At 47.7% G+C, this 138,808-nt stretch overlaps 2 protein-coding genes across 2 annotated transcripts; both read left to right on the plus strand.

The window, feature by feature from the left end:
• The first annotated feature begins 3,800 nt into the window (after positions 1 to 3,800).
• Positions 3,801 to 16,578, plus strand: NPM1 (nucleophosmin). The gene is made up of 11 exons (XM_017830436.1): positions 3,801 to 3,969; positions 4,603 to 4,682; positions 7,546 to 7,665; positions 8,434 to 8,527; positions 9,256 to 9,359; positions 9,896 to 9,957; positions 10,429 to 10,483; positions 11,620 to 11,709; positions 13,176 to 13,277; positions 15,171 to 15,245; positions 16,222 to 16,578. The coding sequence occupies exons 1-11, from the start codon at positions 3,906 to 3,908 to the stop codon at positions 16,258 to 16,260; spliced, it is 885 nt and encodes a 294-aa protein (XP_017685925.1). The 5' UTR covers positions 3,801 to 3,905; the 3' UTR covers positions 16,261 to 16,578.
• An 11,421-nt stretch (positions 16,579 to 27,999) lies between these two features.
• Positions 28,000 to 101,717, plus strand: FGF18 (fibroblast growth factor 18). The gene is made up of 6 exons (XM_017830401.1): positions 28,000 to 28,042; positions 28,835 to 29,112; positions 29,401 to 29,437; positions 58,031 to 58,211; positions 83,879 to 83,985; positions 101,410 to 101,717. The coding sequence occupies exons 2-6, from the start codon at positions 29,081 to 29,083 to the stop codon at positions 101,674 to 101,676; spliced, it is 624 nt and encodes a 207-aa protein (XP_017685890.1). The 5' UTR covers positions 28,000 to 28,042; positions 28,835 to 29,080; the 3' UTR covers positions 101,677 to 101,717.
• Positions 101,718 to 138,808: the final 37,091 nt, after the last annotated feature.

The following is a 138,808-nucleotide window of genomic DNA, read 5'->3' on the forward strand; positions in this document are numbered from 1 at the left end:
CTGGAGGGGGGGGGGGAGGGGCCCAGTTGCCCATCAGAAGGTCAAAAGCTTGCAGAAATCTCTTAGAATGCATAAATCATTAACTGTTTCAGTCTCTGACAGGGTGGTCCCTCCATCACAGCTCCCTGTCCTGAGCTGGCTGCACACTGACCTAGAAGTGGAGGGAAATTACCCATGGACAAATGCTCTCAAAGCAGCCCCCAGCAGGCAGTGCAGCTCTCACTTGTGCTGCACCTCTGTGTTCAGGGCACAGGCTGCCTTGCACCTTCCAGGGCAGCGCAGTCCCTGCTGCCCCTGCAGTGCCAGGACAGCACATTGCTCCTGCTGGCATCCCTAATGGCATGTGAATGAGAACAGCTGACACCTGCCTCGAGCTGCCCCCTCTGATGATGGCGATACGCAGTTATTTCAGGCTAAATTGAACTATTTGGATTTTCCAGTGTGCAGGTGGTCTTTTTGAGATCAAGGAAGGGTAAAGTGTTTTGATGCCATTTAAGATTTTGACCCTTAGTTCACTGGGGCAGAAAGTATTGAGTGGTGAATGGAGGAGGAGCCTGGTGAAGAAGTTACATGACAGCCACAGTCAGGGCAGCTGAAGATTATTTCATTATGTCAGCATGTAAATTAAGATTGCATAGGAAATCTTTACTATGTCTGTAGCTTCTGATTGCTTGGCTGCAACTGTGCTGTGGCTGTAACCATGTTCAAAATGCAATTTCCTTAGTTTTGTAAAAGCTTACTAAAAAGAGAATTCCATTAATGGAAACCATGTTGATTCCGATTTCTTCCTCAGTTCTCCCTTTACAGCTCCTTCTAAATCACTTGTAAGCCCTTTCTGTTATGCTGAGTATTACATAGCACAGAGCTGAGCAGAGTAAAATGATCGATATTGTAATGGACTTCTCATCCTAGTACAAGGCAGAAATAATAAATGTCATGATATATGACAGCCCTTCTAAAGCCCCATGGAGCCAAACGAGATGCAGTAAGCACATATCTCCTACTTCCTACCCCTGTTTTGCTTCTCTATGTCTGTCCTTTGTTTCCTCCCACATTTATTTCCTCAGCAATGGAAGACTGTAATTGAATTAAAAGTGACTCGGTATGCAGGAGGACATGCTGTGGCTGCACTGCTCCCCTTTGACAGACTGGAGTGGAATTCTGGAGCTGCCATTGTCTTCCTGAGCTGCTCAGAGCCCTGTGGAGCCAGCTTTGGGTGAATTCAACCAGCAGCCATGTCCTCCTGTCGGTATTACACCAGGTAAATAATGTACATGCAAACAGCTGCAGCCCCTTTCACTACTACCATTCACCTTCCAGCTCCAGTCTGGTGTTTGAGTCATGCCATAACTTCATTTTAAATTTTGATACTCATTCTCATTTTTCACTTGTTCTCATCTCAAGCCAAACCGAACAATTGTCTTATCTGCATCTGAATGACTCTTCAGGCTGAGATGTCTGATCGCTAATGAAGCCTCTCTTCTGCCAGGGACACCAGCCACCACACTTGTTAGTTTTTCTGTCTGTTGCTTCACGAATCCCTGTGTGTATCTTCTCTACAGTTGCCACTCTTCCTACATTAAGGGCCACACTTAGCAGTAATTGCGTCATAAACATAATAAGAAATGAACCAAACCAAAGTTTAGAAAATGGAATAAATCCTTTTCCTTTTCTGGTTTCCTGGTCAGACTTTAAGAGACATAAATCACAGAATCACAGAATATCCTGAGCTGGAAGGGACCCACAAGGATCAACTAGTCCAACTCCTGGTCCTGCACGGGACACCCCAACAATCCCACCATGTCCAAACATGGAGAGTGTTGTCCAAACAGTCCTGGAGCTCTGGCAGCCTTGGTGCTGTGCCCACTGCCCTGGGGAGCCTGTTCAGCGCCCAACCACCCTCTGGGGGAAGAACTTTTTCCTGAGATCCAACCTAATCCTCCACTGACACAGCTCCAGCCATTGCCTTCAGTCCTGTCACTGGTGACAGAGAGCAGGGATGGGAGCTGCCCCTCGTGAAGAAGATCTAGACTGAAAAAATACCAGGAAGGGTGGCCCAGGATGCTTCAGTGATCGCCCTGATCTCTTTTGTGACTTTAACATCCATCAGGGTGTTATTTCTATACATACAAATGATGCACAGGTTGCAATTTAACATCTCTACTATAAGATGCAAGGGAAGAAAAAAAAGATTGTTAGTTTTTCCTGGTTTTACTTAAATACTCTTGCCACATGCTACAAGTGTGTCACCTTCTGTTTAGGTAAAAAGAAGAAGTGGTAGGAAGATTATAAGAGAAATAGAAAAACCCCACAAATTCTGCCCCGTGTCAGTATTTCCAGGTCAGCTGTAACCAGTGCTGGTTAGTCCCTGCACTGCTGTACAAACTGGCCCAGACAAGCAGTAGACACAGAGCCCTCTAAGCGTGACCCACATCGGTGCTCCTGGACCAGGTGGCCTCCAGAGGTGCTTTCCAGCCAAAATTATCCAGTGACTCTAAAAGAGGGCTCCCACAGGGCCCAAATTGCCCGTCCTCACTCACATGCTAAGCTGCACTCCAATTTATTCCTGTACCTTGTTTTCACACACAGGCAAGTTTTAGTCAGCCTGTGGCAATCCTCAGTGCATGATGTGCTGTAACATTCACAGCATTGTAGGGGATCATATCCTGGTAAAATCATGGCTCAGGTAACCTCCAACTTGGAAAAGTAATTGTATTTTGCAAATAGGAGACTTTACACTCAAAGCTAAGCTCAACGTGTATGTTCTCTGGAACTGTATTTACTGTTTGCAAAGGGATCAGCTTCGTAGGAGAGTGAGAAAGGGGAATCTTTGACAGGTAGTTTTCATTTTACCACTGCGTCAGTTAATTTTCGTTTCAGTTTGTCTCATTTTCCACAACATCATTTAATGTTGTTCCTTAATGAATATGGATGCAGAGAACACAAGTTACACATTTCAAGTAAGTGAAGAGATGAGCAACAAGAGCCTATAAACTTTTGTTTTTGAAGAGTAAGTGCTCAGGTAAAGTAATCTTGAGATTAGCACCCAAGGGACCTGACTTGTACAGACCAGCCCTGGACAGGACAGCCTGGAACGTGGATGGTGGGTTCATCCAGGGCCACCTGTCTTTCCAGGGCTTGTAGCTCCGAGTATAAAATAACCTGTGACTTTCAAATTTGTTGTGACAGATTTCCCCATGTGCTAATTCACATTAAAAACTGGTTTGCTCCCATCAGACACTAGCTGAAAAGGGGTTTCCCGAAAGATTATTGTCCCTGAGCCAGTGGCCCAGGTACCTGGGGATGGGAGCTCATCCCAGCAGGCAGTGCACGGGGAAAGGGGCTGCTGTTGTTTAGTTTTTATTTCAGTCCAAACCGACAGGAGCGCCCAGCTCAGGCACACGCAGCAGGGGAGCGAGAAGAGCACGTTCCCGCGCAGCAGGGCCCCGCTGCCGCTGAGCAGCTCCCGACGCGCCCCCCGCTCTGCGCCGCGTGTCCTGAGGAAGCCCCTCGGTCCTTCGGCCCCTGGGGAGGCTCCGGTGGCCGGGCCCCGAGCGGGAACGACCCCGGCAGGGTTCGGCAGATCGGTCCGTCCCTCAGGCCTCCATCTCCGACCCCCATCTCTGACCCCCCATCTCCGACCCCCCCGTCCCTCACACCGCTCGCCCCTCAGGCTCCGCCCCCTCGGCGCCCCGCGCCGGCCGGGCCAACCCCGCGCGCGCGAGACCCCCCTACGCGCGTGCGCAGGGGCGGTGCGGGGAGGGGGTCGGGGGCGTGGCCGACTCGCGGGTCTCGCGAGAGCTCGCGGGCTATATCAGCGCGGGGGCGGGGGTGCGGCTTCCTTTAATGCGTGTCGGCTCGCGCTGCTGCTGATATCTTCCGCCCGCTGCGCCCGCCCGCCCGCCATGGAGGACAGTGCCATGGATATGGAGAGCATGGGGCCCCTGCGCCCGCAGACCTTTCTCTTCGGTAACGTGCCCCGGGCCCCGCCGCCCCCGCAGGCCCCGAGGCCGGGCAGGGCCCGCATGTGGCCGCGGCCTGTGCGGGCCGAGCGCGGCCCCTCATGGTGGGTGGGTGGGGTGGGAGGGTCCGGCCGGGCCGTTCCCGCGCGCGCCGCACGTGGTGCGGAGCCCGCACGTGGCCCGGCCCGTTCCGCGTTGTTCCCGCGTTGTTCCCGCTTTGTTCCCGGTGCCTCCCGTCCGTTCCTAAGGACGCGGCGCGCCCGCGGAGCACATGGCAGCGCGGCGGGAGGCGGAGCACGTGGAGCGCGGCGGGGCCGAGCGTGGGGCTGCCCCGCAGGCCCGGCCGCCCCCCGGGCCCTTGTGGAGGTGGTACCGGCCCGGACAGCGCGGTGGACGCTGGGCGGGAGTGGTCTCACAGCGGATGGGCTGGAACGGGCCACGCGGGAGTTGCGTGCTCGGCACCAGGCCGCGGGCTCGTCTGGGGTTTTCCCCATCCCACGTGTTCCCCCGCCTGCGAGCCCAGAGTGCCGCTAATGCTCGGTGCAAGCTCTAGAAAAGCAGCAAGGTTAAAATAAATGATTAGCAAATACTTGCTTATTAAATAAAATAGGAGGCTTATACTTAAATTGTCTTTTCGCAGGCTGTGAACTTAAAGCAGATAAGGAGTATCAGTTCAAAGTAGATGATGAAGAAAACGAGCACCAGTTGTCTCTGAGAACGGCAAGTATTGTTTTGTCTTAACAGGGGATGAGTTTTTTTGTGTATCGTTTTTTCCCCTAGAACTTTATTCTTTTAGTGGTAAGTGTTTTTAGGCAAATCTGTTAAAAAAAACCTCTTAGTGGGAGTAAAGTATACACTTTTAACATTTGCTGTGCATCCAGTGGTGTTTCATTGCTTACAGCAAGCAGTATAAGGCTGAGAAAGATTAAAAACCAATTCATAGTAGGTTAATCAGTATATAGTAAATATAATTAAATGCCAAAATATGCACTCAGGCCTCTCTAATACAATAGTGCAGGTGCTACAGGAGCACAGGGGCAAGGACAAATTTATAGGAATCATGCATAGACACACTTTCTTAGACTTCATTAGTAACTTTGTTTTGAAAAGCTTTTCAGTATGTTCCCAAACATAATTCCAGTTCTTTTTCTTGCCCAGAAGCAGATAATAAGTAAGTCTGAATGAGAGGAAGAAAGGTTTATGTTTTGATTTACTGTCCTTGGTTTGCCCTCTGAGGAAGGCACATCTTCTGTTCAGATAATTCATCTCACAGACTCCTCGCTGATCCTGGGAATGGGATCTGTACGTGATTTCTTGGAGGTGTCCTTAGATCTTTGTGGTGCCACACAAGCCAGGCATAGTATTTCAAGGCCTTTGTTCTGGGCTGACCATGTTGGTTTTGGGTAGGAGAACATCAATGTGTCTCAGCTTCCTGGAAAAGGAATTAGAGTTGTAGCATCGCTATTGTTTATTGCTGTGTTTATTTGAATACAAAGAGGTGTTTTGATGATGAAACAAGAGAGTCTTATAATTGTGGACTAATTCCTGCAGCAGAATTGCTTCCTACAGGTGACTTGCATAATAATGCTCTCCAAATATAGTATTATTTAAAACACTTCTGGTGGTGTGAGTCACGTGTCTTCAGTCCTTGTATATTATGAAAATTACAGCCTGGACTTGACAATGAGTAATTTGTTCTTAAGTACAATTTCTTTTGGTGGAAGTATATAACAGTAAAGTATGTACAGGACAAGTCCATACACAAAATTCTTGTATCTGAACGTTTGTCATGCAGATGGAATTAGTCACTGAATGATATTTGACTTGTACAGCTTTACCCAAAGATCCTTTTTTTTATTATTATTTTAATTACCTGTAGCATCTCTTCTGATTTTCAGCACATTGAGGGGGATAAAGTAGGTTGGATCCACAGCACTACTTTGTTGTTAGGGTTGTGGAGGGGGGGAAGCTAAATCTGTCTTTTGAAAGGTAAGAGTTAATACTAACAGGAGAAATGGGTGTTAAAATATCAAGTGGCAAACTGGAAATGTTTAAGAGACTTGGAAGGTCTTGGACATGGCTACAAACAGAAGATTCCTTGGTGAGCAGAGGAAGGGCTTGATAAAAAAAAGGTGTGAAGGTAGCAAATACCTGGTGACTGATCGTGCACCTGGTACAAGCCTGGTGGTGTAAAGGCTGACAGTGCCCATTAAGATACAAATGTAGTGAGGGACTTGGGCATGAGGTACAGAAAGATGGGCAGAAAAAGGGTAAAAGTACAAGACTATTAATGTATGTAGAGGTTTAAATTGACATGAGAGTTTCTGTAAATGTCTTACAAAAAAAAGGTAAGAATTGGTCATTGCTTCATTACCTGTTTAGTCAGTGCATTCTTTCAGTGTAGAAATTAAAGCAAGTGAATGGATGTTTGCCAAACACTCAGGAAATACATGAATGGTAAGTGCTGTAGTATTACTTGAACTGGTGCAAATGACAGCAGTAACTGGGGGTGAAGGGTGTGCTCCAAAATTTGTCTCACCAGCTGATAAATTCGGTGTTTTTGCCAACCTGTCAAGAGGTGAGATCAGAGCAGCAATTTCACCTCTTTAAATTAGCAGTAACAAAATTTGCATGGAGTAGTAAATCCAGTATTGTTTCTCTGCCTTCAGTCTGATACATCTAGTCTGGACCATTGTAACCTCCTTAAAGCTCAGCTTCTGGAGAATGGAAACTTTGTGTGCCTCTGCCTGAAGTGTTTACACCCACATCTTTTGTGGAGGGTGGAAGGCTTTCTTTGTATGGGCAGTGGGAAAGGAAGCACAGAGCCTTGTGCACTGGTCCCAGGAGTAACTGTAGTACTTCAAAGGAATCTTGGTTTTTACATCTTCTGCATGTAGTCCTGACTCAAAGGCCAGAGGTTCAGTGAACTGGAATTTCAGGCCTGACCGATGCATGTCACACATTTGCCTCCCTGCAGCTATGAGTTTTGAAACTTCAGGAAGTACCAGACTCATACTCAGGGTAAGGAATCCAGGCACTCGAGTTTTGAAATGCCCTGGGACAGCAGCTCTTAGTCCATGGTGAAATAAAGCAAAAGGCATGTGCATAAATGACAGTACTGAACTGAGCCGTTGTTACTTGACTCCTCAGTGAATGGCAAGTAAACAAAAAGTGTAGTGTGACAAAGCGAAGCCATTGGCAGATGAAAGAGGGCGGGAAGGGGAAGAATATAGACTGTGATCCTGTGAAAGAGGTAGTTTTTAGCTTTCCTCTTGGCATGTGTTTTTAGTTCTTTCCTTGGACCAGCTTCAGGGCTGACTGAACTTGTCACTGACCCATTTCAATGCAGTGATCCAGTAGCAAAAGGCCTGATTTCGCTTTCAAAACACATGCCTAGAGTTGCACCTTGGAAGTGTCAGTGTTGTGGGGAAAGAGGGATATTGGCTTGGGATGGAGTTTGATGGAATCATTAGCAGTCAGAAATAAAGACTTCAGCATTAATTGATGCAGAACAGCGAATGGAGTTAAAAGACTTAAAGATATTTAAGCAGATGCTCAGACTGCCCTGTTCTTGACTTTACAGGTTACTTTAGGTGCTGGAGCCAAAGACGAATTACACGTTGTAGAAGCAGAAGCACTGGACTATGAAGGCAACCCTACTAAAGTAGTGCTGGCATCCCTGAAAATGTCAGTGCAGCCTACGGTAAGTGCAGGAATGTGGGAAAATCTACTGGGAATTTGGTCTCGGGTGACAAAAAGTAGATAAAAATGGGCTTGGGTCAACTGTAGTGAAAATGAACAGTGATAAGTGTGCTAAGACAAATGTCAGTTTTGATGTGTAGTAAATACGAAAGTACTTTTTGTGCCTCGTAGAGTTCCTTTAGTCATTTGGAGGTAATACATTTGCTCAAATTATGCATTTTTTAAAAAGTGTTAGTAATTATGCATGTTATCTAAATGTATACAGATGTATATGCAGGCAGATGCATCTGTAGCCTGTGTTGCTTTCTTTGAGCGTGGGATGAGAATAATTAGCTTTTCTGCATGTCCCAAGCTCTTAAGAGATTCTGAAGATGACTGCTGCTGTTTCTTGATTTAAGGGCACTCTTGTCATTTCTGCCATCTGGATGTAGTTTGATTCAGTGTTGCTGATGATGTACAAGTAGAAGTGCCCTATGCTGTGGGCAGGTGGGATGGGTAATGTTCAAATTGGCATTGTTGCCAAGGGAAGTAAAACGAGTGTGGATTGGTCTGGCTTAGGTGGATAGGATAAATTAAATATAGTAAACACTTGGTAGCTTATTGACCCTGATTTGACTCTTAACACTTCTGGAATATTCTGTCAGGTGGGAACTTGGAGTAACTGTATTAGTCATGGAGTTTACAGAGTTCTTGTTTTCATTTGAGTGGACTGTCTGTTGACTATACTTTGCCCAGAAGATTTGACTAAATAAAACCACTTTTTCTCCAGGTTTCGTTAGGGGGCTTTGAGATCACACCGCCCGTGGTGCTGAGGTTGAAATGCGGTTCAGGGCCTGTTTATGTCAGCGGGCAGCACCTCGTAGGTACGTATGGCTGGGGACTCATGGGGCTTTGCACCTAGCAGCCCCAACAGAACCTAGAGAGGTGTGTAACTGGTGTCTCAAGCAGTGCCTTTTCTGATACTTGACCCCCTGAATCTTTGTCACAGTCCCTGGAGGCATGAGGTGGCTGTAGGACAAAGCAGTTCACTGAAATGCTTGCATGCCTTTTCTTGCCACGTGCCTTGTATGGGTAGGGGGCATTTGTCAGCATTGCAATTGGAGTTCTAATTTCTGCCCTTGAAAGTGGGTGCTAGCGTCCTACAGTAGGCCTTCTGTTCTCAGCTGAGTGTGAGAAGACTGCCCATGAAATAGTTCTGAGTTTGAACTAAACTAAGCCAGGACTAGCCTTCTCCTTTGTAGGATTGTCTTTCTCTAGAAGTTTTAAAATGTATCACCTGAGGAATGGAGAAAATGTTACTCTTAACTTTCTTTGGCCTCTTATCTGTGAGGGGTGTTAAAACTAGTGTGTATGAATGGTTATTCACCTACTTTTGGTTTCAGTGTAGTAGTACCTGCATGCAGTCAGCTGGAAAAGTTTCTGATCAGTGGTTTGGTCACTAGTAGGAGCTTCCCATCAATTCACCTCAGTAAGACCAAGCCTATTCGGTGGTGGGTGATGCGCTCTTCTTCTCTTTGTTTCTTACTACTAGTCTTGCTTTACCCATTATTAAATAAGGTGAGGTTTTTACATGCTGCCTTCACTTTTTCAGCATTAGAAGAAGAACCAGAATCAGATGAGGAAGAAGATGATGCAAAAATTGTGAATGCTTCAACGAAGAGACCAGCAAGTGGAGGAGGAGCTAAAACACCACAGGTATATGGACTTGCAGTCACCTTGTTAGAAGCATTTTCTTTTGGTTTGGTATTAATGTTGCCTCTAGAAGTATGCACTTAGATGGCTTGCTATGATTCACTTAATATATGGGAAAGGATTATTTTGTACTTGCATCTTGACAAGTTACAGGAATGTATTTAAGTGCAGGTAGTTCCCAAAGCTTTGTTGGAGGCGCAAAATATAATGGCTGCTTTTGTGGAAACTTTGTCCACTGCAGTAAATACTCTGAATTCTCTCTGTGAACTGAGTGTGTGCAGATTCTGGTATAAACATCAGTGTACTGCAGGGGTTGAAATGCTAATTGAAGCTCTTTCCTGTAGATGAAAGGTTCATGTGCTCAGAGCGTGCTGTAAATTTATCAATAGTTTTGGACTTGGCAGCTGAAACCTCCTGAGTTTTAGCTAAATTGATGGAAGATAGTATTTGTAATTATGCTGTGAAATTTTTTGGATGACAGTTGCTCTTTATTGGTGTAAAATGGTATTAATGCTTAGCATACTTTTTCGTTTTTAAAGAAAAAACCAAAATTATCAGAAGATGATGAGGATGATGATGAAGATGAGGATGATGATGATGAGTATGTATTCTTGTTTTGATAATGTATTTTGAAATACAGGGTCAACTTTCAGAATATGAATTGTATGGCATAACTGTGAGCAAGCTGTTTTTTATCTTGGCTAGGGAAAAAGCAGAATTGCCTCATTTATCTCCACAATGCAGTCTAAATTAGTGTTATTCAAATGTGTCATACTGGGTTATAAAACTTAGCTTCCTGTTATTTGTTAATTTGTAATAAAGCTAGAATTTCTTTATTAGTAGTGGAAGTCCCTAAGATACTTGCCTTCAGTATAAGGCAGAAGGAAGTTCATTTAACTGCTTTAAAGGTAGTGCTTGCTCTGACACCTTGCCATGTGTGAAAACAAGGTATTAGGTAGAGCTGGGAAGTTTACTTCCTTCATGAGGAAAACATTTTACTGGGAGGGAAGGGGAAGATTATTTCCTGATGTGAATCTTGAGTTTTGGTGAGTGACCTCCTTTCTAATTGTAGTGATGAGGATGACTTAGAGGATGATGAGGAAGAAATTAAACCACCAGTGAAGAAAGTAAGTGGCATATACATAGACACTCACACTGTGATACAACAGTAATTGGGCAGGTAGTCCCTTAAATCAGTGAGTTTAAGCACAGCTGTCTGGCATGTGCAAATGGGGGATGCATTTGATTTAGCTCAGTCTGTGTAAAGAAATTGTAATAGGACATAAGAATGTTTAAATATGAATGTGCATGCAATCCATGTTTTATTTCCTTGGCTGCAGAGGGGTGACTGGGGGGTTAACAGCACACACATGCAGTTGTCAGACTGGTAGGGGACCTGTATGGCTGTTGGGCAGCAAATCCTGGTCACAGTGGATTGTGGTTTGCCCTTGTTAGTCCTGCAGGCTGTGGAAAGGACTTATTAGTCCTTCAAATACAGAAGGATGTAAACGTGAGTGCAATTCTGTCAGCCCTCGAGGGCCATCTGGTGGTGGAACAAACACACAGCAGGGCAGCTGCAGAGGGACAAGGGGAGGCATTTTCTTTTTCTTAAGCTTGTGTACTTAGGCTTGAAATTTTATGTTCATATGTACTGTTTGGAAACGAATATTTAGTGTTTTAATTCACTGTGTGCTGCTCTGTCCTAATGAATTTCCATAGGTGATAGTGCACAGTGGATTAAGGCCTGGTAAAGACAATCTGAACTGCAGATTCCTGCCATCTAACCCAATCTAGTGTGGCTGAACAAAATGGTCCCTTGATTTACATAGGAGTATAAGACTCCCAATTCCTAAATGTGCATGTGGTATCATGTCCCATGCACATCTCAGATGATGTTTCTGTATGGAATGCCAAACAAGAAATAATGGTTAATGCAATATCTGCCCCCCGAAGACTGCATAGTAATATGTAAGGAAAGGTGTAATATATAAGGAATATAAAGTGAGGATCTCGGGTAGTTGTACAGTATCATAATGGAATGTATGTTATGTATTGTGCTGCACTAACAGGTTTTCATTTGGGTTCCTGTAATATGCTTTTTTGCTTAAATGATGGATGTTGACCATGTTTCCTGGATAGTGAGAATAGTTTTTTGAGGTTAAGTAGTATATGAATTTGTCTCAAAATCTTGAGTATTATTTTAATGATCTTAGTATCTACGTGCAGTTCATTTGGCAAATGAACTTGTGTGCTTGCTTTACAGCCAGTCCGTGAGGTTTCAGGAAAAAGTATGCAGAAAGCAAAGCAAAATGGAAAAGACTCTAAGCCGTCCACACCAGCATCTAAATCAAAAGTGAGTGAAAACAGATGAGTAAACCAAAGGTTTATTCTAGTGTGGAAGCTAGTTTTCTTGCCTAATGGTAACTTCAAATAACATACTAGCCTTTAAGTTAGGTGTTTGAATCTTAATACGAAGCATGTTGAGGATACTGTTCTCCTGTGAAACCCTTCAGTGATCAATACATGACTACAACAGCCAAGGTTTGAAATCAGACGTGGCATCCCTTGGGAATATTGGTGATCCCTCGGTTTGAAACACAGAATCTCTTTGCTAGCACCTTGTGCAAGAGGGTGGCTGCCAAGTGTATTCCCACTGGAGTACATCCGGAGGCGGCTGCTGCTGCTGAGTGGCTCTCGCTGAACTGATCCGTCTCAGAACGGACAGTTTTCTTGTTCAGTGCTTTGTAATTGTGTCCTGCTTCCTTATGCAGCTTTTCCTTGCTGCGTGTATTCACATGTGATGCCAGGTGCCAGGGCAGTGTTCCCTGGAGTGCCAATCACTGTCCATGTTGTTTGCTTCTGCTGAAAAATCATATATACACGGCACTGGGAGCTGTTGGGAGTTTTGCTGTTGGTGTCTGCTGCGTGTAGGTGGACAAGGCCAGGGGGTGGCTGGGCTCCTTCTCTCCCCCTCCGGGGGGGGGGAGGGGAGCCCTGCGGCCCCCCAGCTCTGCCTAGGCCAGAGTTAGAGGCAGCATTTGGAGTGTGTGCTGTGAAGGAAGAGATTCACAGCACCTGAGGTAAGAGGGAGGAGGCCAGGCCCTCTTCCCCTCCCCTGCAGCTGCGGGACACTTGGGACAGTGTATAACTGGACCAAACTGCCTGTGGCCAAGGCTAGGGGGCTTCCCCCCCCACGCTGCTTTGAGGCTGGTGGGGGGGTGGATTTTAGAGGCTCAGCATTAAAGCAGAGCCAAGTAGATGGGCTGCTGACGAAACAGCTCGGAGCCAGGGAAAGGAATCCCAGGCGAAATTAAAGACTGACCAAAGAGAGAGAGGCCTGGAAATTGGATTTTGGATTTCTAATGTGGCTCAAACTGCCACATTTTTTGGTGTTCATACAGAAATGAGCATGGGCTGGATGGCAGGAGAGCATCTCAGAAGCAGTACAGATGTGCCTTTTAAAGCATGACCTAATCTGGCTGCAGATGTGGAGTAAACTCTGAATCACTGAATGTTTTGGCTATTTTTGGTTTCATTTCTGTTGAGAAAAAGAGCTGTGGAGGCACCTGCTCAGAAACATAAGATGTTAGCTCCAAACTTGAATACTGTACTTTTTCTTGTTTCTGAGGAATGTGTTGGAAGCACAGATTTAGCTTTCATGACTTTTTGAAAACCGTATGGAATATGTATGTGCTAGCTAGTTTTTCCATTCCATATAAAATCCACAGTAGGTTCTAATATATGTTTCTTTTATAAATCTTGGTTTTATATACTAAGTAGCTTTATGTGCAAGTTGCTAATAAAATTAATAATTTTCAGACTCCAGATTCCAAGAAGGATAAAACTCTAACTCCAAAAACACCAAAAGTCCCTCTGTCATTAGAGGAGATTAAAGCGAAAATGCAAGCATCTGTAGATAAGGTGAGTTTTTGGAAACCCGAGGTTTCTCTTCTATGCTTCCACAGATCAGAAGAATTGGATGTTTTTAAGAAATGGTTATATGTCATTGATGGCTGTTATCAGAGGGTGTTGATGTTTAAGCTCAGAGAAACAAATACACATTTGGGACAAAAAGAAGCCTCTGTACTCAGGAGAAACAAAACCACTTTGTTTCTGGATGCCTCTCGTGGTGATGATTAGTAGTTTGGTATTTCTTAGTGAACTGTCTCAGTTAAAATTTGAAAAAACCTATAACAAACCTTCAACAATCTTTATTCTATATGTGTACTAGTGTACACATTTTAGGTTACTAGAGGAAGGCAGAGAGAGTTCTTCACATGCTGGGAATGGCTTGGTCTTGAAGCAACATCCACCTTAGCTATCTAGATGCCTGTAAGCCTCAGTAACTTTCAGAAGAGGGAGATGGGTGCTTGTCATATGAGATAATGTCATGGAAGACCTGAAAGTGTTTGCTTTCTGAAGGGATATGAGATTAATTGGGTCTCCCCTCAATGGTTGTTTCACCTTTTTGAAGGCAGCAGGGCAGTCATTTGGCTTTTGGTTGTTACCAGCTTTGACTAGGACTTCATAGTTGCACATATGAGTATTTTTCTTAGCTGCTATTTAAGTCTAAAAAGGAAACTGAGTTACAGGCTGGTTGGGTAAAACCATAGCAAGTAATAGCAATTCTTTTCCCCCTTAGCCAAGTTTAAAAGTGATTTGATTTAGCTCAGTCTGTATAAAGAAGTATAATAGGACATAAGAATATTTAAATTTGTGCATGCAATCCATGTTTTATTTCCTTGGCTGCAGAGATTGTGCCAGCTGGGGGTGTATTCTGAGTACACTTGTCCCTAGAATACATGGTACTGAGGGCCTGATGTCTGGTTTTGCTTTGCTGGCAAGAAGTGTGCTTAGAAATCATATGCTCACTTGTGACTGAACCAGATTCTTCATTGGAGACTTACTTTTGGCTGATAATGGTGCTATGAAGAATTCTGTTTGTTGGGTTTGATAAACTTCTTGACCCCTTATAGTGGCAAACAGAGTCACCTAAAGAATTAGGATTATCTTCTGCTTAGATCATTAGTGTTTTGAGGCTGCTTTGTCCCAGGAATGCAAAACAAGGCTAAAAGTGTTCCAATTCAGAGTGGGTGCAGAGTGAGCAATGACAGGTTGTGCTGAGGGTGGGAATGCACGTCCCTGGATTGTGATCTGACAGGGGTGGGTGGTACCATCCCAGTGGGTCACGCTAACCTGGACACTGGGGTGGTGTTCTGTGACAGAGGAACCACGGTCGGGGGTGTTTCTGCAGCGTAAGCACCAATGGCTGAGCTGGTCCCAGGAGACGTGTCGCTGTGGAGGGGAGCAGAGCAGAGGATTGGCAAAAGGAGCTTAAAAATACACTATTGCTGAAGAGTGTTTTTGCTGGGAAATGCTGTGTATGGTGCTACTGTAGCAGGCAGATTAAATTAATGTTTTCCAAGATGGTGCTGGAGCATCCCTGAATAAGGCAGGGGGTGTGTGAATTCCCAGGTTCCACAGTACTTCAGCTGACAGCCAGCAAGTTAACAGCTTTATCTGACTGCAAACAGCATTATTTGAAGTGGTGACTGCTTGCTGTTATGCTCTGGAGAACGAGCAAGAGTCTTGGACAGCAGTTTTAGTGCATAACCACTCACTCCTGTGAGAAATGCCCTGGATATTGTAGAGAAGAAAATTTTAAAACGGTTTAAAGCAGATTGGTGTGGGAAGTTGCAAGGTGGGCTCAGTAAAATTCCACATGTGTTGCAAAGGGTTTCAGCTATATAGGTTATTTATTGGAATCATTAAATGACCTGCATACACTAAAGTTTGCCTTTTTTTTCAAAATAGGGTACTATCCTGCCTAAGCTGGAACCCAAATTTGCCAACTACGTTAAGAATTGCTTCAGGACGGAGGACCAGAAGGTAACTGAATTTATTGGAGCTTGATAAAGTCCAAAAACTTTTATAACCTGACTTAAGGATTCTTTTCCACTTCTTAATCTTTACAAGCTTTGGACTGTTTCAAAGGGTTACAAACCACAAACAATACTTCAAATTACATAAACGGGAATGGTTTTTAAGGGTTTAGTTGGCTAAGATAGGAAAGCTAATATTTTATTACATTTTTCCAGCTTTTATATGGTTGGTAAATTATCTCTTGCATACTAAACCCACAGAATTTTCCTTTTGGCACCATACTGGCTAAGGAAATGAGCTGTGGTTTTCCTTACTGCTGAATTTGGCCACCTAGGCCAGTCTGCTGTTCAGCCCTTGGTTGGGGAGGGTGTCTGGGAGGGGGAAGCTGTTTTGTGATGGAGATTGTGGCGTTCTTGCTATGTTTTGTCCCAGAATGAACTGAGCTCTTGAAAGAGGGCAAGCTAGACGGTGATATCAGGAAGCAAGTTTCTGAATTAGTTATTACCTAACATAGACTGGGCTAAAATGTGTCTTAGGTTTCCCTATCAGAATTCCTGTAAGTTAACTTTTTTCCAGTGACAGAATTCCTTATGCTTTCCTGATTCCCCTGGTGGTTCAGAGTAAACTTGTCTGATGGACAAATTGATAGATTCTTGAAAGAATGTTGAAAAGAAGTTCTCCTCAGCTGCTGGAGCTGCTCTGACATTAGCCAGGGTAGGCAGAGTTCAGCCAATATTTGCCTAGCTGGTACACACCCATCCTCTCACTCACCTTCACTGAATTCTTCCTATTGTGACTTAGTGTGAATAACAGCCTTCTAGCAGAAGGACCTAATGTCATGCTTTTAACTTGATTTTCTCTGAAAGAAATGCATTTTTTGTTATAAAATTTAATATCAATATTTTATGGAATAAGTGGATAGTAAACTGAAAATAAGTTGAATAATGGATTCCAATTTCTAACTTTTTGTGTACACTTCCAGGTCATTCAAGCTCTCTGGCAGTGGAGACAGACTCTGTAAGAAAAGAAAACAGTTTAAACAGTTCATTAAAATCTGCAGTCTTACTTCTGTAACCATTATTTGGCTGTTCTTTTTACAAATGCTGAAAGAGCTTTCCCTCCTGTGTCTGATAAATGTCATCCAGATTACCTTGCCAAGAATGTGTTGTCCAAAATGCCTGTTTAGTTTTTAAAGACGGGACTCCACCCTCAGCTTCATTTTAAGTATGTATGGAATGTTTTGATAAGGCATGGTGGTGGTGGTGGTCAGACAAATGGAAATGGTGGGGAGACTAAATGTATGTGGAAAAAGAATAAAATTTAGTATTTTAATAAAGTACTATTGTTTCTTTTTTATGGATTGGGGGTAGCTTGTATATTGAACTCAGAGATGAGGCTTTAAAGTTCTCCTAGGAATTTACCTTTAAATATTTTAGCTACTTTTCTCCATCAAGTACACATCAGCTAGTCTCATTTGTGTTAACTTCCAAAACAACTGAACTCCAGTTCCGTGAGCTTTGCAGCTGCTGAACAGCTGATTGGTGAGAAGACTTAAGTGGTAAGCGGGGCTTTATTCTTGTCTGAGAGTGACCACTAATTATGTAATTGCCTAAACCAGCCCTTCCTGCCTCAATTTCTGATCCACTTCATTGCGCTTTGGTTTATGGTTTCTCTCTAACTACCGGGTTTGTAGGGCTGTGACTCCCTTTGTAAAATGCAGTAGTTTAGATTTGGGAATTGCTGGCTGTGCTGTTCCTCTGAGGAGCTGCAGTCTCTGAGGTTGCCTCTCATAATGACTCCTGTGAGGGTTTTCTGGAGATGGGAATTAGCTTGAATGCTGTAGGGTATGCCTGGAGAGCTCCCTGAGCGGTGCCAGTGGATAAATTCCTGGGAATGCTGAGGAACTAATCAGCAAATGCAAAAGCTTAGATGGGCAGGGAGATGGGGCTGTTTTGATTATTGCTTACACATGACACTAAGAAGCAGAGTTAAAATTTTGGACTGCTCTTGGTTGTCACATAAGGTGTAAGGGCTTCCAGGTGAAGGAAGGAAAGCATGGATGCTGTGCCTGGCACTGAGCTCTCCCTCAAGGCTCCTGCCCAACTGCTGTATCACTTCAAATGCTTGACTGTTAGATCCGTGTATAGTAACTGAGTAATGGTGTGGAGACTGAAAGAAGACTTAGCAAGAAAACATTTAAGCAGTTGTATGGTAACCATTAAACTTGGCTTTAATCCATGCTATGTTTGAGAATTAATGCAGCTGACTTCTGTTCTTCACAGCAGCAAACCCATTATTTGAGAACAGAAGGGCATTAAAACAGGCCATTATCGGCTTTAAGTTTTCCTCATTTAAAGAACTTGAACCACTGATTCTGTAGGAGTTGCCTTCCCAAAACATAGTAAACTCTTGTTGGGTTGTGCTCATTGGGCATGAGGTCTCTTTTTTACTGAGCTTTTTTTTTACAAGTTGTTTAAGTAGAATGTACAATTTGGTTTGTAAAATTGCCACTGGAAATACGTTTTTTTAAAGTTTACTATTGTAAAACCCTTAGTTCCTATGGTTGAGATTCTGGGTGTGATAGGAAGCAGTGCAGGTCTCCAGGAGCAAATAGTTCTTTTTGGAAAAACAAAGCCAAGCAAAGTGCATAGTAGGGAAGTGAAACAGTGCAAGTCTAGTGTCAAAGATTCATTTAAACTTGAGTATTAATTGCAGCATGTGAAATGGCAGAATGTAAGGGTTCGAAATGCCTGTTTTGGTGGAGTCATGTCAATAGATGGTGTCATATGCATAACTGAGAGCAAATTTCCCTGGTGAAATGGAGCTGATGGCACAGACAGGCTTATTTAAGCAAAATTGCTCTCAATTTTGGCTGAAACAAGTGAAAATCCTACAGTAATTTCAGCAAGAGGCTATCCAGCCAATAAAATATTCTGATAAATAAACTTTTAAGAAAAGGCAGGGTGTTGTCTGTAGGTGACTGACCAAAGCAGCTCTGGGCTGCAGCCACAACCATTTCAGGGGGAAGATTAAGCCTGTATGGACAGCTCTAAAGGAAAACTTCCTCCTGTGCTGTTGCCAGGGTACAATGTAAGTGAAACCTGTGTCAGACTGCTGTTACGCATCGTGAGATGTCTTTGAGGCACCTCATGGTGTAATAATGATAACTTCACCTGGCCCTGGTTATCTTGAGGTCAGGCTCAGAGCTGCAGTTGTGAGCAGTGGGCAGTGTCTGGGGCTGTGTGCCCTGTCCCTGCCCTGTCCCTGCCCTGTTCTGCCAGGCTCCACAAACACTTTGCTCTGTTTGGGACTGGCCATGCAATGACTGGATGCAGCCGTATCCTCTGGGATATTCTCACAACAACTGCCAGTTCTTTCACTTCTTTGAACAGAGCCTCAAAGGTCAGTTTGAAAAAAAACGGATGTGATAATACCTGTTGAAGAGAAGAGACAAATACCAGATGTGGGTTGTTGAAGTACTGTATTCTTGACTTTCTGCAGAGTTAAAATGTGGTTTTGCCATGGTAATGATGGCAACAAAGCTGGAATGTTTTGATAGCTGTGTCGAGGGTAATGTGGGTGACTCTGGTCCCATGGCTTATTTGGGAGCATGGAGGTTCATAGGCAAATGCTTTCTCACTCCGTGATGGGTGAACAACGTGACTTCCTTTACAGGACAGTTAAAACACCTCTCTAGGTGGCTGTCCCTTCACTTCTGCTTTCTACATGAATTTCCCCCACTGCTGCCTTTCCTGTTGCAGAACCTGTCTGTTCTGGCTTTTTCCATGTTTTGTTTCCTTCTATAAGCGTTTTGTTCCTTACAGTGAACAGGTAGTTGGTGTCCCCCTGCACAGGACAAAGGCTCAGCTGAGCCGTGAGTGGGGACCACGCAGGGAGGGCAGCAGCACTGCCCTCTGCTCAACAAGTGTTGGCTGCAGGTACAGCAGCTCCATGTGGATGTACTTTAAGTCTCGGGTGTTTCTTGGCATCTCATTGCAGAAGAGGTGATAATAGAAGGATACTGTCCTGGCAGGAGCTCTTGGTCTGTGCCTTATTCCTTGGGGTGTTCAAGAGAAGTGCTTGTGACCATCTCAGGTCTGTCCTGGGGTTCTGTTTGCTCCTTTGGCTTCAGCTCTCCTGCCAAAATCATGTCCCGGACCCCAAGTGCGGTGATGAGTGCAAGGCTCTTATTTTGCTTGTGCTCAGCAATTGTTGCAGCCTTTGGAGAGGAGCAATTCGAGCATGGCTGGCAGGAGGGTGGGAGTGTGTGTGGGCTGAGGTAATGGAAAACAGGGCCAGGATGGGTGGCGGTTCTGGGCTTCTTGCCACCCAGACAGTCCCTCAGGGACTAAGTTCATGCTGGAACATGCTCTCTGTCCTCTAGTAATCTTACCCAGATACCCCAAGCTATGTCCTGTCTCCTTCCCATGTGCCATTACTGACTAGCAGCCAAGCTCTTCCCTACGTTTCCTTCCCTCTTTCTTTGTGGAACAAGCACCTAGATCCTTATTTCCCCTGCTGTTTTCCCGAAGGGGAGTTCAAGACGAGATCTTGCTTAGAAAATGGCAGAAAAAGTGCAAATAAATGGCGTGGTTTGGAGCTGCACTTTGGACAGAGCTGTTATTCCCTACCCTTGGCTAGTGGGCAGTAGGTTCTGGCAAGCAGCAGCAAGTGCAATCGGTTGTGTTGAGTGAGGGTTGGAGGTTTTGTGATCTGGTATTTATTAAGGGTTGCTTTGTCTGAGTCCTGACTCTCAGTGTGAACAAGAAGAGCTGAGCTTGCATGATGGGGGGTGCAGGAGAAGTGGTACAGGACTTCCAGGTGTACCTGAAGGGGCCTGACTTGTCCTCCTGTTTGCACACAGCAGGGAGAATCCCTTGCTGGCCACTTGCTGGTTATCTACATTTATGTTTTTGGAAGCAATTCTCTGTGTTGGGTCAGCTTTTCAGGGTCTGGCCCTTGGGTTGTCTTATGTAAATGGATTTTAAGCAGTGCCTAATTGGGACCAATAAATCAGTCCCATATATTGCGTTACTTAGGATGTATGACATGGGGACCACATGTATGGCCTGTGCCCAGTTTATGAAGATAACATATGCTCTGCTCCTTGCTTTCTTCTCTCTTTCCAGCACTTGCATCATCTCTCCCTAACCAAGCCACAGGAACCTTTATAGGAAAAGGATGCTGGGAGAAAACAACAAGAAAGGGCAATGGATAAAAAAAAAAGGTGACTGAGGGTCAAAAGTGAGAATGGGAAAAGTGAAGACTCTCAGAGGGAGGCTCAGCAGGGGACCTCTGACCATTCCCCCCACTTGCAGAGCTGGCCATGGCAGCAGCCAAGGGGCATGAACACCACTGTACTTGGAACAGCAAGTGGCAAAAGGAGGGAACAGAACTAGGCCTCTCAAGAGAATTGATGCTCCTGATTCATCTCAGTGTTCAGTTTATGCTGGTACTAGAAACAATCTTTTGTTTCCACTGAAGGCAGTTTTGTTAGGAAGGTCCCACAGTCTTACTCATCTAATTGCTCAGCCTGCTGAGCCCCATCCAATTCTGTTGACTTACTGTATTTAAGAGAATATAGTTTCTCTTGATTATTTTCAAATTAGGCCTGAGGTTTTACATTGCTTTAGGGTTATTTTAGTGAGTAATAACCGCAGGGAGAGTTGAAGGTATATTGTCAAGGTATTTGGCATTTCACCACTGTAACCACCTTGATCCACACCTGGTTTGTGTAACTTTTCCCAATACTCCTTACGTTTGTCCCAAAGTTTGGAATTGTGTCATTTTCCCAAGAATGTCCTCGGTGAGAGGCTTCTAATGACCCATATCATGCTATATGGAGGCAGTAAGTATTATCTCAGCATTGCTGTGAGTTCCCAAAGTACCTGCTGCCTTAGCTGTTTTCTGTATGTAAATGTGTGTGTGAGGACGCCAAGAATGGGGACAATTACAGCTAATAAGTAAAGCTTTCAATTTAGTACTAAGGCCATTTCTGATGTTTGGGACATTCTTACCTGCCTCTTAACTCTTTTTCCCATACTTTCAAGCCTTTCCTTCAAATTTTCTACATGGAAGTAGCTATAGTCAGTTAAAATCTAAGGGCAATAACATGTCACGGGACCACTATAGTACAGGGAACCCAGCCAGCCCTTGTGATCTCCAGAGACCACAGGAGGACAGGGAAGTTGGGGATCTTGGCTTTTAGGGTCTCAAACTAGGAGAGATGCTTCTACTTGTTCCCTTTAGCTTTTTGTTTGTGAATAGTCCCTTCCAATACATTCCCAGTTCTACATCTTGTCACAGCTGCCTCCTTGCTAACTTAGTCCTTCACTGCTTCTCAGATTTCTGTCTTCTGATCCTTATCAGTTCCTCCTCTAGTCTTCTCTACCCACTGCTGTTGGGGCAGCACAGCCTTTCCCTGGTCTCCAGAAAAAGCTTGAACACCATTGCAAACACGGTGCTCCTGCATGAGTCTGTCCCCTTTCTAGGTTGCTTGGCAAAGTGTCTCTGAGAGTCCCTCTGTGCCTGGTGCCCTCATTTTGGTTGTGGTGAAGAACCTTGATGATCAAAGCCCTGCTGCTGTACCTCCAAATGGATGGAGCTTTGCTTGTAGGGCTGCGAGATGCTTGTGCGTGCCCCAGGAGAATGGGACTGATAGAGATGTCTCTTGACTGACCCAGGGCATTGATTTTCCAGAAGAATGCCACGTTCTGGTGTATTTTTATGTAAATCCACCCCTATTATATTTTTTGAATTCCTGCTCTGAAGGAGGTGTGGCCCTACAGCTTCCCTTCAGGAGAATTAGTAGAAACATGAGTTTTCCAGTATTGTTTTCAGAAACTGTCCTGTGTCTATCTCATGGCCCACCTTGAGTTGCTCAAAGGTCACTCAGTCACTTGTGCTGTCTCTGAGGGCAGTGACACAGGGCATTGAGAGTCCACGGTGTCACCAGTTCGTACCTGCAGCTGTGGGCATCAACCCTGAACTGCCCCACAGTGGCACATGCCAGCTGGAGGGACATGCCCTGAGATAGCAGCTGGGGCAGGGGGCAAGAGTGTGTGGTGTGGGAAGGGAACACAGACAGGGGTTGAGATGGTGACTTGCTGGAGACAGCTTAATTCAGGAGACTTCAGTCAAAGAGGTTTATGTTTAAGAGCTGTTGAGCTGAAAAGCTCCAAGTTAAGGAAATACTAAGTTTGAAGCTTAACAGCTTGTGATTTTTTTTCTTTTTTTTTTTTTTAAGGGAAAAATGAAACCATAGAGGAATATAAATCTGAGGAACCAAGCCTTTGGATTTAATACAGTGCAAAGGCTGGAAAGTGGAATTTCCTACCGGTTCGTGTAGGGGTGTCTGCTGAGGTTGGCTTGTTCTTGCCTCCCTTCAGAAGCTTTCAAGCAGCTGCCACATGCTTCAGAGGGGAGCCGCAATGCTCCTGGGTGCTGGGATCAAGGAAAGCCCATGGGAGGACAAAAGCAGGACACAGGGCAGGGGTGGCTGGGCTGGGGGACACAGGGTGGGGGCATGTGCTGCCTGAGGGGCCCTGGGTACTGGAGGGGGGCTACCCAGGAGAACAGCGTATTGAACTAATCCATTGGTCTCTCCTTAGCTTGAGATGTCCATCACTGTCAGTGATTTCATTTGCCTCATTGCTCTGCTAATAAAGCACTGAGATTTGTTTAATGAGTATGCTGGAGCTTTCAGAGGAATCTGAGGTGACAGTCCCCAAATCCCATGGAAATTCAAGAAGTGTTCCAGTAGGGGAAAACTTTGGCAAACTCTGAAACCCTGTCTGCTGAATAAGAGGCTGTGTTGAGTTTATCTTCTTTTACAAATGATACAGATCAGAGTAAGGGTTGTAGTGCGGTGGGTTCTCCCTTTGCAAGAGGCCATGAGACACCCATGTGGTCTAGAGCTGGAAGGGATGCTGTGGTTGCCTCTGTTCCCAAGAAGTCCAGGAAAGGCTGTTACCTGCAGAAGCTATTGGGAGCATTCCTGCTCTCTCTGGAGTTGGGATGGCCTTTCTGCAGCACCAGGCTTGTTGCTAGTGGCTTTCGGGATTTCCTGGCCACCTCTCTTTTTCCAGGATTAGGTGCTCTGCCTTGTCCGAGCTTCCTCCCCTCCAGTCCACAGAACGCTGCCACAGTTTGCTGTCCCTCCTATTAATGCTGCAGAATGAAGCTGCCGTGCTTGCTATCCTATTATTTGTATTTCTTATATTATTCCATTATTCTGTTGTTTTATGCTTGTTTATATTTGGCATGCATTAAGTGCCTTTTCAGCCTGTGTTCTCCAAGGCAGGAGTTCCTGGTGGCCAAAAGAAGCCTGCCCTAGTCACAGCACGGAAAACTCCAGCAGAGCTGGGCTGATACATCTGTGTGAGCTCTCACTCACCATTGAGGTACTTGAGATCATTCCTCACAGATAGTCTCAGCTTAATTCTGGGTCATGGCTGTGTTGCCTTTATCCAGCCTCCAGACTGGATAAACTTCACCTCCTTCCAGCTGGGCTTTCCAGCAGCGATTAAATAGCAAATATTTCTTGCTGGAACAATGGGGTCGTGCCACACCTGCGCCTCAACAGTGCCAGTCTCCAGGCCCCAACCCACCCAGGTGCTGGGTTACTGCAGGGGATTGATGCTTGTATTTGCAGGATTGAAGCCTCTGATTCCTGGTGCCATCCCCCCTGGCTGGTGTGGTGTGGTGCAGTTCACGTGTTTCAGCTTGGTGTTGGATTTGTGGGGTTTATGAAACAGCTCAATGGTCACAAGCTAAAAAAGTGTGAGCATAGGGCACCCAGCAACAAACGCACTGGTGTGGCTTCTTTTTTCGGTCTATTGAAGGAAAGCTGCTATGCATGTTCTGATAGTGTTTCAAATGCTTGGTGTGGGAGTTCAGCATTTCTGCCTTCACTGTATTTACACCTTTGTTCATGTAGTTCCTTACATCTCCATGTGCTTTCAAAGTCCAGGGAACCAGCGTAGTGAATGCAGACACACCTTGGGTCTGTGCTATCTCCCAGGCTCTTCATCTGTCTCAGGGCTTGGTGAAATCTGTGTGTAAAAGCTGACAACGAATGGTTTGGGTTGCTTTTGTTCCTCCATAGTTTATTTATATCCAGGAGAAAAACTTCAGTATGCTAAAACCTAACTTCCATCCGGAGTTAACTGGTAAGTGGGCCTTCCCTCTTGGCATGCAGGGAAATCTCTGAGCTTCAGGGGCTGAGCACCAGCAGCTTTCCAGCCTCGCAGCTTCAGTTTGATGGCCCACAGGTCCTTCACCAGGGATTAGCCAAGGCTGCACCACTACAAAATTTCCGAACACCAAAGGGCTCTGTCTCAGGGAATGCATTTGAATCTACAAAATGTGGGTTGGTTTGTTTTGTACCACCTTCTCTGTTCTCCCATATGTGAGTATCCATGTGTGAGTGGCCACACTGCCATCCACCACACTGATGACTTACAAAAGGTTTGCAGAATTTTCATGGGAATTTCACTTATATGAGAGTCCAGAGGAAGCCATGGAGATGCTTTGAGGGCTGGAGCACCTCTGCTATGGAGACAGGCTGGGAAAGCTGGGGGTTGTTCAACCTGGAGAAGAGAAGGCTCCAGGGAGACCTGAGAGCCCCTTCCCGTGCCTAAAGGAGCTCCTAAAGAGCTGGAGAGGGACTTGGGACAAGGGGGAATGGCTTCCCACTGCCAGAGGGCAGGGTTAGATGGGATATTGGGAAAGAATTCTTCCCTGTGAGGGTGGTGAGTCCCGGCACAGGTTGCCCAGAGAAGCTGTGGCTGCCCCTGGATCCAAGGCCAGGTTGGATGGGGCTTGGAGCAACCTGGGCTAGTGGAAGGTGTCCCTGCCCATGGCAGGGCATGGAATGAGATGATCTTGAAGGTCCCTTCCATTCCAAACTGTTCTGTGTTTTTACATATTATACATGGTTCTGTGCTTTGTGCTTCCAGTGCTTCAAATCAGGGCTTTAGCCTGAGGCTTTGTGATGGCTGAATCCAAATCCTGACTGTTCTTCACCATATTCTGCAAGACTGTGGCTGAATGTGATGATGCTGAGGCTGAAGTTCTGTCCTCCTGGGCATCAGTTCAGGGTTGTTTTGAGGTGGCTCTTCTGTCAAATGATGGTAACTGCAATGCATCCCCTCTCTCCCTGTCCAGACTATGTGGCAGAAGTGTTTCTTACCTTGGGAAGGAATTGCCTTTTTGTGTGTAAACTGGAGAAAGACAGAACATGCGCCCCAGCCAGTCTAAAAGTTGTCTTTGCTTTTACCTGGAGTTTCAATTGCAGAAACTCTCTTCCATCTGATATTCACTAAGGACTTCTTATTGAAACAGCACAAGGCTGAGGATGCAGATGACAGGAGCAAACAGCACACAGGTTTGCTCACCAGTGGCAGGGCTGGGATGTAGAGCTGAACTTGGTCTTTATAAAACATCAGACCAGTTTTTTTCATTTTAATTTAAGTCTTGGTACTCCAGATGCAGCGGGGCCAGATCCTGTGCTGGCCTTTCCTGCTGGCTTCTCATTCACATTCCAAAGGGGTCTCTAGGGGGTGGGAAGGTTTCCCACTCAAGCATACTCTTAAGTCCTTGGCTCCATTGAAAGGGCTTCGTGCTCTGTGAAATGCCCACTCCTCGTGTGATATGGACCACTGGAGCAGGGCAAGGGAAGCTCATTTCACCAGGGGCACCTTCACTGCCCTGCGAGTGAAAGGTCATGCTGCTCAGACTTCAATTTGAGCTGCTGCAGAGCGGCCACTAATCCAATAAGCCACTGAGGCACTGTAGGAGACAGCCTTAATTCAGGCATTTGCATGGGTGAGTGGGAGGCAGCAAGCCTGAGAGCTCCCAGGGACACCCTGCGCTGCACGGACCAACCTGGTCTGTGTCTTGCTTAATAAAGTGTTGAGAAGATCAAGCTCTCAGGAACCTGCTGCACCAGCCTTCACACATGGAATGTGCTGTGTGAAAAATAAACAGCTTTAAAGGTTTTACAGTGGGCATCGGCTGTTCTGGCTCGATTTGTGTTGGGAATCGGATCACACGGCAGCCTTCAGCAGTGGAGCAACAGGTCTGTCTGTGGAGCTTTGAATATTTCATATATATATATATATGTACACACACATTCATAACAACATGCAGCTAAATTATATTTCTGTTTTTTCAGAGATACATACGAGCTGCCTCATCTCTATTCTGTGCCCATCTGTGTTCTTCAAGGCTGGTAGCCTGAGATTCACCCAATATTGGTATTATTCTCCAGGTAACTATTGGGATATTAAAGATTAAACAGTTTTGCCAGACTAATGAGGCACAAAACATGGATCTAGTTTAAATAAAGAACTTGTGTGATTGCAAATGAAATAACTGAAAAAAGAAGACACCTCATGTGCCCTCCTTAAAACAATCCCTGGTGTTGCCCTGGTAGTTTGTGCTGTTTGAGGTGTCCAGGTGCCTTCTGCCTTGTGTGGATCCAAGTCCCTCGTCCTCAATCGGGTTATGGTGGTCACTTGGTGTGTCAGCATGGGCTGGGCCAGCATCGCCTGTGATGAGTTTTTCCATGTGTAGCTGACAGCTCTGCTGTAGCTGCTCTAACTTTCCCTGCTGTTGTGGGGCAATTAAAATTATGAAGGTTAGCAGCAGCTTCAAATTCCTTTTCTAGCTTTTCTGCTTCCATCCAGGTGCAGCAGCCCTGGGCCAGCTTGGGTACTGGGCCACTGGTTGCTGTTTAAGGAGCCTTTTCTTGGAGGCAGGTGATGGGGCTGCCACGATGGAAAGCCTGAGGAACAACCAAAGCTTGTGGTCACAGGTGAGTACGAGTGGCTGTGAGTGTCACAGAGGAGTTATTGCCTCTGGCTCCTGTGTGTGCTGTGCAGGGGCTCCTTGGGCGGCTGATGCATATGGAACACTGGGCTTGACCCCATGCCATGGGTGCCTCTCCTGTGGCTGACTGAGCAGCACCCAATAGCATAAGATGCTACAGGATGGGCTTCTCCCACCCAAAGAGCTGCCAGGAAATCAGGTACTGGGGGTGATTAGGAATATATGGAATATTTTCACATCTAAGCTAAATACTGTAATCTTAAGGGTGCCCAAATTCTGTTTGTAACATTCCAGAGTAGGCATCTCAGTGAGCTCAACTTGTAGGGTTCAGGATGGTGACTCTGATGGTCCTGGGCACCTGTGAAAACAGCTTTCAGCTGTGGCAAGGTGCTGTGGGACCACCGTGACAGGGATGCCTGGGGTCTCTGATGTTGGTGACATCAGCAACTGACAGTGGATTTTTTTTATTTTTTTTTTTTTGACTTGCAGATTCAGAAGACCAGAAGTGTGAAGTCTGGTAGATAGGTGTGTGTTAGTGCTGGAGGTTTTATAAGGACTTACTTTGATCACTGTCTTAAAACTTCTTTATGTTTCCTGTGCCTCTTGGGCCTGAAACCATGGGCTGAAAACCCCCATGACTTGGTGCCTGAAGGGTCCCCAGTGATGAACTCCAGAGATTAAAGATGCTACTTGATTTTGGCTGAGGGTGCTGGGGGAGCAAGTGCCTCAGTCCCTGCAGCAGTGGGAGCAGCTGGGCCCGACACCCTGTTCCGATGCTGTTATTCGAGTGGAGAATTTGGAAAGCTCAGCGTTCTGAGCTATGGTTATGTTCTCACTTAATAAGGTGTTAACTGACGTTGGGCACTCTGTGGAGACTTCGGCTATGCGTGGAGGTTAACGGTTCCTGGCATCTTATCTGCTATAAACGAGCTTTCAGACACGGGGAAAGAGTTACCACACGCTCTCAGTGTGTGAGTTTTTTTCTTAACATAAAAAAAACCCAAAAACCGAAAACCATCAAAACCCCCCAAACGCGAGGCGGGGGAAGCGGCTCGGCGGGCCAGGCGGTGCGGGGCGGCGGAGCGGCCGCTGGAGGGCAGGCGAGCCGTGCGGAGCGGGGCCCGGCCGAGCCCGCACCGAGCCCGGCGCTGCCTGACCCGCCGTCCGCGTCCCGCCGCGGGAGCGGAGCCGGGCCATGCACCGCGCGGGTGTCCCGGCCCGCGGGGGCCGCGCCGGGGCTGCCGGGGCCCCGCTGCCGGCCGGCCGGGGCCGGGACGCGCTCGGGCCCGCTCGGAGGTAAGGGCGGACCGGCCCCGGAGCGGAGACACGTGTTAGCGGAGCGGGGCAGCGGCAGCGGCCGCTGTGCTGGGGCGCTGCGGACCCCTCGCGTTCCGGGCGAGCAGCGGCGCCGCCCGCTCCGTCGGGCCGGGGAGGGCGCGGGGCAGCCGGAGCCCCCTCCCTTCCTCATTTTTTAAAAAAAGGCTTCCCGGGCCGGCGCTACCCTCCGGCCGGGCGGTGCCCCCTCCGCGCAGGCGGTGCCAGCCCCGGGGGCCGCCCGGGCGGATCCCGCCTCCCGCTCCGCGCCCCGCGATGCCGCCCGCCCGCAGCGCGGAGCGGGCGCGGGGCGCAGCCCGGAGCGGGGCGCGGCGGCGGCCGAGAGGCTCCATCCGCCCGGCGGGGCCGGCCCGGCCCGGGGGGGCGCGGGGGGGGCACTTGCTGATGATCGGAAGTTACTGACAATAAGCACCTTCATCCCCCCAAAGGCGGAGAGAGAGAGAGGGAGAGGAGGAGGAGGAGGAGAGACAGGGGGAGAGGAGAGCTGATGCCTGACGAGTCACTCGGCGGAGGCAGAGCGGGCGGTACCACAACTTCCCGGCGGCGCGGAGCGGCGCGGAGCTGCGCGGCGCGGATCGGAGCTCGCCGGCCGGATCGCTCCCATGTCAGCGCGGCGGCGGGGGACTGCGCTCCGCTAGCGACCAGCCGCCGGCCAACCCCCTCCTCGCCCAGCGATGTATTCACTGCTCTCAGCCTGCACTTGCCTGTAAGGATTATGACATATTTCTAAATATTTTTTATTATTATTTTTAAATTTTAAAAAATACTTTAAATTTTTTTTTAAACTTTCGTTCTGGAGTCTCCGGTTGCATTTTCCTTGCAACCAGGTGGTAATTGGGACCCGAGCCTTTCTATAAGCAGAGCATCGCTCTGTGCCCTTTAAAAAATTGCAAACAAAAACAAAGCAAAAAAAAAAAAAGCAAACCCCCCCAACTTTAACCATTTTACCACATCATTTGATCTTTTGTTGCTTTTTTTTTTTTCTCTTCTCCAGATGTTTACATTTCCTGCTGCTGTGCTTTCAGGTACAGGTACGTGTCCTTTCTGTCCTCTCTCGCTTTTGGTTGTAAAATAGAAACAAAGGCGGCGTGCTGACCTCGAGTGCCAGGCAGGTTTGGCTGGGGCTTTCACTTGTTTCCCTCTAGTTTTTATAGCCGTATTAAACCGAGCCCCACACCAGGTGCTGGAGTGTCACTTGCCCTGGACCGGGACTGCCCCTCGCCCTCAGCTCCCGTTCCGTGCCCGGTTGTGCTCTGCCGCCGGTGCGAGGCTGAGGAGCAGCCGGTGCGCCGGTAGCCTGCCGTAGCGGGATCCTCTGGAGTGCATTAGCCTGGCTAATGATGTGAGAGGGAGTGCTGGACTCTCCTTGCACAATGTTGATTGATGCACTTGCTTTGGAAGAGCAGGCGCTCTCCTGCTCGCTCTCTTTTTTATTTTTTTTCTTTCTTTTCTTTTCTTTTCCTTCTTTTTTTTTCCCCCTTTCCCTCTTTGAGAACTTGCTCCCAAAAACTGATACTTTGAAAAACACGAGTTTCCTTAGCCAGGAGAAGGAGGCTGTGTGCTCCCTCCCCATTATTCAGTAGAACGCCGTCCAAGTCAGCTCCAGCCTTTGATCCTGCCTCGGCAGGAATGAAGCCGTTGGAGGAACACCCTGAGCAGCGAAGCTCTACAGCCCAGGCGCCCGCGGAATGGGGATGGGGATGGCAGCTGCCCCCCAACAGCCCCATGGCCACACACCTCACTGCCACAGGGATTTTAGCTGGGCATCCTGGAGCAGACCCAGCTGCGGGGCTGGGCAGAGCAGGTGCCGCTGCTCCAGTGGCTCCAGCCCACCATCCCCCCAGGACTGGGAGATGCCTGTGCCATCCCTTGGCCCCGTGTGATGTGTTGGCCAGGATTGCACCTGCTCACCCTCTCCAGATCCCCAATAGCAGCAAGGGATGGTCCTGGATGAGCACAGCCACAGCCTTGGAGGGGGCTCTGTCCCTCTGGCTAAGCTAAAACCCAGACCAGCCCCATCCCTGGTCCCCCACCCATCAAAAAAATCCCCGGTCACATTTTCTTCCTCATCCCCACCAAAAACTGCAGCTTGAACCCAACGCCAGCAGAGCCTCCCCCGGTGGAGTAGCCTCCTCAGCAGGAGAGGATCCACAGCTGTAAATTACCCTGCGGTTGGAAGGTGTTTGCTCTATTTCTCTGGTGCATTTTTTTTCAAGCTCAAGGAATAACAGGCTGCACAGGGCTCACAGCGCCAGCACCCTTTGCAATGGGGAGACATTTTTTTGTGCTTGTGCGGTAACTGAAGTTAATCAGCCCTCCAGCCCCCTCCCTTTCCCCCTCCCTTTGGTGCTTTTAGTGAATCAGAAAAAGTTTGGCTGGATGCCTGGAAAGCACTTGCTAAAATCTGATCTCTTACTTCAGCAGCCTTAAAACAAAGTTATTGGCATTTATACAGTTGGAGCTTGCAGGCTTCCAAAGCAATAAAATAATAAAAAAAAAAAGGGGGGGGAAAAAGAAAGCTCTGCACTCTGGTGCTATTAGAACCATACTTGCTCCATTTCGTGCTGATTTTGCAGCATTCTGTGGGATGTGAGGTGGGGATGGCTGCGCTGGGCACTCCAGGGGTGTCCTGGCTGCGGCTGGAGGGCAGTGGAGCTTGCTGGGTGTCACAGTGAGAGTGGAGCTCCTTCGTCGATCAGGGTTGGGAGCCAAAACATTAGATTAGTCATACTCGAGGGCCTTCGAGTGAGTGTTTACAGTATTAATGGTAGATGAAAAGATGTGAATGCTGTAAGTTTTTATTGCCCGTTTTGTTACACTTTCTTTCTGGATTTATTCACGGGATTACATGTTTTGAGCCTGAATGGGAGTGAGGGATTATAGGATTTCTTTTATAATGATCAGTTTGGGTAGGAGTTAGCCTTTGGTGAACTGGAGTAAATTAATGCATCACTTAGGTTTAATATTTATTTAGTCTAAAGAAAGTTGTTTAGTTTTGCTTAAAGGGCTCTGTGTTGTATTGGAGAGATTTAAGAGCTCCTGAAGTGGATTATATTCTAAGGCCACCTTTCGCCCTCCTGTTCAAGCCGTGATCTGCGGGTTGCCCTATGTGTTAGTCTTAGAATTATGCTCCTCTGCTGCTGCCTGTTACCCTGTGGCTTTGTGTGCAGAGGTAGAAATCTCTCCAGCGTGTGTGGGGCTGGAGGTGTTCTGGGGCAAAACACCACGGCTTGGCTGTTCTGTTAGTTCCTTGTGTAGGAACCTGCGGTGCGTTGATGTGTGAGCTGCCTGCAGTTGGTGGTCGGTGGCTCACTGCTGGCTAAAAACTTTCTTGTAGACTCCAAACCCACCTGCACAGCTGCCGGTGGGTGACCCGCTCAGGGACAGCATCACCTGTGGGCAGGTTGTGGCAGCACTGGAGGGGCTGTTCCCCAGGCTGGACCACAGGGAGATTGGAGGGTCTGGAGCTTCCAGGAGCAGGATTTAGACTTCTGGATGAGTCAGACTCGAGGGCTTTTCTGTCGTGTGACATTTCCACCAAGAAACATGGGGATGAGCACATGTTGGGTCAGAGGGGAGCACTGCTGGAGCGTAGGTACAGCACAGCCCCGGCAGCAGCCCAGTATCTCACAGAGCTGCCTGGAGGACAACTCATTCACTGATCCCTTCCCCTGCAACAGCAATAGCCCTGTCTTGTTTTCTTCTCTTGCATCTTAGGAAGTTCCTCTGCTGCTTGGGGTTGCTGCCGTTCCAAAGCAGAGATACTGGATACCCTTGGGGACCCTGGAGACATTAATTTATTTATGCAGGTTGTTCTTAGGGATGCCCTTTCATCGATGGTTACTGATCTCTCCCTCTTATCACATGTCTTTAGCATCCTTCAGTTTATTCTCCTGCTACCTTTTCATACTTTCAGGAGCAATTTCTCTTCCACATGCTTTTTCCCTCTGTATTTCCCAGGGTGATTTTGGGTTTGGCTTTGGAGTCAGTCTCTGCTCTTCAAGCAGGTGAGAAATACCAGGAGCACCTTGCACGGTTGGAGGGGATCACCCAAGCTGTGCTGACTCTGGCAGCACCATGACCCTTAGGACATTGGGCTTGGGGCCTCCTTTGCCGGGGCGGGTGGGGGCTGGAGGCAGCTTCAGTGTAGGCTGAGCAGTAGGATGCGAGGTTTTGAGTGCTGTCCTGGCTTGCAAGAGCTTCCAGCTCTTCTGTCCCTAAGCCACCTCCAGTGCATTGTCAGCCGGAGCACAGGGCAATGCCGCTGCAGGGGCTGCCCTGGCTGTGCTGTAGAGCAGAGGGTGGTCCTGCCTCAGCCTCTTCCCTGCCCTGATAAACCTCACCGTGTTCTTCTACGTGGAGCGCATCTGTCTTAGATTATGAAGGGGTCCCTGATAGGGCCAAATCCTTTGCTTTTATGGCTCTTGTAGGTTAAGATCCAGCTTTGGAATCTGATCCAGAAGCAAACACGAGGTCAGAGGAATGCACAAGGCAGCACTGGGCTATTTTCACATCTGCTGGTGTTGTGTAAGAGGAAGGCTGCCGTGCACCATGCCAATAGCAACTTATGTTTCTCCTAAGCTCCTGTGCAGCGACAGACAGTTATTGTTTGGGGCTTTGTAAAGAGAGACACGGAGAAGTGTTGCTTCCACGCATTCAGCGAGCCAGATCCTGCGGTCTGGCGGAGCTGCGCGCGGCACATGTCGGAGGCGTGAGCCTGCTGAGCAACTCCCTCCCCTCTCCCTGTCTGCTGCTCCACAGCCATCCTTCCCAGGACAAGGAGGACGAGTGGCGAGTGCTGTCAAATGGCACTGGGGACAGTGTTGTGGAGAAGCAAGAGGTGGTCCTGATCCCAGCCTGCCTGGCCTGCCTTGCCTGGCTGCCCCTTCTGCAGGTGTGCAGCAGTGCCACAGGTTCCTGCCCTGCCCTGCCCCTCCTGGTGACAGTGCTTGTCATGGCACTGAAGGAGGGTGCTGGACTGCGCCATTCTCATCTCTGCCTTCCCTGTGGATGGGAACCCACCTGTCTTCGCCCACCATTGGGTGGCACAGTGTCTGTCCTGGCACGGCAGCCACGGCTGTGTGTACTGCCAGGGGTGGAGTTTGGGCATCACCACATTGCTCCCGAAGCCTGCGCTGTGGGACAGGGTGAGTGGAACCTCGTGCTGCTCCCATCCTTGAGGTCCCCTGCATGCCAAGACTCAGCTGGACCCAGAGCCCTGGGGCTCCCAGGCTCAGTGATCTGTGTCTGACATCTCTGCTCAGCCTGGACCAGGACCACCAAGCCTCAGCACAAGATCCCTGTGCCAGCACCTGCCTCCTGCTCTGCGAGGGTGTAGAAGTCATGCTGAGAAGGACAGAATATGGCAAAGGTGGTCTGGGAAAGGCTGGACAGCTCTCTGTTGATTTTTCTGATTGCACCTGACAATTACTAGGCAGTGAGAAGACCAGGGAAACTGCCTGAGCAAAACCTGATTTAATTAGCAGAGGAGCTCAGCGATGTTGCAGTGCATGACCCCGTCATAGGCTGGAGTTGATGAGATGGTCCACAGCTCTGGCTCCATGCTGCTGCTGGACTTAAGACAGCAGATGCAGTACCTGCCGGTGTGGCTCTGCTGGCCCACAAGCTGCAGAGACAGGGTCTGGTTGCATATTAAATCGTTTGTTCCAGTTTCAAACCCCCTTGCTCTCCAAGAAACAACTTTGCTGCTTGCCACAAGGGATTTTTGTTCCCTGCTGCTGACTCAATGCACCCTTCTATGAAGTTCTGTGTCCTGAAGCTGCCCCTCGTGTCCTGTTTCTGCCTCCTGATCTTTGAAGAGCTCAGGCTTGTGGAGGAAGAGGATGCATGTTGGAGCAGTTGCCTGGGCTGAAGCCCTGCTGAGTGGCACTGGTCTGGTGCTTGTGCTGATGCACACTTGGGAGGAGTGGGAGAAGCGAGACTGAGATTAGCATGGAGTGAATGCAAACGTGGGTCTTGCTCCTACAGGGGTGAGAGTGTGCAGCCTGTGCCCCACCGCTGGCTTTGGCTGCCTGCCCTGGGCATGCCCTGCCTCTGCTTCTGACAGTCTCTAGCCCCTCAGTGTGCTGGGGCAGGTTATCTGCCAGAAAGACCCCTCAAATGCATGTTTAGCAGGAAGATGTGCAAGGACTAAGCTGTTTCCAGATTCCCACCCTAGTGAGGCTGACACAAACTTGAGCTTCTTCAGCATTTGGGGGCTTGGGTGTGCTGTGGCAATGGGCACAGCATCACCTGCGACTGTTGCTGTGACAACGGGCAGCAGAGCAGAGCTGCTGCTAGGAGGCTTCAGTGTGCACCCCTGTGTGTGCAGTTTGCTTTTCCGAAGCTCCAGAGATACACAAGTTGCTTCAGAGAAACAGAGGAGGACGCAGGTGTTGTTGCGCAGAGCACACAGAAGGGGTACCTGTGAGGTTCGGATTTCCCCTGTTTCAGATAGCTGGATGCAGCCTGGGGGTTGTATTTAATTTTGGTTTTGCTTTCCTTGTTGCACCTGGACAGAGGCAAGTGCTGCGGGGTTCAGAGTGCTGTGGGGTTTTGCAGGAGGGATGGCAGCTCAAACTAAAACTGGTTTTTGCTTGGCCACAGCATTCTGAGGCGGGAGGGAAAAGAGTGGAACGGGCAAAGGCCACAAGGCAAAGGAAGTGTCACTTCAAAGCCCTGTAGGTGCTTTTGGGATGTGGCGATGCTGGCGGTGGGTCCTTTGTTGGGAGTGACTTCAGGGGGCTCAGGTAAGATGAACAGCACTGGAGGGCTTGGGCAGCCCCTCAGTATATCCGATTTTGCTGTAAGGTGATAGCACCGAGCTGGTGAGCCGGGTGAGCGCGTATCTCTCTCTGCTGCAGGAGGCTGAGCTCGAGAGAGACTCCCCTGGGACTGAAAATCATGTTTTTGGATCTATCTACTCCCAGATCCTTGGGAGTATTTTATTGTTTCTCTTCCTTTCCTTAGGAGTTGGGAAATCCCATTGTGCTCTCTCCTCCGTTGCTGAACTGCTTTTGCTTCGTTTTCCCCCAGATATGGGTACTCTAGATATCAGTTGTGATAAATGCAGGTGAAAAATACGTTCAGGAAACATCATGATTTGAAAAGGGAGAAGAGGAGTGGCTGCTGTTGTTGCCTGGGTAGAGGTTGGTGAGGAATGATACCTGCTGCCAGGGCCTCTGCCTGGGGTCTCTGGAAACTGCTCTGGTCCTGGGAAGGCTGGGGTAGGTTGTGCTGGGGGAGCTGGAAGCCCTGGGCCCAGGGAGGCACCAAAACACCCTCCTGCCTGAGAGATGTTCCTTCCTGTGCTCTGCTTCTTAGGTCAGGGAGCTTCCACCTGTGTATCTGTGGCCCCAACAAGTCTGAACATGATTTTTTTTTTTCCTTTCTTTCCCTGGATTTTTGTGGTTTGATCACCTGCTGTGCCGTAACAGCAGGTACCAGCAGAAATTATGCAGAGCTGTGCATTGAGCTGCCTACCTGGTATGTCACTCTGTGTCCTGATACCTCCCCAGATGTCCATGGAGGATTAGGCATCTAGCAAAGCAGCTGGAGGGAAAGTATATTAAAAAAAAAAAATAGAAAAGACTGGCTCTGCCAAAGTATTTTCCTATTCCCATTCAGCAGCCTTGCCATAGCATGAAGAGAAAGAAAGGGGAACAGAGAGGAAGGAGGGGGCTTAGCCTGTCATGGTCTATGTATTTCCCTTTGTGTGAGCTCCTTGCTGCCCTGGGGGCTGCAGTGGGTGGGAGCCGACGTGCCAATCTCCCTTGGCCAAGGGCAGGCTGCAGATCTGCGTCCCTGCTACTTCCATGTGGGGCTGCGTTCCCTGGCCACCGCTTCCACAGCTCCCTGCCTGCTCTGCCTGCACAAATAGCTGGATTTCAGGCTGAACCACATGGCAGTGTTGTCCACGTAGTGACAGCACATCCTCCTCCTTTGGACTCTACTCACACCCTGCTCACAGCCTGCATTTGCTTTTTCATGAAGTTACCAGCTTGATTCTGCTGCAGCCCATGGAAAAGGGATGGTGCTGCTGGAAAACCCAGAATGCCTTTAACCTCCAGACCTTAGGGTGCTATAACAGGGTCTGATCCATCCTCCTGCACATAGCTCCTGTCTCAGTGCTTCTTCAGCTTTCTGGCTGTAGCTGGGTGGGTGCTGTCGAGTTCGCTGGTGATGCCAGCTGAGATGAACATTGCTTTGGAGGCAGTGGGAGGAAGGGGGAAGATCTGAGGCTGTGGCGTTGGGATAAAAGGCTTCAGGTTGCACCAGAGCAGGTTTAGATGGGATATTAGGAAAAATGTCTTCAATGAAAGGGTTGTCAAGCAGTGGAAGGCTGCCCATCCCTGGAAGTGTTCAAAAGATGTGTGGATATGGCATTTGGGGACATGGTTTAGCAATGGGCCTGGCAATGCTGGGTTAACAGTTGACTCAATGATCTTAGAGGGTTTTTCCAAAGTAAATGATTCTGTGATAAGAAGCAGGCAGTGGAGAACAGTTCAGCACAGCCTGCTCAGTGTTGTATGGCTGATGATGACAGGAGATGAGATGGAGTCCAGTCCGTGGGCTCACCCGCACCGAGATGGAAGATGGGGCAGACTGCGGGAGCTGGGACTTGCCCCAGGCAGAGCCAGAGCCCCCAACAGTGGCCAGACTGAGGGGGGCTGGATCCTGAAACAGCAAGGGGATGGCCCTGAGGGGGAGCAGGGTGGTCAGGGGCCAAGTGCACCCTGTGATTTCTCTTTTATAATACAAATCATGTTGAGACTGATGAATTGGTGCAGGTCCCAGGGAAGTACATATTGCACGGATACAAATACCAGGATGCAGCAATTAATGCATTGCTCTTCCTACAAGGTATTCCCAGCACTCTTTAGTCCTCTCAGTTCCTTTTTCTCTTGCTGCATATTTCAAATCCCTTTCTTTCCTTCTAAAATACTATCTTTGGCATCATTTTGAAGGACAGCTTGTTAAAAAGCTGTTGTATCTTTTGGAATGCCCTGAGCTACTCTTGCACAGAAATCCAGAATTAACAGAAAAATGCAGGGAGCAATGGTGAGCCTGGTAAATAACTAGGCTATAGCATGTGCACTGGGTGCCTGTGGGCATGGCTGGTGGGATGGGTATATAAATTAGAAAATGGGAAGAAGAACATTATTAATAGAAAGGCATTTTGCTGCTTCTCTGATACTTCTTTTGAGGAGAAGGATGGTCTGGAAGGCTGGCACTGCAGTACTGCAATCACAGGGGCTGGGGTCACTTCTCTTCTGTCAAACCTTGGGTGATCTGCTGATGGTGCTGCTCCGTGGCTTTTCCCATTGGAATGTTGGATACAATCCTGACCAGATAATCATATTTCCTTTTCCAAGTTGCATTCAAATCATAGGTGGAATTTGACTGGGTTATAGGAATGTACAAACAAACAGCAAGTGGAGTGTGTGCTCCACTTCCAGCCTTGTTCTCCAGCTCTAACATGGAAGCTGGTTTTGACCCCCTTAAGCTCCCAGGCCGTAAGGTTACAATCCCATATGAATAGCATCAGTCCCTCAGTGTGAGGCTGTACTGTAAGACTGCATGGTGCAGAGTGGTATTGATTAGCTGTAAAATAAATTATGATCTATGTAGTGCAGGTTTCTGACCCCATGGTCGTGACCTTGCGGTGATTGGGGAGACTTCTGACCAGCTGAGATCGGAATAGAAAACAGCCCCCCAGCAATCAATAGGGAACCAGCAGCTCTGGTGGCTGAGGCCTGTTACAGGAGGCTGCATACACATGGCATCTTTATCCTGGGGAGCAGGCGGTTCTTCTACAGACTTCATCTGAAATTAGATGTGAAACTCCATGTTGGGCATCCTGCTGCATGACCAGCCAGCCTGACCATGGGCCTTGGGGATAGGAAATGTGGTGGTGCAAAACAGGTGTGCATGTTTCACCATCAGGGCTTTCAATGACCAGCAAAGCTGGTACATCCCAGGTTGGAAGGGAGGAGTGAGGGCAGCTTTGCCTGGCGGTGCTGGCTAGGCCTGGACAGCATGGAGAGTCTGCCCTGCTTATCATAGAAGCACAGAATGGTTTGGGTTGGAAGGGACCTTAAAGACCACCTTATTTCAACCTGCTGCCATTAATCAGGTTGCTCCAAGCCCCATCCAGCCTGGCCTTGAACACTTCCAGGGATGGGGCAGCCACAGCTTCTTAGGCCCAGAGCTCTTCAACATCTTAATAAATGACTTGGATGCAAAAATTTAAGGGATACTAAGTAAGTTTGTGGACGATACAAAATTGGGAGGAGCTGTTGACTCCCTCGAAGGCAGGGAGGCCCTGCAGAGAAACCTGGACAGATCCGAGGGCTGGGAATCACCAAGCATAGGAAGTTCAACAAGGGGAAGTGCTGGATTCTGCCCAGGATGAGGCAACCCCAGCTGTGCGGACAGACTGGGAATGAGAGGCTGGAAAGCAGTGCTGGGAAAGGGCCCTGGGGATCCCGGCTGGTGGCCAGTTGGCCCTGAGTCAGCAGTGCCCTGGCAGCCAGGAGGGCCAACCAGGGCAGTTTTGGGTGCCGCAATATAAAAAAGATCTAAATCTGTTAGAAAGTGTCCAAAGGAGGGACACAAGGATGGTGAAGGGCATGGAGGGGCCATACCAGGAGTGGCCGAGAGCACTTGGTGTGTTCAGCTGGAGAGGAGGAGACTGAGGTCAGACCTCACCGGGGTCTGCAGCTCCTCCCGAGGGGTAACTCCATCTCTGCTCTGTGTGAGCAGTGGCAGGGCCTGAGGGAACAGCTGGAGCTGTGTCCGGAGAGATTTAGGTTGGATGTCAGGCAAAGGTTCTTCCCCCAGAGGCTGGTTGGGCACTGCCCAGGCTCCCCAGGGCAGTGGGCACAGCCCCAAGGCTGCCAGAGCTCCAGGAGGGTTTGGACAACACTCTCAAGGATGGGGTGGGATTGTTGGGGTGTCCTGGGCAGGGCCAAGAGTTGGACTTTGATGATCCTTAATGGTCCCTTCTAATTCAGGGTATTCTGTGATTCTGTGATTTCTGGGCAATTTGTGCCAGGGCCTCACCACCCTCTGAGTAAAGAATTTCTTCCTAACATCTAATCTAAATCTCTCCTCTTTTAGTTTAAAGCCATTCCCTCTCGCCTGTAATAAATGGGAGCAGTCTACCAGTGATGCAGAGGGCTTTGTGCTGTTTATGTTGAAAGAGTAGGTAATAGGAATTTAATTGCTGTTTAAATGTAGCAAACAAGAAAATGGAATTTATTTGCTCAGCTTAGATTTCTTTCTGGGAGCCTGATTTCCCCAGCGTGCACCATCACCACGCGTGCCAAGAAGCTGAGCACCACCAGGTTGAGTTGGGGGGTTTCACTTCTAAATGAAATGTGTGCTAACTCTGCCCCGGGCCAGGAAGGCTGAGCTGGCAGAGCTGCTCTGTGCTGGGTGCTGGGCCCAGGTGAGGGACAGCTGTGGGCATTCCCAGACCAAACAGGGAACTGGGCATGTCTGGGGCGAGGCACGGTGCTTCGTGGCATCCCGGGGCTGTAGGAATGGATGCGGGTGCCTCTAAGAAAGGGCTCCTGGGGAACCTCATGCCATAAGGTCTCATGTCTGTGTTTGCCCATGCCTGGCCTGAATTTCACCTCAGAAGCATTTCTTCCCACTGCTGGTGACTGGCAGTGGGTGAAGCAAAATGTGTGGGGATGCAGCAGCCCAAACTTGAGTGATTTTAACACTGCTTTCTTTTTTTCCCCCATTTAAAATGTTTCAAAACCAGATTTATTTTCCAAAACTGTTGAGAATTGTTCTCTGAAAATAGGAAACCTGCAATCTAAATTAATTAATAACAAATGAAACTTTTCCCCAACTCAACAAAGCAGAAAGATAAGAAATCCTATTTGTCTGGTGTTTGCAGTGTAAATATTTCCAGGCAGAAGCGTGGCTAATAGAGATTGGAACAAATCTTTTATTAGAAGACAAACCCTGCTTTTCTTTTCTGGCCCTAGGCTCGTGTGTTTGTTAGATCGGATCCTGAAGGCAGATTGATAGTTTGGTTTGGATTAAAGTCAACACATGCTTTATGCCATATTTTTGATAAGGCTCAATAGTAATCTGATTTTTTTTTTTGTGCTGTCTTTAGTACACGAGCAGCAGAATTGTCCATTCTTGGGAATATTTTTGCAGTGAAGCCATTGAGGAATTTATTTCTGGAGGGAAGATGAAATTACTGGTGTTAAAAACTCTCAAAATCCCAAGTAAAGTTGAAATCCATTAACTGCAAACTGTAAGCTTGACATGAGCTGGGCAAACTTCAAGTGTTTATTAACTGATCTAGAGAGTGTTTTATTTAAATACCTTTGGAAAGGCAGAGAGGAGGACACTGGCTCACACAGGGGAACCAGAGCAGGTTCCTGTACTTTACCACCAGCTCCAGCTCCCAGTTCTGATCGGCAGGAGTGAAGATCCTCACCATTTGTACCTGTACATGCTTGTGAGTTCAGGCTTCTTCATGGGAATAACAGGCATTGCCACTGCCCGCTGGTTCCCTGGACCACCTCCTGCAGTGTGTCCCAAGGTGGGCTTTTGGGTACTTATGCCCATTAGGTGCAAGTACTTATTTATTTGTACAGTATTCATTCATTCTGTTTTTAAAGAGGCTTCACTCTCCAAAGCTGGTGTCTTTTGTCTTTACTGTGTTCCCTAGAAAGAAAGTGCGGAAAAAAGGTAGAAAGAATGGGGAATGAGGGGAACCAAAGGAGAAGATTCTCTCTTCTCTGGCAAAGGAGGAATTGCTTGCTGCCTTTGAACTCTGTGCCTCAGCAGCTGTGTGCCTGGAAACCTGTCTGCAAAGCTTTGGGTCTGTTTTCGCTGCAGGACACAGCGATCTGTTGTGCCTAATTTTGTGATCGCCTCCATCACTGATACCAGTGTGGAAACTTCCAAATGGGGTTATTTTATCACGATGAAGCCCGTCCCAAAGTTTTCTTGGGAAACTTTGTTGCTTGACGGTAACCGGTGCTGGCAGGACCTGCCGGGTGGTTGTGCAGGGCTAGAACTGGGCACTGGAAAAGCTCTGACTTGATGGTGACGCTGAAAGCAACCAAGATACTTATCCCAGCTATGTATTAACTTTGTAGAAAATGGAATTAATGAAGCTGAACATCGCCTGGGTCTGCATGCATTTGAAGCTGCCTCCAGCAGCGGGTTGTGCCCAGCAAGGGGCTTAGGTGTGCTCTGTTCTGAGTGACAGAGCTCCTGGGACATGTGCCACAGGGTGTGGTCCTTGTTCCTCTGCAAGAGGGTGCGAGTTCCCTGTATCCATCTGTGTTGGGTGAGTCAGAGATCTCCAGCCTCAAATGGAAAATGTGTGTTTGCACAATTAGCGTGGCCCCTTCCTTCCTTGGGAGCAGAATGGTTTATTGATTTCTGTGGCCCACTAACCCCCACCTATTCAGCAATAATGACCCTTCCACCTCAACTCTAAATCATCTCAGCCTGCCTTGCCCGTAAGCCCTCTAATCTTTTTGAGTTGTTGTTGGTATTTAGGCTCGTGGAGGTTTATGATCTGTCGGCACTGGCTGCTGAAATGCTTTATTTATCCATAGGCTGGGCCACACAGGGAGCGTCCTTATTCTGGTATCATGTTCAGGATGCTGTAGTTAAGGGTTGTGTCAGCACTTCCATGCACAAACCTTGTTATTCAGGGGTTTTGCAATTCTGTGGAAAAGAAAACCAGCGACCTGGCACGGCAAGGGGAGGCTCAGAGGCATACATGAAAGCCCAACAACCCTCTGCCCATTTAGGGATTATTAGATGGGCAACCTCTTTCCTCGAGGAAAATAGCCAAAAACATCCTCCTCCTTTGGTTTGATTTTGTGAAAAGAAAACCCTCTTTTGTGTGCTTGTATTGGGGTCGGATGGGGAGAACACAGTGAGGTAGGACACTGGCTGGAATCCTCTCCGGATACTTAAAAGATAAACATCCAGGGGTGTGGAACAGAGCTGCCTTCTCCTCGGAACACACCGGGGTGTGCAGGGGCTGGGGAGGCAGCTGCTCCCTTCACCCTCTTCGTCCAGCCCCACACGGCCGCCCGGCACTGCAGCCCTCGGAACAGTAGGTGATGGGGTTTGTAAATGCGATTTATTGCCTGTTAGTGCAGGAGCTTGTGGGCTTATAAATTACTCGGAGATTTCTTGATAATAGAGGGAGCGTGGTATAAACAGGAGAGATAATAGGGCTTGAGAATGTATTTCAAAGCACTTTTGGGGAAGGAGAAGTTCCATGGCTGCTGGCAGGTATGGGGCGATCCTAGCTGTGCTGGAGGAAGAGCCTTTACAGAACAACCCAGGCAGGATATTTTTTATTGCTCTCTCTAAATGCTGATGGGTTTTGTGGTGCTCCATAGAGCAGCCTGGAGCAGAGTTGACAACTCAGAGCGAAAATGCTCCTCAAGCCCACTGGCCCAGGACAGCAGGCTGGGGCTGGCACTGGGGGGAACTCGTGTAAGCAGAATTGATCAGTCCACAAGCAGGAGCAGGCAGTGGCGAAGCACTGAAGGGAGCCCACAAGAAAGATGGAGAGAGACTATTTACAAGGGTATGTAGTAACAGGACAAGGGGGGAATGGCTTCGTACTGACAGAGAGTAGGTTTAGATTGGATATTAGAAAAAAATTCTTTACTATGAGAGTGGTGAGTCCCTGGCACAGGTTGCCCAGAGAAACTGTGGCTGCCCCATCCCTGGAAGTGTCCAAGGCCAGGTTGGACGGGGCTTGGAGCAACCTGGTCTAATGAAAGGTGTCCCTGTCCATGGCAGGGGAGTGGGACTGGGTGATCTTTAAGGTCCCTTCCAACCCCAGGCCATTCTGTGATTCTGTGATTCCTCAACTAGGGGACCCTGTGGCAGCAGGATTTTCACAGAGGGAAACCAGGAGCACCAAATAGATGCTCGACTCTTTTTTTAGCAGGTACCAAGCTGGTGTGACTGGCAGCCCTCAGTTGCTGCTCCAAAGCCATTTTTCTCATCTCTGGGATGGTACCAGCAAGTCTTGCAGGACTGTGCCAATGTGTAGAGCAGGCTGAGAGCAGCAGCGAGGGGACCGGAGTATTGTTCTGGGGAGGGCAGTAGTGAACTGGGAGATGCAGGAGCCCATCTCCTCAAATGTGCCTTGGGTTTAGGTCGCTTCAGTGCTTATTTCCCTCTCAGTTTGCTATGACCACGTCTGGCAGGGGCAGGAGGGTAAGGGTTGGTACCTTCTCTGCAGGCTTGTGAGAGCTCCAGGCTTGGTGGAGGAGCGTCTTGGGTGCCAGTGCTGGAACAGAGGTGGTGCCTATCTCTTCTTTTTCCCTTGAAGCTTTCGGAGCTGGCCATACACTTTGTTCACAGAGTACAAACATTTTTTAACATCTTGGTTTTACGTTGGGGATGTTTTTGATGTGAAGTCATGCTTTCTGATCACTGCAGGAAGTTCTGCATCTCAGACCATGTTTACAGGTAGTGCCACCCTAGGGAAATGATAGGAAATAGAAAAGATTGTTAATAATGACTATAATTGATTGAGTTTTGCTAAATAGAAGTGGGTCTTTTGAGGTTAATTGATTTGAATAGATTTATTTAAAGCACGTAGGACATTTACAAATGGAATTTGGTTCTGTCCCCCTCCTATGTCACCAAGGCTCCCATGGGGTTCATCTGGGAGTTCATGGAACATCCAGAGAACTCCATCCTGCCTTACAGTTCATGAAATGGGTTTTGCAAGGCAAGCAAAGCATAAAGCAAGATCAAAAGAAAATATCTCCGTTGCAGAGACAAAGGAAATCTTGCATCTTATGTTTCAAATAACTGATCAAATTACTAATCAAAATCACCTCTGAAAAGCCCTATTCCAGAAATAGCTTGCAAGACTTGCGTGAAGAAAGACATTTCTCATGTACATAGGCAGGGATCTGATATGCAGGAGCAACTCTAATATTGCAAGTGCTTGGTCACTGTAACTTTAGAAGAGAAAGAGGAAGCAATGAAACTTGTCAGCAATGGGTTGGCAAAGTGGGCAACTGAAATGGGGAAAAGGTGTTTGAAGGACAAGGGGCAGCTCATCTCCATGGCAGTCATTTCACAAATTGTCATTTAGTTTCAGGTGATTTGCTGCCCTACTCCACTTTTCACCCTGACTGCTCTTCCTCAACACTGGTGCCCCAGGATCTTGCCTTTAAGAGGCCTCAGTGGGTTCCAGGAGCTCCAGTAGCTTGTTCCTGGGAATTGTTCTGCTGCTGGATTGTGCTGTGCTGTTGTCCCCATTCCCTTCCCTCTCCTGCTCAGGAGCCTCCAATGTCGTTTCCACACCTAAATCTGCCTTGGGCACAGCAGTGCTGGGCACCTCTTGGCCCCTGCAGTTACAGGGCGGATGGATCTTATGTCATCTCTGTCCCCTTTCTGAAAATTTTGGGGTTTGGTACAGCTGTGTACGTTGCTCTTTTAAAAAGCAAGGGTTGTGCCCCTGGCTCTTGCAACAGTATCTGAAGTTAGAGCTTATCTAATATGGATATGGTGGGTGATGTCCAAGGACAGAGAACATGTCATTACATACTGCCAGCATCCTTGACACATGAGAAATGGAGGGGAAAAAATAAATGCCCATTGGTGGTTGGTATTTTATTGGGTTTTTAGACCTGAGGAGAAGTCACTGTATCTCTGAATCATAGCCTGAAATTGGCAGAGATGTTCACATACAACTCTTTTTCCTGTTTTGATTCTAAAGGCCTAAAAGCTCTGGATCAGCCTGGGTAAGGGCAGGTCCACAGTGACCCCTGGCCATGTGTCAGCCACATTGGGCAACACCAGCCCTGCTCTCACAGGCTTTGTTTCACTGGGTCAGCATGGAGAGCCCAGAAAGCCCATCCCCAAGCTAGGCATCCCCCCTGCATGTTGGAATTAAGCCCTGAAAGTGAGATCAGCCCAGAGAGACCAGACTTTTCCCCCTCAGTAACTAATAGTAATAGGCTGGTGTTGAGGAGACCTGTAACCATGGAGGCTGCTGTGTATTTCCCAGTTTCCAGTGGTGGTTTGATAGTTTCCATAACATGGATTTGATACTTGCTCTAACCTTGCAAAAGTCTCCCTTCAGAGCAGTGCTGTTGGAGACTGTGGGAGTGAAGAAGCAGCTTGGTTGAATGATGGAGAAGACAAGCCTGAAGTGTAGTAGGGGAGGGTTCAGACTATGGGAGGGATTTTGAGTCTCAAACAGCTAATGTCAGCCATCCTAGCAGCAGGCATGAAAAAAGTGGAGACAGGCTAGTGGGGTTGAACCAGGGCAGAAGTGAGGTACCAGCAGCACAAGTGTTCCCAGCTGAATGACTCCTGCAATTTCAGTAAATCCCCTGAATGACCTCCATTTATTGTTAGATGGATTAACCTCCCTGTCCTTGGGCACAACCATTTTCTTATATTCCAGTACGGTGTAGAGGCTGCCAAATCATGGGATGAGTGAGCAGGGACATCTGAGGACGTCCCTGTCCTTGGCATCATTCCTGCAGAGGGTCACTGAGTGTTATCTTGCCAGAATGAGCAGGACTGGGACCAACTGGAGTTTAGTAAAAGGTTTCCAGAGAGGAAATGTGATAGAGGAGAAGTGGTCTGGGATAATTCAATCAAGTCCCCAGGCATCTCTGCTGAATAAGCTGTGGGCTTTTGGAGAAGCCACCTCTCACGTGAGGTCAGTTCTTGGGAGCTGCTGTGGAGACAGTTGTTAGCCACATCTCTGTTTGCTTTGCAAATGCAGTGCAAAAAGGTATTTTGGGAATCCTGCCCTGAACTGGTGTGCACTGCTCGGCAGTTGCCGGGTTTTACCCTAGAGGGAGTTGCTTTTCTGCAGTGGGAGCAGGGATCTGTGTGTTCCTTGGAGGATGTCAGGGGTCCGGGATGAAAGGAGCTCCCAGGATAAGTATCGGATCTGCTGCGGTGCTGCCCCTGCAAATGTTTATTCCATTTTGGGGAGGTTGGTCTCTGATGATATTCCTTCTTCTGATGGCAGTGTTTCCTGAGTATCCTATGGGTTTTCCATGTCTTGTGCTTTTGCTCCTGTTTTTGTGGAGGTCTTGTCTGGCTGGTATTGAGCAGAGGAGCAGGTAACCTTGAACCTGGCGGGCCTGTGCTTTAAACTGGCGTTTTAAGCCCTCGCAGCAAATGACTCTGCCTTTTTCCAGGGTTTGGAAAACCCCTGACCAGTTTCAGGGGAGTGGGCTTGGGGTTTCCATTCTGCCTTGCTGCTGTGGCCAAACGGGTTTGCAGCTGGAGCATCTGCCCTGGCAAGAGGTTGCTGCTGGTGGAGGGAAGGGGAGAAAAGGTCAGGAGTGCTTTGAACCTGGCAGGTTTGTCAGCAATTGGGCTCAGGTCTCATTTGAAGAGACAGACAAATTGCTGGTAAGTATTTTTAGTGGGGTGCTGCAGCTTTTGTTCCAGGAACATCCTGCTGGGAGCACTGACCTGGTCTTCACTGCAGCCCCACCTGCCAAGCCAGGCTCCTCGACCGAGGTGTGTGAAACAGGGCGAGGAGCGGAGGGTGCTGGGCACAGACCGTGTGCTCAGCCAGCAGCACACTGGGGGAGGGGGGCAGACCCTCACCCTTGTTTCTCACCTTTGCAGAGCTCCCTGTGCCTTGGGCAAAGGCTTTTAAGTTGTTCAGGAGTAAGTTGGCTGCTAGGTCTGCTGCAAAAAGGGCCTCCTCCTCCACGCACGCTGGGTGGGTGATGCACACAGGGCGCTGCACTGCTGCTGCGCCGGGGACCGCGTTCACTCCTCGTGTGTTTTGGGCTGGTGAGACTTAACGGTTTTCTCTCAAGGTTTTATTTCTTGAATGCCTGTTTCAACTGCTTGAAACCACTAGCAGACAACTCTTTGCAACAGGCTGAATTGCAGAATGGGTTTAATTCCTGCATATCAGGGCAGTTTATTTCAGCAAGAAAAGTTTTGTTGTGTTAAGGTAGCGGAGGCAGTTGTAGCATGCCAAGCTCCCTGATCCACGGTCTCACAGGGGTTGATTGGAGTTGTTCTGCAAAGCCTGCTGTAGATTTCTTTTCAGCAACACTCATGCAGTGAGGAGGGATATGGGCATGAAACCACTTCTGAGAAATATGTGTGTCCTGGTGTGAGCAGCGAGGAGTGGTGGCAGCAGGACAGGGCCATTCGGGGGTGCAGGGTTGCCTGTGGCGCATGCGAAGTCTGAAGGACGTTGCCACTGATCAGCAGAGTGAATGAATACGGAAACTTGCCCCTGAGCAGAGAGTGCACCCTGTGGGAGGCATGGCAGGAAGGGGGGGAATTGTTTAGGGTTTTGGTTTGCCCTCACTGAACTTGATAGCATTGGAAATGACTGTGGTGAAGTGGCAGCAATGGGAGCTTAGCCCATCCCCAGCAAAACCACCTGGAAGAAACCATGGCAGATTTCAACCATAGAGGGGGATATTTTGAAGAGCTAAGGGTTGAGGAAGCAGTAATTTTTGTAGATCAGGACTGTGAGAGCTGCTGGGAGTGTAACACATCATCCAGAGCCGATCCTCTCTTTTCTCCATGGGCTGTGTGTCTCAGGGTGAGTTTGATCTTCATGGTAGGATGTGTCAGGGAAGTTTAGGTTGGATCTGAGGAAAAGGTTCTTCCCCCAGAGGGTAGTTGGGCACTGACCAGGCTCCCCAGGGCAGTGGGCACAGCACCAAACCTGCCAGAGCTCAAGGAGTGTTTGGACAACGCTCTCAGGGATGGGGTGGGATTGTTGGGGTGGCAGGGCCAGGAGTTGGACTCAATGATCCCTGTGGGTCCCTTCCAGGTCAGAGCATTCTGTGATTCTGTGACCAGAGCAATGCACATGCAGGGAGGTCTCGGGGCTGTGGAGGTGGTGAGGGTTTCTGCTGGCACCAAGACTTGGGTTGCCATGATCAGACACCATCCACGTCCAAGCCAGGCAGGTACAAAAAAGTGCTGTCCAGGGAATACCTGGCACCAAAGGGGTGAGACCTGAGTGGGTGATTGGACTGGGAGATGGCAGGTGGGGCAGTGTCTGGAACGTGGGGGTTTCACCCTGTCCCTGGATGGCTCTGCCAAGGTCTAAGGTGAGTGGCAGAGTTAAATAAACAGTTGGGTGATACTAGTCCAGCTTATTGCTATGTTTTCTCCAATAAAAAAAATTAAACAGTGCAGTAGTAAATGAGAATGTTGTACCTTTTGGAAAACTGGGTGCTGAACATGGGAACAAATTTGGAGCCCTGGAACCCAGCCTGTCCAAATTCTGTCTGTTGAGTTTGACAGCTCCAGCATTAATGCTTGCAAGCTCCTGTAGCCCAGGCTGCACGGAGCTGCCCCATGGAAGCCTGAGGTGACCTCATGAAACCACCATGGAAATTTAATGGATTCAGTAAGCATGAGAGGAATATGTTTGTTGAGCTGTTTGTTTGATTTTAATGTCCTCTAATTTTCCTTCTGCTTATCTCTTGAAACTCTTGTTCTTATTATTCTGGAATCATCACATTGTTTCCCAAAAATACAGTTCGCTAAGATATGGTTGGATTCTTTTTCAAATGAAAAGCAGTGGATTTTGTGGGAGGGAGTTGTAGCACTCAAGCACAGCTGAACTGCTTTGCACTGACGCGGGCCCTGAGTTGCCCTGCACCGGCGTCTCCCCCTGAGACAAAATCACATGAATAAGCACAATTTTGAGTCAGGATCTGTCATATCACTGATATCAGAGATGTCCTATGAGACCACAGGGACATTTTAAAGCTCTGTCACGGTCTTGTGTCCCAGTTTGGGAATCCTGGACAGGACAACCAGAGCCACTTGACAAACACACATGTCAGTGTGTCCATCTCCGTTCTCCCCTGGAGACCTCGGTCGACAGGCAGTTGGCCAAGGGTTGGAGCTGCAGAACCGAGCACCTGCAGTTCCCTTTGGGTCCATGGGGACCTGCAGTGACCCTCCGAAATCCAGTACTGGGGGAGATGAGGTGCCAAAGCTGGAGTGGTCATATCTGTGTGGTGTCAGGTCGGACCGTCCTTCCAGCGCTGACCTCCCTCGCAAGCCCCGGGCAGCGGCTCTGGGAGGCAACACGTTGCCAGTCACAGTGGAAGTCAGAAGGACCACCCAGTTCTGATAAGGGCAATTTAAAAAGGAAGGGGAAGATTGTGAAAAGAGGGGCAAAGAGGCACAAAGGGAAGAAAAAACCACCCCACTGCCGAACAAAACTGAAGATCAAGACTGCTGTTAAACACACTGCCTGCGAGGGAGGTCTCACCGTGCCTTTTCTAATCTAGAGCCAGCCAGGATTGTATTAACAGCTTCAACGCAATGGAACAAATTAATCCCTGATGTAATTGAAATCGGTGAGGTCTCACAATAGGTGAGTTTGACCCAGTGGGATAGAAATAGAACAAGTATTGGAATGAAGGAGTGAAACGAAGTCACACTGTTCAGCCATTGGTATTTCATTCCTAGAAACAAAGGCCAGACAAATGCAGAGAATACATGGCTCTGCTGGGCATGGTTGAAAGCTGCTCAATAATATCAAGCTTTGAAGGGATATTTCTATGTGGAGAGGAAGTATATAGCAGAGATATAACAAGCATTAAAAAAGAAAGACAAAGAAAGAAAGGAAGAAAGAAAGAGCCCTGCTTGCTCCTTGCCTGATGGACTGCTGTGGTAAAATAACACCAGCCCTTAACTAAACAAAACCAAAAAAAAGGATATATTTCAACTGGAGAAAATAATAAAAAGACTTAAGATCTGAATTGTACTTCTGGAGACTCAAAACTGTTGAGAGCTCGTGGCAAGTGGTGGCGTCCTGCAGATCTCCCTCAGCTGAGATGCACGGAGTTGTTTGCTTTGGTCAGCACAGGTAGCAGGAACTGGTCCCAGCTGGGAAAGAGCTGCCTTTGTGTGCTGGGAGGTGGCTCTGTCTTGGCCCCTTTGGTGCTGCTGCACCACAACACAGCACAGGTGCCAGAGGGTGGACTGGCTTGTTAGGGCTGCTGAGCTGCGGCTGCTCGTGGGGATGGATGGTAGTAATAATGTGACCTAGGGGCTGCTGGCAGTGACCTGGTTCTGAGTTGGTGAGAACAGGCAGATGCAGGTGGAAATGGGGAGGATGGGGGTGGTGGGGCATTTGAGAGCTGCACTGTAGCACTTGGGCAGTGCTCTGGTGACAAGCTGTGCAGTGTGGGCAGCGCTGACTGGACAGCTGGGGTTCTAAAAGCCATTAATCAAGGCTGAAATCCTGCTCCTCCTCAGAATTAACCATTTCCCAGGGTGGAGCAAGTTTAAAATGTCACTATCTCACCAATGGTGTGTTTTCACAGTTCTGGCTACGGCTCATTCCATCATTAAAAGGGGAAAAGGGGAAACTTGTTTTTTTTGAAGGTGGCATCATCTTTCTCTAGAAAACGGTCAAATACTGGCTGATGGGCCATAAAACATTCATTTCCTGAAACTCTCAGGTTCCAGTTTTTTGGAACTCCATCCTCCCTTCCTCCTGGTTTCATACCAGGTTCAGTAACACTGTGTCTGCCACCTGAAGGTGGATGGATGCGTTGCTTTAGCAGTGATCCATGGCTTGGACAGCTGGTGGGATCTCAGGAGCTGCTGGGGAGTGTGGCTGAGCAATAGCTGTATTTCTCAGTGGCTGTGTGTTTCGGAAAGAACAGAGGTCTGACACTACCTGAGGAGATTTAATCTGCCTCTGAATGTAGCAGGCAGCTTTCTGGAGGAAAAGAGGCTTCGCTTGCAGAACAGCTTTTGGATCCAAGTATGTGTCACCTCACTGAGTTGTATGTCCCCTTTTCCAAGCCCTGGAAACATCTTCCCTTTGGTTCTTGTTTAACATATCTGAAATTCAAAGGGACGGGCAGGCTTGACCCCCTTATCACCCCATTTCCTTCTCCTTTCCAGCTCCATCCCTACAAGCACTTCAATTAAGAGTGAGCAAACTGCCTTGAATTTCACATACTGCAGCAACTTGAAAACACTCAAGTCCAAGCAATGAGGGGCTAAGTTCCAGAGCCTGTCTGTGCAGGAGCAGGGAGAGCTCTGGGTTTTTTGCTGTGATGGGCCAACATCTCCTGCATGGGCCCATGCCAAGGGAGAGCTTGGCACCTGTCCTCTTTGCAGGCAGGAGCCCCTCTGTGACGAGGGGAGGTGGAGATGGTCTGTTCTTGGCTTTCTTCATGCTGCAGCATGGTGAAATGGAGGTTGGGAAGAGAGCAGAGAAGGGGAATAGCCTGAATGCATTGCAAGGAGAAGCACAAGGGGCAAAAGTATTATTCAAGCTGAAGGACACTGTTACTAAAAGTGTCATGGTTTAGGAACGATACCCCCCCAGTTTAGTTTTTCCACTGAGACTTTCCAAACGACACTGCTGCTCCCTCCTCCTACCCCTCCTTCCTACCCCCTCCTCCCCCGTGTGTGGCCGGAGAGGAGAATTGGAGGCACAAAAGGTTGAGATAAGAACAATTTACTGGAAACAGCAATGAGATAAGAAAAGGACCAGTAACAGCAACAATATTAACAGCAAAAGTGTACGAAAGAGAAAGTGGCTCACATGCAAAATGCTCACCAGCCTGACTCAACACAACCACAGCTGGTGCCAGCCTGCCCCGCTACCCCCTAAGGACCCCCTTCTCCTCAGAAGAGAGTCTCTTCCTCCTACCCTTGGCAATGACATGAGGTGGTGTAGCCTAATGTTTGGGTCCTGGCCACACCCCCTCCTGGTTACTGCAAAAAATTTAACCCTGTCCTGGCTGGAACCAGGACATTGAGTAAACAAATGTAAACTGGAGGTAAATATACGAGGTAGAAAATGAAGGCAGATAATATTAGTGAAGTGTTTCTGAAACAGACTTCTAAGGAATCAAAGACAAAAATGGTTCATGTCCTAATTTGTGGACAATCTGTAAAGTGGTACAACTCTTGTGGAGTGAGATCTTTTGGCCTCTGGGTTTTTTATGGGACATTCATGCGTGTCCAATGAAATATTTTTTCTCACCGAAAAGAAAAATCAAAAAATGTTTCAAGTGAGGTACTTTGTAAACGCCATTGGTGGAATCTTTTGCGGAATTTCGTATCTGCATCATTTGGAACAACTGCTTCCACGGTGCACCGTGCTGCCCTTTCTCAGTGCATCCCAGAGGGTGCGCAGTCACCAACCACAGTGACATCTCCCAAGACTCAGAGTGCAGCTTAGCTTTTTGGATATTTACTTTCTAAGGAAAAAATATTTTTCCATGGGCAGCAGGAGGAAACAAACACCAAAGTAAATCTCTAAGTTCTGTTGTTTTGCAAGGCTTAGCTGCATTGGTGCGATTCTGGCACTCTTGTGCCATAGCCTCTCTCCCACTGAACGTGCAGAGCTTCACTCCAAAGTGCCCACTCCCTTCACTCTGGTTTCCTTCTGCATATCTGAACATGGAGCTGTTTTGCATTAAATGAATTTCTAATTTGCACTTCTAAGCCCAAAGAAGTGACTACGGCCAAGCAGTGCCCATCCACTTCTGCCTGGCTCTGGACTAGGCTCTGTAACACAAAGGTAACAATATCTTGGCTATGGATTGACTTTGCAGCTAAGTGGAGGAAAAAGCAGCAAATAAGGAGTGCATTGTGTTTCACTGTATGCTGAGGATGGCTGTCATGGTGAGCTAGCAAACCCTTCTGTAATTGGCATACAGGAATTTTGCCAAAGTCGTGGAAGCAAAGTGGTTTGTTACTTGCCTTTGAGGACTTGAGAAAGATCTGTCTTGGATATCCTCTTGTTGACCTTATCAAGTTAACTTTCATGTGTTTAGAAGGTCATGGAGAAAATCATTAATATTGGGTTGATTTGATGGCTGAAAGGTAATAAGTATTTCCTGCTTATCAGATGGGGTTTGAGAGGACTTTGAATAGCATGATTTGTTTATCTTTTGCAATCGGTACGGCCCTTAGCGAGAGGGATTTTGTATTCCTGATTCAGCTGGGGGAATAACAAATGGTTTGCTCTCTATTGAGGCTTGGAGGCTCCGTAGCATAAATAGCAAAAACATCAGGAAATTCTGAAGTCCAGCTCCCAGCTAACTTGGCCATGTTGTGGGCCTTGGACATCTCATGCTGTAATGCTTTATGACATGAACAACAACAGATTAACATCCCCTGTTACTGGAAAGCTCAAAGTAGAAAATCCTAAGTGCATGGAGGTTGATTGGGTGGAAAGCCAAATCCTGTGAATGTGGCTTGGCACAGTGGGGATTTCATTGGCCTTGGTGGGGCTGGGCTTGCTCTCTGTTCACACGAGGCATCCGCGAGTGCGGAGATGGGGCACAGCCCGTGCGGGACTGACACCGCTGCTGTCGGAGGCTTTTCTTGGATTGCTGTGTGCTGAAACCTTGGGTGGCATCAGCAAAATGGTCTTTCCCTCACCCTGTGTCTGGGATTTAACAAATAGGCGAGTCATTCTTTAAGCTGAAGGATTGTTGTAAAGCCATTTAAAATGAAACTACTCATTGTGTAAGAATCATTTGGCAAAAACTCACTGGAAAATCTCCCATGTGGACTTGCTGAAGACAGATGTCGTTTCTGCTTCTGGTGGCTGTTTGGAAAGGAGGTAGGACTAAATGCACCTACCTTGAATGATTGGACAAGGACAACAGAGGAGGGAGAGCTGCTTCTTTTTAGGTGTGAGGTGTTTCTGATGCATCAGTGGCTTGAGGTGATAGTTGTTTTTTAAAGGAATGCTGTTTATTCTCTTGCATAAGCTCTGTATTGCGAAGTGTGTTTTTAGGATGTCTTTGTAGCTGTATATTATCACTGAAAGGTGTAGTGACAAACAACTAATAAATGGATAAGGAACTGATGGAAAAGAGAAAGAGAGCAAGAGTGAAAATTAAACCAAATTTGATGCTCTGGTTTAACGACTGGGATTTTGCAGATCTGTTGCCAAAGAATGAGATGGAGTTATGTGAAACCACTGTCCTGAGACGTTGAAGTTGTTGTGCATAGACAGAGGCCCATGCCAGTTGGATAGATGCAAACCAGACCATAATACAACTTCAAATCCCACCAAAATGCTGGGGGAGTCCTGCCTCCCGTCCCTGGAGAATGTCCCACAGGGCGTGGTGCTGGTCAGGAGGCAGAAGGTGCAAGCAGCTGTTCCCTTCAGCAATCTGTTGTGTGCAGCTCTGGATCCAGTCTGTGGGTTTTGCTGCCTACTGCGTGGACACGTGGATGATCAGATTGAAAGGCCAAAAAAAGATGGTGGTCCCTTTGTGTATGATATCTTTATAAGCAGCACAACATATCAACAGTAAAAAAAAAGGAAAAAAAATCCTTTTGCTTTGGTGAACAGGAGTGAAAGCCCTTAAGTTTAAGGGACTTAAAGGCATTTCTGCATTTGTTTTTATTATTGTTATGAAAATATCTTTGGGGCTGGATGTACTTGGTTTTAGGTGACCTTCTTGACTGAGTGCTGGTGATCGGTTGCTGAAGGAGACATATGTTACTAATTTTTTTGAGATTTAGGGAAGAGAGTCTCTCTTATGGTATATATATAAATGGACCTTTTTATCTCAGAGAAGTTCGCTGCTTGAGGGAGTGTGCTCTGTAGGGCAGGGATCCTGTGAGAGTGGATTTCAGCAGTGATCAAATAGGTTTTGTCTCATGAAATCAACACTGCATGAAATTTTGTTTTCGGGTATTGATGCTCTCTGCTGCAGGCCAGATGCAGCCCAGGCTGGCACAGCTAATTCCCCTTGGCCACACTCCAGCAGAGCATCCTGTTTCCACAGAGTGGTTAAGCATGAGCTTATCTTTAAACAGGCGGCTAAATCCGGGTGGTTTCACTGCTGCTCTGGACCACAGCTTCTTGGCCAGGGGACAGGTCAGCTGCAAGGGGAACCTGTAGTGCGTTCTTCTTCCAGGATTTCTTTGCCTAGGTCAGAGCTGGGCCTGTTGCTGGAGAAGTGATGGACTGATACACACTTGGGCTGACTGTATTTCGGGGGTCAGTGTCACCTGCTGATTCCTGCATCAAGCTGCTGCTGGGCTTGGATGAAGTGTTGGGCTGTGGGTGGTGCCAGCCATGTCCTTGGCTGGGGGAGGAGGAGATGTCATCCCCCTGCGCTGCCAGGGGGATGTGCCCTTCTTGCAAAGCTTAAATAGCTGCTCTTAGGCAGGACAGTGGTGACAAACATGCGTGGGAGTGTTGGAGATGTGTTTGGGGCTGAGCACAGTGCAGGATGCTCCGTGGGTGCTCCCCAGTCCACCCAGGCACTGCAGCTGCGGGCTGGGGCCTCTGCAGTGTGAGTGCTCCCGAGACAATTAGAAGAGAATTAAAACATGTTTTCGAAAACAGATTGCCTTTTCTGTTGGGAGTTTCTAAGAAAGCAAAGCAACATGCCCTTCCCCCCACTTCAGATCCCACCTGTTTTGGTTTTTTTCCTAGAAAAATGTGAAATTCATTAACATGTGGTGAAAGCAATGTAACGACGTCATCTTGATTTAAAATCTGTTTTAAATCTTAAAATGACGGAGCCAGAATTTTGACTGCAAATAGTCTTGCTTTGTGGGCATGAGGCAGACTGTCAGCATGATTGGAACATCTCTGGGCTTGGTAGTTTAACATCCCTTGCCACAATGGCATTTGAAAAGAAAGCAAGAAGACATGTAGGAAGGAAAAAAAAGACATTAATATTATTTCTGTCAAAAGCCAGGTCCTGCTTGTCGTGGTGCCTGGAGAGAGCGGAGCGAGCAGAACTCAGCTCCATGCTGAAAGAACTCTGCCAGCATCCCACTGTGCCATCCTACCGTGCCTTCTGGGCAGGTGCCATAGCTGCTTCTCCTCTCACATCCTCAGCGTTGGGTCACAGCTTCTGGCTGTGCTATTTTCTGACAGTGGGAAATATTGTAACCCTTGTAACTTCTGTCAACTCCATGAATGTCTGTTTAGACCTGGCATCACCCTGAGCCTCCCTTTGCCCAGCCTGTGCCCATGCCTTCAGCTCCCTACGGGCTTCTGACAGCAAAAAAGAGTTAAATCACTTTCCCTCCAAAAATCCAAATAGAAGAATCCAAGCATTTAATAACGGCATCAAAGGCAATCGTGCAGCATCACTGTGAACCTCATTGCTGTGGCCACTGTGCTGAACGTGGTGTTTTGGTTCAGGTTGCTTAGTGAAGGTCTGGTGCTGAGCAGCACTGCCGGCCTGAAGTTTTTCCTCCCGCTGCAGGCCTGGTTGTCCCCTTGATAATTGAAAAGTTCTTTTGAGGTTTTGACTTTCAGGGAGTGTATGACTTCGAAGTATTTGCTGGTATGAGATGATATATGCAGGAGGCTGAAGTGGGGCTGTTTCATGTGTTGTGGCCACTTGCTCTTATGTGTTTTAGTCTGGAATGGATCTGAAGAAGGATTTATTGGCCTTTTTCATTTGCATCGCCTGCTCCCTCCCCACACTGATACATTAGAACACTTGCTTGCAGGCCAACAGGAGGACAAGAGTCCCATGTTTCTAAATGATTTATTGTCCTGTGAAGGGAGTCTGCTACCAAAATGTTGTCCATCTGTGAGTTTGGAGTGGGCAGCGTGGATGTTATGGTGCAGATGCTCCACAGATCACAGATGGACAGATCATGGAGCGATTTTTGGGCTTTCATACTGTTTGGATGTGAAGTGCTTTAGGGTGCATGCTGCCCAGGCTCCCCTTTGGGAGGGCATCTTGAGAACATCTGTGCTGTCAGGTACTTGGACCTTGGGCAAGTCAGGATGACTCATGGAAGCAAAAGTGGGAATCCTGTTTTGATGGTTTTTGAGAATAGTTAAGATAGGAAACTAAACAAAAAGTTTCTGGTAATATTTTAAGGCTGTAGTGAACTAAGGTTAATTTACTGCATTGGCCAGAAGAGACAGATGAGGTGGCTGAGGCAATCACACCCCTGCTGATCACGGTGTGCAGTGGCACATGACTCTCACCACTCCTTGTGATCTCTCCCCAAGCCGTGGTCCAGTTGAGGTGGACAGAAATGCATTCACAGACGATCACCAGGGAGCTGGCTTCACTGAAGGGCAGAGCTGGTGAAACAGTTAAGCTGAAGAGTGCCTGTGACACTTTTATTGCAGTAGATTTCGTGCCTGTGCAAAGCTCAAGCCCAGTCTGCTAAGGGCAGCACAGATAGTTTTTCCTTTGACTTCTCCCTGGAGCTAATCTGGGGAATCAGTGCAGATGCTGAGGGTGATGCACCAAATCCCTGAGATGGGGTTGTCCATCCCCATTCTCCCGTCCATGTCCATGTAACCTGGTAGAGGTTTTGCATATGCAATGGAGAACCTAATTTATGGCCAGCATGGCTGACCAGGATTAAATCAATGCAGGGCCAGACAGAAGGTTTTATTCAAAAAACCCCCGTTTGATTGCAAAACCCCAAGTCTGGTTTACTGTTGAGAGCCAGCTCTGGGTAGAGTTACACGCTGAGTGCCTGATACCGTGGCCACGGCTGTCAAGTGAAGGGCAGCCAAATCTGAGTCCTCGGCACCACGTGCCCCTTGGCAGGTTGGTGTGCAGTCCTGTCCAAGAGGCTTGTTGTGTTCATGGTCTGTTCTTTTCTGTCTCCCAACTCCCCATCCCTCTCAGATGTTTGCTGCCGAGGAGAATGTGGATTTTCGGATACACGTGGAGAACCAGACGCGAGCGAGGGACGATGTAAGCAGGAAGCAGCTTCGGCTCTATCAGCTCTACAGCAGGACAAGCGGGAAGCACATCCAAGTGCTCGGCAGGAGGATCAGTGCCAAAGGAGAAGACGGAGATAAATATGGTAAGAATATTTACTGGCATCCCCCAGATTGAAGGTCAAAGGCTTTAATCCAGCATGTTGTGCAAAGAACCTCTTGAGAGAAAAATAATAAGAGCAATAAAAAGCAGAATAAAAGGAAAAAAACCCTTTCCAGTTTAAGAACATGAGGTTTGTTCTGTTGGAGCTGCCTCTCAGCTGCAGGCAGTTCCCAAAGTACTGCCATGCTCCAGTTTATTAGTGTATGATGGTGCTTGAAGAGAAAAATCTTTTTCTGCTCAAGGGATGGGTTAGGGTGTGTCTTCTGCAATTCATAAATGATACCCAAATTGGTGATTGCGGAAGTCCTTTCCCCATGAACTTTGGGCTTGAGTTTGGGCAAACTCAGTGCTTCAGTGAAGCACTCTCATGTTTTCAGGTGGAGGGATATTTGGTTTGAGCTGAAGTGAAGCAGTCCTTGGGAGCTTTGAGAGAGCTCAAGTTGAATCTCTGGGCATGTGGATGTTACAGGAAAACAAATACAGGCGCTAACAGCACCTTCAACTCTTCTCATTGTGATTTGCACACAAGCAACGTGCTGGAAATGCTGCTTGAGGCCGAGTGACAAAAAAGTCTGTACTTCTGGTGTGTTTTGAGATGGTTGTGGTTGAGATGCTTTTGCTCAGGTTGGTTGTTGTGAGGATTTTAGGGCTGTTCAGAACACTCGTCCTGTTTCTCTTTGGGACGTACAGCCCCACATGTTCATGTGTTGCTGCAGAGGGGGGTGTGCACATTGATGTGTTCAGCTGGAGAGGAGGAGACTGAGGGGAGACCTCACTGCAGTTCCAACTTCCTCGGGAGGGGCAGAGGAGGGGCAGGGACTGAGCTCTGCTCTGGGGGGACCAGGGACAGCAGCCAGGGAATGGCTGGAGCTGTGTCAGGGCAGGCTCAGGTTGGATCTCAGCAAAAGGTTCTTCCCCCAGAGGCTGGTTGGGCACTGCCCGGGCTCCCCAGGGCAGTGGGCACAGCCCCAAGGCTGCCAGAGCTCCAGAAGGGTTTGGCTGATCCTCTGGGGCACAGGGGGTGACTCTTGGGGATGGGCCTGTGCAGGGCCAGGAGTTGGACTGGACAATCCTTATGGGTCCCTTTCAACTCAGCACATTCTGTGATTCTGTGACCATTCATGTGAGATTGCTTTCATATGCAGCACTGGTGAGGTGGAGTGCAGAATCTGGGAACAGTTTTATCCCTCAGGAAGCTTCAGGCCTGATGAGGCACTGGCTGTGCTGAGCACAGAGGGGAGCTCTGGCCACTGCTGAGGCAGAGGAGCAGAGCTGTGCCACAGGACGTGACAGCCAGAAAGTACCTGGCTGGTGTGAAGTGAACCCCCACGGCCCTTGTGTGGAGTCACCCCATCTCTCAGGGAAAGCCCTGCCCTGAGGTCTCATCAACCTTGTCCTTTGTCATTCCCAAATTTCCAGATAAAACAGGAGGGGAAAGTGCCACTTGGCTGCTAATTATTGTGTCACTTTATTGCATTCATTCTCATAAGGTTTGATATGTAAACGAATCGCTGGGTGCTGCTGCTGCCGCCCGGCAAGGCTCCTGCCCGCGGTGGCTGTCAGGTGCCGTGATGGAGTTTTCCTCTTCGTGAAAGAAGGCGGCATTTACAGTGGGTGCAGCAGGGAAGTGTGCCCGGGAGCAGCTGACAAGTGCTAATTTATGTGTCAAAGCCCATCTTGTCCCCTTCATACATATGCAATCGTGTCTGAACAACAAATCGGCGCGCAGGAGCGTGCTCGTGACCGATGGCGATGCTGCACCATGGCAGAGCCTGAGATTTCCCGTCTGGGGAGCTCCTGCTGCCTGCATCCCTGCTCGCCACCAAAGCCCCCCGCTCCTGGTTGCTGGCGTCCTTCGAACAGCCCGGAGTGCTCCGGCCTTGGGGGCTGTTTGCCGACACCAGCCCCGGCTCCCTCCCCGCGCCTCCTCATCAAACTCCCCGAGGCGTCAGGCTGCGAAGCCTTCTCGTCCCTAGCCCTGCTGAAAGGTTATGGAAATCCGCTCATCGACCTGCTTGGCACGGGGACACTCAGAGCATGATAATCGGGGAGACAGTGAGGTGGGACACGGTGGTCCAGGATGTGACCACGCAGAGCTCCTCTCTGGGATAATGGAGGGGAGAGATGTCGGAGTTACTGGAGTGAGAACCATCTGTGTTACAGCCAAACCTGGACACAAAGGCAACGACACAGGGTTCATTATGTGCCAGGAACCCCTCCCCCCGAGGCATTATTATGGAGTAACCTTTGATCAAGACCAGAGAGAGGCTTAAACGGGATCTCAACAGTCGCAAACTTTTGATCCACATCTCCGTCTTGCCAGTCGGGTCTGCATCTGGAGGAGGACACCTCTCCTCCCGTGCAGCAGATGGCTGTGTGTCCTCCTTGTCCTTTTCCTCTCCTTCCCTCTCTGGCTGCCTCCCTGCTGGCACGGTGTGCCAGAGCCAGGCCTCACTCCGGGGGTACCCACTGCCTCCTGGGTTGCATCGTCCTTGCAGACAGTGCAGCTCCCGCGGCTTCTGCACTGCCTGACCCCTGTCCCTCCTGGCGGGGAGGCGATGGTGGGGGTGTTGTGGGTTGATGGCCTAAGGATTACGGCTTGGGGAAGGCTTTGGGAGGACAGGCAAGAGCCAATGTCTGAGAAAAGGCAAGAGATGTGAGAAAAGGTGCCCGTGAGCTGGCTCCAGCCCTGAATTCTCTCAACAACTCAGTCCCATTAAGAGAAGATAACATCAGGCGAGGGCCACACAGGCTCAGGGTTCTCGGGGAACTCTGTCAGGTCCATAATGCTCATCACCAGCCATTAGCACTAGCCAGTTTTAAGGATAGGGGAGCTAAGAACGTTTTAGCACCTCTTTCCCCTCTCTTCCCATACATTCGCAACTAGTTAAAGAACAGTGTCCAAGTGAAGAGATGCTTTTTTTCTTTGTCTTTTTTTTTTTTTTTCACATACCTAACTTCCAAATGGCTGGCATGGGAGGGTTGTCCTGCCTTTGAAGGGAGGTTGCTTTTATTACAAGGTTTTATTGACTTCTGTAAAACTTCTCACCTCTTGATTGCAGAGAGTGCCCAGAAAAGAAGGGAGGGGGCAGATCTCAGGCAGGGAATTGCTCCTTTCCAAGCAGCCACCAGGAGTACGGCAGAATGAGCAGCCAGCCCTGGCTCAGGGAGGAACGATGCTGCAGGGCTGGAGGAATCCCCCTTGAATGTTTTATCCAGGTGTGCAAATGCCATGTGCAAGGAAGAATACATGCTCTGTAATGTATGGGTTTGCTGGCATAATAATAATTCCGATGTGTAATTTTTGGTTCATGCGTTCTTTGGGATCAAGATCTGGCCCCGTGTGTCAGATTATTAAATGGCAAATTAAGCCAGTTAATAGAATTAATTGAGTCGATGTAATCCTTTTAATCAGATGGATTTGATCCCTTCTCAGATGAATTAGAATCCATCAACAGATAAGTCAATTATTGGACTAAATTAAATCTAATAATAATGCCTGCTGCTCACAGCAACACTAATTAATCTAAATACACTTACCTATCTCCCAAGGTTGTTTTTTTTTAAAGGCTTAATTGATGTTCCTAAAGTGCTCTGAGATCTTTAGATAATAGACGATCTATGTGAGCAAAATATTATCTCTTAACAGACTATAAACTAATTAAAAGACTGATCTATTTACAGATTGCATTTTTACTTTAATCTCTTCAACCTATTCAGAAGGAGTTTGCACTGGCCCAGAAAAACAATATTCCTGTTATAAGCTTATTATTACTTTACAGGTTCCTAAGTGGTCCTTTCATTCAGAAAATGAAAGGGGGAAGGGGGAAAAACAACCATTAAAGTGCTGACAAAAAAAAGAAAAGGACCTGGAACCTTTATATTCTACCTCTGATAAATGGTACAGATAGGAAAGAGAGAGATCAGTGACCTGAAACCTTAGATCCTTTCATTTATTTTCATTTCACAAAAGGCAGAAGACATTCTATCCTGTTTGTTCACGATCTGTGTATCCGGTGCAGTTGGGGAGACAGAGCTCTCTTGGTTGGGTGAAGGCATTTTTTGCCTTATTTGTATTTCACAGCCATGGGATTTTTGGTTTAATTTGTCCCCAGCTACTGCTGTCCTGCGGGGCAACGAGCAGTGATAGCCATCGGCAGAGAGGGGAGAGGTGTGAGAGCCCTTTAGTGCCCTCTCGGTGGAGGTAACCTTAATTTGCTTGGATGTCCTGAAGGCTGGGATGTGCTGGTAGGTACATTACTAGTCAGCGTGTTCCAGGTGGTATTTTGTCCATGGACTATTCCATCACAATTTAAAAAGCACTCTTGGCTCCCCCAGAAGGTTATAAACCCTCTATTTTATAAACCTCATTTATATGCCTTCTAGTCTACAGCATAGAGGCTGTGTTTGAGGACACCCTGTGCAAGGGGCGGTGCACAGGTAGGATATCTCTCCTCAGCACCCCAGTGCTGGACCCTGAGCCAGTGACATCCCCTCAAACACTCCCCCTGGGTTCAGTGGGTTTTAGCCCAGGACTCCAGAGATGCTCCTGAGACAGGAGGTTTAGGGGGGTTAACAGACCATGGTTTGCCAGCAGTCGACACATCTGGGGTCAGGTAGATCAAGGGGGGAAGGAACCCCAAGAGGTTGTGTGCGTGCAAGATGCCAGGTGTTACTTGCACATGTCATGGGCGTGCTGGGGACAGAACACCCCGTACAGATGTGCTTTTTTGGGTGGTACAGAGAAAGCAAGGAGCTGGGGAAAATGGGTGACTCCTTCCTGGGGCCACTCCAGCCTGGGTGGTGTGCTCTGCAGCTTGCAGCCCCCACCTTCTGTTCAAGCTGGAGCTTCCATGAGATGCCAGTGGACCTGCCCATGGAGAGCACATTACAGCTGTCTAGACATCAGCCACACTCCATCCCGCCAGAGATTTCATTTGTGGTAGAAGTGGGCTCTGTTCCATGAGGAGGTGTAATATGTGTGGAAAATATTATTATAGCGGAATAGCCTCCTTTAATTGACTCTCAGTTTTGCAGGATTCCTTCCTAGGTTTGGGTAATCCTATGCTCTCCAGAATTAATGGCTGACATAGCACTTCTTCAGGCTTGGCAGCCTGACAGCTAATTTAGAACTCCCTAAACTCATTTCACTAATGACTCCCATTTGTTCTATCTCAAAGCCTGGAAACAAATGCAAAATACCAGTGCCATTGTCCCATCTTTAGCAAGTCATTCTTTCCCCTCGGTGTTTCTGGCACCTGAACAGCAAACTGCCTTGGGAAACCTGATTAACCCTTTTTCTTCCTGGAATAGTTTAAATTAATTTCGATCCCTCTCCTGGGAAGATCAGGAGGGAAAACTAAACTCATTGTGGCTGGAAGGCGCAGAATTTACCTGAAAGAAGGGGGAGAGATGTAGTCCAAGCAGCATTTGGGGTTTATGAAATATAGCCGTATTTCTGCATTTTTTCCACGTGTATTTCCAATCTGCTTTTCTTCCCAGGAACAGGTGCGTGCAAGGGGTTGTCTGCCGGTGCGGCTCAGCCCCAAATCCCTCATGATCTGGGATTCACTTTGTAATTTATTCTGCTGAACCATCAGGATGGCTGTTTGCCATTTAACCAACGTATCGCTGCCTCCAGTCTCTTCCCATTACAGTTTTGACATGACGACAAGACAAATAAATTTTTTAAAAGACCTTTTATCTTCTAAACCATTTATTTTCACTTACTTAGCCCGGGGGCAGAGCTGACCTCAGCGTAAGGGATGATTATTCACCATGGCAGCTGTACAGTCATATGTGTCCTGGGGACTGGCCTGAGCTGGAGGAGCCTTCGCCATCCAGCTGCTGTGTTGTGGCTCTGGGCTTTTCCTTCTTGCCCAACAATCCCCAATACCTTTATTTTTTTTTTCCTTGAAATATCTCCCCTTTTCATCTACAGTGGAGCAGTGCCGAAGTTGTCCCTTGACAGCAGGCGAGGAGATGAGCTGAAGCTCATGACTTTGTTCACCCATACAGGGGGTAGGAGCTGGGGATGGGGATAGAGCTTGGGCTGTGGATGGGGCAGGAGGTGGGGATGGGCTCCCAGCTTGCTCCGGGCAGTGAGGGGCCTCGGCTGCCCTCACCTTCCTGGTGGCTCTGAGAGGTTCCATTTAAAATACGCTGTAAGCATTTTATACAAACCATCCGTACATTGAAGACATTTTTAGTTTCTATTCTGCCGTATTCTGTGCCACAGTAGGGAAAAGGCTTGCTTAGGCAGGATGAGAAGTTACAGAAGAAAAATCCAAGCCTTTTGCTTTTTGAGTCATGACAAACCTGTTTTGTACAATGAATTTGTTGCCAATTTCCTTTACTTTTCATTTTGGAAGCTGCTGTCCCAAGCTCCTGCTGCAGCCAGCTTCACACCTGAAGTCCATCTCTCTCTGCAGCAGTTCTTGTTTTGTACCTGCAGCAGAACCTGTTGTTTATTTTCCCTCTGACATTACAGTGATTTTGGATCTTGAGATAATTTAAAGAGCCTTGACTTTCACGGAAAAAAAAAATCCCCTTTTAGCTCTGTGTCCAAACTTCAAGTCTCCATAACCACTGATTGGGGTTCGGAAAGCATAGGCCTGTCTGTCAGCAAATATTAGGACCCAGAAATAATGAGGAGGAGTAATTTAGAGGTCTGCTGATAATTTGTCATTTTTAATTTCTTTGTGGAGTGGAAAGTGAGCTACAAAGTGAAAAATCTTTATTTTCATGCAAGTCATAAAAGGGTTTTTGTTAACAGTTTGTGTGTATCTAATTCTGTGCTGTGATTTAAGTGTTCCCATTAGAAATGCAGAATAGGAAATAGGATCCCATCTGTGAGCAATTTAAGAGGAAGTGAGACAATGGAGTCGATTGCTGCTTCAGTTTAGATAATCAATACAAATATTATTAGTATAGTGATTTATCTTCTTAGACACTTTATGAAAATGTGAATGCCAGACCCTGAAGACAGGTCAATATGATGCTATCTGTTCCTGCCTTGCTGTGTTTATGGTGTTTTCCCATGAAGCTCAAGCAGCTGCTTTGCTATATGTTCTTCCCTGGGTGTGATGAAATAACACACACACAGTCTAAGGGCTTCCCATTCTCCTCCGTGACTCTGGAAATGCACTGTGTGTATTAGTTTAATGATTACTTTTATCTGAAATCTTTACTGGTGGCTGTGGGGGGATGGTGGGAGCTGATCTTTAAGGTCCGTCCCAACCCAAACCGTTTTGTGATTCTGTGATGAAGTTCTGGAAGAAGTTTGCATAATTTTAAATGTATTTCTAGGCCGTGAGCAATTCTGTACACAAGCGCTGAGAGAGCTCCTTTGGGTTTATTGTAGTTTTTCTGTGTTGGTGCCTGTTATCAAGCCTTGGTTTGTTCTGAGATTTTCCCACATCTAAGTATTTGGCCAGTCATGAATTCAAGTCAGTTCTTGGGGTGCAATTAAAATTAAACCCTACAGATAGGCTAGCCTGCATTTTCAAAAGGATTTTTTATTACTTTTACACTGGAGAGGAAGGAAGGAAAACATTGTCAACAAATTCTCTTGTACATTTTGCCTTTGGCATACATCACCGTGCATGATGTCAAGTGGCCAATGAGTTTTTTTCCTTCATAAGAAATGTTTGGAGGAAATTAAAAGCATCAATAACCCTATTAAGAACATGCCTAACTAAAGACAGGATGGGAAATGCAAATCTTGATGTGTAAAGAGCACACTTCTACTTGAAGATACCATGGAACCTCTCTAGGTTGCTGTTTGAGATTCCTAAAGTCAGTAGCTTGCTTTGCTGGAGACTTAGTGGTGGTGGTGGCAGCGTTGGCCACATCACTCACCTGGAGCATCTCCTGCTCCACTTTGCCAAGCTTGGGTGGTGGGACACTGAGGCTGGATCCTCCAGACAGTGGAGACAGAAGGACCTTTGTTCCTCATGCATAACCAAGTTGCACGAATTTGATCCTCTCAGTGTCCTTGTGTGTCCCTTCCTCATCCCAGAGCAAGGGCTGCATGGTTCCCTAACCTCGTGGTGTGCCAGTGGGATAAAAGCTTTGCAAATGGAGAGACGCTAAAGAGATGGTGGTGATGGAGACCACATCGGTGGCCTCGTTAGGAGTAATTATTTGGTGGTTTTAGATGCTGTGAGACCATTCCTGTTTTCATATTGGGGTTTCCTCAAGAAAGGTGTTACATTTACAGAAAAATAAGGGACTTCAGTCACTCGGATTTCACCTCAGCTCTTTTAAAAACCAGATAGTCAGGAATTTCCGCAGCTGCGAGGTGGAGCACAGCAAACATTAACAACGCCAGTAGCATTGCGTGGCTGTCTGGAAGAGCAGGGAAGTGCCCAGGCCCCTACAAAACTGCACCGAGCCTCAGGCTCGGCGGAAAGGTGAAAAATAATGAAGCTGTGAAGAGGAGAAATTGCTGATGCATGACGCTTGGAAATCTGTAAGAGTCTAAAAAGGGAGCTGAAAATACCCCCCAAAAATGACTATCTGTGGCTTGAACGAAATAGTGTCCGATCAGCATTCAGAAACCGCTGAATTCAGGCCGTTCCAATACTGGCATTTTCCAGAGTGCCTGCCAGTCAGATGCAGAGGAGAACACGTGTAGAGCGTCTGCGGTCTCAGCGCTCGCAAGAAGGGGAAGGCGAGTTGGAAGTAAAGGGAGTGAGAAGGCCTAGTAAAAAGATCCCCTATTTTTTCTTACAGTGAGGAAGAGCCAGCATTTTGGGGTTGAAGGGAGATGGTGGCGTGGCTCTCTGAGCATCCCTGTTAATGAGCTGTGTGTGCCAGCAATAAATAGCGCACACTTTGGTCCCTGATGAATTTTCGGTATTTTCTGAATGCCCGTAACAGCCAATTCATGCTTTTATGGTGATGTAGGAGCTGAGACCTTCTCGATGTCTCTTGAGCCTCATGTCCCTGACTTCTGCTGTAGTTGCTTTACTGATGCTGCCTGGAGTGGCTGTGCTTGAAGAATGACTGGGTAGTGCTCAGATTTCTTTTACCCTCTTCTCTCCTGGCTGAAATGTGTGCCTCAGAGGTCTTCTCCTCCTCTGCCTTTGCAGCTGCCAAAAAGGGTGCCTTTCTTCCCAAAGCCATAAGAAAAATATCCTGCCATCTGCCGTGACCCTGCCGCCTTCTAGCTGTGATGCGTTCTGGCTCTTCTCCAACAACTGGATGGCAGCTGTGCTGGCTGAAAAGATCTGGCCCCAGGTCGCCCTGTGGAGAGGAGCCCTTGTTCTCTGATGCTGCTCAGCTGTTTCTGGATCTCATCCAAAAGCTGGGCTGGTGGGACAGAGAAGAAATGGATGTTGTGCCTGAGTGGCATGATGGTGATGCAAGCCTGTGATGCTTGAGCATATGGTAGGAGACATGTTTGTGATCCTGGCTTCGAGTTGGTGCGGCTGGCATGGTTTGGTTTATACCCGATGTTCTCAAGTGCTTTTGGAAGGACAAGCAAGAGAGGAAATGGGTGGTTGAATGTGAGAGGGGAGATGTAGCATCAAGGGACAGCCTCTGGAGGTGGTTAAGACCTCAGTGTAGAGAAGCAGCAGGGAAATAATAGGAATAGGATGGCATATAAACACCGGATAAATCTAGAAAATAATGTCTAAATGTCCTGAGTGCTTGGCTGTGGGCAGTTGCAAGGCTCACAATGTGTCCACACCTGCCATGGGTGGGGTATGGGCGTGAGGGGTGTCCCCGCTGCAGAACTGTTACTGCTCTGGCAGGTTTTTGCAGGGGTGAGTGCTGAGGCAGACTGGGGAACACTTTGGGCTTCTGGTTTCGAATCACATATTGTGTTGAGTTAGAGGGCGGACATCGCAGCTGCCTACAGCTGGTCTTGTCCTGTTGGGATCAGTGATGTTGCCCCAGGTTCCAGCAGTGAAGGAGCTTGCCTAAAGGTAACTTCAGTGTAAATCCCAAATAAGGTTTCTGCTGGTTGCATGGAAGGATCACAGGGCTAGATCTCTGTTACAGCCAAGGCCTGATTATCCTCTTTCCTACACTCCTGAGACTCTACCGACTTCTGCAGAGCCATTCCTGGAGCTCCTCTGTGAGACTGAAAGGAGATTAAGTGCCCAGCAGTGCCTCCCATTCCTCCTGTGTCTTGCACCTTTGTTCAGACCTTGCATTTCAAACCATTTTAGCCGGTGGGAGGTAAATCAAAGCTGTTAGGTTTGAGCCAGTGACAATGGCCTGATGCTGTGTGGTGTGCCCAGCCCCTTGTCTTTGTGCAACGTTTGTGATTCTTGCCTTTATTTCATTTGCTTCTGCATCTGCATTTGTAACCGTTTTTTTTTTCAAGTGAAGTTTCTGACTGGTGACTCATTAGGAGTAAATAGGCAAAAGGATATTGACTTTACACCTACTAATTTGGGGGTGCTAACAAGCACATGTAAGAGCTCTGGAGTCACTGGGTAAATTGTCCCACCTGGGGGGATTGGAGGAGGGGAGATAAAAAGCATTGCAAAGAAACAGCACTTTTGTTTCTAGCCACTAGCCTTGTCTGTTCCTGCAGCCATGTGGGGTTGGGGTGAACGTTTGATGGTCACCATTGCTGTAACTTGTTCTGAGCTTTGCCAGGATTTTCCAGCGCTGGAACTATTAGACCTGTGTGGGCGCAAGTAGCTAAGATCCTAGTTATAAGATGCTAAATATGTTCACTCAGAAATGAGCTGGCCTTTACGTGAGCTGGTGGAACAAACCCTCCTTCCTGGGGCACATGTGAGTGCAGCGCAGCGGAGGAGTCGGGATGTTGACGCTGCACATCTGCTGTGCTTGAAGGGGAGTCAGAGACAGAGAGTGGCTTGAACATAGGTTGTATATGTACTGACAGCAGCAAACATCAGCAGTGTGGGATGCCCATTAGGTAAACAGGTCTCACAGTGGCTGCAGGGGCAGCAGAGGCTCACAATCCTGGCTGTAGACAGCTTGCCCTGCTGAGGTCTGTGCTCAGTGCTGCTGGTGCTGGGGCCCAAGTCAGCTGCAGATATGTCTGTCCCTCTCCAGCCACATCTGTGACACAGTAACCACAACCTTGAGGTGGGCTCAAATCGAGATGTTGGCTGTCTCAGAAAGCCCCTATGTTGGTGTCTGTCATCAAGACAGACCATATGCCCCTCCTGTTGCAGGGGAGCTGGAGCACAGCTAAGGAGTGATAGTTTCTAGCCCTGATGGTCCTGCTCAGAGCACACGGTTGAGCTGGGTGACCTCTGGAGAGCCTTCTCAGCCTGAATTGTTTTGTGTTGTGGTGAGTGTCTTTCAACACTGATTGTCAGAACAGAACTGGCAGGTAAAGCCATCAGTGATCGTTGCTCTGAATGCAGTGGTCCTCCTTTGGATGCATTCAGTGGGACCCTTAGGAAGTGTCTTTTGTGGTTTGTCCCCTTTGTGATTTTTTGAACTGATATTTTTGAGAATTTTTCATATTTAAAAAATTGGATGTAGGCAAAGTTTTGCATTCTGCTCCTTTAGTCCTTCTGCCGTTTCCCTCAACTTGAGGTGACCCACTTACATGGTAAGGATGATACCCTCTGCACAAGGGTGTATAAACTGTAGTTTATCTTAAAAGGTGTGTGCTGGGGAGTGGAGAAGCATGCTGTGTGATAACCCGCTATCATCTCTACTCCTTTCTGTACATGAATCCAGTTTGCTGTGTACTTTGAATGGAAGGAAGCAGTCACCAGCCTGGCTGCATCTGATGTCAGCCTCCCTCTCAGCAGCTCTCACTCTGTGGCTGTGCCTTCAGCCTCACTCCTCCTCCTCCTCAGTGCCTGACCTGGCTGCAGCCAATATCTGTCTCTCAGCAGGAGGAATCTGAGGAAATGCAGCAAACTTCAGCTCCTGGGGCTAAATTGTTGTGCTCTCTAACAGCGAACTGTGTTGAACTAATTGACAACCAGCTTTAAATGTACCCCAATCAAGCAAATGCATTGATTTATTTTTTCCTCTCTTACTGAGCACTAAGCGGCTTCCAGCTTGGTTTCCTCCCCAAGAAGTGGATAACTCATCTATTGTGTAGTAAAACTGATGGGCAATGTTGACCTCTATACAATCCTTTCAGTATTCTGAGGGAGGAAGGAGTTTCTTATGCTTCTGTGAATGTTTGACCACTTAAAAAAAGCCCAACCCAAAACCACACACAACAACAAAAGATGATCCATTTTCTCTGGATGTCTTTGAAAGAAGCTTAGTTTAGAGACAGAGTGGAGAGAAAGGCTATTGATTTTGTTTGACCTCCAAAGAGACTGTGGTCAGTATATTTTCCCTGTTGGAAGTGGTTCAGGTCTCTGAATTTCCATGTCAGCGTTTGTATTCTGAAGTGCACTGGAGCTTTTGCTGCTTCTTCAATAAATAGCAAGCTGTAGGGAAAGGTAATGCTGGTGTAGATTTATTTCCCTCTGGATCTGCCCTTCCTTTCTTTTTCTTTCCTATGTAGCTTGCTCATGTTGCTGATGAAGCAATTACAATCCTTTTCACTGAAAGCTGTGCAGGTTTGTGGCTTAAACTGAGACTACAAGCAACAGTTTTGTAATCTCTATCTTGCTTTCTCCAGGGCTAAGCCAGGTCCTTTACCAACCTCTTGCCTGCACCAGCAAGAAGTGAGATGCCTTCTTTTACAGAGTAATAAAGCCTCTAAAACCTGTCATCCTCTCCTCTATCCTGATTATTCTCAACCTACCCATAGGAAAACCTTCCTGATTTTCACACAGTCTCCTGCAGTGAAACAGAGTATTCTATTTGGGGACTGTGGTGGTATTAGAAACGCTCTGCTCAGTACAGGTCTGCGTAGTTTTGTAGATGTTCTTGTAAAATGGCTCATGAAAACTGATGTGCCTTTTCTCTGGCAGTTGCTTACCAAAGGATGGGTTCCAGGGATGGAAATACCTGTAGGATATGTTGATTGTCAGGTCTAAGAGTTCTTAAAGCTCTTGGGAGCAGCAGTGTCAGTCAGCATCTCTCCATGCCAAGGTGTCAACTGTGTTATCTCCTCCTAATTTAACAATAGTGCTTCACACAGCATGTTTTTGGGTTGTGTGCTTCCGCCTGCTTGGCGGAAGTTCAACACAGCCAGTTTGCTGCTGTCAGCACATCAAAGGGCAGCCTGATAAACCTGCCACAGTGTAATCAAGTCATAGGTAGAGTTGCTGATGTTGGATACCAGCTGCTGAGCTCCCCTGTGGGCTTTGCCAGCATGAGCTTCATTTCTAACCCACATGGACAGACGTTCCTCTTCATCCTAATCCCCTCTCTAGAGAAAGGGTTGGTCTTCTTGCCACTGCCAGCCTCACCTCTGCTTCTAGCTGTGTTCTGGGTCAAGGTGGAGGCTGCTGGTGCAGGTGCCTGAGAGCCTGTGGGATGTGTGGGCTGCTGACAATTCCACAGCATCAGTTTCTAACTTAAGCACTTCATTTTCCAGAGAGCAAAAGCCTAATGCATCCCTAAAAAATAATGAATGGTGGAAGATCTATTTGTGCAGCCTGTGCCAAGCCAAGCTGAGACTGCAGCCTGTGTTGCATGTGTAACTCTACTGACTCCCCAGAGCAGGACTGGTTCCCCAGAATCTTTTTTTGCTGTCTTCAGCCCAAACCTTCTCCTGACATCTGAATATTCAATTACATTAACCCTTTGCAAATGGCTCAGCAATCACCTCCTGGCTCAGGAGTCACCTTTGGGAGTGGTGAGAGAGAGCTGTAACTGTTAAACTGCTGCACAAATATGAAGGCAAGGTGGTGATGAAGAGGGAGCTTGTGGGAGGGGATGGACGTGCTCACAGCGATCCCCTAGCCCCAGGCAGGATGGGAGCCCAAAGCTGCCCAGTGCTGCCCAGCAGTGTTCACCCTGCATCTCCCCACTGGAAGAGCTGCTGGAGGTGTTTTCCATAGGTGCTGGCACTGGCCTGTCTGGCCATGCTGGGTGCTCGTGTCTCTCCTGGGTACTGCTGCTGCTAATTATCCCTTGGCCACAGTTCCCAAGGTTTGTGTAGCAAGTGGTGTCACCCGGTTTGCACTGGGCCAGTGAGTAGGACAGGGCAATGCAGAGGGGCTGCCATGTGGTCTGGGACAATGTAGTAATATTTATTACTACAATAATTAATTTAAATATTGTATTTATAATTATTACTTATAATAATAATTACTAATAAATACAGTAATTATTAGTATTCAAGTAATACAACAATATCCATCAACCCACTGCTTGCCTTGGGAGTGAGTAGTCCTGGGCTTGCAGTCTGAGCACAGAATGGGCTATTTAGGTGTTACCCACCTCAAGGTTTTGAAGCTTTGTTAATTAGTAAGCAGAAAGTTTTGCCAGAGCCTTAAGCAGCAGGTGATGGGCATGTTGTTGGAAGTATAGGTAATCCCAGGGAAAGCAGCAATGCTTTATGTTACCCCATTGCAGTGGCTTCTGTAAGGTGGTCAGCAAGACATTGTGATGATGGATCAGGAATATAACAGTTTGTTTTTAATGATCAACAGCAAAAACTAAGAGCATGTGGAGAAGCAAAGATGTCCTTGTGTTTTAAGTGCCTGTAATCAGTTTTTCAGAGCTGGGTACCAGAATATCCCTTTGATTCTCAAAGGTAATTGCACCTCTTAATTAGCTGGAGAAACACTCCCCACCCCAGCCTGAGATCTTGCTATATAAATTATAATTAACCCCTTGGCACTGGAAATTGAGATTTCCTGCCCCGGAGCACAAATGCAAAACGCATTAGCAGCACTTAATGTGAGCCACTCGCCCAGCGCAGCCGAGGGGTCAGCCCGACCCCCTCAGCCCGGAGGAACGTGGCAGGGAAGCCGTGGAAACCCGAGGGGAAGCACTAAATACACCATTTGAGGATGTTTGACCTGCTTTTTTTTCAGAGCTGCAAATGTCGCGGCAGGAAGGACAACACAGAACAAACCAAACCGGAGCCCGGCGGGGCGGTGGGAGCCGGGAGGGGCGGCTGTCGGGGCCGACATGGCCCGGTGCCTCGCCGTGAGAGCGGCCGAGCGCCGCCGCCCCACACACCTCCAGCCTCATCATTGTCTGCGGCCAGACACACTTGGCTGTGCCTGTTGTGTGCAGAGCCCGGCCGGGACCAGGCCACCCACTGCTGTCATTCACCAGCATCCTGCTTTTTTGTCTCCTTTTCATCGTGCCTGTTGGGGGATGAGCGGTAACTCCTCACACCGGAGGTGACCTGTGGAGAAGTGCCAGGTTGGGCAGCTGGCGGTGGGGAGGGGGTGGCCTGGCTGGGCTGCCCCGAGCCCGCCTGCACCTGCAGCGCTTCCCTTCCCGCTCCCCTCACCCGCATCGTCACCTCACAGGAGGGCCAGGCCTGGTGGGCACCTGGAAAGCTATCTGCTTTCATAGAATCACAGAAAGGTTTGGTTTGGAAGCAATCTTAAAGACCAGCTAGTTCCCCACCAGGAGCTTGCGCAGCAGCTCTTTAGCTCACCTTAGCTGGTTCTCTTGCTCCTTCGGGGTCTTGGATGGAGAAGTGGCTCTCTGCTGGCATAGGTCAGTCAGCAGCTTTTTGCCAGGCTCTAACGCTCTTGGAGCAGGTGGTGTTGGCCAAGGGCTGCCTCTTGCCCCATGGGCCATGTGGTGTGTCCTTGGGCTCCTCTCTGCCAGTGGCTCTGGGTCATACTGCTGCTTGCTGAGCTCAAGTGGTGGCAGCAGTGGGGGGTGACTTGGCCACCTTGGCAAAGGTCTAAGGTGGCTTCTTCCCCTTGTGACAAAAGTGAGGGGCAGCCCTGCTTGGCACGTGGATGTGGCCATTATGACTGCCTGTAAATATTTCAGGTCTGCTGTGTAGAAATAGTGGTGGCAAACTCCTTTCTCCTATGCACTCCAAAAGTTGTGGAGGGAGATAAAAAGAGGAGAATAAGAAGGTGTCCCAGTGGGGAGGAGGGATGTGCTTGCAGGATAGCAAGTGGGATAGCAAGTGTTGGAAGGAAGGTTTCTGCTTTGGGTTTTGTCCTTTGTCTCTATGTCTGAAGACTTTTAGAATGAATTATGTGCTGATTACAGCACTAATCAAAGTGTCCTCCAAGCTAAACAAGCTCTGTTGATCCATGTTTGGATAGGTATGGGCTGGACACCTGCAGCAGTGGTGTCCCCTGCCAGGGCATCTGCCATCTCAAGGGGACATCCCACCCTTCAGGTGGGGAGAGGAGGGCAGGATGCTCCAGTGCAGTGAGGAGAGAAAGGGCTGAGAAAATTTTGGATGGAAACATGGGACTGACTCTGAGCTTTAAAGGTGACCTGAGTCTCCAGATGAACTGAGATAAATAACAAATAATATAAAATCATACAGATTTTATGCTCTTAATGCTGATTCTTTAAACTTAGAATACCACAAGAATGAACTATTGGAGATATTACCTCTTTTCTTTGCTGCTCTTGTTTATAATGCCACAGATGAGGACTGGCTTAGTTCTGTACTTGATTTAATTTTTATGTTAAGATTTAACATGGGATCTGCTTTTCTTAATCCAAATGCTTATGGTTTGAATGCAGAATTATATTTGAGATTTTTAAAGTGCCTTTATTAAAACATAAAACTAATTTTACAGTTCTGACAGGTCTTATTTAAATACCCAGTGCCAGATGCCTTTTGTCCCAAATGACTCTAGAAAAGAAAAAAAAAGACTTTTAAAATTTCTCATGCAATTAAAATGCAGTAAAAGGCAAGTAAATAGCCTTACATATGCTGAGGACCAGGGGTAACAGTTTAAGAAAAGTCTCATGATAAATGCATTTCCAAAAATAAATATGTGAAACCAAAGGTGCTAAAGGGAGAGTTAATGTGATACCTGATTTTTGTTGGTTGTTGCATTATATTTGTAGCTGCTGCTCTGAGAATAGTTGCAGGAATTGTGCTATGTCTGTAGGGAGAGACCTTTTCAAAGAGACTGGTGCAGAGGACCCTTCCCCAAGGTCCTTCACCTGAGGGACTCTTTTGGGTGCAGCTGGTTCCAGGTGTGTGTCCCCAGGTGCTGTAGAGGGTCAGTTCTTGTCCACTTCTTTTAAACCTTACCCGAAAATAGTCATACTCTCATGTACTCTTACCTAAGAGTGATGATTTTCTATACTTCATTTAGTAATACTTTAATTATTTGGGAAAAGGGAGCTTCAGCAGCACAAGCATTAAGAAGTCAGATATCTTTGAAATTGTGTTTGCAACCATTTTTAAGAGCAAACCCTGCTAAAATCTTAAAACACAGAGGAATTTTCCCCATGTGCCAGAACATTTTCTTCTGTTGGGTTGCACTGCTGCCTCTGCTCCTCTGGATTCCAGAGCCACAAGAATCCCATTGAAAACACCAGAGCATCCTGCAACTTTATTTTCAGCATATTTTTTACTTTCTGGAGAAGGGAAGATTACAATGAGCTCCTTTGAGAAAATGCATGAGCATGCTTATGTTCTGATCCATAAAATTAATTATCCTAATTTCAGCTTTTACTGGCACAGAATAAGAGCCTTGCTTGGTAGAACTTAACATCTTTGTGTATCGGGCACATTTGATAATCTTAATTCAACTAACACTGGAAATGCTTTATGCATTTCTCCCGATCAGCCCCGTTTTGGAGCACTCACAAATGTGACAGTGGAACCTGGATGGAGTGTGTGAAACCATCCCAGGGGTTGGCACACAGGAGAGATTGATGTGTTTGGGACTCCTTGGTAAGAGGATATGGTGGTGCTGACATCACACCTCCTTCATCGCTGAGGAGGAGCAGCCAACCCTCAGCTTGCCTGAGGGAGGTGGATGAGTGCTGCAGGGTATGTGTGGTCTGTCCTGTGCTCCTGGCCACGAGTAGAGCAGCTTTGGAGAAACAAGAGTACATGGGGTTCCCGTAGTTGTCATTCTCTCCTTATTGTTATTTTTGTGTACATCAGTGTTTTTATTGGGTTCAGCTGAGACTGGGAACAAGAGAGTCAAAATAACTTCATCAGGATTTGTTCTTGTGGTAATTCTAACCCTCTGTGGGGATGGGAAAGGTTCATGCTCTTTCCAGACCCGAGAGACTCCAGTGCTTTGGATGCCTTTCAAGGAAGTGCTCAGGGCCAGGTTCTGAGGTCGTTGTCTGTTGGGCTTGACTGTGTCAGCAGGAGTTTATTCAAATGAGAATGATCAAAGACATTAGGGTTTGGCCCTTTACTTTTCATTTTAGGTGCTTTTTCAAGCATAACAGAGCTTCTGAACTTTTTCGAGGCTCATCCTTCACTAATTCCAAACTCAGAGCCTGGTGACTTGTCAAGCAGTTTTCCTGCCTGTGTAGAAATACTGTCCACTTGAGCTGTGTTTGGAGGCAGCAAGACACCCTGGTGAGATAGAGGAATTTCTGTGCTAACATTTTGAACGTTTCTCTTTCCAGGCTTACTTCGTAGTCATGGCGAGTTTGCAGGTGGCAAAGTTCAGGGCAGAATTTGTTCACTGCAGTTCCCACCCAGGCATTTTAAAGCACACAACCTATCCGCCTCCACTTTTACTGAATCTTGTCTAAATAAGCTTATTCACCATCGTTGAAGCAACTGCCAAAATATTTTTAGTGTCTCTTATGGTGAATTATGTATAAAACATCTGCAAGAGGCCAAGTCTGATCTCCCACTACTTAATTCTGTTTTCTTAGATCTACTAATGGGTGCAAATGGCTCCATGTCAGAATGACAGTATTTTACATTCATTTTTCATGTGGGTAAACGATGACCAACCTGTGGGTAGTGCAGGCTTGGGCCAGTAATATGGTACTTATAGCTCAAATTTTTGTTGTTATTGTTGTTTTTGAGGTTTTTTGTTTGTTTGTGTTTTTTTTGTTTTGGTTTTTCACAGAGTCACAGATTCAGGGATTTATTAAAGTTTTATATAAGTTGGACAAAAATCTCTAAGACCTACCTTTGTATTTATTCTGATCTTACATCAACTAAACTATCAAACAATTTCCTTATGCATGGACTAATAAAAGAGTTGGATTAGCACATTTTAATTAAGCTTCTCCCAAGATGTGGTGAATAACAGTGAGTTTGTAGGGACTGTGTCTGGAAGCTTTGTCATCCTGGGCAGTTCAGAGAAGAGGACTTCTTTGTTTTAGAATCCCCTTTTTAGCTTGATATTGCCATTCTGTCATAAACAATACATCTCCTACAGGGTGGGGAGGCAGAACCTCCACGAGATGGTCCCTGAGATGCTTGGGGAACACCAGCAGCTCAGCATCGTTCCCTGGGCATGACTTGTTAGCTACTGCTGAACTGGTATGGGAATTTTTTGGGTGGGCACATCCCTCTAGGTAAGCCCTCTGTAATGTTCAAGGTCAGGTTGGGTGGCTCACTGAGCAACCTGATCTGCCCACGGCAGAGGTGTTGGAACTAGCTGAGCTTTAAAGTCCCTTCCAATCCAAACCATTCTATGATTCCATGTTTCTGTGAATGGCTTAAACAGTGGAGGTTTCACTAGTGTGAGTGATATTTTATGACCTGAACATCTCAGGCTCTGTGGGTTAACTGCAGCACAGTGTGTCACGCCTGCACGTCTGTCCAGGGCTGGGCACTCAGGCTGGCGTGGTTGGCACCGACATGGATATTTCTGCATGTCTTGGCCCTGTGTCCTCTAGACATGCCCAGGGAGTGCCAAGGGATAGCTCAGTACACTGGAAGTGGGACAGGAGCCTTGTTGGTGTTAGGTCGTTGTTTGTGGGTGGGGGTGCCCGAAACCATCTCCCAGAGACCGAAGCTCTTATCGGCTTGTGCAGAGATGAAACCCAGATGAAGGTGTCCCAGGTGGTGTTCCCAGGAAGGGGAACGTTGCTCCTTGTGCTGTGATCCATCACACTGAGCCCTTGGGGCAGTGGCAGAAGGGCAGGGGGAGCAGACAGCTCCCTGGGCTGGGGAGGGGGGAGCTCTCACCAAAGCCGTGTCCAAAGCTGCTCTCCCAGTGTGTTCCACCCTGCAGGCGGTGGTAGAGGTGGGACCCTGAGGCCATACAGGGGTCTTTATCAGCACTCCAGGGACTTCCGATGTGGATGTGTGTGAAGTCCTTTGTGTGGAAGTATTTACAGGATCAGGTTGCTGCAGTGTAAGTGCCTTTGAGGTCTCTGCTGCATTATAGATTTTCTTCTGATGTCTCCCATGCAAATATTTAACCTGACTAGTTCCTGAGAGCTACTGAGGCTGTTCTGCAGGTTGCAGGTTGTCTCTGCAGTCTGTCATTTGTTCACACAGAGCCCTTGGTCCTACTCCCCTTCGCACCCCATGATGGGGCAGAAAGATGTGCTGTGGAGACTTGGCACTTGGTGCTCCGAGGGGCCTCACACACTCCACGCACTCCAAATTGTCTTTGTCTCTCACTGCAACAGTTAGTGAGGGACAGATATGGTGTTTAAAAGAAAACCTCATTTAAGGTAACAGCATTTTTAAAAGCCTGTGTCAGGACTGGGAGCGCTGCTCCCCAGGCAGACCCTGTGCTGACACCGAGCCCTTCCCTGGCTCGTGCAAATTGGTGGCTTAAAAATGAAAATTACTGGAGCCTGGCTCTTGGAGCTGCTTTTACTGCTCCTCCCCACCAACATCCCTTTTAATAATTTGACATACATATACTCTGCTCACTCAGGACAGACACGATGAGCTCATTGCAGTGGTATGTGGGTCAGAGCTCTGCCCTCCTGAGCACCAGCCTCATTGATTGGGGTGGTTACTCCTGATTTGCACCTGAATATTTGAGAGGGGAGTTGGGTTCTATTGTTCATAACTATTAAATATCGTACAGTTTGCAGGACTATGCAAGTGTGCAAACAAAACTTAGGGATGCAGCCTAGATTCCCTTACTGGTCCATAGCCTTTGGGCTTCATTAGACCCTCCAGACTTTACCTAATTTTGGCATTATTCCCTCATCATTACATCATGAATGTGGAGACAGGGTCATTCTCTCCTATGTTGTGGTCATGTAAGGGATTCACGTGGTTTTAGTAGCGGGTAGGCAGTGTTTGAACAGGTTTCAGCTATTTTAAGCACACTTGCCTGTGCTGGGAGTCACACGAGAAGATTCAGTCTTACCAGAGAGTGGATTTTGCTCTCCCATCAGATGCAATATATACAGCATGAACTATGGAAATGTGCTTTGTCTTGGTTCATAGCGCCAGAGTAACAAAATGGGAAAGCTGCTCTCTATCCCAGATGCTCTGCTCCCAGCCTCAGGGTATCAGTACATCCTTCCTCTTCATTCACTGGAAATGGTTTCAAGGCTAAGAAACTTTGTTTCATTAATACAAGTGCAACTAAAGCAACAGAATCTTGGTCCTCTGTGAGAGTCTTTTCCGCTGGAAATCTGTTTTAGCTGGCTGCCTTCAGGGTGCCTGTGAGCAGTGTCAGTGGCTGTAGTTCCTTCTCTCTATGACTCCTTTTGCAAGGTTTTTACCTGCAAAAAAAAATCCAGTCCTTCTGCACACTCCTTGTGTTCTCTCCTTTCTCTTTTTATTTATCTGAAACCGAGGATTTTGTGATAGGTACATGTAAACCTTACGCTTCTCAGGTGTCCTCTTTCTCCTCTCTTTCCCTGTACTTTTCTGGCTCCCGTCCTCCCACTCCCAGGAAATATTTGAAAGATAATTCGGCATATTTTCTGCCACCTTCACATATCTCCCTGACTTCATGTTTTCTTAGCTGGAAGATAGCTTTTCGACATATATATATGTAATCCTTTTCACCTAGACTTGTGAGGAATTCCAGTCTCTTCCAGTGGGAGTTTTCAGGAAGGTTTAGGTTAAATGGACCAATAAGGCAAAAGCACAAAAGCATGTAGCAGGAGATCTCACTCTCTAAAGACATCTTTTCTCTTCTCCTCCCCCCCCAGCCCCTGGAAAATATATCAGAATATCTAGCTGTCAAAGAATTTAAACAATAATACCTGATCTGAAGACTGGAGTACAGGGCCTTTGAAAAGAAAGATTGTAATCTCTGTACAGTGTATCCAGGGACGGATGGAGCTGGAATTCAGGTGTGCTGAGCAGCAGAGTCCTGCGGGGATATTGCTCCAGCATGGTGGGACTCATTTTACCTGAGCTCTCCGTGGAAATTCTCTTGGATTTTCCCTGTTGCTTTCATTGTGGCCGTGGCGTCTTTGTCATGGAGACAGATGCCAAGTCCACTTTGAATTAATCTAAAATTAATGACTGAGCTTTTCTGCTGCTACCTGTGAGTGGGGTTGGAGACACCAGCAGCCCCTTGTGCTGGGTCAGCCTCTGCCCCCCCAGGAAATCTTGTTGCAGCATTCAGGGCTGGGATTCATCCCAGCTGATTTTAGATGTGTTGTTCAAGGTCCCTGTCCCTGCTCTTCAGAGAATTTAGGGAGATGCCTGTTTTACAAAGAAGCATCAGCTGCCAAGGATGCTGCAGACTGGAAGCCAACTGGGTTATAACCCACCCTAAAGCCTCACTGGTCTCCCTTGTAGGAAAGGCAGTCAGGGATCCCTAAAAATAAGAAGATGTTTCCAACATCATAAGAGTCAGATTTTTTAGAAGTGGGTACCTGTGGGTGGCCTTGGCCTGTACTGGGGCAGCTCAGGCCACAGTGGGGATCAGACATCATCTGCTGAACTTCCTTCCCTGTGCTCCCCACTCCTGGCCATTGGGTGCAGGATGATCTCTGAGGGTTGCAGGCCCCTTGGGGCGCTGGGCTGTGGATGCTGGTGTGTTTGCTAGCATGGGTGTCCCACTGGATGCTGCTTATCCACTGCTGCTTGGTCTGGGCTATGGCACCAGCCTGGGAGGGATCTCAGCACTGCTGTAACCTTTGCGGCCCACGGGAAAGGTGACTTCCATTTAGTTCTAAATTATGACATTATTTTATTAGATCTTTAAACTTTATTTAAATTTTTTATTTAAAAAGGGGGAGGAAGGTATCATATTTTAATTAGTAGCGGGGTGCCAAAAGAGACCTAGATTAATTATTTGAAATCACTCCATCCAGATGGTTTTAATTTTCACAGCAGGGAACCGGCATCTTTTTAAGGTGATATTTTTCAAATTAAAATCAGCTTGGATATTACTCATACTGGCTGCAGAGCGAGGGGGTGGGGAGTGTGAGCCGGCGTGCCCCATGTTTGTCCATCTGAGCGTGGGTTGCCCATGGGGATCTGTGTCAGAGAGGTGTGAGCTGCTGCCTGTCCATGGGGACTGCAACTCCAGGTTCTTGTGTTGGAGTGTTTTGTCGGCATTAGCTCCTGCTTTGGCTGGCCAAAGCCGGTGCCTGATATTCACCGTTCTCAACAGCTTTAGTTGCAGCACTGAGGCTGGAATGGATGGGAAATGCCTTGCAGCTTAGAAGGGAACCTGTGGCATCCTGTTCTTGCCTGTGTGGAGCCCTCGCTTGACCCCTTCGGTGGGTGGCCCCGCATCTGCTTGTGTGCCTGGGTGGTTTGGACACTGTGGATCTGTGGGCAACTCCTTGGTGCTCTGGGCGTTGGCCATGGTTCTCGGACCAGTCTTTGCTGGCTCCATAACCTTCACTCATGTGCTGACTGCTGCTCTCCCTCTCTGAGGTTGACCAGAGAGGGCCCTCTATTCCTGTTAGAGGAACCCCTTTCAAAGTCATCAAAGGTAGATAGGGGTTTTTTGCTGTTCCCTTGTCTATTAATGCTGTGTTGCATCTGAGCAGCCTCCCTGAACTTCTTGGAGCAGTGAGCATTCCCCAGGTTATCTACCATGTTGGTCATCCTTGAGGACTGTTCTTTGGCCTGTGCCATCCTCCCCATCCTGGCTGGGCTCACCTTGATATCCTCACTGTGATGGGTTATTTCTGGATCACGTGGCCTTTCCCCACAGGAGTGGTCACAGGTTTGATACCACCTTGGCAGGTGTGGGGAGAAAACGTGCAGCACCCAGTTGTTCCTTGCAAGCTGCTCTCCATCACCGACTCCCAAGCCCATGATGCATTTCTGAAAAACTTAAATAAATATCCATATTTGTGCATGATTGCAACTAATATTCTGCTGTAATACTGGCATTACCCCACTTGCTGTCAGAAAGAAGTTATAATTTAAATATCCCCTGTGATAACAGATTTAACTGGAAACCCCTGAACCTGCAGATGTGACTGAGCTGCAAAGGGAAAACTCCATTTAGGGCCCTTGTGAGCTAAAAGTTTGTGATATTTGCACTGCTGCAGAAGCCAAAAGCTGACTTTACAAGTGGGAAAAATATTAATGTGTTTAAATGAAACAAACTCCCATTTCTATCCCCATGGTAAATCCTTACAATGAATGTATTTGCTCTTAGAGGGCTTTAAAGCTTGAAATATGAATGCTGAAAAGAATGTGACTTTTTGCAGCACAGATCAAACATTCTCCAGAGTTTGGCATAAGCTGTGTTTCTACGGCAAGGCTGGGATCTTACAGGCGTGAGTATTTCCAGAGCAGGACCGTGCAGTTGCACTTGCTGACACTTACACATTCTTGCATTGTGTTTCAACCATGTCTCCTTTCTCCCCCTCCATATCGGAGATGGATCTGAAGCAAAATGTCCAGTCTGCCTGTTCCTGCCTCTCCGGGGAAATTCCCAGAATCTGAATCTTGAGCATGACTGGAATTTGTGTTTAGATTAGAGCTGGAATAAAAGGCTGAATGTGGACGTGTCTGGGTTTTTGAGATGATGATGGCACACTGCTCATCTAGGTGGCAGCTTGGCCCCTTCTGCAGATACAGCTGTGTCAGAGCAGGTGGTTTAGGAAGATGCAGCAGAAATCTGTCCTCTGCCATAGCTCCTGGTGATGCTGCAAACCAGCTCTGGCATCAATAAATGTGTGAGACACTGTGGGATTGGCCGTGTGTCTCCCATCGAGAGCTGAAGACCTGGACCTGGACTGCCAGAAGGCAGTTTGTGGCATCCTGGAAGCACAGCTAGACATGGAGGACATCTGTAGGGTGAGTGTGTATTAGACAGAACAAGCAGTGCCAAATTTCTCCCTTGCTAGCTGTTGTGGTGATCTTCAGGAGATCACTGCGATGTTTTGTACCAGGAGCATGTGGCATGACCACTTCTATGCAGTGTTTGACGGATGCTGGCTGTGGGGAAAGGATTTTCTTTCTTGCCATGGTAAGCTTACATCTTCATGAGAATAAAATCTATGTTCTTACCCTCCAAGAACCCTCCTGCAATGTGAAGGAGAGCACTGTCATTGATACAGGCTGCCCAGGGCAGTGGCGGAGTCACATCCCTGGAGGTGTTTAAGAGACGTGCAGATATGACACCTGGGGACATGGTTAGTGGTGGCTGTGGCAGTGCTGGGGGAACAGCTGCACTCAATGATCTTAAAGGGCTTTTTAACATCAAGCTAATATTGCTGATGGTGTGGCAGGGTTGGTGTGGACAGATGGAGCACACACATGTGTATGCCTCCTTTGTGCTAAAACCAGCATTAAACCTGGACCATCCACGCAGGAGTTAGTGGAGAGGTGTCAGTTTTGCACCTGTGACTAAGCTGTGAGCTCAGCCCCAGAGTGGTCCCTTGGGTTGTTCCTGTGCGGAGCATCCCAGGGTGGTTCAGCTGGAGGCAGTGGGACAGTGCAGGTTGCACCCTGTGACTTAATGGGACCACACTGGTAAATGCTTTTTTTTCTTCTTCCTTTACAAGCCCAGCTTCTAGTGGAAACAGACACTTTTGGCAGTCAAGTCCGGATCAAAGGGAAGGAGACAGATTTCTACCTTTGCATGAACAGGAAAGGCAAGCTAGTGGGGAAGGTAAGTGTTTCCTATTAATTAATTTGTAACCTGAGTGTTACCCTTAGCAGCCTCGTCTGGGCTGTAAGGATGTGTTCAAGCTTCGCCTGTCAGCCTCAAATGAGAAGCAGGATGGAGGGGATGTGGAGTTTGTGAGGCTGCCCATACCCTCCCAGCCTCCCCAGCCCCTGCCAGACAGCCCTCAGCCAGGCTGGGATCTCCAGTGGTGCCTCAGATGTGGATGGGTTTGTGCTTCACGGTTGTGTTCAATTGACATGAGATGTCATGTCAGCATCCCAGTGCCATGGATGGCACTCCACAATAACTTCCTTATTTGGTCTTTCTTTGGGGGGAAATGCGAATATAAATTTCCCTCAAAAATTCCTTTTAGGGGGAAATTAAAAATAAAAGGGCAAGTGGAGCACTGTGCTGTGGGGGGTGTAGGCAACATAAGGCCCCTTCCTCTCAGTGGTGAGCCAGAGGATGGTGTGACAGAGCTCATGCTTGAATTCCAACACCGTGCTGGAGCTGGGCCTCATGGTTCAGTGTTACAGGAATTTTTTTATTACTTTGGATCCCCCCTGAATGGAACCATGTAACAAATTACAATGTGTTTACCCATCTAGCTTAACTTCTTTGCATTTTTTTGTGTATTAATTTGTTTTTGTAATTAAAGCAGTTCTGTATTGTTGGCGAAGCTGGAGGCTTGCTAAGCAGGCAGGGGCTTGTGCAAAGCTAAATTACTACCAAAATAAAAGGAAAATAAAACATCCCAGCCTTCCAACCCCTGCTGCCCACACTTTGCACCACCAGGCATTCAAATCTAGCATCTTTGTGGCTGTGAAAAAGGAAAGCTTGAGTCAAGGCAGTGAAAGCCACGCTCCCAAACAAAAATCAGAAACCAAATGGCTCTGATGAAAAATGATTTACTTTTGTGGTCCCGGGTGTGACACCTGCGGGACACTGCCCTCCCCAGCAATCCCCCCCTCCTCCCCTTGTGTGTTCCTCGGGAGCAGTGTGGCTTCTCTGTCGAGGCTCAGTCCAGATCATTTGCTGCCAGCTGTGCCCTATGCCTGACCCGCTTCGGAGCTGCCTGTCGAGGCATCCAGAGCACTGCTCTGGACTGGGGGAGACTTGGAGATTGGTGCTCCGGCAGGACTGGACCGAAGCCGCCGGTTCTCTCTGCTTCCTGCCCTTGTGCAGTGCGATTGCAACACCATGTGAGACACTGTAGTTTGATCTTGGACAGGGAAATTCATTGTTTTAACCAGATTTAGCTGGTTAAATGTAGATGGGTATCTCAGGATACACATTGGATGCTTTCAAAGGTTGCATTGGACACAAACCTGACTTTGATTTTTTTTTGTGCTCTAATTTTCCATCCTTTAAATGTGATGATAGCGTTTTTCCCTGCAATGTTATAAGGATAATTTTGTTAATGTTTATGAGGTGCTGATACCACAGTTATGGAGACCTTAGAGGCACTCAAATTAGACGGGGTGAAACAAGCGCAAAATCTTACCTTTTTCTTTAGTAGACCTTTCCCCAAGTGGATCAGCAATGGCACACGGTGCAGCCCACAGCCTTTCCTGCTCTGTGCTAAGTGCCCAGGAGCATCCTGGCAAAGTCAGCACCTATTTTTCAAAACATACATTATATTTGTATATAGTGTGTGTTTAAGACTCATCCCTTGATTTGGTCCATTGGGTGCCAAGGCAGGACAGTTCTTTAGCTCGTCACCTTTCACGCAGCATGAACCATTTTTTTCCCCCTGATATGCTTTTCATAGCATTAAGTTGGCAAATGGTTTGTTACAAAAAATAAATGAGTCTATTCTTGTAAATATGAGCCTTCCCACCCCAGCCTGCTGACAAGTTCACAAACCAGCCGACCTGAGCCGGAGGGGGTATGGGACATGGCGTTTGGAAAGAAAATGTTCCAGACGTGTTGCCCATATTAACAGCTTCTCATGCGCAAAAAAAAGAAAATAATAGCATGTCTTCTTGATACCAAAAGAACGTGGTTTTAATTATTATCATAGTTTCAGCTCTCTTTGTGGCAAGAGTTTGAGGGAATGCTTTTTAGCTTGAATGCTCTAAACAGCTAGTAAACCCCAAGGAAAACATTAGATAAAAGTTACGCCTGGGCTTATACAAATATTTAAGTTCCGTCTGGGGGTGGAGGGGAACGAAACCCATAAACTGATTGTTTCACGGTTGTCCCAGTATGTTCATTTGGCCAGAGAGGAACCGTGGGACCAAACCGGGTCTTTTCCTCTGCTCATTTCCTATAGCCTTACACAGCATAATCCCCAACAATACCAGCACATGCCATCTGGCTTTATTCTGCTCCTCAGTCAGCAGTCTTGAGTCCCCCCAGTTGAAAACCTGCTTTGAATTTAGGCCCTTTTATGTCCCATAATAACCTAGAAAGTGTATTATGGGCTGGAGCAGGCTATGACAGGTATCCATAAGGAGGGTAGTTTACACTCCCACCTGTAAAGGGAGAGGAGAGAACAGCCCTGCTTTTCTGGGCTGTCCAAGGGCAGGGTAGAATGGACTTGGCTTCCTGCAGAGCTGCCATGTGGGAGGTGAGGGTGCTACTGCAGACTGTGGCAAGGGAGACACCACTTTTCAGAGCAAGATACAGAAGCAGGGGAGACAAGTAATGTCTGTAAGGAATGCAGAAGATTTGAGAAGAATGGGGAAAGAGCTAAGCACATATTTGGGTTGATCCAGAAGTGTCTTCAGAAGATGCTCCAAGCAATCCCACTAATGTTCTTCCATGGCATTAGATGGATTGCATCTTTCCCACATCCAGCGATATTGTTTCCTGTTGGCTTCATTTTGAGAACAACTCCACTTCTCAGTGCATTAAGTGACTCCTTGAGCTCTTCCAGGAAGGAGAAGAAGGTGGTGGTGCTGAAATGTATCTCCTTAGTGGGCTGGGACTCAGAATGCAGTGTGGTGAATGTCTGCTGTGTGCTGTGCTCCATGTAATGCTGCTCCATTGATACTGCAACTCTGCAGGCAACTCCTGCACTGCTGGAAAAGTGGAGGAGTCCTTCTTCTGAGGGAGGATGTGGCTACAGAGAAAACTCCAGAAACAGGAATAAAGTTAGAAAACTGATAGAATGAGGTCTATCACAGATCATCCCTTCGAGCTGTACAGAAAGTGAGTGCACTAAAGTTGTATCCTGAGAGAACTGCATCGTTGCATCAGTTCTGCTCCTGAGAATTGAAGCCTGTGAGCATGTGATTCTATAAAATAGGTGGTTTCCCACCAAAAACACATGCTGACTTGCACCATTTCTCTTTAGGTTTTCTTTCAAAAATCCTCAGTGACCTGGTGTCCACACGTTCTCAAAATCATTGTAGTAGATGTGCATTATTTTTGTTAAAGAATTTTTCTCTGAGCTTAATGTGAGCAGTGGGGAAAAGGTGTTTGGTGAAAGGTAGGAAGCCATGGCCAGTTGGATGGCTGAGGCAGTGCTTCAGGCTGGGGACAGGTAATTTGGGTGCCTTCCGGGGACAGCTTTGCTGATGCCACGTCTGCAGTGCTGGAGCCCTCTCAGCACTCACAAAGCACTGACAAGCAGTGCTGAGCTCGTGCCCTCAAGCACAGTCCAGCTCCTGAAAAAAACTGTGCCAACCAAAGCATGGCAGTGCCAGGAGCATGTCATTGGTGCTGGGGGCTGGAGGTGGCATGGCTGTGCTGGCCACCTCTCCGTGACCAGCACCACTGTGCTGCTGCCACTTACAGCATAGACCTGCCTCTCAGACATAAGATTTTTTTCTGGTATGATAACTGCTTTCCAAGCCAATATATTTCTTAATGTTACCAGAAAGTTGCTAATACCATATGGCAAGGCTCTCTGTATTTTTGCAGGACAACAAACAAATTGTTGCTAGATGCCAGACTGCTCTGGCAGAGCTTTATCACTGATGCCTGCCAGCAGTAGCCTTTAGGGGATAGTAATAATTTGGGATTGTTTACATTACAGCTTTAAAATAGGGGTTTTCTTGAAGCATGTGTGTGTTTACTCAGAAAAGTTGGCTAAAAAACTGTGACAGCATCAAGGAGTGAAGGCACCCGCTATGACCCCTGAATGTGCTCTTGGCCCTTTATAACCCCTCTGGCCTCATGGGAGAGGGCATGTGTTGTGTTACAGGAACTCCAGGGGCTTCAGTGGGAGCCATCCTTTGTAGGACAAGGAGACTTACCTGGGTGGGAGAGACCAGGTGATTCTCCAAAGCCTTACTCATATACCTGGAGCAGCTTTTTCATCGGTTGGCTTTGGTCAAGGTCGAGGTTAAGATTTCTTGAAAAGCTGCCTTTGAAACACTGCTGGTGGAGACTCCAGGCCAGGGGGCTGAGGCAAGGAGACTTAGGGATGAGCTCTGAGCCCTATGCCCTTTACATGCCCCAGTCCTGCATGGCAGGGTGCGAGTCCTCCTGGTGTGCCAGGGCTGTCCTGGCAGCCGGGTGTGCTGCAGAGCTGCTGGGAGGTGTGTGGCGAGGGCAGGGGCACACCGAGGTTTGCAGTTTGGAACTCTGATGCAGTAGATGAGGTGTTTACCCTCCTTAGCTTGGATGTTTAAAACCACACCTAACTGCGTCTTGGATTTGGGGCAGAACTCTGAGTTTCACAGGGGTTTGATGCTTATCCAGATTTTTTCCTGGAGTTGCACAGTACTCAGGTTGCTTGAAAGGGGCTTGTAAAACCTAACAATTTCTGGAGCTGAATGCTGAATTTGCAACATAAACATGACCAGAATTGGTGGGGTGTCGTGTTTAATAGTGTGCGTTTTGTGGATCTCTCTGTGGCATGTTCAGCCATAAACTATTCTGACTTGGCATCTCATTTGAAAGCAAAACTTGACATGGCTTTTGCTGGGTCTCACTCAGATCTTGTTTTGAACTGCAATCCGGTTCTTCATATGGGGAGGTTGGTCCTTTTTTGAAGTGAGTTGTTCCCAGGCTTTCACTCCCCCGTGAGTTTGTTTTAGTTTAAGTCATCTAAATAAATGCCTTCAGTGGAGCCTGAAGCCAAGCAGTCTTGGACCCTGCCATACTTTGAACAGAGGGACCTGATTCAATATCAGTCTCAAGTGACCAAAAATCTGGAATCAGGGCCTGCAAGATTGTAAATGTCTTAAAAGCAATAAGATGACAAAACCACTTTTCTTTTGGGTAAGCCATTGGAATCTTCTACATTCACCTGATCAGGCTTTTTTCCTGCAACCCATGGAAAAAAAATTGAATTATTGTTCTGAAAACATAGAAGCTGAGATTCTCACAAAATTAAAAGCAGAAGTGGAAGCTAAAATCAGCAATTCTTTCCTTCCATTCAACCCCCCAAACACCATCGAGAAGCTGGAGAGCAGCTCTGTGGGAAGGGCCCTGGGGGTCCTGGTCAGTGGCCAGTTGGCCCTGAGTCAGCAGTGCCCTGGCAGCCAGGAGGGCCAACCCTGTCCTGGGGCATCAGGGAGGGGATTGTCCTGCTCTGCCCTGCCCTGGGGCAGCCTCACCTCAACATTGGGGCAGTTTGGGGGGACACAATGGAAGGAAGAGATTGAACCATTAGAGAGTGTCCAAAGGAAGGACATGGAGATGGGGAAGGGGCTTGGGAGGAAGCCGTATGAGGACACTGAGGGAACTTGGTGTGTTCAGCTGGAGAAGAGAAGACTGAGGGGAGACCTCATTGGGGTCTTCAACATCCTCCCGAGGGGAAGCAGAGGGGCAGCACTGATCTCTTCACCCTTGTGACCAGTGACAAGACTCGAGGGAATGGCTGGAGCTGTGTCAGGGCAGGGTCAGGTTGGATCTCAGCAAAAGGCTCTTCCCCCAGAGGCTGGTTGGGCACTGACCAGGCTCCCCAGGGCAGTGGGCACAGCCCCAAGGCTGCCAGAGCTCCAGGAGTCTTTGGACAATGCTCTCAGAGACATGGTGTGAGTCTCGGGGATGGTCCTGTGCAGGGGCAGGAGTTGGGTTGGATGATCCCAATGGGTCCCTTCCAGCTCTGTGTTCTGTGATTCTCTGATAATGAGGCTTTGGGTAGCACTTCAGCCTTCCACAGCTGCCCCTTTCCCATTACTGGCTGACCTGAAGCATTGCATTCAAGCTTCTGTGGATGCTAGATGTGATGGAATTTGTATCATCTGATTAATTTGTTGCAGTTTCAGATCTTTACAGTGCCGGAAATGTGTCAGAGGAGTTCCCCGAGGAGGGGCTGTTGGATGTTGTTATCACGCTGTCTCATAACAATTTGTCATGGGTGTAATGTGCTCAGGGCTGGCCAGACCCCACTGTGCACCTTCCCCAGGGGGCTGTGGTGGCTCTGCTGTAGGCACAGAGATGAGGTGTCACAGGCTGAGGTGGGTACAGCTGTGCTGGGTTTGCTCAGCTGGTGAGCAGTAGCCCCACTGGAATAGCTCCTGCCCTTGAGCAGTGGCAGCCAGCTTTTCCAGGAATCCTGACTCTGCATGGCACAACTGTGTTAGAGCCTGGTGCTCATAACACCAGCATTGTGGGTTTGATCCCCATGTGGGCTGTTCACTTAAGAGTTGGACTCGATGATCCTTATGGGTGCCTTCCAGCTCAGAATATTCTGTGATTCTGTGTAATGATTCCCAAGAAGCCATTTATGATTGAGCCCAGCGAAACTGTTTCCTGGTGTTCGTTCTGCTGAGGCTCCTGTGGCACAGAAAGGGATGGGCTCCAGTGCTGCAGCAGTTCCCTTTGGAGTGGTGGGAGTTCATGCAAACTCGCTGGACCTTTGCAGCATTAATATTCGTCATGAGCAATGGGCCTTGTCCTGGTTCTGTGTTTGTGATGACTTGTTTACAGCAGTTTCTGTGGAGGTGGGAAGGGGAGGGGAAAATGATGTGATTGTGGGTAATGAGTTTTGTGGAAGGTTGGTTTGTGGTGGTGTGGGACAGCAGGTGACTGATCTTGGTATCATGGGGAAAGTAGAGGTCATTTGGAAGCTCCTTGTGCAGAAGACAGAGAGCATTTGGAGGATGCTGATAAACACTGAACAGCTGCAAGTCTTGGGAAGGAGTGATGGGAGAGTTCTTGGACAGAACTGGGGTGGCTCGGGAATGCTGGCAGTGCTTGAGGTCACATGGCACAAGAAGCTGAGGAGATGGCAAAAACATCATGCTTGTATGGGGAAGACCCCACTGTTTCACAAATGATTGAAACCGCGTCAGTTCTGAACTGAGTCAGTGTGTGCACAAGGCTTGGATGCAAAAGCCCTGAAGGCTGTCTGAGCCAGCAGGCTGTGGTGCTCATGGCACTGACGGGGATGGGGAGAGAGGCTTATGTCACCATGGAGGCACTTGCCAGTGCCTTCCCTTTGCTGATCCTTTGTCTGTGCTGTTTTTACATTTTATCTGTGTGGTCTCGTGCATTTATGTCACGGGTTTCATAAATGGAGCACATCAGGTACATTTATGCTGATAGTGTGCTGCTGGGGTTGGGTTTGTGCTTAGGTACTTTGCCAGTCAGAACACTGACAGTGCTGGTTGGACATGCCCTAGCATCTTGTGAGAGTAATGTGAGTATTTTCGGTCTGTGCTAAGTGCTACCTTAAGTCCTTGCAATTTTCTAAGCACCCTGAATGGATGCTGATCCTCTTGGGATGAGCAAGGATGGGAGGTCTGGCTTTATCCACACAGTGGATGGAGGAGCCGTGCCTGACGTGAGCTGTGAGTCCTGCAAGCGGGGCTGCCTTGGGTGCAAGTGGAAACATCTGAGATGGGGCCGATGCTTTAAACGTGTTTTCACAGGCCAAGCCACATGGTCAAGATGTCCTTGTAGTCATGTTTTAGCCATATATGAACATTTCCATTTAACCTAAGCTTCTTAACACAGCCATAATACTTTAAGTGTTCGGTCTGAAATAAAGCAGAAGGTCCTTTTATTAAAAAAAAAAATAAAAATCAAACTTCTTCATTATATTATTTTTATGCTAGAGACTCCCAGCTGCTCTGCTGAGGTTGTGAGTGTTGGCCCTGTGTGTCCAGGCTGTCTCTGGACAGAGAGCTGTGTGATTCCTCTTTAGGAAGCGCTGTGCTTTCCTTTGGGTATTCCTAAGAAGCCCCCGTTTTCTCTCAGACTGAGCTTTGCAAAGTCAGGGTTCACTTTGCAGACCAAGCTTGTAAGCTTGACTTCTAAATCTTTTCTTTATCTCATGGCTGGAAGCTCTGTATCCTCTTCCAGGGAAGAAGTGCCATCTTCTTGAAAGCTGCGTGATAATTTAATTTAATCCTTTCTGTGTTCAGGGAGCAAGTGTCACCATAAAGCTGCTAACATCCTGTCCCCTGTGTTTCTTGGTGGCTGCAGCTGTGTGTCATGTTGGAATATTTCAGTTCCCTAACGTTAAATGGTAATTAAAATTACTGATGGGGATCCCTGAGCCCTGGTCATGCCTCACCCTCTCTGAGTGGAGAGGGTGTGCTGCTGTGTGCATCTTGTGCTGACAATTATCAAGTTGAATTTACTTGCTTTCCTCAGAGCATCTCATCTCCCAAGCACCATTTTTTGTTGCTCTTGAGCATTTCTAAGCTGAGGGTGATGTTTCTCCTAAGTGTTACTTAGCAAATACACGGATGTATTTAACTTGTAACAAAGCAGTGCAATCTTGTCTTCTTCAAGTGGATGCAGATGAGATCACAGTCATGTCAGTCCTGCTCTTCAGGGACTATTTCTACTTGTATCTCAGTTTGCTTTTGGAGATGAAGTGAGAAAACAGAGGCTAATTTTGAAGTAGAGAATAAAACCTGTGCTCCAACAATAGCAAAATATAGTCCAGTTGATGTGGTTGTTAAAAACCTAATTTAAGGTCAAAAAAAGTAGATCTTGCTCAAATACATTTTTGTTCTTGAAATTTTCTTACGTTGTCTTTTGGATACCAGAAGGTACTAAGCTTTCCTAAGGGAGGACAAGTCTCTAGCCTTGCATTTGTTGTGTACAGATGGAAGTTGGTCATTCACAGGCTGGAACAATTCTGGATGATCAATTTTTATGGATGGCACTCGATTTGATCATGGATTTATCTCTTTTCTTAGTAATATAACTTGACATGAAGAGAACTAATGCCATCGTGCAGACAATCAATGACCTTTCTTTGTTCTAAATTCCCCCAATCTAAACTTGCCCCAGGGAAACCAGTGTCACTACTGGAATGTTGGCTGGATGAGATTGCATTCATTTGAAATGATAACTTACAAAGTCACTGTGCATGTTTGTTTAACGTGAATAAATTTGGGATCAACCCAGGACCTGCTATGGGGTCAGCAACTGTTCTAGTCCCATTATCCTGTTCCACTCGTGATCTAGACTTGATGTTTTAAACAATTAAAAAAAAAAAATCCAGTAGTGGCATAACTCCCATATCACAGAATCATGGAATCAATTGGATTGGAAAAGAGCTCCAGTACCATGGAGCCCACCCTGGGCCCCATCCCCACCTTGTCCCCCAACCCAGAGCACTCAGTGCCACGGCCAGGCCTTCCTTGGACACCTCCAGGGGTGGGGACTCCAACACCTCCCTGGGCAGCCCCTGCCAAGGTTTAACAATTTCCTTCTGATGTTCAACCTGAACAAGTTAAGGCCATTTCCTCTTGTCTTCTTGCTTGTTACCTGGGAGAAGAGGCCGACCTCCACCTTGCTACAACTGTATATTGAATTCAAGCCTACACAGAATATGGTGCTGCTCTTAGATGACTCTTATAGAAAATTCAGGACTGGCCTGAAAATGACTGCTGGAAAAGAATCTCCAGCAAACCCCAGCAGAGCACTTAACCAGCAGGCTGTGCTTTGTACAGATGGGCAAAAATGCCTTCCCAGCTCTTATCACATGTAGCACCTCTCAGCACACATGGACCAGGTAGGTGCAGGTAATGGTAGATGCCATAGATCCGCTCAGATATCACATCTGAAACCTGACTGTGGTTTCAGATCTCCTGAAGTACCGTAGTTTCCTACTGCAAGAAACCCACAGTTTTGACTTCTTAAGTTTTCCTAGATTTTCTTTTGGTTTAATAAAGTTCATTTAAAAAGTAGTTGATGTTTCTCATCATTAATAGTAAGTATTTGCAGTTCTCTGAGTTGCAGTTAGGAAAGTCTGTCAACTAAATGGACATCTTTCCAGGTGAAGCCAGCCCAGTTTGCCCTAATTCCGGATATGGCCACCCTGCTGCACTGTTGGCAGGAAAAGTGATTGTGACAGAAGGAGCAGATTAGGAGGCATGTCCTGGTGTAACCTCAGCCTTGCTTGGTTCATCCCTAGAGAGACTCCTTTCATCTCCGTGTCCTCATGTTTATCCTGCGACAGAACGCTCTTCCAGGGCAAAGTGAGGGTTCCTGAACTTAGTTATAAAAGTGGAATTCTGGAATGAAAGGTAGAAGGAAAGAAAAATTTTAAACTGTTCTCTTCCTTCCTTGGTTCCTGCAGCTTGTGTCTGGCATGGTCAGGGACAGGGCTCTGCCAAGCCTGGATGTCCTGTGCCACATGTGCAAGACCTGTTTTCGCCTGCTGTCAGGAGAGCGGGGGTGTGCCCCGGGCACGTGGGCAGGTGGGGCAGACTGGGCAGTGCTGCTTTGAACCGGGGCCTCTGGACAGAGAGGTGCCCTCTCATTGGAGAATCTCCTCCGCACGAGTTTTGTGTTACTTCCCCTGCCTCGTGAATGCACTTAGATGTCTTGTATACATAATTAACCTCTCTGCTGTGCTGGCAGACACTTTTATTGAACTGCCCATCATGACTCCTAAGTATTTTCCTCGGAGGATTGTGCAGGTTCAGAGGGCAGAGAGCTGGAGGAAACGCACATGAAGCTGAGTGACTCTTGGCAGTTATGGATGTGGCTTCCCTGATTTACAACCTGCTCTAGGAGCAGGAATGTGCATTTGGGTCAAGAGGTGTCTCTGTGGTCAGGATGCCTTGTCATAAATCCAGGATACTGAGCATCAGGATGCTGGTGATGGATCTGTCCTTATAATGCCCATAAGTGCATGGGGGTGACGGAGCACTCAGATCTCCTGTGTGGTGAGGAGGTTCTGTCTCCCCCAGCACTGCTGGCTCTGGCAGCTGCTGTACCCACCTCGGCATCATGTTTTCTGACCTGCCTTTAAAAGGGGTGTGTGGGTGTGTGGGTGTGAAGGGGGAGAGGGGGCAGTGCTAAAAGCTGTGGCATTAACACAGCTCCTGCATTGCCTCCTTCCACTCAGGATTTTCCAAGCCACATGGAGTGAATCTGGAGGAGATTGAGTGTTGCCTGTCTAACTTTGAGCTGAGCTTGTGCAAAACCACAGAGGAGGAACGTGCTTCCTGAAAACCATATGTCACTGGGCACGTGCTGGGTAAACAGCTCTGGGGCTTTTAGGGATTATCAGTGATTCTGGGGGCACCAGCCCTTGGTCCTCAGCTCAAGATGCTTTAGGAGTGGCTCACTGGGACTGCTGAGCTGTATTTCTCCTGAAAACCCAAGCCTTTTCCCTACTGTCATTGCTATGAAATTTAGGAAATACAGAGCAGGATTTCTTCCATGTAATGCACTGTGTGAACCAAACAGTGCTAGAGTTTGAAGGAAATTTTCAGCACCCTTTGAAATGATTGCTGAGCTCAGTGAGTGTACCTCACACCTGGGGGTGGCACGAAATCCAGCACGGTGGGGTGGCACGAAATCCAGCACGGTGGGGTGCCACTGCGTGAGAAACCCCTCTGTCTGTCTGTCTGTGGAGGGGGAGGGAAGGATGGTTGCAGGAAAGGTCTTTTTTCAGGGGTTTTCCTTGAAAAAGCCTTGGTGTGTGCACCTCTTGGAAACCTTTTGCTTGAGTGGTAACTTTCCTGCTCCAGGATTTTTAGGAGGAGAGGTTGCTTCCCTTGCAGAGATAGAGGCTCTCCCTTGTATGCAGGACTGGTATCACCACAGTTTGACAGTTTTCGAGCCTGGGGGCTGAGCTGGCAGAAAGGTGATAATTAGACAGAGACTCATACCCTTCTCACTTGAGGGGTTGAGTCTTGCTGTGCCCTGTGCCAAGCTGGCATTCCTGGGTTGTCACAGATGTGTTTCATGGGGTTTGGTGTTTTTTCTCATTTGCAGCACATCACCAATGCCTTCAGTCACTTACCCGGAGAGCTCCTAATTGCAGCAGCATTTGAGGAGGGGGAAGTATTTTAACATAAGCTTAGCTAACAACAGCTTAGCACAGCATCACTCACAGGGCTTAATTCATACCCTGATCTTTGCAAACAGAGAAACCTTTCAGTCTTGGAGGCATCTGTCCCCGCGCTGTGGTGTTCCCCAAGCCACTTGCGCGAGCTTATTATTGCTGTAAAAGCTGAGTGAAGTTTGGATTTGCCGGTGCCCACTGAGCCAGATTTGGGAAGCATAAATGAGAAAACCTGCCCTGGCCTCCCTTTCCCATAAAAAGCTGCTCAGGTGGCTTAGTATGGCAGGCTAATGGGGGAAGGCGGAGGCGGCTGCTGCACCTGCTAATGCTTTGGCTCAGGCTGGTGGCACAGAGGCTGCCGCAAATTCCCCCTGAGCAGCAAGCTGTTCGTGGCAGGAATGCCTCGCTCCGAGGAGCGCTCCTGCTACGACAACAAAGAGCTCTTTGATCCTTTCCATTTGGAGAACTTAAAACGAGAAAGCCAAACTACAATAAGACCAAGTTGGGTCATAAAAAAGAGAGCAGGAGCACCAAAGCGCTCTGGAGTGTAATTGTAGAAGTAGCAAATGCTTTGGCACTTAATTCTGCTTTAGTGTCAGTTCAACATGTTTCACGTTTAAGACTGGAGAGCCTGTCGCCAAATGCTCTGCACAAACAATCTGAGGCTGCTCCCTGGTAAGCTCAGGGTGCTCAGAGAGCCCCTGGCTCCAGTGTGGCTCCTTTGGCTGTGCTTCTGTTGCGCACGGGGTGGGGTTGGTCCATGGTGTAGAAAGACTTGAGATACCCTTTACTGGAGGGTGAGCCTTGGGTGGCTGCTGTTGTTCTAACCCTGCTCAATAAAAAGACTGGGACTACTCAAGTCTGCTGCCTTGGCACTGGGCAGTGGCTCACTGCCACTGGGGCTGCTCCCCAGCTGTTATTCCAGAGATGGAAGCCAGCACTTCATGCTGCTCAGGCTGTGCTTTTCTTGCCTCTGCGCAGACCTGGGTGATGTCCCAGACGTGTCTGTGGAAGGTGACATTTAGATCAGGCATTTATAAGTAATTTATCAGAAATTTGGCTAACAGATACCACATCTTCCCATGAGTGGTAGAGGTGTGTTTAAACTAAATATGCTCCGAATTATTTATCTGCAAAGAACTGATCTGCAAGGTGTCAGCTCTGTGGAGGTGTGGCCTCATCATGTGGCCAGGCAGCAGCCTCTGGGGGCAAAATTGGCAGTTTGGTGGCGGCTCGTCACAGGTGCCAGGAGGTGTTGACCTGCAAAGAGCCCATACCCTTCACAGGAGCAGGGCTGTGCCTCTGCTCTGTGTCTGCTCTGAGCAGGGAGCTGGGGCTGCGAAGCTCTTGTGCCTGCCCTGCGAGGATGTGGGCATGTGGGACTGGCTGTGGGTCCTCTTCCATCCTATGGCCAGGCCACTGGGCCAGATGGCTCCTGTGCAGCTCTGAGGCTTTCAAGAACTTTGTTGTAAAGAATTGGTTCAAAACATAAAGCTCCATGTTTTGAAGGGCGAGTGCTCTGCAAGGTGCATCCTTGCCAGCACGATATGTATGAAATGCATCTTGGCAGCAGCTCCTGGCTGACGTCGGTGATGGAGGGTGCAGCCCTGGATCATTTGCACTGGGAGCTGCTGGGGAAGGGTGAGCCTGTGGCTGGAGCAGGGAGTGATGCTTGGCCAAAGCTGTCTCTCTTTTCTCTTCCACCCCCTTCTCTTTGGAGGAGTGAGGAGATGACTGACAGACCCAAGCAGTGATTTGGCTATGGCTTAAATAGGGACATGATAAAATTTTGTGATGGACACCTGATGATTAAAAAGTATTGAAAACCCTTATAAATCAATTTTTCCCCTAACAGATTGCTGTGGGTCCAGATCTTTGTGGTGTAGGTAACATGTGCGAATGATTTATTCTATTGGGGATTATAACAGATGCTCTAAAATTATCTTCTAAGTGTTTGAAAATCATTTGTCTGTCTCTGGCGTGTCTTAGCACATACAGGAATGCTCTGTTTGGGGAAGTGAGGCCCTTATCCTGATTTATCTCAAGGTGCTTGTAAATGTTACTGCAATTTCATGTTATCAAATCATTTAGCTCTTCCTCTTCCAGAACAAAGTTATTTTATCTCATGCACCTTGTTTACTTCAAATTAGCCCTGAGGTTGGCCTGAAGTTGCACCTCGTTATTCTTCCACCTCCTGTCTCCGTCTTAGGCTCTGTCGGCAAATTTGAAGGTATAAGTAAATACTTTTTTGTTATCAGTAGAATAAGTTTCCCCTTCTACATATGTTTTCTTTTCATTCCAGTCTTCGTTTTTCATGAGAAACTGACATTGCAGTACAAGCAGAAACCTCCCAAATTGCTTGAAAAAGCCTTAATTCTCTTAGCAACAAGGTCAGGGCTCAAGTCCAGTCCCTTTCCATGAGCATGGGGGTACAGCCCTTCCAATTACCTGCTCCCTCTGTGGTATGGATCCGGTCAGTTCACCAGCACCTGGGTTTGAGTGGATTTGAATCTCAGCCACGTTATTGTTTAAAAATTCTCCACTCATTGGGGAAGGGTTTGTAGTGGGCTGAGCCCTGAGAAACCTGAGGCTGGTTTTATGGCTTCCCATTGAAACCTGTGGAACCCTGTGGTGTCGACTGATTTCCCCCTTTCCCACTCATGTGGCTTTGATCAAACCCAGGACTTGGAGAATGACCCCCCCCGGAACTGGAACCACTGAGCTTTGCCCAGTTCTGCCGTTCATTAAAGTGTTTGTGAGCTTCCAGTTGTGGATGGTAAAATGAGGACCTTTGTGCCTGTCTGGGATGGAGACTGCTGGTCCTATGGCAGAGCCCCTGTACAGACTCTGCATTAGCATAGTTGTTGCAAAAGCTGCCAGAATTTCCTTTGCCCTCTTAATGAAACCTACCCTGGTAATGAAACCCTTTGGGCAGGATGTGCATTACTGGCTTTAGGGCAAACATCACATGTTGCACGGATGGAATTGAAGCTCTGCTAAAGGCATTAAGTCATGGAGGAATGGCTCGTCCTGGGGGCTGCTGATGACCAGCCATCCTCTGTTGCTGCCTGTGTGACTCCAGCCTGGGTCATCGTGCCCAATGGTTCCCATCGTGCAGCTCTGTTTGTAGCTCATGCACAGTTTTTTGGGGATCGGGGTGCAGGGAAGCCTGAGCAGCATGGCAGCATGGTTTCCCTCCTGTCTCGTGATCCCCTGCCCTTCCCACAAACTGCACCAAACTCCACTGTGATTGTGCAGGACTCTTTAGGAAGGCTTCTCTGGAAGAGCAGGCTGATCTGTCCTTGGGAAAGAGATGCAGGGCTCAGCTCTGTGCCCAGAGGAACCCCTGATCAGAGCCTGAGACCAGCCATAGCTCAGGGGCTGAGCTGGTCATGCTGCTATGGCTGTTCTGTGTGCCCTGGGGCATGACAATTGAAATGACTGAAGACTGAGAGGGTCTGATACTATTTGGGTGGAGAGAGTTTAATAGTAGCATATGTATGCCTGCAGTACTGAAAAACTAATTGACTTGGACAATACTCTTGGACATAGGGTGTAACTCTTGAGGATGGACCTGTGCAGGGCCAGGAGTTGGACTGGATGATCCTTGTGGGTCCCTTCCAACTTGGCATGTTCTGCGATTCTGTGACCAGTGGGGAACTGTCTTGGGCTAATATTATGATGGAAATCTTCCTTTGGCTTTGCTGAGCATTAGATAAGTCCTGTATGATGGTCCATATCACAGTTACGCCATATCTACTCCCTGATGTCTTTTCATGTATAAACCAAAGTACTGGTGCACATGACAACATGTGAAATTCTAGGTGCAGCACGAGTAACTCAGCAGTTAAAGGGCAAAATATGTTTTCTGACAGAAGGTTATGGGTGAGAAGAATTTCCTCTGTGCTGAAGGACTTGAAGATGCTGTTGTGTGATGCTGTGATTCCCTCCAATGCTGCATACACTGTGTAAGTGAGAGTTCCAAAGGCAGAGATCCATTCTGCTGCATTCAAAGCCCAGTTCTAGGTCTATTAGTGTTGATTTTCAAGCTGAACTGAGCCCAGTTTGCCAAAATCTCTAATCAGTGGCTCCATGGGGAAAGGAGTCCCAGCTGTGGGGCGGCTGGGGAGCAGCAGTGATGCTCAGAAGCTCAGTGCTAATCCTGTCTCCCTCTGCGAGGAGGAAAGTGCTTTAGGGATGTGGCTTCCTAAGCCCGCTCCTGGAGCTTTGGGTGGCAGTTTTCAGTCTGAGATTGAAACATTGGGAAAGAGGAGGGATCGTGTCCCATGTGCAACAAGCAATGAAACCCTCTTCCGAACAGAAACCTACCCTGTGACACAAGAGGTGTAAATCAGGTACTGGCATATCCCACTCTCTGGCAGTGGAGCTGGGGTGGGTCTGGTGGCTGAGAATGCTGCTGCCATGCGGTCCTGCAGCCACAGGCACATTAGGATGCCAGTGGGATGCCTTCTCATCTAGGAACTGTTCCAGTGTGGGAACAGCCCCTTCCCCTGCTGGTGTCGCTCTGGGTTGTGAGTCAGAGCCAAGCCTAGGGTGTGCAGAGTCTCCAAAATAACCACTGACTTCAGGGCTATCCAGGGTCCCAAGAGCTGGAGTGGGGTCGGGAACCTCAATGCCTCTATCACCCCTCTGGCTCACCCTTGAGCACCACGGGTGGTCCATCTGCCTGGTGTCACCCTGGGATGTGGTGGGAGAGAGTTTTCAAGGTGCTGTGAAGGCTTAAACTAAAGCTTGTAATGATCTTAGTGGGATCTGGGTAGTTATGGGTGCAAGCCCATGAGGCATTTTTGAAAACATACCAGAAGTAAGTGGTAGAAAGGGAAACGCTGTTGTTTGGGCCATAGGACATTCTGGGGTTTGTTTTTTGCTGATTGTGATGTTTCCCTGGCATGAGTTCAATTCATCCTCTTTACCTAATGAGAAAAAGCAAAGCTACATGTCTTGCTTTCCTTGCAGGTGAAGGAGCTGGACTGGATAAACTTAATTGTTGTCTTTGAAAAATCTTTGTCTCCTTGCATAAGAGTATTTAAAAAAAAAAAGAACTGATGACCTCATGCTTTCATGTTTCAAAAAAAAAAAAAAAGTCTATTTCAGTTGATGCTTGTTACAACTCCTATTAACAATGTTTGAACCAAAAAAAGAGGTCCAGATGTGATGATTTTATTGTCTCAAATTGGGTTTTGGTCACTGAGCTTGCATTTGGATAATTAATTTTTTCTTTTCTTGTTTTTTTCCTTTTCCAGCCTGATGGCACCAGTAAGGAGTGTGTTTTCATTGAAAAAGTCCTAGAAAACAACTACACGGCGCTGATGTCTGCAAAATATTCAGGCTGGTATGTTGGATTCACCAAAAAAGGGAGGCCGCGGAAAGGGCCCAAAACCCGGGAAAACCAGCAAGATGTACATTTTATGAAGAGATACCCAAAGGGGCAAGTGGAGATACAGAAACCTTTCAAGTACACAACAGTCACCAAGAGGACTAAGAGAATACGACCCACCAACCCCAGTTAAAAATAGATTAAAAACAGTGTCACAATAAGAAACCACAAAAAGAAAAAAAAAACTGCACCAGAGGAATATTTTTACATTAAAAATAAGGAAGAAGCTCTATTTTTGTACATTGTGTTTAAAAAAAAATAAAAATAAAAAAAATTAATAAAAGACTAGATGACAAATGCTGGGGAAAGCTGTCCGGGATTTATTGTGACTTGAAAAACGAAATGAACTGCTCTATTTAAATTGACTTCTTGTTGTTGATGACACACAGGTGCTTATTTCGCTCTTTGGAAAGGACAACTTTTCAAGCATATCCCCAGAGGGAAAAAAAAAAGTAATTATTAAAAATAAATAAATAAAACCAAAGAAAACCAAAGTTCTTTCCCAAAGTTACTGAGACCCTGCCCCAAAAAGTGCCGGTTTTGCAGTAATCTATTTATTGTCTGCTGCCCGCTGGCCCAAGACAAGATGGTGTGTGCTGCAGTGAGTGAGTTTCTGTGGAGTTCTCGACGCATGGATCTTCTGTAACCTTCCTGACGACATAAGGTGTCACGGCTCTGTGATCCTGCATTATGCTCAGTTCTGGAGAATGCTGCTAAATACATTCAAGTGACTACAAGATGACCTAGTACACCAATGATAAGGGAATATTTTAAAACCAGCTATATTATATATATTATATATATATAAGCTATTTATTTCACCTCTCTGTATATTGCAGTTCCATGAACCAAGTATTACTGCCTCAACAATTAAAAAGAATTATTTAAAACACATGTACATATTTTTGCTGTTCACACTTCTTTCCCCTCCCTGAGTAGTGGTTGTTTTAATGTGTATTTATCTTTTACGTGAGGGCAGCAGGATATGTTCAGGGTAGTTTCCCTGCTACAAACTCCATTGCTAATTCTGTACGTCCTCCTGTTACTTAATACCATCTTCCTCCCTGGTTGTTCTCACAAGGAAGAGGTCTTGCATGGGGTGAAGGTGGGCTGAGCATGGCAGGATCCTCGCTGGGGTGTTTAAAGAGCAGGACTTACATTTGACACTTTTCGGTCCAACCAATATTTCCTAATGTTTGGCCAAGCAGAAGGTGAACTGGAAAATGAGCATCTGACTCCATTAACACGTCCTTACGTGCGGCTCGTTTCCTTCATTAGGGGTTTTAGAGGGGCTGTTGGTTTCAGCTGTTGAATTCAATATTGTGCCTTTTAAAACTTGCCCTCAACTGGACAAATCCTTTCCCCTGGTCCTCCCAGCCCATCAAGTGACTTGCTTCCCTGGTCAGCCCAGCCAGGTTTTCTCCTGGGAGTTCTGCATAGGACATGGATGATGTAAAGTGACCCATAAACAGAAAGTGGGGGAAAAAAGCAAGCTGAAATAACGGACCTCAGATTTTAGCTGAAATGACAACTGGGCCCAAGTGAAGTTTTAAGGAGGAGCTCACTTGGCTTTCCCCTTCTTTCTGTGTGCAGACATTGCTGCACTCCCTGGCTGCAGCCAGGGCTGGAAATGCTCAAAGCTACTAAGAAAGCTTTTTCTTGTTAATCACAAGAATGACTCTCCCCAGAACAAGCTTTCTCAAGATAACTTTGAGAGCTGCAGCCAAATGCTGCAGATCAAAGCTGTTTGGGAGATGGTGCAGATAAATGTGCAAGCTTGAGGATGCTTATCTGAACCAATCTCCAAACCTTGCAAGCCTAGAATAAAATGAACAGTGCTGAGCAGAGTCACTCCATGCTGCTCCAGGAGAAGCTGGGCAGCTGTACAGCTGATAGACTCACTCCAGCTAAGCACAGGAGGTCACTCGAGCAGCCCCTCTCCCGGTGGATGTGCTGGGAGCTGCTCTCCTGGTGCACCTGGAGACAAGCACAGAAATGGGACCTGATGGCATGGTGGTGGAAGTGGTTGGTGGGGGCTGGAAGGCTTTGCCAGCTTTGTCTTCAGATTGATTCATGTGGGAAAGGTTTGGGGAAAGTTCAGAGAAGTGCTGGGGTGGAGGACTGGGAGCGGCTGTAGATTTGCTATGTTAGTACCTCCAGGAAGAGAAACCCAGTTGATTTCCAGAGTGAGAAAGGATTTATGAGTGCTTTTTTTATCCACCCCTCATGGTTTCACTGTCAGAGCGACAGGGTTGGTTTGCTATCGGGGAAATTTGAAGGGGTGGAGGCAGTAAATGCTGGAGAAGTCTGGGCAGAAGGGATCTCCTCTGAGGCTGAGAGCAACCAGGGAGGATCTGCTCCCCGTCCCATGGTGCCCACTGGGTTTGGAGGTTGTCATGTGGGATGGACGGGCCACTCAACTGGCAGTTGGGGCCTCTGGCACTTGTGTCATTGGTTGACGAATGTTTCCCGGACAGCAGTGAGACAGGTTCTTCAGGCTGTGAAAAGGCAGTGTGGTGAGGAGATGTGATGCTCCCCCGGATTAGGTGCTGTCAGTGGGATTTGTTGGCTGAGAATGGTGCTCATTAAGTATTTGTGTTGAACATCTGCTCTTCAGGCTTTATTAACAACAGAAGCAGGGCAAAGATGAGAAGAATTCATGTCAGGTTCCCTTCAGAGGACCTTCACATTGGACAAAAGGGTGCTCTGGGGAGAAGATGTTCAAGAAATGAACAGAAACAGGGGAAATCAATCCTGTGCCCAGCAATGAACAGACTTGATGTTGCTCGGTGCTTAGGCCAGGGGTTGTAAGTGGTTGTCAACAGACCACTGGACAGGTCTCTCTGCTGACCTCCAGACTAGAGAAGCTTGTCTGTGGTGTTTAACCCAATTTTTTCCTTCCAGAAGGTCTTCGGTATCCCTGAATATGAGCTGAGATTTCCCATGTAGACTGTGACATTTGATTTACTTTATAATTGAAAATTGTTAATAAGGATTTAATTACTATTGTGAAAATAACAAGAGCAAGGGGCGTAACACTAGGTGATTGCTTGAAGCAACTGATGGCATTAATGTGTGTGGAGCTCTGAGTGAGCACACTTTAGCAGGTACACTAATTAATTAGGTTTAATAAAAGCATTTTGTGGCTACTGTCTCAGAAATACTGCTGGATTTGTCACAAAATCACAATAGCTGAGATCAGATAATGGCTTGGTCTGATAACACTGGCTTTGTCATGAAGCCGGGTGCAGGGCATCCTAAAATGTGTGTCCCACCCGGGAGGGAAACTCTGTGGGTCCAAGAAAGTTTTTTGAGCATGTTGCACAAACCAGGCTGCTGTTTGGTCAGACCTTCTGAGTGGTGGGTCTCTCGTGCTGTCCCTGTGATGGTGAAAGGTCAGTGGCCAAAGCTCAGCTAGTCTCTGGTCCAAGTAGGGCAAACCCTTCACCATGATGGTGTTGTGCCCTGCCTGGGGCTTACCACTGGCCAAGAAGACAAAGAGTGTCCTGGTCCCTGTGCAGGGTGTCTGCCAGCTCCCTGCCAACCTTCCTTGGACCACAGAGCTGTGAGCAGGTGGGAGCAGTTGACCAAATTGCCATCCCTGCAGCTGGATTCCCCAAGCTGGTGTGGTCTTTCCTGCTTGACATCTGAGTGGTTTTGTTCTGCCTCTGCCTTGTTGATGCAAATGCAGGTGCCACTGCAGGCTCTGTGCTGCAAGGCCGGGCGATTGCTGCATATGGTGTGCCCTGATGGAGCCTGATCTACCCTCTCAGCTTTTGGCAACACAGCCTTTGGGAGCACAGGAACGTGAAATTTTTGTTCATTTTCATGTGCTCTGTCTGCAGTTTTTAGCTCAGGATCATCCCCATGCTGCTGGTTCACAGGCTGACAGCTCGGATGACCTTTCTGCAGATGTGAAGCAGAGGGGCAGCCTCTTCCAGGAGCAGGTTTGCAGTTTTAGCTCTGCCCTTCTGCAAGCAGAGGGTCATTGCACCTGCCCAAACGTGTAGTCTATCTATGCAGGGGAGTTGATCCCTTCAGCTCTTACACACCAGCAGGTGTGATATCTCTGCAGTTAACAATAGCTTCTGGGAGCATAGCTGATACACCTCTCCAGTAAATGCCATAAGGGGGTCCAGGTGAGAATGAAGCAATCAAGTCAAAAATAGTCTGGGGAAGGGATGCTGCCCTAGTGCTTCAGTGGCAAGATGACTCAGTTTCTTATGTCCCTGGCTGCTGGAATTAAGGCCATAGTCTAAAAGAGCTGGATGCTCTAGTGCCTGTGAACCTCATGTGTCTGTAGGTGTGTGTTGGAGTGGAGCAGAGCTTGGGGAGGATCTTGGAAAGCACTGTGAGGCCTCAGCTCAGCTCGCCCCTGCCTGCTGCATTGCCTCCAACCACCTCGGTCTTTGCAGTAGCTTATTCACCTGGGCTCATGGAAACATGGCAGGGTGGAAGCTAGGTCTGGTTTAAGCAAACACCCAGCCTACACCAGCCTTGGAGCAAGGCTTGACCGGCACTTGCCCTATGGATATCCATCCATAGGATTCTGCCTATGGATATCCATCAGCTTTCCTTGATTCTCTGAGCAATTTGAGTCTCTGTACACAAAAGCAGTGGAATAAGATTTCAGCCAGGACTTTAGACTCCAGGTGGAGAAGATGGTCTTTGTCTTGTCTAGGAGAGTTTGTCCACCAAGGAAGATCTAACTGAAGAATAGGAGTCAACTCTAGGTGGGACAGAAAACACCTGTGACTTTGGCTCCAACACCCTGCTGTGTTACCATGCCTACCTTTGAAAAATAAGGCTGGAATATGTGAAAAGGGGTGTGTGTGGGGTGTGTGTGTGTGGGGGGGGGGTGTAGCAGTGGTTGTTCTTTTCTAGGGCACTGGATTACTGTACAATGCAAGTACCTGCTGGTGCAGGAGGAAGAGGAGCTGTTGGTGTGGCTGTACATACCCCCTGCAACAGCCCAGAGCCCCACTCGGTCCCGCTTGTCCACCAGAGTAGAGAGGAGCGCACAAAGCATGGGGTGTCCCCCAGCAAAACAGCTTTTCTCTGCTGTCCACTCTCAGGCATTTAACATCGTGGTTTGTGTCTGCTGCAAGGGAAGGCAGGTATATTCCTATGCATAATTTCCTTGTGGTGTGCCAAAGGGTGGAAGCTTATACTTAAGATTCACAACAGCTGTTTAAAGTGCCTGTGTCTCGTGCCAGCCATACCACCTGAATGGCCAAGGGATATATATAAAACTTCAATTATTTTTTGAATGTTTGTTGTTATTCATTTGGAGACGGATGAGAGGAGATTCCTCACAAATGATGTAACCTATGTAGAGTCTGTTATTTCCAACAGTGTGAGCTGAAAAATTAGGGAGGAAAAATCAGGTCAAACCAAAACTTTTTTTTTTTTTTTAAGGAAGACAAAGTACTGAGTGGAGTGATTTGGGTTTACCAGAGACATTTAATTCACCTTATTAACGATTTCCTTAATTATATGTGATTTTATAGGGGAAAAAAAAGAAATAGAAGCTTCACTTCGAAAGCAAAAAGCAATTATTTGATGCCTAAAAAAGTCTCCCCTGCCCATTTATCAGTTGACACTCTTTTCAAAGTCCCTCAATAGATTTGAGACCCCTGCTAAAACTCCAGTGCTGTGTCAGTTTGCTGCTTCTTTATCAGGAAAGCTGAGGCTCTGGATGGTAACTCCCACCACCTTTCCCACAGCCCACTGATGGGTGCAGACCCCAAACCTTCACTGAGTTGACCCTGTCCTACCAGTTTCTGCTGCCCTCCTGCTCCTCCCTTTTCTCCAGAAGTCCTGGTTGATTGGAACAAAGCTCATAAAACTGTTTTCTTTCTCCCATGGCATTTTAAGCTTTCAAGGCCTGTGTTAGGGTGCCATCCCAAGGAGATCTGCATGGTGAGCATCCCCCGCTGAGTCCTTGTACCTCAGCAGGGTCTGCCACATACTGGGGTCTCCCTGGCTGCCAAGACCTGTGAATTTAGTGGTTACTGACACAGACAAGCCAAGCAGTGAGCCCTGGACTGGTGGCGACTGCTGCAGTCCCTGACCATGTTTGTTGTGGGTGGGACTTGTTTCTAGTCAGAAAATCATGGAAAATTTAGTCCAACCAGTGAAGTGAGAAGGTGGCTGACACCTGCCTGGGCAAGAGCTGATTCCCAGTTTTGGAGCAGACTGAAGGGTAACTGTCTGCACATCCCCAGTGGCTGCCAGGCTGGGGGACCTGTGGCTGAGCCACAGGAAGCATAACTGAGTTATGCTGGGCTTGGGAAACAACCAGTTGAGTTTCCCAAGCCACATCAAACCCATCTAAAGAGAGATGAATTGGTCTGCTCAGGCCTAAAGGATAGAAAATACTGCCTTGTTTTGAAAAAAACAACCGCAGCGGCCAGGAATAACAGAAGGTGTAACCGCACCAAAGTCTCTAATGGGAGTTTCCTCCTTGGTTAAGCAGTGCAAGAGTCTTGAGGTTCCCGGTGTGTTCACCCTGGGTGAAGGATGGCATGATCCAGCTGGGGGAATCGTTGCAGGTGATGCTGCCATGGCCCTTCCCAGTTGAATTCTGAGGCCTCGTTCCTCCGTAGGGCTGTGTTTTCACTGGCTTGTGCAATCCCAGTTTTGGAAGGGCCATTTTTTTTTCTCCAAAAGAGGAAATTCTGAACCCACTCACACCCTGCATAAATGCAGTGAGTTATAGTAGTCATAGGAGAAAATGGAATTGGGAAATTTCACCCCAAAACTTCCCGGCTTGAGGATCCAGAGACATGTGCCCATTTTGGGGTACACCACCATCAGCAGCTGGGAGACATGCCATCAGAAACTCTGGCATGGGTGAAGCAGCGAGGGTGCAAGGAAAGGCTTTCCCAGTGTGTTACGAGGCTGTGCAGGGAGTCAGCTGGGAGTAGCCCCTGTCATGGCCAGCTTGGAGCTGGTTGGGAGGAGACCCCACCACTGTCTGCTGGGGATACTGTGTGTGAGGACAGGGGGAAGCAGCATCAGGAACCAGGAGGGAAGGGCTGGTGTGTGATGGACCGTGGCCCATGGCCAGGCCAGGCCATACCAGCAGTGCACCAGTTCCTGGGAGGTAGCACATGTTACTTTGATCATATGATCGGATTTGCATGAATCAGGATGTAAAAATCTTGGCTGGGGTTTACAAAGGAGCCTAGAGGAATGAGCTGCCTGTTTATCTGTGTATCTGACACGAGCACAGAGTGAAAACCCTTCCACTCCTTCGTGGGACTGTTTTCCAACAAGAGACAGCTATGTGGAGCTTAAATGTTGTTTACACCCGTGGCAGGCTTTTGGGCTGTGATCATCTCTGCTCGAGAGCTTTCAAGAGGATAAAATGAGCCTCCTATTATAAGGACTGAAAATAATCCTAAATGAATAACACACATGCATCCTTCACAGGCACACATTTCTGAGCCATTGGAAATGTTGGCACATGCAAACAAACAAAAACACATGTCTTGGGCCTCTGGTTTTCATAGATTTCTGCATGCCATGACATTTGGGTGGATGGCATTGCCAAGAGCTAACGAACCAGATTCCCAGGCTTGGCTTGCAGAGCTGCCTTGGTGATGCAGGGACTAAGAGGGGAGGCCTCTGGGCTGGGGATGGGCTCTGGGGACCCCTGCACCACAGAAGAGCCTTCAAGGGGTGCCTGCCCAGGGGAGGACACAGCAGGGGGGAGGGCTGCTCACTCCAAACAAGGTGTGCAATCAGGAGGCTCTGAAGCAAAGTGTGCAATGGGGAGGCTCCAGAGCAAGGTGTGTAATGAGGAGGTTTTGGAGCAAGGCTGGCAATGGGGAGGATCTCTGGAGGCAGCCTGAGACCAGGGATCTGCACCCACCACCTCCACTGGAAGGCAAAGAGCTGATGGGGAGCAATTGCTCGTAAACCCCCAGCTGCCGGCAGTGCCTAAAGCATTCTCTGGAGAGACAGTCTGGGGGAGTTGCATGTGTACAACTCCAAATGATCCTAAAGTTGCCGTGACAGTGACATTGGCAATCACCATCAGAGCCAGCACGAGCGTGGGGAATAGGGACCTTGCATCTGCCCAGAGCTGGCAGAGAGCTGGGCTTGTCCAGGCTGTGCCCTGTGGAGCAGCCGGAGCGACCCACGGCACTCACGCAGCTCGTGTGCACCGTCTGTCTGCCTGTCTGTCTGTCTGGATTCCTTGGGAAAGGTAAAACACTGTTTCCTGCGGGGGTCAGATATTTTGGAGGGGGAAGAAAGCAATTTGTGGCTGTGTTGTCTGCCTGATCAAAAGTGTTACCGGACTCGGCTACACAATGTGCACTCTTTAAACTGGTCCCAATTAGCCCTTCTTGCTAATGCTGCGTTTCATTCCTGGGAGACTGCACTCAGAGAGCTGTTATGACTTTGTGATTGTGCACATACCTTTATGTGCTTTCATTCTTAATCCCCTTTTTGCAGAAGCCAAAAGGTCTTCCAGCCAAAAAGGAAATCAAAACCTTTTGTTGGCTGCTTCATAAGAATTAAGGGTGGGATGAAGGTTGTAGCAGGATCTTAATTAGCCATTGTAAATAACGAGAGCGGCAGTGCCTGCAACCATATACCACCTTGGGTTGTGATATTGTCAGACCACACAAAGCTAGGTGAATGGGCAGCACAATGGCAGATAAAATTCACCCCTGACAACTGCAAGGCAAGGCAGGGTGAGGGATAATTCAAGCCGTGCATGCACTCCATCAGGTTCTACGTTAATTGTAATCATTTACACTTATAAAATGAGTGCAGTCACAGTGGCTCTGCGATCTTTTTTCCTTCTTGCTGTTGTGAAACTAAAACAAAATAGGAGGATGGTTAAAGAAAGGGATGTAAAATATTTCCAAAAGTCTGTCTGCTCACAGCATAGGTCCAGAGGAGACCCTTGCTAACACACCAAGCTCCTCTCTGGATATCTGATCTCAAAAGGGGATATAGTGGAAATAATAAGTGTTCAGAGGCTGACAATGAAAATACTTAGAGGCCTGGTGAGGGAATGCTTTATGGAGGTATTGAAAGGACTGTGCCTGCTTCATTTAAAGACAGGAAAGTAATGAATAGTCTAGACTGCAGAGAAAGTAAATTGGGATCTCCCACTCACCTGCTCTCCCAACACAGAGGAAATTCAATGAAAGGCAGCAAACGTCAAAACTGCTGAAAGAGAGTGGGTTTTGACTTGTGGAAAATTAACATACAGCATGGAAATTAAGCTTTGGGTTCGGACAATGGGAGCCTGGAGACCAACCTTGGAAGGGAAGGGTGTTGGGTAGCATAGCCCCTTTTCAGATGGTGCTTCACCCATCCCACCCAGTGAAAGCCATTGTGGTTCAGCCTTGTTTCATCCATGTAAAATAGCTCTGAAGAAAGCATGAAATAACTCCAGGTGTGCTCTGAGTCCTTACCCTGCCTTTTGTCACATAGGCCTGTCGTTCTCACACTCTTGTGCTGTCTGAAGGAGCAGCAAAGATGCTCCATGATGGCCTTGTAGGATACTTGTAGGGTCCAACCTCTGTCTGTTATGTTTCCATCCCCACAAGAAGCTCCACAGGCACCTCTCCCCGAGGAGACCTTTGCCCATGTGCCCATGTGCAAACCCCACCTTTCCTTTTCTCTTGGTGCTCTGTGAATCCCAAAGCCCTTCCTATGTCTCACAGGGACCACCTCATTTGCTCACCGCTGAGGCAGTGCCAGCATGGGCACGTGACCACGGTGTTGTATGGAGCTGGAGAGGAGAACTATCAGCCCTTGTCCTCACAGGGTCACCGAGATCTTCTCCAGCTCTCACTGCCTTTCACATCAGCCAGACAGGCAACTAAGAGCAACTGGTCCCATTATGGGGGTGGAGAAGTTGGGATTACTCGTTTGATCTTGAACATGGCAAGTTTTGACCTCCGTGTTTCCCAACCTGATTGTACAAGCTCCTTGCATACATTCAGGCTGAGATCTTTCCTCGCCCGGAGGATTTAGGTGTTCAAGTCCCATCCATTTGGCATGTTTCAGCCAGACTTCTCCCATGATTTCAGGAGGAGATCCATGCATACAGAGGGCTCTTTGCTATGGGAATCTGAGTGGCTACATGGCGTGTGATTTGCCGGGTGGGAGGTGAGTCTGGCTCCGAAAGCTCTGAGGCTCTGCAGGGTGGCTGGGTGTCTTCTCCATCACCTGCCCGGGTGTGGGTTTGGCCGGGGCAGCCCTGCTGTGGGCCCAGCTGGCAGGTGCTGCCGTCAGACGCTGTGGTGGGTGGTCTGAACCCGGCCCAAGGTGCCCTAATCTACGATCTGCTGCAGCAGCCAAGTGATTCAGGGCTGGATGTTTGCTTCGTACCTCCTTAAGGTGTGAACCGAGATCATGTCATGCTCATGAAAGAAGACAATGAAAACAGACACTCACTCTTCCCAGGTGGCTCCTCCAAGAAGGTCTCTTGGGTGGTGGGACTGACCGTCGTCAGTTCAGCCACAAGGCCTGGGAAGCCCTTGTCCTGCCCCTCCCAGGGCACCACTCTCCAAAGGCATGGAAAAAGCCGGATACCAGCTCATGGCCACCTCAGGAGGCAGGGATTGCCTTCAATAAGTGACTGACTTGGCAAATAAACCAAAACCCTGCCCTTGTGTGGAATTCATGACATGTAAATTTATAGGTGACTTCTATGTAGCGAAGGAGCTGGGAGCAGTGATGGAGTGCATACCTTATGGTTTGTGCTTCATTAAACACCCTTCCACCCAAGCCAAGTGGTTCCCACACCAGAACAGCAATCAAAGCCTATCCTGGCAACTTCACATCTGGAGGGAAAAGGGTCACACTGTCCACTGGAACATGGAGAAAAAGCTCCAGGGTAGGTTTGGCAGCAGCTGCTGATGGAGCCTGTTCAGCACAAAGAGGTGGCAAACTCATTGCTCAAGGAGAAATTACCCCAAGTTCTTGAAAATGACAGTGAAAATGGATCAAAGGAGTATGCAGAGATGAAAGATTAGCAAAACTTATTTGGTTTCCAGAGAAGTGGTAGTGGGTGCAAGTGAAAATGTGGCTGTAGCTCAAGGTTAGAGAGTCAGGGGAGGTCTGTGCCTCTGTCTGCAGGCAAATATCTGAACTGGAGCATTTTTTCTCATTATCTACTTTTGAGGGGTTTATTATCATCTTCATATCTGTCATGCAACTTCGCTGCTGTTTGAAAGGTGTTGCTAGTTCTAGACCAGGAACTGCATCCTCCCAGAGGGACACCTGTTAGAGATGTTGGATGTGCTGGGATGATGGAGGAGAAAATGTGAGCCCCCATCTTCATGGGAAGAGTGTGGGGTCTTGGGTGGGGTCCCTTGCTCTGCTGTATTTCAAACACACCAGTATGGGTGCCCTGCACTAATATCAGGGGTAAATTGAGTCTATTATCTCCCACCATCTCTTTTGAAATTTGTACTTAATCCTTTCCTCTAAACCTTTTATCTGGCATTAAATGGTCATTAGTTTAAAAGAAAAAAGTTAAGCTGACTCACCTTCCAGCTGGAAAAACCTTTATAATTGCAGTAAAAATGCATGGAGGGCATGTACTGATAACATTGTTTTAGGGAACAAACAAAAGCCACAATCACTTTTGTGTTCATTATTTTTCTGGGTAAATGAATTAAACAACCAGGATTACTGATTTGTAACTTGTGGGCACATTATTGTGTTTACTATTAGACCTTCCTGGAAATTTCCCGAGCTAGAAAAACATTTAAATTATAACCAGCTACACATTTCTGGTGGGAATCGTTCCCAGTCATAAATAATAAAGAAGTCTTTAGGCTGATGAGAAGGAATTCAGATTCATCTCCCCAGTGTTTTTTGTCAAGCCCAGGAATCCAAGACCCTTCTGCTTTGGGTAGAAGCTCTTAGGATGGGGAGGGATGATGGTGGGGAAACCAGGGATCGATGCTCAGGTGGGTGAGAGCAGGAGACCCGACTCATCCGCCTGTCCTGCTCCATGGACTTCTTTCATGATGCTGTTTGCATCATTAAGCAACTAGCCTTTGCTCTTGGTTGGACACCTACACCTACACCTACACCTACGCCACCCTGGAGGAGCTCAGGTTTTCTCCCAGAGCTTCTCTGTCTGGGGTGTGTCACAGAATAACAGATTGGTTCAGGTTGGAAGGGGCCTTCAATCTCATCTAGTTCCACCCCCCTGCAAACACTATCCCAGGTTGCTCCAAGTTCTGATCAACCTGACCTTGGACACTTCCAGGGATAGGGCAGCCACAGCTCCTCTGGGTGACCTGTGCCAGGGCCTCACCACCCTCCCAGGGAACAATTTCTTCCTTATATCCGAATCTAACCCTGTCCTTTGTCAGTTTGAAGCCATTCAAAGGAATGGGGAGTGAGCCAGACTTCATGGGAGCTGGCGGGAGAGTCACTGCTGTTGGCACTTCTTCCTGCCGTGTTGACCCAGGACACGGAGGGTGGGGTGGCAGTCGGTGCCCTGGAGCAGCCCCGACCCCACTGTGCACCCACTGACCACCACCTTAGGGCACCCAGGGACACCCTCACTTGGTGCCTGGTCCTGGCCTCACCCACAGGGGACACCTTCATCAAGGCCAGAGCTGAATCTGGGATGAATTAACAAGGACCAAACATTAAATCAGGAATCAGCCAGGGGTCTGGTGAAGTATGACTTGGAGTTTTGTCCTTTTTGCTTTGAAAAGTACACCTAGAGGATTAAGTCTTGCATTTTTTAATCATTTTTTTTTTCTTGGAAAGTTCTTTGCTTTTTTTCAGCCTAGAAACAAAATGCAGAAATATTGAAATGTGAAAAGAATGCCTTTCAAGTCCCAGGTTTACTGCTTTTGACAAAAATACAGATTTCCTTCAATGCAAAGGCTTTGCTTATCTGTAAATATGTGGAGATTTCCAGCCAGCTCTGACATTGATTATTCAGTTCATAAGGTTTAAAATGGCAATGCTGAATTTTCCCACGGTTTAAAAGTGCAGTGCAAGGACCTCTCCTCCTGTCCCCAGCCCTGAGTCAGCCATGGCAGGGTAGCACGCAGCCAGAGCGGGGCACATGTGAGGGGGTCAGCTTTTGGGTGAATCGGGGCTGTGCTGACATGGCCAACCCAACCATTGCCATCGAACTCTTTCTGAACAGTTTGTATCTGAAGCTGCAGAACAAGATGTGCTGTGACCCCCTTCCCAGGACCCACACACTTGGTGCTGCAGGCATCCCTTCCAGGAAGCAATAGTGCTCCTGTTTAATTGACTAGTAAATTATAGATTGTGTGGTCCACGAGCCACTGCACTGGTGCTGTTGAATTTACATGAAAGGGATAAAGTTTCTGCAGTGGCTGTGAGAGGTCAACTGTGCCCGAAAAGTTTCTACTGATGCACAGGGAAGGTTTGTCACCAGGTGAGTGAATGGGAACTGACTCCAACATTTTAGGTTGTCCCCTGGATCTAGACCTGGCTCTGTTTTTACAGGCAGACATTTTATTAATGAGCCACGTGCCCCAGCTGTTGCTGTCCCAATTATGTTGAGATAGTGGGTTATTTGCAGTTGTTTGAAGGTTTTGCTTGTGCTGGCAGTGAGCCCTCCCTTGCTACCTGCTCTGCAACTGGAGTGGCCACGCACATTGCCTGCTACAGCTGGGGAACTGGCAGAACCAAAGGCTCATGGAACTCCATGTATCTCCTCTGTCCTGGGCAGAGCTGTGTAATAACAGCAATAAAGCAGCCATGAGGACAGGAGTGAGAACAGCTCCTGTTCCGGTGCTGCTGCTGCTTGTGCCTGAATGCCAAGCTCTCCACGTTGGACTGTGGTTTATTGAGGCTGTGCTTTTTGGAGCTGGAGGTTTGTCCAGTATTTAGCACACCAGGGTCTTTGCATGAGAATAGTCCTTTTAACTAAAGGGCAGGACAAAGCACGAAAGAAATGACGCAGAGCAGGAGCCACTTCTCTGTGCACAGGAGCTGCTGCGAGGGGCTCCTGTTTGCATAATGAAGAGCTTGGCTTTTGCTGTCTGCCTGACTCATTTATGCTTTCCTACAGCTCTGAGCCCCAATCCAGCCAGACTTGACATTAGCAGATGCCAAATGAATATTTGCACAAATGTTCACCAGCGAGTTTTTGTGCCGCTCCCTCCCTCAAGGTGGCAAGTGTGGGTGTGGAAAGCGCTGCCCTGCCCGTGTTTGCGAACATGTCCCTTTGAACTCCCTGGCGGGGAGGGTGAAAGAGAGGGGAAAAGGTTTTCCAAGCAAGACAATAAAAATAATTAATTAAAAAAAAAAATCATCTGAACATGTTCCAGCCTGTGTTATTTTGTTGTTAACCCAGAAACCTGTGGATTCTGGAGTCTGGGAAACGAGTAGAGGAATGGAAACGGACTCAGTCAGAGTGAGAATGTGGTGAGAAATAAAGCAAAGCCGAAAAAGCCTCAAATCATGACTTTGCTTTGTTGATATGAAAATTAGACACATACAAATTAGCTAGGAAATATCCTGTTTCTATTGGGGTGCTGGGGGAGGAGAAGGTATTAACCTTAGAAAGGGAACTCTCTGGCCACCCCAGGGAGGGTGTGAAGTAAGTGTTGGGTGATGTGTTGACTTTAATGCAAGAAAGGAGTCTGCTGCCGAGAATAGCACTAATCCTGCCTCTGCATCTGGGATGCAGTTGTCAGCATTCTCCTTTGTCTCTTGGAGGCAAATGGTGCCCACAGGATGCTGCCCTCGGCACGGCAGCCCCCGCCCTGGCTGGGGCTGGCTGGAGCGCTGGGGAGGGTGTCTCCAGCTGAGGAACCCAAATCTGCTCACCTGGAGGCTGCTCGTGGTGGGCACAACGGTGGGTTTGCCCACAGACAGGGACTCGCAGGGATTTGGCGGTGGCCCCCACGGGAGCAGGACGGAGCCTCCCGATTCCTCCATGGGAGGCAGGATCCAGCCACCTTTCCAAGACCTCCTGGCCTCCAGATGGGTTTGCCGCGGAGCCTGGGAGCGGGGAGCAACAGCGAAACGCCTGAGGATGGAAGAGTTAAGCATACCCTGGCAGCGCTCCCCTGCCTCCCCTCCCCAGGCTCATCTAGCAGATGGGGGAAATACTAATTATCCCCGAGCGAGCGGTAGCTGTGCAGTGGGGGCGATGCTGCGCTGGAGCCGTGCCACGCGGAGGCACCGCTCCGGAGGGAGCGGGGGAGCCCCTGCGGGGTGACCCGCGGGGACACGGTCTGACCAGCCTGGGAAGGGCATGCTGCAGCAAACCCTGTATTCAGGAATAAAAGTAAGGGACGGAAAGAGGCTTGCCTTTTCCTGTCTTGCTGTGCCCTTGCTTTGGACACACTGATGTCCTTAATTCCTCCTGGGAATTCCCAAAAGAACAAGTAGTTTTTAACCACAGCAGTAACTGGAAAGCTGCTCTATCAGAGACTGTTTCCTTAGAAAACAAACAAACAAACAAAAATCCATGTATTTAGCATGTCTGAGATGCCAAAGGTGCCCTGTTAGCAGGCAGCTTTGCTGGGCTGGAGGGACTGTTTCCAGCTCTGTCTTTTGAGTGAGGGTCTGTGCATCCCCCCTCCCTTTTCCTCCCAGCTTCCCTGCCACTGCTCCGGGCTCTGCAGATGAAAGCTGCGTTCCAAACAAAGCATTATTGATTATTATCCCCTCGAATTTCAGAGCGGGCTAGCATTTCATGTGCACGCCACAGTCCATGGCCTTGCTGGAATAAATAACACATGGGAGCTTGTTCGTATGCCTAGTCAATAGGGAGCTGTCGGCTTTCATGCGATTTCACACATTTTTTCAGCTAGCTCAGCAATCCAAATGCAAAAATCCAGCAAACAGGGACATCGTGTTTATTTCTGACAATCCCCGGAGAGGGCTGTATCCGTAAACCAATGAATGGATTACACTCATCCATAGATGATGGATTTTTTTCCATCTGTGACAGATATTATATGGAAAATCTCCATTTAATATCTGATCCAAGAATAATTCAATACAAGTGAGTAATATAAGTTAAAAATGCTGTAAATTCTACTTAACCCCTTCAGGGTGGAAGGCAGAAGCTGATGGAGTGATGCTTGCACATGGTATCTGGACTCAGAAATCTAACATCCTCACAGCTCTTGGGAACACAGGTTGTGACAAAGTGATCAGGTTTAGACCCTTCTAAAGGCCATCCTAAAAGCCTGGCTGGGAAATGAAAGAGGGGTCTGAAAAGCAGAGGTTGCAGGTCGATCTTGGTCAATGTTGTCACCGCAGTAGCTGGTGGAATGCTGGTCTCCTGGACTAGTCCAGTCATAGAATCACAAAATGGTTTGGGTTGAAAAGGACCTTAAAGATCATCTCATTTCCCCCCTGCCATGGGTAGGGACACCTTCCAGTAGCCCAGGTTGCTCCAAGCCCCGTCCAACCTGGCCTTGGACACTTCCAGGGATCCATGGGCAGCCACAGCCTCTCTGGGCAACCTGTGCCAGGGCCTCACTACCCTCACAGGGCACAATTTCCTACCAATGTCCCATCTAACCCTGCCCTCTGGCAGAAGCTCTTCCTCATTGTTCTGTCACTCTAGGCCTTTGTAAATAGTCTGTCTCCATCTTTCTTGATGGCTCCTTCAGACACTGGAAGGCACAGTTAGATCACCCCAAAGCCTTCTATTCTCTAGTGTCAATCCCAATTCTCTCAGTCTTTCCTCATAGTAGAGGTGCTCCACCCCTCCAATCATCTTGGTGACCCTCCTCATACCTGGATGGAGCACTGAGCGTAGGGATCAACACCTGCAAAATAGTGTTAAACTATTAATATGTGGTCATCACTTCAGAATAGATGCCTGTAGGTAAATAATTGCCATGTGGGTTTGCAGTGTTGGCTGAGGCTTTGCCCCTTTTTGGCTGTTGGCACAGGGATGCCAGTCATGCCCTGCAGACCAAACTGGGGAAATGAGGCTGTGGGATGAGATTCCTGGGCAGCAAAGTGAGAAGGACAGAAGCAGCCTGAGCAGAGAGAGGTGAGGCTTCTGGCCAAAGGCTCAAAACGTTGTGATCTTGGGCTCTATGCACCAGCTCTTGCCTTTTAGGTCTTCCAAAGGCAGCTTCCAGTAATTTCTGACCTAGTTTGATCTGGATGAAAGGGGCAGTCCACGAGTAAAAGACTCCAGACCTTCTCTTGAAAACCCCCCAAGATGTCCTAGAAGCAATGGGAGTGACTGAGACATGAGCTGGGTATCAGAAATGGAGATGGAGAGGATCAGCTTCTGCTCTCTGCTCTGCTAGCCTGGCATTTTTAAAAATTAATGCCAGCATGAATGAGAGCTCATTGCTAATGAGCACATATTAACAGGCTGTCACTGTGGTTTTTGGCTCATACAGTCATTAAATGATGGTGGACCATTCCTGAGGATCTCTGGTGCTGGGAGGGAGAAGCCAGTACAGTCCTTGCCCCATACAGTCACCAAGTGAGTCACTCTAGGGTGAGAAGCCAGCCCTGTACCAGCCAAAACATGTGTAATTGTATCCAGTGCCACTGTCAGCCCTTGCTTGGGTGAAACTCACGTTAAAAGTTTTTCCTGATCAAGGCTGACTTTCCGAAGAGCCCAGGGTCAGGCTCTTTGTCCTGCTCAGGGCTCTCCGTGGTGGCATTGTTGTTTCGACAATACAGTGATACCTCAGGCTTGCAGGCTGGCTCTGGGCAGGCCTGAGCAGTGTCAGGTGCATGGTCTGTGACGGCAGGAGGTGCAGGAGGGTGCACAACAGTGAGTTTGTACCTGTGCTACCCAGCCCAGCATGTCTGTAGCCTCCATGCTGAGAGGAATGACAGAGTGTACACACCAGGAAAATTCAGAATATTGAAACTTCTGACCACACGAAGAGCTTAGACAAATTCCATTAGCACCTGCTACGTCCGGGCACACTGACATTACTGTGTGTCTTCACAGTTTCTGTGGTGGCTTGGTCCAGAATGAAGCAAAACACTTCAATTTTCCTGCTGGAAGAAGCTGCTCAAACAGGTTTGCTCTGCAGACATTTTGATTTCAGGGAAGTCTTGTTTTCTGATGGGAATTTTTTTTCCTTTTTTTCCCACCTAGCTGGGAGAAACAAGGAACTGACTGCCAAAGGCTGGACCCCACTGAATACATGTAGATATAGATCGTAGAATCATAGAATCATATCATGGCTTGGGTTGGAAGGGACCTTAAAGATCATCCAGTTCTAACACCCTGCCATGGGCAGGGACACCTTCCAGTAGCCCAGGTTGCTCCAAGCCCCGTCCATCCTGGTCTTGGACACTTGCAGGGATGGGGCAGCCACAGCTTCTCTGGGCAACCTGTGCCAGGGCCTCACAGGGAAGAATTTCCTGCCAGTATCCCATCTAACCCTGTCCTCTAGCAGTGTGAAGCCATTCCCCCTGTCCTGACACTCCAGGTCCTTGTCAATAGTCTCTCCATCTTTCCTGTCGACTCCTTCAGGCACTGGAAGGCCACAGTCAGGTCACCCCGAAGCTTCCCTTCTCCAGGCTGAACAATCTCAATTCTCCCAGCCTTTCCCCACAGCAGAGCTGCTCCATCCCTCTGACCATCTTGGTGCCTCCTCTGGACTCTCCATGTCCTCCCTGTGCTGTTCCCCAGGGCTGGAGACAGCTCTGCAGGGGAGTCTCACCTGAGGGGGCAGAGGGGCAGAATCTCCCCCTGCCCTGCTGCCCTGCCCTGCACTGCTTTTGGTGTCTGACAGAGAGAGAAATAGAAATATTCCCCTAGACATGCCTGTGCATGCACATACACACATACACTCATATACACACACACAACCACATACAGACACACATATATACATACAATGTGTGTGCCTCTCTGCCTTTCCTGTTATCCCCCAGCACCCCAAAGCTTTTGTCCCTGACCCCAGGGACGTGCAGTGCCAGTGCTGTGATCCCAGGTGGGAGGGGAAAGGCAGCAGATGGGTGCAGACAGAGAGCGAGCACAGGGAGAGCTGAGCCAATATTGCTCACTATGATAGACAGTGGTCTTAGCACACCAGCAGCCTAATGCAATGTTTTTTGCTGTCAATTTTTTGGTAGATATGCTGGCAATGGGTGGATTTAAGGAGGAATGTGAAGCGGCAGAGCTTGCTGCTGTTTGCAGAGACCCTCCTGGTGCAGAGGGTGGGCTGGGGGAGGGCACTGGGCCATCCCAGGCAGTGGAAATGAGCAGGCACGATGGTTTATGGTGCTACACATCAGCATCATGTGGCTGAAAGTCCAGCTGAATTCAATGTGTGTTTTACCTGCCTGGAGACTGGTTCCCCTTCAGATAAACTGGAGATGAGATCTGGAGCTGGTGGTGGTGAAAATAAGGAGTGGGAAAAAATAAGAGGGTTTTGCTACGATGATGGAATTTCATAGGGGATAAACTTATACTCTTAAGAGATCATAACATCGATACATATATATATATATATTTGTAAATACAGACTATAATGGCAGAGCTTAGTGTTCAGAAATCAAGACACGAGGGAATTGCCTCCCTGAACAATGCCCTTCTCTCAGTTCCACTCCTCAGCTCTGTGTGCCAGGGACTCTGATGCTCAGTGTAACCCCTCCCTCCCTCCCTTGCCTGTTGCTTCTAGTCTTGGGTGCTGCATCTCAGAATCTTTCTCATCCCTGTGGATGCCAGGGGCCTCATGCTTTTTACTTCATCTTCATACCCTCTCAGAACACACCAGCATCCCTTATCTGAGGTTTCAGCCCTCTGGATATTTTAGCTGCCCCCCAGGTGTGTTCCCTGCTCTTCCTTCAGGAAATGCTCTGAGGGTGTGGGATTGCTGCCTGAGCTGGATTCTGCCATGAAAGCCTCCTCTCCCTGAGGGAAAGCTCCCAGGAGCTCTCTGTGCCCCCTTTCGCCCCCCTGCAGCTCATTCTCTTAAATATCTGCAACTTCTTCAAGGTTATTTCACAGAATCATAGAACCACAGAATCATAAAATCACAGAATCATAGAACAATTTAGGTTGGAAGGAACCTTAAAACTCACCCAGTTCCACCCCCCTGCCATGGACAGGGACACCTTCCACTAAGCCCAGGCTGCTCCAAGCCCCGTCCAACCTGGCCCTGGACACTTCCAGGGATGGGGCAGCCACAGCTTCTCTGGGCAACCTGTGCCAGGGCTTCACTACCTTCTGAGTCAAGAGTTTCTTTCTAATATCTCATCTAACCCTGCCCTCTTGAAGCCATTGCCCTTTGTCCAACCACTATCTGCCTGTATAGAAAGTTCCTCTCTCTCCTTTTTATAAACCCCTTTTAGGCACTGGAAGGGGCTCTAAGCTGTCCATGGAGCCTTCTCTTCTCCAGGCTAAACACCCCCAGCTCTCCCAGCCTGTCTCCAGAGCAGAGGGGCTCCAGCCCTCGGAGCATCTTCATGATCTCCTCTGGACCCACTCTAACAAGTCTGGGCATTCCTTGGATCGAGGACCCCAGTCCTGGATGCAGGACTTCAGGTGAGGTCCTCTCCAGGCTATGCTGTCTGGTATAATTTCAGAAGCCATTTCCAGCTCTTGCCCTAGTTGTCCTGGATGAATGTTGGTTTGGTTTAATGGCTGAGCACAGATTATATTCTGGACAATGGATGCTGGATTCTATTCTCCCTCCACCTCCAAACCCTTGATTAATACTTTTCATCTTTTTTTATCTCATGCATTATTTTTCACAACTTCTGATTTCAGTGGCACTTGGATGCATTTGGTTGGGTAATATTTCCCCTTTTCATCCTGCCCTGCTGCATTTTGCTATTTCAGTGTGATCCTACCTTATCCTGTCAGCCATGGGCTCCAAATGACCATGCAAAATTCAGGAATATTTTGGAACATACATTCCCCCACCTCTCTGGGGTCAAATATTTAATGATTTTTCAAATATAAGAGAGGAAGTAGTTAATTAACACATTCATTACTCATTTCTGGTACAGCACAGTCCAAACATCTCAGGGATAGCCCATGATTTTTGCGGTGAGCGCCTTATACGCTCACCAACTAACAGCTGTCACTGTGTAGAACTTGGTTTTTGAGAAATTAATTCAATTTTGTGTCTTTCCAGTAAGCAAGAATTATATCATCATTAGTGTCAAGTAGATTTGGATAAGCCTGCTGCCTTGAAGATGATTGTTTATGGTTAGAACCCTGCTAACTCTGGTGTTGAGGTTTATAGTGTTGTATAATGTTTGTGTGTGTCCTTATGCTTTTACTGTTCCATCAGTGAGCAAAGAAAGAGGAAATAAGATTTGTTAGCAATAAAGCAGTATACAATAGCTATTAAAATGGGGTAATTACATAATTAGCACGGTAGTGGTAACTCACTCAGCATGAACAACAGTAAAACAGGCCCCTGTTTCCCTTGGTCTGACTTGAGCCGGGACCCTAACAAAACTTCCAAAATGGTTATTTAGTTGAAACACACACGAAAAACTTAAAAGCCATCGTAAAACTGAGAAGGGAGGCCCAAAAAACCACAGAGAAGCCAAACACTTTCAAAGAAACAATAGTAAATTAGGTGTTAAAGATATAAAAGCCTGTTCCCTAACAATTTAATTAGGTAGCATGTCTGTTACAGACATTATGCTGCTAGTTTTGGAGCCCATGGCAGGGCCTCACAGCTCTCAATTCACACTAGCCCCCAAGAGAGGAGTTTGTTATGAACGACTGATGTTTTTGCCCTACAGAAAAGTGTGATGGTAATCAAGTGAAAATGGCAGGTAGCACAAGAAATTACTATTTTTCTTTGCAACTTTCCTTGACATATATTTACAGTAATTAAAAGCCCACTTTGAGAAATAGTTCTGGTTTTAATTAGCACCTGCTTCAGTTTCATCTGAGCTCATTCCCTCAAAGAAGGACCAAAACAACAAAACTCTCCTGGAATGGGCTTGAGTTTGACTGGCGTGAGATAAGCCTGCCCCCAGCTTCTGTCCTGCCTGCTGGAACGGGGCTTAGCAGGCAGAAGCAACAGCAGAGCCCTTTCCCTGGGTTTGTAGCCTTGGCTGAGGCCTTCTTTAACTCCTCCTGTAACCACACAACATCTCTTGCACTTGGCAGTGAACCTCTTCTCGCCCATCTGAAATCTGGCTGATGGGGTACTGGCTGCACAAAAGAAAATGAGAATCCCGGTGGTTTTCATGGAATCATAGTTTTGCCTGAGCTGACCCCACCATTAGTCACTTCTAAGATTAAACTTGTGAGGTGGAACTGGGGACAGGAATGGCAGGGAAGGGAAGGGGGTTGCTTGTTAAGAGGCAGTTGTTAAATTGAAAGGACAGTCCAAGTGCTTGACTGCTGCTCAAAAAGTCACCCCATCACTAGACACTGCAATAAACCTTCTAGGAAGGCTGACTTTTGCCTCTGAGGCTTTAAAGATGCAGCTTTTCCTCTTTATGGCAAAGATGGTTGCAGTTAATGACTGCTGTAGAAAGAGTGAGATCTTGTGGGAAGACTCTCCCTGATCTCTTCTCAAAGGCAGGACACTGAATGGTAACTCCTGCTGTGCTCAGGGCAATTTTCAGGGATAAAGTTTCCATCAGAGTTTTGCTTGATGGCTTGTTCTTCCATCACCTCCCAGCAATGTTTATACCCAGGAAGGGAGATGCCATCAGGAACTGAGGGGTCATTTATTTTTAGTGGAGTTTCTTTGCTAAAAAATGATGGCACATCCCTGATGGAATCAACCAAAACAAGTGGAGAGGTCCTCACATAACCACTGTGTTGGTTTGCAGGCTTTGCCTTAATGCTCAGTCTGATTTGGCCTGAAGTTGTGTCAGGGCAGGGTTAGGTTGGATATTAGACAAAGATTCTTCCCCCAGAGGCTGGTTGGGCACTGCCCAGGCTCCCCAGGGCAGTGGGCACAGCCCCAAGGCTGCCAGAGCTCCAGGAGGGTTTGGCTGATCCTCTGGGGCACAGGGGGTGACTGTTGGGGATGGGCCTGTGCAGGGCCAGGGGTTGGACTGATGATCCTGATGGGTCCCTTCCAACTCAGCACATTCTGTGATTCTGTGATTGTGATGGTGAATGTGCCCCAGAGAGCCATGTACTGCCCTACCATCAGCACACCATCATCATGCTGACCTGGCCTGCTCTGAGCCATTGCATCCTCTCAGTGCTGCTTCTCATCCAGCACATCTCAAACCACTGACATGTCGGCACCTGATCAGAGACCAAGTCCTTTGGAGAACTGGCTCTGCTGCCTGTAGAAATGGGGATCTTCAGTTTGATGTTTGTCCATTTCAGGATGCAAAGATATGCAGGTCCACTCCAATGCTGCCAGCTGGAGAAGAAGTTAGAGCTTTTCTCTTTCAGAGACTGCACAGGGATGTGCATGCTCAGTGCCCTCCAGAGAGGGGTGACAGCACTTCTATGGAATTTTTTGAAGTTTCTAATTCTTACTTATCCCTTTGCATGCTGTACTCAGCTGGAGAAAGGAGTAGCACTTTAAAATATGACCAGGTCTGCTTCAAGTACCTCTTTGTTTTTCAGGACAGGGGGCTGGGGGAAAGCGGCTCTCTTGAGGAAGAGCCGCTCCCTGCAGCCCAGGTGTGGTCCCTGTATTTTGAGAGCATGCACCCCCTCACTGGGTTACATGTGGAGAATGAGCCTGGGCTAAAAGTGCTTCTACTCGAGAGAGGCACTCACACTGCAGGACCTGGGGATGCTCCCATGGAGCTGTGGAGGCAGAACTGGATCTCAGTGGTAGCAACCAGGGGGATTGGATGGCAGCTTCCTCTGCCCCCACGTCAGCTGCTCAGCTGAGCTGCAAAGCTGCAGATAAAGTGCAAAGATCCAGTGACTTGTCTTACTCTGGTATCTGTGTCCAAAGTTTTCTTCCCAGGCCACCGAGATTCTGCTTCTCCTCCCAAGTAGCTGGCAGCAGCTCCCCTCCCCGGGGAGCAGAGACTCCTGCATTTCCATGCTGTTGTGTGTGTTGTTTGCAAAGGACTTTGGAGAGAAATCTTTCTCACAAGGCCTTTTTTTTTTATTAGCACTTCATTGTTTTTTCAGGGCTGGAAACATAAACTCAGCCATCCCGAAGCTATTTTGGACCTCACACCTCTACTTGACCTAAGAAAACTAAGGACAGCTGCAAAAATACAAACAAACAAATAACTTAGAGCATTGGATATGCTTTAAACCACTAATGAGCTAAGCCTAACAACCCCCCTAGGAGGCATATGTTAATTTATATATTTTCATTAAGTCTAGTCTTAAGCCTCTCGATATGTCTGTGCCGTGCATAGCATGGCAGGGTCCTGGGCGAGCAGGGGAGATGGCAGTGGGACTGAAGCTTTGGCAATCAGAGCATTTTCTGGTATTAAACATCTGCTTAAAAAGAACAGTGACAGTGTCAGGGTGGTGTGATGAGATATTCTGGTCACTTCATGTGCACATAGATCAAGTGAGGCTGCAAGGAGCTGAAGGAATGCACGTAATGGTGAACACCAGGGAGGAGGATGGCACAGATCTCCAGCTGTGCAATGATCCTCCACCGACCAGGCCTCTGTGAGACTCAGGGCCAGGGGCTCATTTCTGCCAGAGCTGCAAACCCCTGCCCATCCCACTCCACCTTATTCCAGCTGAGCTCAGATTTCCCACACTCAGGCGCAGAAATTGGGGGAAAATCAACCATTGGAGAGAGGGACGGTAATGTTCCCCCTCCTTGCTTCCTTTTTGGTGTTACTAGATGTCAGCGGTTCTGGCATAAACACCATGTTCCCCCTTCACAGCTCTATTTTCCAGCTCATTCCCGTGAACCAGCAGTTATTTGTGACTTCACTCCAGATCTATTGCTCTGGGATTTGGGAAGTGCTACCACTCCCTCAGCCCACATCGCCGCTGTGGGGTGGGGAGAAGGAGAAATGGGGAACAAACAGAGCTGTCACCTTGCACGAAGTGAGAGATGGAGCCTGCCTGTACTGCCCAGCCCAGCTGCAGCCCCTGAGGTAGGAGCGAGGGCTGTGACCGAGGGCTGTGACCAAGGGCCAGGGCTGGAGTTCAGGAAGCTGGAGGAAACCATTGCCTCCATGTATAAATAGCAACATGAGATACTCACACAGCAGCTGCGAGAGTAAAGCACTGGACATATCCATGTCCTGCAGCTCCTCCTCTGTAATTCCTGGAGGCTAATGCTGTGTGTTGGGTGGTGCAGCTGCAGAGTCAGTGCCTGGTGAGGTGGTGGAGCATCTAATACACCTCCAGCTACCCTGCTGCAGGTCCTTGTGCTCACCCTGGGCTACATGACTTGGGAAACTGTTCTACATTGCTCCTCTTACACAGGGCAGATGTGTCCACTGTGAGTTTTGTCCTCGGTGGTCTGACCTGTGGAGACAACATTCACATTGATCATTGGGGGTGTTGAGGTGATCAGGAGGGTGTTGAGATGCCAGAGGGGTGCTGGCAGAGAGGAGAGCCATGAGTGCTCCTTGCCCAGCCCCACTGCAAGCAAGGGAACACCTCCAGAGATTGGTGCTGTTGTGCCGGGCAGCAGAACTGAGTCCACTGACTTTGAATGTGTCTTTGGTTAGAGAACTGAGATGGGTAAAAATAGCAGCTTACTGTTGAGGAAAACTGCTTCTGTCTGGGCCTGATTTCATTGCCCAGGTCAGTGCTGCTGCAGCCTGGCCCTGTAACTGTGCTCTCCACTTGCACATGGTCAGAGCACTGCAATTGCAGCACTTCAGAGGGGCCTCTGGTCTTCAGGGCTCTGCTTGAAGGTAACCAGCCTCCAATATCTGGGACTCCACATCAGTCATATTTGAAATATATTATTTATTTGCACTGAAATTGCCCTGAAAGGCTTCCTAGTTCTGCTAGGAAGTTCCCACCCTGTTTTACTTATGATCTAACCTTGTAGTTTGTAACCCTTTGGCTGGGGGTGGGCATCAGTAAGATGGAAAACTCATCGCCCCTACACTTTTTGGGGAGTGTGGTCATTTCACAAATGGACTCAGCTCCAGCTGGATGACAAGGAAAAAAGGCTGTAGGGCCCTCAGGGAAGTGGAGAGAAGAGCAGGTCATAGATTAGACACATTCCTCTTGAAAGTGATCCAAAGGCTGTAGTCTGCTTAGGTACGGCAGAATAGCGGTGGCTGTGGGAGCAAAGGCTGAGGGAACTGGAACAATTTGGCCAAGATCAACATGGAATTAGCTGATGTCTTAAATTGTCTTCCAGGCAAGGTTCTTCAGCTCCTAGAACTGCAACATCACCTTTGGTTTGCCTTGTAGAGGTGAAGTCGTTTTACAGGTGATCTTAGAAGCCGCCCTAACCCCTAGAATAGGATCAAAGTTTTTTTCTATGACAAACATTCCACTGGGTACTACTGGGTTTCTGGGATGGCTCCTCTAGAGAAGTGTGGAACCATTTGTTTGGATCACATCTCATCCTGCCAGCTCCTGCTTCCTCTGTCCTTCTGGAGACAACTTTCACTCCATGTTGCAACAGCCTATATGGTCACCACCCTCTCCTTCCCTGCAGTGGCAGGTGATCACCACAAACACAGGAAGAAGCTACATCATCTGAAACCAGCAAACTCAAGCAGATGGCAGATGAGTTCCAGCAGTCATGAGGGCACCTTCAGAAAGAATGGAGCACCTCTGTCCAAAGAGTGCCCATCTGGAAGAGGAGAGACTGCCTGAACCTCGCCCAGGTCTGACATTCCACACGAGGTGGTCATGTGTTTCACAAGCACTCGTGATGTGACTTACACCAGGAAGGGTTTCCTCTGCTTTTTGGTGGGATCTGGTGTGGATTCCAGCTCCTCAGCCAAAGCCTGTGGGGAGGCTGCCTGTTCACTGTCAAATGGTGTTCTTACTTCAGTGACCTGAATTTCTTCACATTTCTCTATCATCTCCCTCATTTTTGGCCAAACCACATTCAGATTTTCTTTTCTTCCTCCCATCTTAGGAGTAAAATAACTCACAGGATTTGTTCCACTACAATTCCTCTTCCCAGAAGAACAGTAGATAGATATTTCAAGCTGCATCTGATTTGATTTAGGGTCTTGTTTCTGTTGCTGAGGTACATTTTCCTCTCAAGGAGGGCAGGCTCCATCAGAGCTGGGATGATTCACTGAGTTTCACAAAGGGCTGGTTTGCCAGTTGTGTTGTCTGACTGTTGCTGGATTTGTGAATCAGATCTACCTTGGACCTTCCCACAGACCCGAGGTTTCAGCTGGGTGAGGGCTGAGTGTTAACAGGAGCTGGTCAGAATGTGGAACTTCCATTCCAGGAGAAGCTCGTAGACTCTCCAGTACTTTTTGTTATGAATCAAGATAAAAAGGTGAAATTTGGAAGTTTCCAATGAAATATAAATTTAGAAACGATTCAGAAAAGAAAGCCTTATTTAAATGACTTCTTTCTACTTTCCCATTATACAAAACCAGGAAAACAAAGACATTAGGCAGTGCAAAATCTAAAATGTCTATGAGGTTTGAGTCAATATTCAACTATTTGCAGCAGTGGAATCAAAAAGACCATAATGAAATGAAGCACGTCAATGCCATTGAGAAGAACCATTGTGGTGGTGATGAAACACCATGTTTTGACAATCTCCTGTTGTAGAATTTCATTGAAATTGACAAACTGCCGAGAAATATTTTGATTTTTGAATAGACTTTACTGGATGAGAAATTGCTGTGTTGAAAAATTTTCAGCTGGCTCTATTGCAAACTGAGTCAACAGCTGATGAGCAGACCATCGTCACTGCTGGGAGGGCCTGGAGACAGCGAGGCAGACACACAGGGGTCAAACCCTGAGCATTTCAGCAGTCACTCATCAAATACCATTTGACTTGAGCAGGAAGCTGGACTAAATGAGAATGACAGTGTTTGGCACTTGGGTGTCCAGCTGTCCCCGTGTTAGGCGCTGTCTTCTAGGAGCGGATACTGCCTAAGCTGTTATCAAGGCTTCTCACAGCACCATTGCAGAGACTGACAAGTCCAAATGCCTTTGTCAGGAGCCAAAGTAAGGTCCTAAATCAGCCTCCAAATTTCAAGCAGATGTAAGATGTGAAAGTGGAGGAAGATAGCAAGAGGAGCTGTTCGCTGGAACAGACATGCTGGAATGTGCACTCATGTCTTCTGCTGGAGGGGCCTCTGCCAAAGGAGAACATCAGTTTTGAGGAACTGCTGGTTTCACTGACACCTAATATCCTCTGAAGGGATTTCATGTACATCCATGGCACAGGAATCTTCAACTAGCTGGTAAGTCTGAAAGCCCACTTCATTCTGCTGCCACTTTCAGAGCAAGAGAAAAAAACCACAATGAAGTTCACAACTGCCTCACTTCCAGGAATTACTTTGAAACTAGTTAAAGTATAGAATTGAAGTGCTAAAAAATAGTAGTAATTTAACACTTAAGAAGAACTATCAGTCAGAAGAATATGTGCCCTGTTCTTGGGTACATAATGATGTGCTGCTTTGTCTTTAGGTGCAAAACTCAGCCAGGGTTAACCCAACCTGAGGAGCTGCAGCTGCCACCTATACCCCACGTACACGGTACCACCTGACCATGGCTGCACTGGAAAAACGTAGGAAGACAACAGAATAATTGCTGACTCTGGTTTCCTCAACTGTCATGCATCCAAACTGTTATAGGACAGGAGGATTTTCCTGAAGAGTTTCACAGCTGGAAGGTGTGTGTGATAGATTTATGGTAGTAGATAAGACCTTTTTTGGATGCCTGAAGAAGGTAGAATGGAACTCTGAAATGATACAAGCCGGGTGGTTTTGTGAAATCCTAATGCACCGTATGCTGTGACCCCAAGGGCGTGTCTGTGCAGAAGCTTTGCTGTTCATCTGGATGGTCCACGGGGGCTCAGTAAGTTGAGATGGGGAGATGGAAGCTGTTACATGTCTTTGGCATCAACAGTGAACAAAGGCATTCTAGCAAACATGGATGATACTTTTGCTCATAACTTACATTTCGAGGTGGAAACTTTGAGAGCTTTGCTCTGGTTTGCAGTAAAATCCTATTGTTTTGCTTCCGTTGACCCTTGGGAAGTTCTTGATAAACAAGTGCTTTATCATAGAAGTACAGAATCATTAAGGGTAGAAAAGGCCTCCAAGATCATTGAGTCTGACCTGTGCCTGATCCCCACCTTGTCCCCCAGCCCAGAGCACTCAGTGCCACAGCCAGTCCTTCCTTGGACACCTCCAGGGGTGGGGAGTCCAACACCTCCCTGAGCAGCCCCTTCCAATATTTAACAATGCTTTAAGTAAAGAAATTCCTCCTGCTGTCCAACCTGACCCTCCCTGGCACAGCTGGAGGCCGTTCCCTCTCCTCCTGTCCCTTGTTCCCTGGGAGCAGAGCCCGACCCCCCCCCAGCTCCCCCCTCCTGTCAGGGGGTTGCAGAGCCAGAAGGTCCCCCCTGAGCCTCCTTTTCTCCAGGCTGAGCCCCCCCAGCTCCCTCAGCTGCTCCTGCTGCTCCAGCCTCTTCCTCAGCTCCGTTCCCTTTCCTGCACATGCTCCAGCTCCTCGATGTCTGTCTTGGAGTGAGAGGCCCAGAACTGGACACAGGACTTGAAATGTGTCTCCGCCAGTGCCTAGCACAGAGGGACAATCACTGCTCTGGTCCTGCTGCCACACGATTTTTGATACAGAAATCAAATAATTATCAATTATCATCTGTTTTGATACTGCCTGATCTTTTTTTTACTATTATTTTTATGGTGATATGCTGGAAACATTGAGGACGGCTTCTTCTGATTGCCTTTGATGTGGATTGAAGGTCAGGGTTTGGCAGGCAAACACCGGGTCAGGAGGTCCCACCATCAGCTCAGTCTGGCTGGATGTCCCAGGGCTGGTTACAGCAGCCCTTCCCCTCTCTCTGAGGTGACCCTAACTTTTTCACAGCTCCAGGTATAGCAAAAGCACCACTGGCTTCAAGAACTGGGTGGGTAATTTGTAATGAATAATTTATGTGAGTATTGCTGCTTTTATTCCAGCATGCGAGTTGTGTGTATGAAAAGGTTGGATTTTTCCCAGAGAAACTTGTTATTTGGAAGCCTTTTTTTTTAATAATTCCTGAAAAGACAGAAAATCTTGGTCTGTAGCTTATTATTGAGTTGTTTGTTGTGAGTATTTGATAGCCCAAATGCAGATTGCCTTGCATGCGTGCACACAGCTCACATGGGCCTGATTATAGTCTGTCTAAAACCAGAGGGAGCCTTCCCACTGGCATTGCCAGGCCCTCCTGGTTGGAAGGGTGCAGGAAACACTCAGGAATAGGTTTCTCCCATGTTTTCACCTGGCTCAAATATCCATCATTCTTGCTGAGACTCTTCAATATTGGCTTAACATTTTCAGTTCAGGGAACAAATCTATCCAGTAACTCCTCTGGCAAGAAGCCTGAGTGATCTTTGGGCAGCATCCTTGTAAGCTCAGAATTTAGCAAGAGATTTTTTAACAGGTTTTGTGAAAACAACTTCTTGGGTAGAGGAGAGAAGACAGCCTGGTATTTAAAGGACTAGAATTATGTGGGATGAATTTTTTGAAAACGCCTTTCCAATTTCCAAACCCAATTCCCACTTTCTTTTTATTCTCTTGCATCAGTTCTGCCCATTCCAGCTCTTGTTGCTGGCTTTATTCTTGACTCCTAAGCCTGGGCAGTACCAGGCTGCCCATCTCTCCACCAGAGCAACCACAAGTCTGGGTGGGCCACAGGTCTCACCTGGTGCAGTGAGGTGCTGGGACTTGCTGGGAGTGGAGCTCCTGGGACATCCAGTCCTGTGTGTGCTACCGTTAGTTTCAAGGTCTAGAAACCCATCTAAGAACTCCCAGCTGGAGCTTTCCTGTATCTTTAGGGACCTTTGAAAGTCTAGTTCTGCAACGTGAATTCCTTCAGCTGTTCCCAGAAGCACTGAGGGACTTTGAAAATCTCCCTCATTCCCATAACTTTGTCTGGTGGGGCTTTAGTGGATGGAGCATGTCAAGCCCATAACACAATTGCAGTAACATTTGATATCTTCTTAGAGTTTAGAACGAGAGCGAGAGTGGTCAAAGCTGCTTCTTGAAACCGTGTAAGCACTGGAAAAACAAACTGCTCTCTGAGAGAGGAAACCAAGATGGTTCAGTGGCTGGTTCAGTGCTTGCATAAGTCCCTTCTGGTTCCCAATCTTTCCATTTCCTCTGAGGATTTGTTGTGAGTCTGGTCCCCACCACAATCATGATTCCTGATTCTTTCATGAGTGTTCTGGGTTGCTCTCATGATGCAAACTCTGCCATTGCTGCTGCACCCACTGCAGCTTTCTCCAGCAAAGCCTGTCCCTTGCTCCCCAGAGAGCTGCACGCTTTCCCTTTCTCCAAAGTGGTTCCACTGACCAGGAGCACAGGAGCCAGGATTCAGCCTTTGCCTAACATCAGACTGAGGGTTTGCCCTGCTTTCCACAGCACCTCTTGGAATCCAAACCCCAAACCATCCATCCTGTATGCCTGTCAAACTCTTCCAGAGCCCAGCTTTTGTCTCCTTCCAGGTTTGTCTGCAAGTAAAAGAGAGAGAAGGGATGAAGAGGGGGCAGAATGGATGATTTCTTTTCAAAGAGAAAGAGGTGATTTTTTTTTGCTTGAGTTAATGCATAGATATCCAAGAAGGGACTGAAAAATAGGAAAGGAAAAGAGCCCAGCCTACATAGCTGTGCGGATAACCATGGGTTAGCCAGCACGGAGCAAGAACACTAAGCCATGACAGGAGGCTGGCGTAGGATCATCTCAGATTATTAGTGCCTCTTGTTTTATAAGAGAAGTTCTGGGGGAGGAAATATGTACTGAAGTGAAACTGGTGATTGTACAGGCATGCCAGCGATTAAGGTTGCAGTGGGTGGGCAGTCTGTGGGGGCTGGTGTGTTAACTCCAGCCAAGGAGAGGCACATGCTTTCCAATCTATGCTATCTCAGTTTCAGGGCTGCAGACAACCCATCAGGGTGTCATTAACAAGCAGTTACTCCGCTCTCCTTGCTGCGTGCTAAGGAAATATGTCAAAGGCATTTCTGGTGAGCGAGGGCTCGGTGCGATCAGATTGCTCCAGCCTTCTCACAGCATTCCATTCAGATTATAATACACAATAGTTCAGACCCTGCTGTGTCCCATTACTCAATTATGAAATTGCTTTAGAAGCTGGAGCTTACTGATTGGCTCTGAATGATTTCATACCCATCATATTTCTGCGTGTTTGTGCTCTTGGGCTGATTGCTCCGTCTGGTTGGTTCAAGCCATTTCATTCTTCTGTTCTATGCACTGGGATATATTTCATACCTGTCTGCATCATTAACAAAACCCCTCAATATGTTTTGCATCTTCACATCAGGCTGTGAAAGTGCAAATGACCTTTGACGTCCATTGTTGTGGGTATGGAGCCTTCATGTTATTGGCCAAGAGCTCGGAGAGGTGGGAAGGTGTAGTGAACCAAAGTACAACCCCACAGTGCAGAACTCTTCTGCCTTCCCTGCCTGGGAGATGTGAGGGAGCAAATTGGGGAGAGTATGCTGGGATGGCAACTGGATTTATTTGTGCGGTTTCCACCACTCAGACTGAATCCTAAAGCATCTGTCCTCTAAGCATCACAGTCATTTAATCCACTAAGCATCATAACCATTTAGTCCACTACACATCACAACCAGTCTCTATAAAATTTAACTTTGTTTATGAATTACATGCAAGAGGCAAGGAAAAAGTACTATTGGTAGTTGGTGCAGATATGACCTACTTTTGTGTATCAACTCTTTATGCAGCTGTTTGCCTTCATGGGGTAAACATTTCTCAGTGGAGGAAGCCTTGATGGAGAGAAGCAGTGCTACTTTATGTTAAAGCAGGAATTTTACACCTCTTGGAAATAAAACCCGTGAAACCTGAATGGATGTGGTTTGATTCTACTGAATGATCCATTTTATCCCATTCTCCGTAAAAGGAGAGCGAACAAGAATGAAGTCAGAAGGACTCAGCATGTGCATCTTTAAAACAATCAGTCCTGTTCGAATCCACTCACTGAAGCAAGGTCCTGTTCTAAATTAAAATAACGTTACGTGCTCTAGTTTGGAGAGCCAAAACAAACTCGGGCTTTGAACTTTTCTAAAATTACTGCAAGTATCATTTTGAGCACCTATTGTTAATAGCAGCATTGATTTTCCATAACCCAAAGCAAAAGAGCAGAGGCTGATAAACTGATAGTACCATGCATTGCTGAAGCCTATTAGAATCAAATTGTTGACATCTTCTAGGGAGATGCTGAGATTACAAAAAAATTCGGTGTAAAAATGTCCTTAGTGTGCAATTAATATTCTCCCTTCTCTGTCAATAAAAAAATGTGATTCAGAGTCACAGTGAACTGCTCAGGGGGTTGGATGTGTTTAGAAGCCTGTGGATGTGGCTGAGGAACTGGATGACATTGACCTCATGCCCAAGCCCTTCAATCTGCTGTTCAAAGGGGAGAGAATTCTTAATAAAAAGTCTGAATTCTGGTGGTCCCTCAAGAGCTTCTCTGGGGTCAAATCCTAAAATCCTCCCCAAGTTTAGACTTTTAGATTTATGCACAAATTAAAATTAATTCAGGACACTGGATCCATCTGGCTTGTTTTTAAGGAATAATTTCTTTCCCAGAATCAGCATTTAGCATTTTTTTCTTCCTCTCATTCAGATTAGACCACCAGCAGGTTTGTTTCACCCTCTAGGTGTTATTAGGGAATTACTGGAAAGCAGCATGACTTTCTGTACCTTTGATGCTTTTAAAATGATAGTCCCTTCTGCCTACACAGGGAGGTAGCTAGAAGGTCTTTGAAAGTTTTCAGTGTACCTTTCCAAGATGAGTTAAAGCTTTGGCAATGGCAACAGGATTCTCTCACCTGCCAGCAGATAAAGATCATTATGAATGTTCACCATTCTGGGTTATGCTGTTCAGTCAATTGAATACTCAAAAAAAATCCAGCATTGTGCCATCTAAATTTTTCCCTTTCAGACTTTCCACTGGATGTGATCGTTCTGACAATCTGCCACTGCACTAGCAGAGAGTTGCTTATCTTGCAAAGTTATTTTATGTATTTATTAACTCATTGTGTTTACTTATTTAAATATTCTCTGCAGATGAGACATATGGCAATTGCTGGCCAGCTTAGTCTCAGCTGCTTCACAGATCCAGCTGCTAATATCATTTCATAACTTGGCTTGTACAGTTCAGATCTGTACCAAAAGACTCTGTTTTGAATTACCATTATATTTGATATTAATACTAAGCATACTCACAGCTGTCCTACATTGCTGTTTCCACCCTCCCTGGAATTCGGCTCTCAGACAGAGGACATAACACTCTTGTATGTCTGCCTCTCAAGCTTTTAGATCTGTCCTGGACTCGCAGTGTATTGTCTAAGATGTGCTAATTGCCACTGCAGCATTCTCAGCTTCTGAGCTTGATGGCTTTTTCAAGGTCAGACCTAATTCAGACCTAACCTGGAAAGTTTTCCAGCATTGCAATAGTGACCTTCAACTGGGCAACCCAGGAAAAATTATGTGCAGCCCATCCAAGGTCTCAGAGGGTGTTTGGGATGGGATTTCAGAAGTATTTAGTCACCTAAAGATGAGGAATGGTATCTAGCAGTATTTTCCAAACCACCTGGGCCCCGATCCTCAGTGGTGTTATGTGTCTTTGCCTCAGGAAGGCAGTGGGAGTTAAGCACTGAAGCACGTCTGCATGCCCTTGGACACATCTGCATCTGTAGGAGCACCAGCACCTCTTTGAGCCTGGTGATGCTGAGCCCCAGCCAGAGGCTGAGCCCGTGGCTTCCCCAGCTCCTGGGGAATGGTCCCACCTCCGGACCTCTGTCTTGCAGATGTGCTGCGATGAAACATCCCAGTTTGCCTGCCCTCAGCTGCTGTCTGGGGAGCCCATGCCCACCCTTGGCTCACGTGTGGAGGATGCCCAGGACACGCATTTCCAGCTTGCTCTACCAGCTGAGGCTGCACAGCCATCCCTCATCCATGGAAATGGCACTTGGGGCAGCTGTGTGACCCAAAGATTTTATTTTTCCCACAGACGTAGAGTTATTAGGGAGCGGGAAAACATCAAACAGGCAGATTATTTGCTCTCTGGATTCTGGATGAGTGACACTCAGGTCACTGAGTGACACCTTTTTGTCCACAGCTGCTGCTGAGCCCAGAGCACTGTTTCTTTAGTACAAGAGCAGAATGTGGCCTTCTGCTAATGAACAGGTCAGCTCTTTCTAGAGAGACAGGGTCTTCCACCTGTACTCACTAAAGCTAGATATTTCTGTTGGTGACAAGCTAACGTGTCATCTTTTATAGATTAAAATAGAGAAAAGATGTGCATCCAAGTGTAAATCCTACCCTCAGCAAGCCCTCTGGGAACAAAAGGCTAGAAAGCATCTTGGTCGACTTTCAGGTTTGCAGCACATTGGCAGCCTTGGCACTAGCACACAGAGATCCAGGGGGTTGCAGCAGGAGCAAATCTGGCCCCAGGAGTGAAGCACCCTGGTCAGCCGTGGGTTTGAGGTGCACCTCACCTGGGTGTTCTCCAAGGTACACTGAGATACACACTGTGAAGCTGAGAGTCAGCTCCTCTCTCTCCATCTTCTTCTTTCTCCTCAGAGAGGATTAAAGTTTATTTAATCTCAGATTTCTTGCTGAAAAACGCTCAGTGAGCATGAAATGCCTTTGAACTCTGGGTGTATTGCTACTGCCTGTAACAAGGCTGGGGAGCAGAGACAGCCGCTTCCGTGGCTGTTACAGACACATCTGCCCCACGCGAGCCAGGCCCACCCCAGTGCCTCCACAGCCTTGCACACTCTGGGAGCACCTTGGGAAATGTGGAGGGCACAGTTTGTGACCCTCATGCCCCACTCACCAGCCTGCACACAAAATGCAATGGGGGAAAAGGGGTGAGCTTAAAATTAAAGTATTTCCAACCCAGACAACAAAGAGCTGCAAGGGACTTGGAATACATTAGAAAGTGGATAGCCAGGAAACCCTTTCCATGAAGTGAAGAGAGGATTTAGTTGCTGAGTGCTGCAAAGATGCATACATTTTCCTAAAAAAACATTCGTGGTGCCAACATGAAGATTCAGTGCATTGTCAAAACAAGCCAAGATTCTTATTAAAACCAATTGCTTTGGTTTGTTAGGCTACTTTACTGTGGTGCCTCTAAGCCAGCATATGTATTTGGGTTTAGGAGCACTGTTTCAGCCAAACCTTAGGTGGCTAGAAATGACTGTGAACTGAGCAGATGCAGGGTATCATTTGCCCGCTGCTGTCCTTGGGAGGCTGTGCCACGGTACGTGGCTCGTGGTGTGTCAGATGTTGGCTGTCTCTGAGAGCAGATGGGCTTGTGAGGAGGCTGCACACCATAACCACTCGAGAGCCACAGGCAATGCTGTGGGGAATCATAGGTGCTCCCCATTTCCAGACACAGTAATGCAATAGAAGAAAATGAGACAAAAACATGTGCTATTTATTGTAATCTCCATTTCATTTGACTGAATGTCATGAATAACAAGGACGATTTTGAAGAGAGAGGTAATACCTTTTATTAGGCTAACTGTGACAACACCAGGAAAGCAGAGGAAGCCCTCATACTCTTGAAAGCTTGTCTGTTTTTCCAGCTATATTGTTCTAACAAAAGCCGCTCGTGGCTCCAGTAATACTACTGCCAGTATAAGAAATAAATGGTGTGTGCCTCTGACGTGCAGTTCTGCTCTTCATGGTATCAGGGTTGTTCCACCCTGGCTGATGAAGACAGGTGGGGTAAATGAAATTGAACTAGGCCTGTCTCTGATGGATGTGCTGATACAAATATTCATTTACTACCTAAGCAAACAAAGAATCCCTAGAATCCCTTCAAAAATCTGCTGAATCTACTTGAAGCTTGAATTATTAATTTCTACTTTTTTCGGAATATGGCATTGGAAGATCGGCTCTGTTTTAACAGTGCAAGCCGGACAAAGGTTAGGACTTTCAGTGGGAAGTGTAGAGATGGGAATTCCAATAGTAAAATGCATCAAAACCCAGGAAGCTGAGAAATAGGAATTCTTTTCCTGTTTCTTTGTTGAGCTTTTTAATTCCTCCCAGCTCACATCTCTCTCAAGTCACTGCGAATGTGCTTCCTGAGACACTGCTGTTTCTGTGCCACAGCTGCTGTTGCTCTCACCATGGCAGACACAGAAGGAAACCTGAAAGCCTGTGTTTGGGAAAGAGACTGGTGAAAGCAGAAGGTTATTTGGTTTTTCAAAACCAGCAAGATGAGAATCAG

This window comes from Lepidothrix coronata, unplaced genomic scaffold (assembly GCF_001604755.1).
Source record: "Lepidothrix coronata isolate B3197 unplaced genomic scaffold, Lepidothrix_coronata-1.0 Scaffold178, whole genome shotgun sequence".
NCBI lineage: Eukaryota > Metazoa > Chordata > Aves > Passeriformes > Pipridae > Lepidothrix > Lepidothrix coronata.

Excerpts from the sequence above, each read along its gene's own strand:
- NPM1 (XM_017830436.1), top strand. The coding sequence starts at position 3,906 with ATGGAGGACAGTGCCATGGATATGGAGAGCATGGGGCCCCTGCGCCCG. Across the intron at positions 11,710-13,175 it reads CACCAGCATCTAAATCAAAA|ACTCCAGATTCCAAGAAGGA; the intron begins GTGAGTGAAAAC and ends AATAATTTTCAG. Across the intron at positions 13,278-15,170 it reads TGCAAGCATCTGTAGATAAG|GGTACTATCCTGCCTAAGCT; the intron begins GTGAGTTTTTGG and ends TTTTCAAAATAG.
- FGF18 (XM_017830401.1), top strand. The coding sequence starts at position 29,081 with ATGTATTCACTGCTCTCAGCCTGCACTTGCCT. Across the intron at positions 29,113-29,400 it reads CTCTCAGCCTGCACTTGCCT|ATGTTTACATTTCCTGCTGC; the intron begins GTAAGGATTATG and ends TCTCTTCTCCAG. Across the intron at positions 83,986-101,409 it reads AAGGCAAGCTAGTGGGGAAG|CCTGATGGCACCAGTAAGGA; the intron begins GTAAGTGTTTCC and ends TTCCTTTTCCAG.